At 43.0% G+C, this 144179-nt stretch overlaps 2 protein-coding genes across 5 annotated transcripts in view; one reads left to right on the plus strand and one right to left on the minus strand.

Annotated features, from left to right (window-relative positions):
• Positions 1-1505: 1505 nt before the first annotated feature.
• KLHL2 (kelch like family member 2) lies at positions 1506-117365 on the minus strand. Of its 4 annotated transcripts, none has more exons than XM_059721905.1 (16): positions 117284-117365; positions 96065-96190; positions 94524-94640; positions 91819-91925; positions 85868-85989; positions 55699-55861; positions 20145-20254; positions 18556-18672; positions 16675-16824; positions 15599-15716; positions 14566-14763; positions 13716-13817; positions 8775-8903; positions 3718-3858; positions 3372-3515; positions 1506-2638 (listed from the first exon to the last, which is right to left on the minus strand). In XM_059721905.1, the coding sequence occupies exons 2-16, from the start codon at positions 96154-96156 to the stop codon at positions 2610-2612; spliced, it is 1839 nt and encodes a 612-aa protein (XP_059577888.1). In that variant the 5' UTR covers positions 96157-96190; positions 117284-117365; the 3' UTR covers positions 1506-2609. The 4 variants fall into 4 exon arrangements, with proteins under 4 accessions (XP_059577888.1, XP_019336971.1, XP_019336972.1 ...); XM_019481426.2 differs by lacking the exon at positions 117284-117365 and adding an exon at positions 104390-104521; XM_019481427.2 differs by lacking the exon at positions 117284-117365 and adding an exon at positions 96346-98899.
• A 19797-nt stretch (positions 117366-137162) lies between these two features.
• TMEM192 (transmembrane protein 192) overlaps positions 137163-144179 on the plus strand; it is a 25364-nt gene continuing 18347 nt past the window's right edge. Inside the window, exon 1 of the mRNA XM_059721906.1 lies at positions 137163-137261. Coding sequence (XP_059577889.1) covers positions 137217-137261 — 45 coding nt within the window. The 5' untranslated portion in view covers positions 137163-137216. The remainder of the gene's footprint in view (positions 137262-144179) is intronic.

Here is a 144179-nt window from a genome sequence, read left to right on the forward strand (position 1 = left end):
TACCAGGCACTGGATGGCAGTAAGAATGATTGTGTACAAATATATGGGTTTTACACCAACTTGTCAAGTTTACCTTGTGCCCCCACCCACAAACTTGGGAAAGTAAATTTGAACTGGGTGTTCTAATGTGAAAAGCCTGCCCACTGACAAGTAGATGTTAAATTTAAACAGATTTATTACAAGAAAAAAAGGGAACAAGAGTACACCCTAAACAAAACCTCTATTAACTTTTAACTGTACCTCCAAATTGATCACATTCATAATCAGTGGCAAACCAACCAGGAAGCTGCCATCTAGCTCAGTCACTTGGGAAAAGTCTCACCCAGGGCTGCCATCCAGGATTTCCACCACTTTCACCAGTTTAGTAGGAAGCAATGGATAGGAAGGTCCACTCTAGAGGCCCTGTTGTTGCCTGCTGCCAAGGGTGGCCACCCTTCTCAGAGGTTTCTACCATCTATGACAGTCAAAGTAGCAAGGTCTGAATTTGGAGGTACAGTTATAGGATTTACTGTTACTCTGATGCTATAGAACGGTGCTAGAGTATGATGCTAGGGAGAACTGCTGTGGATGCCACCTCCAGGGGTCCCAATCACTCTGTCACAGGATGAGTGCCACCCCACTCTTTCTTCCCATTCTGGAGCTCATCTTGCACAACATTCCCCCATTTTACATTTTTATTAGTAAATATAAATTTTGATGAAAGTCTAACTCTTTAGCCTGTTTAATTCATTACTAATAACCTTTAATTATGTAAACATTAGCTTTGAAAAAAGAACAAGCTACCAGGAATAAGGAACCAGGAATAAAGAAACTGAGAATAAGGAACCAACTGAAAAAAAGAACGGGGATTCTGGATTTGGAGCCCCTGCTTAAATGCTCCTATTCTGAAGCTTTAGTTTGAAAGACACCATCCCAAATCAATAAATAGAGCATAAAATCAGGAGGAGTGGAATGCAAGCTTTCTTGCCCAATCCCACCAATTTCAGCCTTGTTACTGATACCGGGGTAGTAAATTAACAACCTAAGTCAGGGATCCCCATTATTCTGTATCTGTACAGCATCTACTACAAGGAGGAGGCATCTGTCCTAAAAAAGGAAAGTATTGTCTCTAGCAGTGAGAGCAGGACTATTTCCTACAGATCATTCAACTGCTGATGTCTCAACTAGTAGTGAAAAAAGCATGCTCATTTCCAACTTCAGTAAATTGAGATCTGGGAAGTTGAAGTCTAAGTACTCAACAGCAAATAAAATTGTGGGCCCCAAAACTGGACATCGTGATAACTTTAAATAACTGGTCTGGAGGTACTGAAGGAGTGACTTACAAAGGATCAGTGATCCCAGCAGTCCCCTCTTTAAACTTGAACTCATTCACAGTTGACTCTTACTTGGGTTAACAACACCTTATTACTAGTATTTTTCCAAATCAAATATCCTTTACCACTTGATTATCTCAAAGATTGTTTTTGTGATGCATGTATTCAGAAATACAAGTTTTAAGCAACCCGTTGGCATTATGAAACAAATATACAAACTTTTATTTAAATAAAATAGCTCAAAGATGACAATAGTTTAGGCCATATTTAAAAGGAGGCCATCCACAAATGAACAGAAGTGGTAGTTGCTTTACAAATATGGCCACATACAGCATATTTTCATATTCATTAATAGCAGCTGAAGTTATACACATAGATAGTTCTTAATACCATGCAAGTTCAGTTGAGGTCCATACATTCATTATAAATCTTCACTTATGTTCATGCCAAAACACCTTTGATAAAAAAGGTAAGAAAGGAGAAGATTTAAACATGGCCAAGAATAAAGAGAGAAAAAATATTTTAAATAAGTACCAGCAACTCATTGTTTATTAAAAAGATTCTGGCACTCCACCTGTTTAAGCATATATGCCTTCTTCGTTCTCTGTAAGTGGCATTTAGTAGTGTTAAGCATTGTTAAATATCAAAAAATACAACTCTGTTTTACAACATAGTACTGGCATAATTCAAAGTACTTGTGCCAATTATAAATAGTATAATCAAGTTCTGAAGAGTTTTGTAATGAAAAGCAACACACACACATATACATATGCACACATATTCATGTAACAAAATTTATAAAGGCAAACAGGCTTGCCCCACCCCAAACTGTATGACTCAAGTGGGATTCAATACCCATTCTGAAGACTTGGGAGTTCATGGATATATATATGTATATATTAAGTCTCTGGAAAAAATAAGACAAAAATTTACTTTCACCAGAATACACATCACTTTATCATTCTTCACTGACAAACAATCCATTTCTCAGTCGTGACTGACATGAGTTGGTCCTTATGAAAGTGACTTTGTTTGACGACCTTGCAAATAAAAACTGGTCCACAAGCCTTTATAAAAATTCAGTCAGCTGCTGCTCAATGCAGAATAATCCTACACGTTGCTTCTATCTAGAGTAATCTTCATTATCTGTTTTCCGTAATTGTAGACAGTCACATCTTCCACTGTGACTCAATGTGCAGCTACAAGTAGAGAAGTGCTTAGATACTCAATCACTTCAAACATACTTGTTGAAGCTTGCTTCTAGTGCATAATTTAAGTTCAAAATATTTTCCCCTCTCATAATGGTTTGTCAATAACTGTAACACCTAGAGTGAGAGAATCATAAAGGCAGCATATTAGAGGGACTTAATTTAAAGCTTCTGGAACTCAAATGCTATACCGTGTATCAATCAGTATCACAGGACATTAATATTATTATGTTATTACATTAACATTACATAATACATAATTTTGAAAGTTATTAGGCTTTGAGAAATACCACTCAGTTGTATCATCACTAACATGATACCTATGTAAAGAACCTGTTTGGGAACTTGTCTGTGCCTGACTAGATCCTTTTAAAAAGGGCTCAGTTGCATGTTTAAGACATCTAAAAACCAGGCTCCTTTAACACAAGAGTCTAAGGATCCAAACATTGAGACATCCAAAATTAGTGGTCTTTTCTGAGCACGCTGACCAGATTGTAACATTCTTGGCCTTTCTACCTCTCTCAGATCCTAAAACAAATGTTCAGTGAATAGTGAGAAAAAATTCTGCTATAAAAAACAGAACGGTATGAAAAATCTGATTAATGCAATACTGGGTTTCTAAATGAAATTGGAATATATATACACATCCAACATTTCTGAACTAAAACTCATTAACTTGATTTGATATGTGTCAATGTAGTGCACAGGTGGGGGCATGGTGTGGGTAGACTGATTGATATATATATCAGTCAAGGTAATGAGTTGTACTCTGGAAATTTTGCTCTTTGGGTGCTTTTTCAGACAACTTCACCCCGATGTTTTACTTTTAAAATTGATGTAAAAAGTTTACCTGCATAGCTCCTTCCTGTACTCATACAGGATGACACAACTGTCCATTTATCTGTTGTTGGGTTATAATATTCCACTGTTGATAAGTTACAGGAACCATCATCTCCTCCAACTACATACAACAGACCGTTTACCGCACAAACCCCTAAGAAAGATGAAAGACTTTACAGCAAAACATATTTACAATGCACAGCAATTTGCTTACATAGTGAAAGCAAGCCTTCCATTTTGAGATTTCACCAAAGGAGCAGAAATGTTAAGTGGTAAACACAAGGGTGCAAACACATTATTAGCATTGTAAAGCAGAATAAACTCTAGTACCTACTTCTATAAAATCTAGTACTTACCTGCATTCCTTCTGCACATGTTCATGTCTGCAACCTGCTTCCATGTACCAGCAACAGGATCATACACTTCAACACTTTTTCTAACCAAAGGACCATCATGACCACCTACTGCATACAATAAATTGTTTAACACACCAACACCTGCAAACATATAAAAAATACTCATTTTTTAGATTTATATGCCACCTTATATATCTTAATAGAAAATCAAGTCTTTAGCTTATTTTTCAATAACATTTATTTTCCTCAAATCAAAAAAATAACAAAAGGTAGTCAATGATATTCACATTATCCTTTTCATAGGATCATAGAAATGTTGGGCTGGAAGGGACCTCCATAGGTCATCTAGTCCAACGCCCTGCCTGAGGCCGGATCATCTGTATCCAAACAACTCCATAACACTTTGGCTAGTTTATAATCTGGTGCTTATTTCCAAGATATCTATACTTAGTTAGAAATGGTTCATGAAACACTAAGTGATGCTGTATTAAGAATCCAGACATTTTCACTCTTGCAATTTTGGCTTAAAAAATCAGAATTAGCTAGAATCGCAAGAGGCATATGCTGGACACACTGTAGAGGGAATGTTTGGATTTTAATTTTAAAATTAAGAAGTTTGTAAATTCCTACTAAAAACAAATTATTTCAAATTGAATTTAAATTAAAAGCCAGTTCAAGGATGGTAAATGAGGACAATACATACAACTGAAATAACTTTGGAAAAATCTAGCAGTGTGTACTAGAAGTGCTTGCTATATCTGGTCAGTCAAAAAAGATATTGCTGCAAATATCAAGTGCAGTAACACTGTTCCCCATGGAAACTGAAAGGGCATTGCTAGAAACATGATTAAGTTTAAACAGTAACACATCCAAAGAAACTAGAAATACGGACAAGAAAACAACAAAATGCTGGGGTGGGGAGGGGAAGGAGTGGGCCCTTGTAAATACCCTAGAAAAACAAAATAAGTGTAATGAATTGAAAAACATCTGGAATACTAGAAGAACAGGTGACAGTTGTTGCCAGCCTTGGTCATTTTCAGGGGGCCTAAGACAAGCTGCATAAGTGTGACTAAGCAGAAAGTCCCAAAAGCCTGTTTCTTAGTGACCATAGCACGAACCTTTGCAGATGTGACTTAGCTTACTTAGCTTGGTCAGCGAAGTAAAGGAAGCCATCAGCATGTCTAACTAAACCAGTTATGAGATGCAATTAAAGCACAAGGTCTGAAGGGACACATTATAAGGGAAGACCTTAAATTAAATCATTTATACTACATTATATTTTTATCTTAAAATACAAGTAGTATTGATTAAATATAATTAATTTATTTATGAAGATGGATTCTCAGATATTTATATTTTTATTTTTGTTATAATAGATATATTTTTGTGTTAAGATGCTTAGATTATTTGTAAAAGCAAAAAACAGCTTTGCCAGAGTGAACTAAGGTAAAGAAGAAACAACACTGTTGAACAGCACACAATGGGGGAGGAAAGGAGATAAGAAACCCTTCCTTTTACTTTCCCAAGGATATAAATCCCAACTAACTAACACCTTCCAAGTCTACAAGAGATATGGTTCAGTTCCAAAAGTTTCAGTGAAACAAATACATTTAAATTAAATCAATGTGAGGTCATGTATTAGAATATTAGAACCAGCCATTTATAAATACAGGGTATAGGCTGGAGAGAAATTTGGAGAACTTGGCAAATTCAGAAAAAACAATCTGCATGCGACCCTCCTGCCACCTCTCAATTCTCCCCAGCCAGTATAGATGAGAATCTATGTTGTGTTGTCAGGGGTAGCCAGACAGACTTTGGGATAAATGTTTGTTTTTGTGTTTTGAAGTGCAAGCAAATAAAAGCTGGGGATGTAGACCTGTATCAGTAGCCAAGCCACAAGGTTACCTATAATCTAAGTAATTCCAATGAACAGCAAACAAGATTTGAGTACACAGTGTAAGCAGGAGACAGAAAATGCTGAAGTCATTTTGGAGCTGAAGTATTATTTCATGAACATGAAGCAGGTGTCACCAACATTTTTAATTTTATTAAAAAAACATGCATACTTATAATACTGCATTCAATTCTGGACCCTACAAAAAAGTGTCCAGTAAGAAAAAATGGAGAGTGTTCAAAGCATAGCAGCAGTAAATGATTTATGAGGGGAAATGGACAGAAATACATACAGCTCAGTTAACTGATAATGGCATGGCAGCACGTGATAGCTTAGCTTTAAAGCTATAAACACAAGGCAAGGAAAGGAATTATTCAAGGTGGAATGAAAGGTATTTAAGTAGAAGAATGTAAGAATGAATATGGAGAAGCTTCTTAAGTTTTGTATTTTAAGGAGACCATATTAAGAGTGCAGGAATAAATATCCCCATTCTGATGAAACAGAAGACCAGGAAGTGTAACAGGAAACCAGCCAAACTAGAAAGCAATTTTTTCAATGAGTTGCAACTTGAGAAGGAATCTTACAAAGATTGGAAATTAGGTCTCAGTACTATAGAAGTGTATAAGTATTATTGTATGGGCATGCAGGGAGAAAAATCAGGATGGCCAAGGCATGCTTTGAGGTGCAACTTACAAAGGACTTAAAAAGCAATAAAAAAAGATTCTACATGTTAAAAGAAGATCAAAGAAACCACAAGTCCTTTACAGAATGCAGAAGGCAATCTAGTTTGAGATTCTGCCAAGAAGGCAGAGATATTTAATGTCTTTTCCTCCCCACAAATAAAGCCTATCCATAAATAGTCAGCTACCACATGACAAGTGCACTTGGCAGCAAATATAGGGAAGAACACAAATGCCCTTTAAGAACAGGTTAGGGATTACTTAGGCAAGCTAGATGCTTAAGTTGACAGGGCCAGACAGGACACACCATAGGGAAACCAGGGTGCCAGGGGTGACATGCATCATTAGCACCGTTAAATCTGCAAAACATGATTCACAAGATAAACCCGGAGATTTGAAATGGCAATTCATACTATTAAAAACATTCTGACCTATTGTGGGCTTTCCAAGTTCTCTGCAACAGAACTGTTCTATTATTATTTCCCTTAGGCAAAAAAGGTAAAAGCTAAGAGCTGAGATTTTTCCAAGGGAAGTCTAACAAGGTTGATATAACCACTGCCCTGGAGCACTAAAGGAACTGGCTGAGGTAATGCCAGAGAGGAGAGGAATCCTTGTTGGCTATCTTCTTTGAGGACCCATGGAGATCAGGTGAGGTTCTGGATGACTGGAAATGGGCAAATATAGTGCCCATTTTCACGAAAGGGAAGAAGGGAAGACAGTATCCACAGAATTACAGACCAGGCAGCCTGACTGTGATACCTGGAAATGTCATAGAGCAGGTCTTCAAAGAATCTATTATGAAGCACCTACAGAAGAACAAGATGATCAGGAACAGCCACCATGGATCCACCAGGAGCAAGTTGTGCCTTACCAACTTGATTTCCTTTTATTATAAAAGTGAAAGGTTTGCTGCATGGAGGGAAAAAAAGCAGTGGAATGATATACACTGACTTTAGCAAAGCCTCTGATACCATCTCCCACAACATTCTCCTTAGCAAGCAAAGAAATACAGATTAGATGAAAGTACTGTAAGGTTGACATGTAACTGGTTGGATCATGCTCAACAAGCAGTCATCAACGGCTCAATGCCTAGTTGGAAGGAGGTATCAAGTGGGGTTTCCCCAGGGGTCTGTCCTGGGTATTGTTTATTTTTTTGTTAACGATTTGGATGATGGATCGAGTGCATGCTTAGCAAATCTGCAGTCTAGGTCCAGTATTGTTCAACCTCTTGACTAATGTTAAAAATGAAGGGACTGAATGCCCACTTAGCAACTTTGAGGGTGACACCAAGTTGGGTGGAGCTGCAAATATTCCAGAGGGCAGAGTGGATAAAAAAAAAATCAAGTTTTTTTTAAATTAAAAAAAAGATTTTTTTTTAATTTAATCTTTTGTTTTTTGGTTAAGATGCTTTTTTAAAAAAAAACAAACAAACTATATAAAGATAGTTTTAATTTAAGATATGTTAACGCTCAAAGATACCCTGGAACAGGGAATATAACTTCAAATTTTATACTATTTGAGACTCTATTGTATTAATAGACTAGTACCTTGTAAATCTGGAGAAGTGATTCAGAGAACAACAAAAATATTAGAGACCTGAGAACATGACTTACAAGCACAAGTTGAAAGAACTAGGGCTATTTAGTCTGGCAAAGAAACAATTGAGGGGGGATTTGATAACAGTCTTAAAATACCTGAAAGGTGATTATAGAGAGGATGAAAATACTTCTCTGTAGCTATAGGGGATAGGCCTCAAGCTGCAGCAGAGGAAATTTAGGTCGGAGATTAGAAACAGCTTTCTGACTATGAGAGTAGTGAAGCATTGGAACAGGCTGCCTAGAGAAATTGTGGAATCTCCATCTCTGGAAATTTGCACATGCATGTAAAACAGATACTTGACCAGGAGGTTTAGTCAGGGATGATCTTGCCTTAAGCAGGGGGTTGAACTAGATGACCTATGAGGTCTCTTCCAGCCCGACTTTCCTATGATCCTATGACCAGTAAGATCAGAACAAGTCTGCCAAAGAAATTCATAGAAATGCATTCACTTTTCATGTATAAGGTTAGATCAAAAACTATTAGGAGAATGCTAATCCTTATCTTGTAAAGGAGTAGCATAGCCCCCTTTTTATCTATAATTTGTATGGTTCTATAAAGTTGTTTAAATTTGTAAATTGCTTTAGTTGATACTATATTTGTATTGGTTGTTTTATTCCACTATATTAATATTCAGAAGCCTTAAAGAGTTCGTGGGTAAATACAGATGGTTCAGAATGAGAAAAAAGAGCCCTTTATACATTTGCTATTTCCAGACTGAATCTCATTGTATTACAGTTTTGCATTTATAATCTACAGTATACTCATCATGTGTATAGTACAATAAGACCAAATATTCTGAAGCAGTCATTAAGAAATACATTTTGAATTTTTAATGCAATTACATGTGTTCGTTTTATTATGACCATCAATTTTTGTTCACTTACCTGCTCCACTCCGTCTAGTGCTCATTTCTGCAACATAGGTCCATTCATTTGTACTAGCATTATAGCATTCTACTGAACTAAGGCACTGACGTGATGCCCCATCGTAGCCACCAACAGCATACAGCTTACCTAGAAAGACAATAACCAAAAAAACCCTATAGGATATACACAGATTTATCTGAATATATTCTAACACAGTCTGGTGGGTAAGCTGTGATGCGCTATATGCGTAGCTATGCGTGGGAACAGGTAAAACACCCAATCCCTCAATTATCTACTAACCATTACTGCTTTTCAAAGTTTGAAATTGAGTATGCATGGTTTCCATTTTTAAACAAAGATAGACAACATACTACCCCCTCCAGTCTCTCCTATTTTAATCTGGTAAAACATTGGATCACTCTACCAACAAACAAATAAAAACATTTCAAGTTGCTTTACTGAAACACAAAGATACCATCCCACTCTGACTTCATCAAAAACTCAACAAAGATGAACCAATCCAAGCATGTATATCCTAGAAAGATAGCTAATGTATTTCTTGAAAGATACTAATCTTTATTGTGATTCTGCCACTTATACGGTTTGATGTATTTTCTGACATAAAACACAACCCCCTATTTTTAGAAGGCTCAGCCATGGATTCACCCCAAAACCAAGTTGCCTTTTGAGTTTGTGCTGTGGCAAACATGGATATTATCCCTAATTAGATTTACATGGATATTATCCCTAATTAGAGGTGTCTAGCCTCTTTTTGTAGCTTCAGTAAAGATGGTTTTATCATTTTCATATCTGTATGTATAACAGGATTTGATAAGAACATATTTTTGTAATTTTGTGATCCGACTGGAAGATAATGAAGTGCAGTATTTAGCACACATCCAAGGCACCGTCTTCCTGTAACGGGGTGAAATCAACTCCTCCATAGCAAAGGCACCTGAAAGAAATGTCCCTTTAGCCAGGGGACATTCTGGTTACGCCTGGGCATCTGAAAGTTCTGGAGGATTTTGGTTACTCATGAGCCACTAGAATAATGCTGATAACAGACAGCTGGCCTTGGCAGCTTTTTAGTGACAAGCTAGGTCCTTCAGATCTTTTCCAAAATGGAGAAGGGTCCAAGACTCAAGCTGCCAGGGCTGGTAAGATCAGCAGGAAGGCTGTTCTCTAAAAACACTGGCAGATCTCTCAGGAGGGGTAGGAGGTAGCCAGATGGGCTGGGGCTGGCAGAGATTCCCTTATAGCAGCTGCAGATTAGTGGACCTGTGGCTTGCTGCAAGTAAGAAGTTCTCAGGGCAACAGGTCTGTTCACTAGGGCAAGCGGCAGCACAGTGGAAAGAAACTTAGGGCTCTGAGGGTTCTCCACAGATGGGTTTGTCACAAGCTGCAAGTAGTTTAAAAAAAAAAAAATTTCCACTGGAGTATGGGTAAGTATCCTAAGGTCTCTGGGCCTGGAGGCTGTGCACTGGGGCTGGGGACCACATGGCAGGGCCCAATCAAGCACACACTAGCACTGGGCCTACATGCCAGGCCCAGCTCTGTGCACTCGTTGTGGAGCCGTGCACCAAGTCTGAAACTGTGCTATGTAGATCTGGTGTAGTGGAGAGGGGGAGTCCACACAGGTCTGGAAGTCTGAAGGACTGGCGAGGGAGTAGAAAGGGGCACAATCAAGTTGTGGCAGTATTAACTGGTGGCTCCCAGGGCTGTGGCAATTAATGCTGCTTCTCCTCTACCCCCCCCCCCTCAAATTCCTGAACCTGTAGGGAACCCTTCTTCTTGCATATAATTAGCAACCCAAATTTCTCCAGCTGGTTTGTGGGGGGGAAAGGGGGCTTAAGGTTATATGTGAAAAAATATGGTATATTATCAGATCAGAAACAGCAAGGAGTTCTCATAATTTTAAAACCAAAGTTGCTTAATTGCCATGCTCTATCAATCAAGGCATATTATAGATGTGCTGATGTTTTTAACCACAAGTTGCTAAATTCAGAAGCATCCATTTTATAAATATTGCTCAGCTTTGCTATACCAAACAAAATATTCAATACTTGGCTTCCACATAAAAGTTTCAGTGCTATCACTGCCACACAATGTGTTGTGGTATGTAAATTTACCACCAACATTCCCAATTTGGAGCACTATAAGAAGTCAAATCTGTTGCATGTTTGAACAAATACAAGCTGGGCTGGGTCCCTTTAAGAACTTTATTTACAGTTTATTTTATTATATAATCCACAGCTTGTACAACTTCCAAATGACCCTTTAAGTTTTAGACTGCATTCTTTTTTATTCCCAAAATAGATGAACCTAAGTTTACCCTACCAGCATTTTTTAAAAAGAAATGATGTGCTATAATACATCATAAATCTACTTGCATACCACACATATCCTCCAACACCCTCCTTCTAACACTTGAGAATGGTGTCTCTCAAGCAAGGAAGCCAATTTTTTACCTAAGACTGAAGCACAGGGACACGGTTTTGTAAAATGGCAACCAGCTTTTCTCTCAGCAAAGAAGAATGGCTATGTCCAAAGTTTAAACCTTTTACATATGCTCTCAGCTTACCACTTTAAAGAAGCTGGCACTTTAAAGAGGCTGCAATACAGCCTCTCCATGAGAGAGCCAACCCTAAGCCATGACTCCGCAAAAAAATCTTTTTTTTTTTTTTAGCCTGCCTTCCAAAAACAAGGCGCACGTCTTATTTGGGGGTGTTTAGTATGAAAAAAAATGCAGTAATAAAACACAGTTTATATTTTGTTTTAAACCTTGAAGAAAAACAATTTCTAACTGTTGTTCCAATAAGAGTAAACAAGAAATATTAAATGGTTTATTGCTTAAATGACATTTAAGATTTGGCAACAAGTGATGCATTTCAATGATGAAAAACATTACTTACTCTTTACCAGCATTAGAATTGTTATATCCTGCTCACACGAGGCAGAAAACATTGACAGTAGGTGTCTAGTTTTCATAACTAAGTTTAAAAATATCTATTTATTTCAAATATGGCAGAAATAGTGTAGATGGCTCAAGCATTAGCATTTTCCTCTAAGGGCAGGGATCGTGTTTTTCTGTTTTTTGTTACTGGCTAAATGTGCCACAAACCCATAATTTTATTCCATTCTTGTGTACAATTTTTGAAGATTAACAGGCAAAAAGCAGACACTTGTCTTCTCAGTTACTCTGGAACTTTAGATTGGGGGCAGGCAATTATTTTGGGTGGAGGGCCGCTTACTGAGTTTTGGCAAGCCATTGAGGGCTACATGGGTAGCCCCACCCCTTGATAGATGCCCTGCTCCCTGGTTGCCATCTTGGGGTCAAAAGTCCCACCCCCTAATTCCTGACCTTTGCCACTAGATGTCCCTCCCCATGCTGCCCAGAAGTACTCCTTTGAGCAAAGGGGTTTGCCATCTTAAAACCAGAGAAATACGAAATTATATTCTAAAAATCAATTGTACTACAAGATTCATTAATTTGATTTCAAAAAAATGTTTTGTCCTGATTTACATACGTTTGTGTAGTGTACATACAGGTGATGGTATAATAGCTTAAAATGAAGTCTTACTCTTATATATTGTGGGTGTGTGGGGGGGAGTTTGTGGGGGTGGATGGTGTGTGTGTGTGTGTGTGTGTGTGTGTGTGTGTGTGTGTGTGTGTGTGTGTGTGTGTGAGGTGGGGGAGCATGTGGGGGGGGCGTGGATGGATGTGTGGGGAGCTGTGTGTGGGGGGAGGGTGGCTGGGGAAGACTGTGGCACATACAGAGGGGGAGGGTTTCTCACAGCCCCACCCCGTGCTGCTCCAAGCCTGGGCTCTGTGCTTCTGCCACTCCTGGCCCTGGGGCACGGGCTTGGGTGTAGGCCCTGTGCTGACGCTTGCAGCCACTTCCCTCCTCGTTTGCCACCACTGCCCTTCTTCTGCCACTTCCCCGTCCCCTGCCCCCACTTGCCGCTCCGCCACCATGTCCCAGCTGCTCCTGCAGTCCTGGCACTGCAGCTAGGGACCATGTGGTACTGCAGCAGCTTGCCAGCAGAGAGAGGGAGTGGGAAAATGGCTGTGGAAGGCAAGGGAATGGGCAGCGAGTGGGCATGCAGAGTGCAGCAACACCTGGGTAGGAGCCCGGAGCCTACACTGGTGCATCAGGGCCAGCGTTGGTGGAGTGGCAGAAGCACAGGGCACGGGCTGGCAGGGGCTCTATGGAGCTGGGCTGGGCTGCACCAGCAGGGATGGGGGACCCAGCCCAGCTCCATAAAGCCCTGGCCAGCAGGGAGACAGGAACAGCCCCAGGGGCCCAGGCCAGAAGCCCCTGGTAGGCAGAGGCTTCCGGCTGGGGCTGGGCCAGGCCCGCCTTGCTGCTCAGGCTGCTTAATCCTGGTGTCAACTCCACCTGGGTCCTACTGCCCCTGGCTCCTGTCAAAAGTAATAAATATTACGTTTCTAAATTTTTTAGGGGCCCCACAGGCCGGATAGAATGGGCTGGTGGGCCAGATGTGGCCCATGGGCTATATTTTGCCCGCCCCTGCTTTACATGCTTGCGAAGCTGTGCAGACAACAAAAGTTTCTGTTTGGTGATCAAATTGTACACTTTTAATTTGGATTCACTCAAAACAGAAACAAAATGTTTTACTCTATTTCTTGGCAATGTGATCCTTTCTTTGCCTTATTTTGAAGTGAAAAGTCAAAATGTTTTATTCTGAAAACTGTCAAAATGAAGTTCTACAAATATATATATTCTTTTTCACTGGAACTGTTTGCCAAATTCAACCTAAGTTTATAAATACTTTCAGTCCCTTAATGTGATTTTGGCCAACTTACCATTCACTGAAAATCTGACCAGTCCCTAGGTCTGTAGTCAGTACAGATTTTCACATCTACTATCCTTTTTAATGCAAATTTAGAAATCAGGAAGGCAAGAGGACCAACTATTAGATGATGGAAGAACTTACCTCCAACAACACCTACACCGACACTACTCCTTCTTGTGTTCATCGGAGCTACGTGAAACCACTCATTAGTCTTTATGTTATAAGCTTCTACAGATGATAAACCTATTATTAAAAAACAGGACTTGTTTATCTTATGCAAGTGTAAGCAACATGCTAATTATATGTATCTTCAGTAATTTACCTCTTTAAGGGTCACAGTCATTTTTTTTCTTAAGACCAATTGGTGGCTAGGCAAATGACACAGGCATCATTTGGACAGTCCACAACAAACTGCAATGCTTCAAAATAGGTACACAATCTTTGTAGAGAGTCTGAAAAAAATCCTTTGGAATTTTTTTTTTTTTTTTTTTTAACTACAAGCTATGCTGCTCCCCAGTGCATACACACATACTCTTTGAGTCACTAAACGTTAGGGACAAAGTTCAGTTTTGATATGGATAACTTAAGAGAACTCCAACAGCCCAAATCCCTCATACAGTTCAAACAATACAACATATATATATATTTATTTCCATTAAAGAAAACATGCAAAAATGTATTCTATATACAAACAGGAAGGAAGCTTCTAGACTATTCTTCTACTCATGTTTCATGGAATGGGGAGTGGGAGGATTTAAGAAATATAAGATGAGGAAGGAATCTGGCATCAAGTGGTTGAAGCATCATTAGAGTAGCAAATGAGAACAGAGATTATGCTCCCACTCAGAACAAGAGAAGTGTTTAGACCACTTGATGCCAATATGGATTCCACTCTCTAAAAAACTAAAAGCGTCTTCTTGATGGTTTTCAACTCCATCTTAGTAGTCAAAACTGTAATAATCAGTACAGTACCATTTAAAGATAAAAATACCTGTACTCCCATCAAATCCTCCTACAGCATACAAGAGCCCATTTAATACAGCAGCTCCCAACGTGCTTCTCCTGTCTTGCATGTTAGCAACACTTGTCCACTGGTCCTTCACTGGATCATAGGAATCGACTGTGCGAACTCTTAAAGAGCCATTGAAACCACCAACAGCGTAAACCAGGCCACCCATGTACACCATTCCTGGGGAAAAAAGTTAACTTCTCTTTATAACTGACTTTGTTCTGTACTGTGCTGAGTACATCAGTTTGTAACATAATATACAGCATGCATCACATTAACAGGTTTTTAGGAGTACTGAATGACAAATGTTATTTAGAGCAAATGTTAACATTTCTGATATTGCTCATTGTTAGGTGGCACCAAAATGTGAGCATTGACTTTTCAGATACATTACTTTAAATGGCATTTTAAAAGCAAATTGCTTTCTTACACAGTGGTTTCTTCATATTTCCTTAAAACATGTTTTTTTAAAGCGTGAAGTAATGATGAACACTTTGCATGGTTTAGTTCCAGATGGACTGTTTTCTGATGGGGTGTCAGAACAACCCAGTTCAATTCTGAGGTGCGCGAATACAGGGATCCAGTTGCTGCTGCCTCTTCTCCTGCTGCCTGGCTCCAGCTCAGCATGGGCAACAACCTCCCCACCCCACAACATGTCAAAGTTCGAGCTGGTCTGTGAGCTGTAGGCTACTGACCCCTGCTTTAGTGCACTTGCCCTTTGTATCAATATGTGGTAGTAAAAACACTATTCACAGATTGTGAACTGAAGACAAAAATCTTCAAACTTGGGTGGTTGAAAACCTAAGCATCTAAAGCCTTATTTAAAATAGCAAGCAAATACTTTGCATTTTAGAAGCAATAAGCAGCCACGCTTGCCACTCCCACAGAAGTCGAAGCTCAGCCCTTCTTAGGGCCTGCCTTTAATTATGAAACCATATTGCTTTCTAATTCCAGAACAAACATCCTGCTTTATCTTATAGCATTGCCATTTAAGACAGTGTTGTGCAGCACATACCTGCTCTACATCTTCTGGAAGGCAATTCAGCCACCTGGTGCCAGCGCTCTTCTTTAAAGTCATAGCATTCCACACTGCGGATAGCCTTTGGTGCCTGTCCTCCAACTACCATCATCAGCTAGGAGGGAAGCAATAACATTTTCTGCTTGTTAGCATATATCAGGATATTTAAAAGGTACAGTCTCTGGTACTAAAGAAAAACTTCTAACTTCTAGACAATACATTATCTTATTTCACCCCAATAAGCAACTAATATCCTAGTTTAACAGAAATAAACATTTCAGAAAGATTTGTCATTTGGGATCCTTCCAGCAAAGAAAATATTTGAGGCAGAATTTTTTGAGTCTTATTGTAACCTGTCACATAGAAAAGATCTAGATTTTTCATAAGCTTAAAGATAGAGAGGACATATGGGGACAGAATCTGGTCTCATAGGCAAGAATACCCCCCTCCATGTAAAGTCAATGGGAGTTGTGAATGTGTATCTGAAAGCAGAATCTAGCCCCTGATTTGGCCTTATTGAGATTTGTTGGTTGTAAAACATCAGTAAAGGTCACCAGAATGACTGACATCTTGCTCCTAATATTGTAATAGTAGAATTAGAACAATGGTGCAGAAATAGGACTTTTGTGCTTGGGCAGTTAGAGGAGACAGTCTAGTTACTTAACACAGCTGGTATTAGCTGAAAACAAATGATCTTATTATTTAAAATACTTCAGGTCATAAATTTAACCCAGGCTTATTTTCCCTCCAAAACTAATTGCAGTTGCTTAAATGCTAAAGGAAGTACTATAATTTATCTTGTGCAGGACTGAAAACCATATAGTTCCATCATGTATTCTCCTTGAAGAGCCAAAAATATTGAGTTATGCATTTTATATTTCACATTAAATTCCCACCCACGAGCTTAGGACCTGAGCTGTTACCTTGCTGTATACTTTTCAAGGATGAATAATTCTACAGAAAAAAATGTGCAAAGAAATACATTAGTTAAAAATCAATCTGGTGTTACACATACATTAGATTAAAAAAAAAAAAATCAAAGAAATGAGCATACTGGAAATTATGGCTCTAACCTTTGGAAGGCTAGCAGGTGTTCTCAGTTTAGTTCGAATGCTTTTCATCAAGGCTCGTTGTTCAGTCGGCAGTAAGTGATACTTCATAGCTTCAATGAGGTAATCTTTACACGCACTGCTGTTCTTAACCAATGTTTCCTCTTCAACCCTCTGTGCATTAATATAAGTTTGACAAGGTCTGAGCATGTTAAAAAAGTAAAACACAAATCACAATTTAAAGTGCAATAAACCCACATGAGAACAAACTTAAATCACTCTGATTATTTAGATCATACCCCAGGCAGGGACACTGGTATCATCAAGCTCACGATATGCAAAGTCCCTGAAAATAAAACTGGAAGACTACAGACCCTTCCAATTGGTAATTGGAAGGCATGATACTAGGCTATGACAAATATTTTCAGCCCCTTTCCTGACAGTTGTTCAGATTTTAAGGATTTTCTAAATCACAATATGAGGACAAGAATTTGATGCATATAAGGTGCATAAAACAAAGAGGCTTCCATCGATGCTCAAGGTATGCCTACATAGCACAATGCTGTGTATGTCTCCAGTTCGTATTGTGTCCAGTTTTGGGCACCACACTTCAGGAAAGATATAGAAAAAGACCTATGGAGAGCAATAAAAACGATTAGAGGTCTAGGAAATATGAGGCAGATAGTATAGCCAAGTTCAAAAAAGAACTACACAAATTCATGGATGATATATCTTTTAATAACTATTAAACAAAACAGTCAGAGATGCATCTTCTAGTGGTTGCCAGGGAACATAATGAATTGCTAATTATTCTAGATATACCTGGTTCAATGCTCTCCCTCTAATGTGTTCACTTCTGCTAATGTCAGAGACAGACTACTGGGCTAGATGGACCACTGGTTTAATATAATATGGCACTTCTTCTGTTCTTATGATTTACAACAAAAGGCTGAAAGAGCTGGGATTATTTAGTCTGGACAAGAGGAGACCAAGGTACATTTGATAACAGTCTTTCCACAGTGACAGACTATTCTCTGTGGTTGCAGGGTATAGGGCAAAGAGTAGAAGTCTTGAAATGCAGCATGGGAAATTTAGATCAGATATCAGGAGAACTTTCTCACTAGAAGGGTGGTTAATCACTGGAACAAATTATGTAGAGACTGTGAAATCTCCATTCTTGGAGATTTTTGAGAAGGCAACATGGATGAGATGGTGTAGACAGGGATGATCCTGCCTCAAGCAGGGGATTGGACATTGGACTAGATGACCGTCTGAGGCCCTTTCTAGTCCTAGTTTTTGAAGGTTCTATGTAGCTTAGAGTAATGGATGCATAGGGATCCACCTGGACTAATAAGATAAGAACAAAGGTATATTAACTCAGCGCTCTTCTGAGGCTAACATAGCCACTGGCGATGCAGCCATACTGCTTCCAATATCCAAGATAGATTGTCTAGATAGTTCAGGTGTCTCAACATAGCACTGCATTGTGCTATGTAGACATATCCTAAATTCTAACGCTTAAACTTTGTAAGCTATGTTTAAGCTAAAATCCAGAAGAGATGACTTAGCAAAATAACTGTTATAAGGAGTAATAAGAGTTTACATTACAATCAACCCTGAAGTCAGATTATTTATTATATTTACAATGTAAATTAAATAGTCATTTGAAACTATCAAGACAGCATGATAAGCTACCTGACAGTCAAATTATTCCTATGAACAACATCTTTATCATAAACTGTGACCAAATTTAATGGAGGCTATTTTCAATGATTTGTTCCTTTGCATGATTATACTAGGTAATAATTGTGCCTTTATAATTTAGAATTGACCCTATGTGCCAAATAGCCCGGAGTCAAACATGTATACAAATTCTCGTAAGAATTAGTATTTTCTTTTTCTTACCTGAACTAAATACTCCCGGGAAAGTAAAGGCAGCCGAACATGTTCCATCAGTTGAGCCATTAACTCCTGCCTCACATCTTTGTCGTGGTTTACCCATGCAATGACTGCTTCAAATACCTTCCAGAAAACAAAAAACATGCCATAAGTCCCCTTTGCTCCACAAAATCCAAGTGTGCCATACCAAATTTCACTTTGAGTTCCTGAAACAAATATAGGGCCACATTAAGTTGGCTACTCAAAATCTTTCAACAGTTGTATCCAATATAAAATGACCTTAGCATGTAAGCCACTCTTTTTATATACATACTTTTCTAGTGCCTTAATGAAAGCTCCAAATAAGTTGCTACATTTCCAATTATTGTCATAATTGGGAAACATTAACAATTCGGAAGTTCCACATACTGACCAATGTGTAAAGATCCAATTCAGCATTAAGAGAGAGGGGATGTTTCCCCATGCTGTTTGAGATCATATAGTTTAAACCTACAATATATAATTAAGAGGAACTTTCTGACTATGAAGGTGGTCAAGAATTGGAACAGGCTACCTAGAGAAGCTGCAGAATCTCCATCCTTGGAAACTTTCAAAATCAAGTTGGATAGACACTTGGCTGGGATGAATGGTTTAGTATGGGACAATTCTACCTTGAGCAGAGGGCTGATCTAGATGACCTGGTGAGTTCCCTTCCAGCCCTACTTTCCTACAATCCCCTGCATGATATGCATTACAGAGGGGGGGCTTGATTCTCCCATTTCATTGTGGTATATAAAAATCAGGACATTAACACTTTAAATGCCCCTCTCAAGAGAGGATACTTTATAGGAGTCATGCATTTTTGTGTAGGGGAACACTAGACTTCCAAGGCATTGTGAAATTGCAACCTCCCGTTGCAGCATCAGTTTTAAGAGGATGGCTGTGCCTCATACATAGGGATCTCTGTAAATTGTGCCACAAGTACCCTACCCCCTGCAGCAGCTCCTTTAACACTTTTCATTTTGCCACTTGCTGTCATTTTGTACAATGATCAGCAGAGGGGCCCCAATGGCCATCTCTCTTGCAACTTCTTTAAACAAAGTAAAGAACGGGACACATGACTTCAACATTAAATCAATCTACTACTTTATCTGGACAGTTGTTCCCTTTGCATTATCCAAAAGGTATCAAATACATACCGATTTTTCAAATCCATTATTCTGCAGCCCTGAGTTAAACACACTGCTAACTTACATGAAGTCTCTTTGTAAAGCAACTTTCACATACATGCTCCATCATTCACAGCACATACATACTGATTTGTTTTTCTTAGAGATGGGGATATTTACTTATTTTCCAGACAAGAGGTCAAATTGTTTCTAGAATCCTGAAGGGCAAGAGACACATTTTAAAGTCTAACAATCAAACAACACTTTTTTCTGCAACAGTGCCTTAAGTACAATAGACACCATCTATGCTTAACTGATTGAAACACTTCACTGAGAGATTAACAATGGCATTCCTATCCAAATAAGTACATTGGGTTTCTGAAGAATTAACTGTTTTCTGTCTGGTCCAACTGTGAAATAAACATTATTGCATAGAATAAATCTTACCTTCTCTTCAGAGGCAATTGTAAGTTTGTCACTGGATATTAAACTGCACACCTGTTCTACACCAAGGTTGAGGAATTCTTCACTAAGTACGACCTCAGAAAAATGCTGTTCTGTTTGGAAAAAGAAGATCTCTTTAGCCTATATCACTGAATGGAGTTTATAAACAGCATTAACACAATGATACACTAATAAGCATATTTGGTTAAATCCATGAAACAATAGATATTCTAAAATACTCTTTACTGTCTCAAGTTTTGTTCATATTCTGGCTGTCAGCCACAGGACTATAAAGGCAATTCCCTGCTTTTGCTGGACTTGGTATTTCTTTGGCTTTCTGTAGAAAGTTCACTGTAAATCCCCAAGGATCCTAAATTTGGTCCTACAACAGGAAAGATATTTTCTTCATTTATAGCTATTTAAAAATAATTTTTAAATTATAAGAACCATGTTGCCTTGTAAGATTACTATAATATATACAAATTCTGTCAATTAAATAAAATATTGCATCAGTAAGTGCTGTTGCTGAGACATTAAAAAAAACTGAACATTTAAAGCTGACATCCTGATAGAATTAAAGAACCATTGAATCTTGTTTTCCTCAGTTCTCTGGACAAATACTCGCATGACTATGAGATCCACCTTAATTCTTCAAGGAGAGATTATCAGAAATAGTAAGTTAATTTCACTAAATACAGGTGGCACATCAATTTTAAGTCAATTTTAAAGGCCAAACATGTTCTGGATCAACTAATTTTCATGCTTGTACAATACAGATGTTCACTGAAAACAACTTTAAAGTATTTTGTGCATTTAAAAGGATTCTAGTTCCTAATCATGCACGGCTTGACATACAAGTAAAAAAGATAATTTAGTAAATAAAAGTGTTATCCACCACAGTCTAACCTAGTAATATAAAAGTTAAGAATAGGTATATTAAGCCATGGTATTGCTTAAATAAATGTACACAGATACAGCATATCCTCCCAGTTAGCAAAAAGTACCTGATTTAGGATAAATTAGTTACAAGTTAAACAAATTCATGTTTTAGTGGCTGCCAACTGATAAGAAATCAACCTGTTAAGGAAAGTAACTAAAAAGTGCTACTTCAAAACAAAATAAAAGGTTAAAATTAAGGATTCAAATCATGATTCAAGTCAGAGATTTAAACATCTATTTAAGTCAGGGAGGGCAACATTTCCCTTAAAAATCAGGCCTTCTATCATTGCAGCATACCTCATGTCCTTCAGCACTTGGCTCATGTCAGTGACAGCCATGGCCATTAGCTTTGAGCCTATTTTTAAGGCACACATGGCTAGGTACAGGGGTGGAATCGATCTAAGTTATGCAGTTTTCTGTAAGTAGCATAGTTTAGGTCAGTAGCAAAGAGAACAGACACTCACCTTTTGGGGGGGGGGGGGTGTTGGGGGGGGGGAGAAGAAGAGGAGTGTAAATCTCAGGCCGGATTTCACCATTTTTAAACTAGTCTATGCATGCCAAACATCTGTTCTGTTACGGGTACAGACCAGTTTCTGATCACTTAAAAGTATAACGTCTATACCTGACCATTCTGGGCTATAGTACTGTATTTAAAACTATCAAAACTTCTTGGTTTTTCATTTAATCCCTTTAAGGAGAACTGATTCCGTTTCACATGAGGAAACTACAGTTAGTAAATGGTGCTCACAAGTTTACCACTTTGTTTTTGAGCCATTACTGGAACTTTTTTTCCCCCCTTCACTGAAAATGCAAAGCACTCTGGTTTTAGGAGACTGTAAAAGGACTCAAAAAACCTTTCCGTGGTTCCTAATAATTCTTCTCCATATGCTTGGGTGGTATACCATAATTTTTGTTATTTATAGACTACTACCTACTGACCCACATTTAGAGCGGTTCTGACTGGGTGTTGACATCTGGAGCTTAAAAAGTTTGCAATATTTTTCTTATGTACATGTAATCTTAATCCACAATCAGAACTGAAGTTCTTAGAAGGGTTTCAAGTGATCAGAGGTGGCTCCCAGTGTTACTGACATATCTTATGAAGCACATTCTTCTAGAAATCATCAGAGTCCTTCTATTCCTGTTCCTATGGGCTCAAATCCTATACCACTATACTTGACAGTGCTGGCAAAGGACAGGCATTTTTTTTTTTTTTTGTCATATTGAATGAAGTAGTTTGAATGTTTGTAAAGGTTGCCCATTAGCCAGTTTCAGGAAGAAGATAAGATTTATCTCCTTATCTAGTTCATTGTTTTGGGACTACGTGCAAAAGGTCCTGACTTTGCTTAAAGTCTTAATTTAAATTTTATCTTTAGGAGTCTTTTACAAAGAGAGCAAATATCCTGAATTCCGAGAGATCAAACCCTAAGGCCTTTTGACCAGATTGGTAAGAAAAGGGCATTTGCAGTGATATGGAAGTTTCCCAAAGGTAATTTAAAATGCTCAACAAAGGCAAAAGAATCTGTTGAGTAAGATCCGAGCCCAAATTTGGGGGTAATGACAGCTTGAGTAGGAGGAGCCCACTGACGGCAGCTCACTCAATAAAAACTGTAACTTACTGTCCCAATTTGGAGGTGACTATACTTGTAGAACAACGAAGGAAGAATCGCAAGTGTAGCCCGGGTCAGGCTGATCACCTGAACTACCCTCTCCATGAACACAAATCTCTTAGTTCACGCTGAAGCCGCGGAGCACCTGAAAGGGACTGAAGGAAGGGGACTTAGTCCTATCACTGCTGAGGCCAGCCTATTGAATTGTATTGCTGAGGCGAACACATTCCATTGAACCGTACTACTGAGGCCAACCCATTAAATCGTACTACTGAGAATGAAACCATATTTTGGTATTTGGCTTCTCGGAATTCTAGGATTGTAAGTATAATATGAAAAATAATAGTACTGATTCAAATTTAACTTTTAGTTGTAATTGTAGTTGTTTTTGTAACACTAATTCTTATAATATTGTTTGGGAAGGAAGTGCATTCGGAGCATTGTTTCTGATATATGTAATTATTGTGTTTTAATGTTTGTGGTGTTTCTTAAAGCTAAGCAGTGTTATATACGTAGCAAAGAGTTTTAAAATAAAATTGGGTTGTATAAATTAAGTGTGTAATCATTGTGAAATCGTGCGATCAGTTAACTACTCCCCCAGCCAGTGCATCAAAACGAATCAGTAAATTGTGTGGGATTTTCTCTATTCCATAACCCACTAGAGACATTTTTGAGACGGAAAGGTGATACCCTCGGACACATGCAAGAATGATTTCCAGTATGGCTGATATGGCCAACGTGATTTATTACAGGCAAACTAGACGGGTTAGGACTTAAGGCATTGGTGTTCTGACCATGAAGTTCCTAGAACTCTCCCGTCTTCTCTTCCTTTTGGGTTGTTTTCCAATGGGTTTTATGCTGGCGAGATGGAACAGTCAGCAATGCTGAAATGGAAATATCTCCCTTCAAAGTCAATGGTCCCAAGTGAGACCAATGAACTGCATGGCGACAGTACCAGTCACTTTTTCAGGATCAATGTGATGTTTTTCCTCGACTCCATCAAAGGCTTGACTACTAGGTCTCTCATTCTGTCCTACTAACTAAAGTCTCGGTCATGTGAGTTCTTCTGTGTCTTCTCCCTGGAACTTTCTATCTTAGAACTTGACTTGTGCCAGCAACACAAGTCAGTGTGCAATTTACAAACAGGTGCAGGTTTTACAGAGTTGCGGCAGGCAGTATGGAAGTACTACAGGGTAGTCCGTACTAATGCCAAGGTGCTCTATAATAAGGCTGATGATGCCAAGTTAGCTAGTACTGGGACTGTCAACACCAAAGACTTTTACACTGAGAAAGTCATGACAGCATCAGTGACAGCAACTAAACCAGTGGGCTCTTTGCCTTTGTTCCATGACTCCCTCAAGCTCTCTTTATGCTCTGGGCAATGCAGTTTTATCTGACTTTACTTGTATCGACTTGTCCCCTCTGGTAACACCACAGTTGGCATTCCACAATGAGGCATAGCAGTTAGCATCAAGCAACTTGTGCTGTATGAGATCCATCAATTTTTTCCCCTTTTAAGAAACATTTTTTAGGGAAAAGAGTGAAGATAGAAATCTTCAAATGGGTGGAGAGAACTGGTTTAGAAGTTCTGCTAAAAGTAGACTGGATTAGATGCTTGCAGTTAGGAGTGACAAGAAACAATTAAAGCAGGCTCATAGATAGCTAATGCATCTGTTAGGCCCATGCAAAACGGCATGTGGCAGCAGAGGGTCCATGTGCAGCCTAAATAACCACAGCAATTGGGGGAAAAAACCCCGATGTCCTGGATATTACATGCACCTACAGCAGGACCCCCACCCTTATACACTCAGCAAAAGACAAATGTTTTAACTCAAACCTTCCAAACCATTTTCTGGAGTTGTCCTATTGTGCTCTAGCTGTTGAAACAAGAAACCTCAGTCACAGTTACCTCCTAAAGAAACAGAGCCATATAAACACTTATAATTTATCATAGAACATAGCCTCATATACCATATTTTCACAGATGCAAGATGACTGAATTCAGGACAAGCCCCCAATAATCAGATTCTATACATGGAAAATTCTATAAATTCGTTATAATTTTCCATATATAGAATCTAATTATTGAAAGGCCATCTTAAATTCATCTGTCTCCTGCTGCTACAGTGGGGAAAGCAGTTACAGGGGGGCAGGTGGTGGGGAGCTGGAGCCCAGGTCAGAGCTGCTGCTACCGCTGCGACTGCTAGTGAGCTGGGCTGGGGCTGGAGGAACCATGCGCTCCATCCCCCAGGCTGGAGTGGGGCCAGAGCCCTGCCAGAGCCACAGAGGGTAAGCAGCAGCAGCAGCGGGTGTGGGATGTAGCAGAAGGGGATGGGTGGGGGCAGGGAGCAGAGACAGAGAAGGAACAGGTAGTGGCTGTGCCTCTAATTTTGACCCTGACTTGAAACTGCAGCAGCCGCTTGTCCTCCCCCTCTCCCCCAACTTGCACCAACTCCAAAATGAGGGGTTCCCCTTCAACATGGGGCGAAGGTCATCTTGGATTTGAATAAACGCAGTAGTTATTGGAAATAATTTCCTATCAATAATTCCTAAAAGACAAATACAATAAAAATTAAAATATATTTTTTTAATTCCTTATATTAAGCAGAAGAAAGTAAAAGACCTTTCAGAGAAGCAGATAAATTAAAACTAAATTAGTAATATGTACACAGTATAATACTACATGTTTTATATATATTGCCATAGATAAAAATGTTTAAAACAAAGAATGCTAAAGGGTTCTAAGTTGAGAAGTCTGATTTTTCCAAGCACATATCATCATTCATCACTAATGTATTAAGTTACAGCCTGAGGATGAATCTGCATTTTACACACATTTATTTTATACTCACATACACACACTGCAACTTTTTCTAGCTATAACCATTTCTATTCTTTATATAAAGATGTATTATTTATATAATAGTAGGCAGCAGCAGCACTGTAAACAATTCCACTGAATGTGTTCTTGTTTTTTGTCTGTAATACTAGAATGATAAAAGCTCCCAGTCTACCTTCTATATACCACTTGTTATATTATATTCCTCTCATATCCCCTTTTATTCAGCACCCAACTAATGTAAAAAACTCTCTATTTTAATCTCTCATCATATGACACTTCGACGCTTTTTATATAAGCGTTTACTTCCCTTCTCTGAACTCCCTAGAATTCTGTAAAATGAGATGGAAGAGATCATTTCTTTATATAAAAACTTTCCTTTTTTCCATATTATTTTCTATCCTGTTCCCTATGCATCATAAACATATTCTAACCACAGATGCACACTGAACAGGCCTTCATTGCTCTGTCCAGAGTGATGCTTAGTTCCTGTTGTAAGGAGTGACCTAGAAACTACTATGCAAAGCCTAAGCAAAAGTGAATGTTATGTGACGAATGCCCATCTGCAATGATAAGGAGGAGACAGTCTTAGATAAAGGAGGCTTGAAAACAAAAGCAGAATCAGAGTACTGGGTCAAAGAGCTCATTAAAATACTAAAAATCACGCCCCTAGGTGGGCAAAAGGCATGCTAATGAAACATACATGTACGTTAATGAGATACATAGCTAAAACACAGGTATAGAGACATGCTCAGTAAAGAACTCCTTGCGTCACTCCTTTATAGCCAATTAGCAAACAAGGATGCTTATGAAGGTCTAAAACTCCTGTATAAAAGTGGCTTAGAATTGAAATCTAGTGTGCTTGCTCTGTGAAATTATTCCGCTTGCACCTTTTATTGCTAGCAATAAATCTTCTTTATACTTTCACCCCTGGTATCTTTATTGGCCTTTGCATACCGGGCATGAACCCAGACTTGAGCTGGGGCTCAACACTGTTGCCAAGTTAGTACTGTACCAATATTAATATACTGTATTTTTTTTTGCATACAATATGCGCTCCCCCCCAAAAAAAACGCACCTTGGTTTTGGAAGAAAGAATGTAGAAAAGATTTTTCCAGAGACATGGCCGATTACATAACAGAGTAAGCCCTCTTGGGAACACAGAGTATCCAGAATTATGACATCCTAGAAAGACAGTTTGGGCAAAACAGCAGGGACTGCCACAAAGACCGTTTCCTAGGATGCCATACTTCCTGGAAACCCTATGTCTCCTAAAAATCTTACTCAGTCACACAAAGCAGGGCCCCAGACCCTTGGAAGCTCAGACTATTTCTTTACTGTAAATACTTCTTTATATAAAAGTCCTGTAAATAAAGTGTTACTTCCACACCAGAAGCCTCATCAAGATACTACCAGCAGCTCACCAGCTAGTCCGGACACAAGTTACAGTGCTCAGCCAATAGCTGCAGCGGAGAGAAGATTAACACAGGCTCCACCCCTTCTGCTTGACTTGTGAGGGCCGGAGAGAAGCAGCAGCCACCATAGCAGATGCTGGCATGTACAAGTTCGTTTCTTTTCCACTGAAAAGAAGATGAGGGGCCTCTTTCTCCCCACCCCAGGACCAGGGGCTATTTTTAGCCCCCCCAGCCCCCAGACAAACAACCTATCTCCCCTGGCCATCCAACCCCCCACATTCCAACTTACTTCCTTGGATACTGAAACCAGCAAATGCAGATAAAACCAGTGCCTGGAGCAGCAGGTGGGATGGAAGGGTTTGGCAGGCTTGTCGAGGGGGATAAAGTTAGCCTATTGCCCAGGGCGGGGATTGGAAAGGCACAGCCCCAGGGCTAGGGCCAGTAGCTGGGCTTTCCTAGCTCCAGGGCTGCACTAGAAGCTGTACAGAAATGTAGTTAGATCGATCTAGCCAGACCCTATGTAATTTAAGCTACTTCCAAGGTACAGTTAACTTCATTGTTTCAAGTTTCATAGCTGGTAGGGTCAGAAGGGACCTGAGCAGATCATCAAGTCCGACCCCCTGCCATGGCAGGAAAAAGCACTGGGGTCAAACGACCCCAGCAAGGGTCGTTAGATCAGGCTTGTCCAACATATGGCTTGTGGGCCGCTATGTGGCCCGCCAAGCCATTTTCTGAGACCCACAAGGCTGCAACGGGAAACGAAAGTAAACACTGTTCACTTTCGTTCCCACCCCTTCTCCCTCCCCCCAACCCCTCAGCAGCTTCGTAATGGCAGCTGAACAGCTGGGGAAGGGACAAGGTTCCCACACGCACCGCATAAGCTTGACGTTGCCAACGCAGCACGTGTGGGAAGAAGAATAGCCGTGTGCTGCTCGGGACAGGATGAGCCCAGCCAAAGTAGCAGAGGCTCAGCTGCATTTTCCCCCTACCTCCACCAGTCAGTCCCTAGTGGCACATGGCTCCACCGCCGCTTCTCCTGGTCGGTGCTGACCAGGCTGGGCTCCTCCCATCCCCAGCAGCACATCGGAAGCCAGTTTCAGCTGTGTGCTGCTCCGGATGGGACAGACCCGCCCGGGTCAGCACCAGCCAGCAGAAGTGGCGGCGGAGCCGTGTGCTGCTCGAGACTGACCAGCAGGTGGGGGGAAAGTGCAGCTGAGCTTCTGCTGCCCCAGCTGGGCTCATCCTGAGGTTCATTTAACGTTTGTAAAATGCTTGGAGAGCCCCACATAGATGCACTGCATAGAAATGCAAAATAGATTTTGATTTATTTGGTTGGCACCTTGGGCTGAGATTTTCAAAGCTGAGTCAAAGGCCAACTTCCAGTAAAATGAATGGGATTTGGAGGGCTGCAAATTTTTTATGGCAACTTTGTAACATGTCTATCTACCCCTATTTGCAAATCTCAGCCATAGTTTGGAAGCTAAGCCAAAGAACATAAGGGCTTCTGAACATAAGACCGTAAAAAGTGCCATGGCTTGGTCAGCCCCATGGTCCATCTAGCTCAGTATCCTGTCCCAAACAGTGGCAGAGGTGGATGCTACAGAGAGGGAGAGTTTTGAACTGGCTAGACCCATTTCATTGTCACTACCTGCAACTTCATTGGTGTCAAAGGTCACGTGACATCACTTCCTGATGTGAAACCACTTCCAATGAGGTCTCTGAATATGGCTTGTCCGCCCACTGGGTGATAAAAAGTTCATGATCTGGCACAACATTCAAAAAGGTTGGACACCCCCCGAGTTAGACTTTGATTTGAGAAAACCAAGTTGTCCGAGACTTTGATTTTAAGACACCGAGTTGTCTGACACCGCCTTGACTGCATTTTGAATTTAGGACACCGAGTTGTCCAAGCTGTTGCATTTGAAGATTCTGAGTTGTCTGCATTGAAGTGGAACTTTGGTTTTGGGACACAGAGTTGTCTTCATTCATAATTCATGCTCCATTTAAGGGTTAACTGTGCTTTAACGATTCCCTAAGCATTATCTGGTGGACAGTGGTGCTAACACACTGGCTGTATGAGAGTCTCAAACTCCGGGAAGAGTGCTTACGAGTACTGGTACAGGGTTCTTGTTTGTAGCTGTCTCGGTCTAAGGACATAGGATTGTGGGTTAGGTTACATGGGGGGCAAGGAGAAAGGGATTTGGTAGTAGGGGTCTGCTACAGATCCCCACACCAAGGGGAAGAACTAGATTCGGGGCTCCTGAGGCAGCTCTTGGAGACCATAAAAACTAAGGAGGCGGTAGTCACGGGGGACCTAAACTACCCAGATATCTGCTGGGAGACACAGACAGCAAAGTCCCACAGTTCACGCAGGTTCCTATCCTGTGTACAGGACCTCCACCTGATGCAGGAGGTAAACAGTTCCACTAGGGTGAATGCCTTACTGGACCTGGTATTGGCAATGGGGGATGATATGGTAGGGGACCTACAGATCGGTGGTTATCTGGGGGACAGTGATCACCAAATAATAGAATTCATCATAAGACGTCGAGTGGGTAAGGTAACTAGTAAGGTAAAAGTGCTAGACTTTAGGAAAGTTGATTTCAATGAACTCAGGCGATTAGTCAAGGACGCACTGCAGAGTAGGAGTTTTGAAGAGATGGGAGCCCAGGAAGGGTGGCTGTGCCTTAAGGAAATGATCCTTCGGGCACAGAGGGAGACGATCCCGATGCGAGGAAAAAGAGGGAAAGGGGACAGGAGGCTTCCTTGGCTGACCAGAGAAATCCAGAGCAGCCTCAGGGCCAAAAAGGGGGCATATAAAAAGTGGAAACGGAAAGATTACCAAATAGGAGTATGCCTCCTCTGCTCGCGCTTGTAGGGAGGCAGTTAGACGGGCCAAAGCTATCATGGAGCTGAGGATGGCATCCCAAGTAAAGGATAAAAAAAAATTGTTTTTTTAGATATATAGGGAGTAAAAGGAAGGCCCAGGGTGGAATAGGACCCCTACTAAATGGGCAGAAGCAATTGGTGACGGACAAGGGGGACAAGGCTGAACTCCTCAATGAGTTCTTTCCCTCAGTGTTCCTACGTGAGGGGCAAGACAAGGCTCTCACTGGGATTGTAGAGAGGCAGCAGCAAGGTGCCAGACTACCTTGCGTAGACCCTGAGATGGTGCAGAGTCACTTGGAGGAACTGGATGCCTTTAAGTTGGCAGGCCCGGATGAGCTCCATCTGAGGGTGCTGAAGGCACTGGCCAGCGTCATTGCACAGCCACTGGCGGGAATATTTGAATGCTCGTGGCGCACGGGCCCAGTCCTAGAGGACTGGAAAAGGGCCAATGTGGTCCCCATTTTCAAGAAGGGGAGGAAGGAGGACCCAGGCAACTATAGGCCAGTCAGTCTCACCTCCATCCTTGGCAAAGTCTTTGAAAAAATTATCAAGGCTCACATTTGCGAGAGCCCGGCAGGACAAATTATGCTGAGGGGAATCCAGCACGGGTTCGTAGCAGGCAGATCATGCCTGACTAACCTAGTCTCTTTTTATGACCAGGTTACAAAATGCCTGGACGCAGGAGTAGGGGTAGATGTCGTATACTTAGACTTCAGGAAGGCCTTCGATACGGTATCCCAACCCCATACTGGTGAACAAGTTAAGAGGCTGTGACTTGGGTGACTACACAGTCTGGTGGGTGGCGAATTGGCTAGAGGGTCGCACCCAGAGAGTCATAGTGGATGGGTCGGTTTCGACCTGGAAGGGTGTGGGCAGTGGGGTCCCGCAGGGCTCGGTCCTTGGACCGATACTCTTTAATGTCTTCATCAGCGACTTGGACGAGGGAGTGAAGTGTACTCTGTTCAAGTTTGCAGATGACACTAAACTGTGGGGAGAAGGGGACACGCCAGAGGGCAGGGAACAGCTGCAAGCAGACCTGGACAGGTTGGATAAGTGGGCAGAAAACAACAGAATGCAGTTCAACAAGGAGAAATGCAAAGTGCTGCACCTAGGGAGGAAAAATGTCCAGCATACCTACTGCCTAGGAAATGACCTGCTTGGTGGCAAGGAAGCGGAAAGGGATCTTGGAGTCCTAGTGGACTCCAAGATGAACACGAGTCAGCAGTGTGACAAAGCCATCAGAAAAGCTAATGGCACTTTATCGTGCATCAGCAGATGCATGACGAACAGAACCAAGGAGGTGATATTTCCCCTCTATTGGGCACTGGTCAGACCGCAGTTGGAATACTGTGTGCAATTTTGGGCGCCGCACTTCAAGAGGGATGTGGATAACCTGGAGAGGGTCCAGAGAAGGGCCACTCGTATGCTTAAGGGCTTACAGGCCAAGCCCTACAAGGAGAGACTAGAGAACTTGGACCTTTTCAGCCTCCGCAAGAGAAGGTTGAGAGGCGACCTTGTGGCTGCCTATAAGTTCATCACGGGGGCACAGAAGGGAATTGGTGAGGTTTTATTTGCCAACGCGCCCCCGGGGGTTACAAGAAATAATGACCACAAGCTAGCAGAGAGCAGATTTAGATTGGACATTAGGAAGAACTTCTTCACAGTTCGAGTGGTCAAGGTCTGGAATGGGCTCCCAGGGAGGTGGTGCTCTCCCCTACCCTGGGGGTCTTCAAGAGGAGGTTGGATATGCATCTAGCTGGGGTCACCTAAACCCAGCAATCTCTCCTGCCTATGCAGGGGGTTGGACTCGATGATCTATTGAGGTCCCTTCCGACCCTAAAATCTATGAATAGGCAGGCAAATGGTAGAGGGTTTGACCCAGGGTGCAAGAACTTGAACCTGCTTCCAAGAACTCATAGACACTGATGCCGTGACTCGGGTCTTTTTCTGCCAACAGAATACACAAGGCAAGCCAAGACAACCAATGAGTATGCAAGAAATTGAGGAAGATATTGTGGAGCTTAAGACTACTTTCAGGGATGCTGATAAGGACCACAGCCTGTATGAGAGCCTCAAGCTCCGGGAAATGTGCTTGAGAGAACTGGCAAAGGGTTTTATCCAGGGTCCAAAACCTTGAACCTGCTTCCAAGAACTCACAGAGCCTGATGCCATGACTCGTGGCGTTTTCCAACGTAAAGAAAAAGTGCAGAGAATAAGAAATCATCGGTCACTATGCAACCCGGGGGGGCCAGGTGCTCACAGATCCTATCAAGATCTGAGAGCGTGCTGTTAGCTTCGACAAGGAGCTGTTTAGAGTTGAGGCTACCTGCCCAGACGCCATACAACAGTTGCATGAGGGCCTCCCCAAACGCTCCATGTCTGAGGCTGAGCAGCTCAGAGCTGTCCCTGGGCAAAACTGACTGCTGCTAGTTGAAGAGCTTGCCATGGGGAAGGTGCCAGGCCTTGACTGATTCCCCGTCAAATTCTCCAAAATGTTCTGGCCCCTCCTCAGCCCAGACCCCCCCGCCCATCTTCCAGGACAGCTTCAAACATAGGATCCTTCTGGCCAGCTGCTGGTGAGCAGCCATCGCACTGCTGCCCAACAAAGGCAATTTTGGAAATATTAAGAACTGGCAACTGCTTTTGCTCCTGTGTACAGGGCCAAAGCCCTGACCAACCATCTCAAAATCGTCATGGCATCTGTCATAGACCCCAAACTGACCTACTCCATACTTGCCAGGACAACCTGTTTCTGCTACGTGACCGTCTGCTGGCTGTGAAGCTCTTTGGCTTGAACAACAACTTTGCCTTCCCAAATAAAGAACAGGCCTTTGATAAGGTCAGCCACAGCTTTTATTTCATACTCTGGGCCCGCTTTCACATCAACCATCTGGCTCCTGTACTGGAACCTCTCTCTGCTCCTGAAAGTGAACAGAGAGCTTACGTGCCCCATTCCCAGCATGCAGGGATGTCTGACAGAGCTGCTCCCTCTGCAATGCTCTATGCCTGAACTACTGAGCTACAGGTGCTACAGCAGTGGGCCTGATGGGCCTGCATTGGCCACAGCCCCAGCTGCTGGCCCCCAGTTAGGTTGAGAGCATATGCTGGTGATGTGATTTTTTTTTTTTTTTGTGAGCAGTGAGGGTAACATCCAGTCCGTGATCAGGTGAAGCAAGCCTATGATCATGCCTCCTCAGCCTGTATCAAGTGATATCCTTTATACATAGTCAAGTATGGGAACCAGACACAACACAGACAGAAAGGAGCCTTCAACCCTGTAGGCTAGTGTCCAAGGCAGCCAATGGAGAAGCACTTCCAATTCTGGGGAAGTGCAGTACTCCTTGTTAAGGGCAGAGGACTTCAGGCCCTGATCTCTACCAAGGCCTCAGATACCAGGCCATACAGTTGCTAAGGCTGCAGCCCCAGGCTGTTGCTAAGGAACAAGTGGCCGGGCCTAAACTTGTACTAAGGCCTCAGGCGTCAGACCCCTGCAGTTGCTAAGCACCAAGGCACCATGCTCCGACCGCGGCAAAGGCCTGAGGTGTCAGGCCCTAACTCTTGCTGGGCCTTCAAGTACCAGATCCAGACTCTCTCTTGAGACCTGAGAGTGCCAAGCCCTGACTGCTGCTAAGCCATTAGGCACCGGGCCCCAACTGCAGCCCTGGTCACTCCCTACTTTTACTGTACTTGAGTGGAGAACCAATTCCATGGCGTGCTCCTCTAAGGAAGATTTGCCCCTGTTTTTCCTCTGGCTCTGCATGATCAAGGCAGGATGAGCTGGCGGCATTTAGAATATTCCCTGTGTCTTGGGAACGAACGTGTTGGACTGAGTGAGCGAGAAGGGAGGACCCGGGCCATGATCTGAAAGGAATCGTCTTTGACAGAGCAGCACTAGGAAATCACAGGGCTTGGACAACACACCTATCCTATCAAGTTTACGGCCTGAAGGGTCTGTGAGATCATCCCGTCTGACCTCCCATGGGAACTACACTTCCAACAATTGTTCTAGTCATGGGTTCAGTTACTTGTGCTTGCCTAAGACACATCTTCCAGAAAAACACTGGTCTTTGTAAGAAGATAGTAAGCAATGAAGAATTCATCACTGCTGCTTCCAATGGTTGCTGCTTCCAGTGGTCAATCACCTTCAGTCTTTAAAACCTGCACCTAGTTCCTGAATGCATTGGGTTGAACTTTGGCTTTCATCCTCAGGCCCCTTCTGACCTCCTAATATACAAAGCTGGACAAGTCAGGGTCACCTAGGCAAAAGCCTGTACTATATTAATGCATCACCTGATTGGTGCCCAGAATCATGAGTGCGTGATTGGGGTGATCCAGTGCATTCAGGGGAAAATGACTGCAAGCTCTGGCGAGGGTCAGGACATCAGTCCTACAAGCCGTCCCCCACTGTGACATCATCAGGCCTTGGAGAGGGCCTCAAGCTACTGGGCAGTGGGACGGTGATATCACAAAGGCTTTGACATCATAAATGTTGGCTCCTCTTTACCTTCCCCTACCTGTTTTACTTCTGCTTTCCCCTGCCCTCAGAAGAGCACTGATAGTGCCAGAAGTTTTCAGTTCGTGTGAAAATGAGTATGGATGAACATATGGAGTGTGAGGAGCAAGGTTTTCGGTATATGGAGTGGGAAGAGCAAGGAGATGAGCGTATGGAGTGCGAGGAGCAAGGAGATGAGTGTATGCAGTGCTAGAGCAAGGAGGTGAGCGTATGAAGTGTGAGGGACAAGATGACTGTATGGAGTGCAAGGAGCAATGAGATGACTGTACAGTGTGCAAGGAGCAAGGACATGAGTGTATGGAGTGTGAGGAGCAACGAGATGACTGTATGGAGTGCGAGACACAAGGAGACGAGCCTGTGGAGTACGAGCAGCAAGGAGATGAAGCTATGGAGTACGAGGAGCATGGGTATGAGGCAGCAGTAGGGAGGAACGGGGACAAGGCAATAGAGAAATTTCAGCAGGGTTTTGAAGAGGTGGAGAGGTAGCAGCAACGGGGATGTGGGGATGGAGACAGATTAGAAAAGGGACGCCCAACCTCAGGTGTGGGTGCCACAAGTGGCAGACTTTGTGTGGCATACAGCAAACTGAGGAGATTACAACAACACCCCTCTCTGGTTGAAAACGCACATTTTCTTTACAGGAGTTTTGAAAAGGGAAGCTTCACTTTGTTTTCTCCTCCCCTTAATGGTGGACTATGGGAGCTTTGCTACTAACGGCTAGGTCTAGTCTATGGAGCACTATGCATAGGCTTCCCAGTCTAACGGGCCCTGCACCCATCCCTTTTCAAAGGGCCTTCACACAGACCCCCAGCCTCTCCTTGTACAAGTTGCCTTTCAAGGACTAGATCATATTTTCTTTTGCCTCTTGACCCTCTCTAACTTGTCCACATCCTTTTCAAACTGTGGAGCCCAAAACTACATGCTACAGTCTAGATGAGGCATAACCAGTGCCGGAGCAGACAGGCACTTTCACCTCCCGTCTCTTTCATCTAGTGCTTTTGTTGATACAGCCCAAAACTCTATTTGCCTTTTGTGCAGCTGCATCACGCTGCAGACTCCTATTGAGTCCGTCGTCTACAAAGATTCCCAGATCTTTCTTAGTGCATCCGCCATCCAGCTATGTCTCATCTGTTTTTTTATGTTTCTGATTCTTCTGCCCAAGGGGCAGCACCTTGCATTTATCAGAATTGATCTTCATCGTGTTGGCTCTAACCTAGCTTTCCAGGCTACCAGGCTCCTTTCTGCATCGTGCCCCTGTCCTTCAATGCGTTTTCAATCCCTCCTAACTTCATATCTTATTTAGATGTTCTCGGGAAGCAATGTATTGCAGCATCCAAGTCAGACAAACATGTTGAGCCACTCCAGGCCCAAGACAGGCCCCTGCAGGACTCCTGCCATTCTCACATTGTTCCTTGCTTTCAGATATTCAGCCAGTGACTCTCCACCTTGTGGTATTTGTTTAGCCTACTTTTCTCTAACTTGTTCATTTTTCTCTTCATTACAGCCAACAGCGCAAAGTGTAAATTATGTTCAGACTGAAGGAAGTGCACAACTGTTGCAGCGGGTGTACTTTGGCGAGTGCAGCCAGAATAGTGAGGTCCCCCGGGGCAGTCCTGCCAGCAGTCCTAGGGCAGTCATATGTGTGGCAGGGACCTACACACCTGAATACTTACCTGCAGGTTTGGCAGTGGTGCAGGCAGCAGAACCACAAGCACTGCGGCCACCCTGATTCATCACTTTGTGCTGGGTATGGATTGGAGCGCGCCCCATGCCAAAAGAAAGGGTGAGCCTCAGGAGCCTGGAGGATGGAGCGCAGAGCCCAGCTGCAGCCAAGCCCCGGCAGCAGTGAAATGAGTAGGGCAGAAGCCTGCTCACCAGACTGGAGGCTAGAAGGAGTCTCCAGCCAGAGGGGCCCTAACTTCGCACAAGAGCAAGTGCGGCTCAATGAGGAGAAGCCCCAGAGAGCATTGCTTCATTCAGAGGAGCACTGAAGCAGCAAATCAGATTTTTCCCAGGGCTCCCAGGAGAAGGACTGTAACCTGGTTACTCTGTAAGAACCGGTTGGCATGTGGAAGGCGTGCAAAGGGGAGGAGCAGCCCCGAGGATCGGCAACTTGACCTATTTCTGGGGGCAACCACAAATAACTAAGGACGCTCCCTCTTTCTTAAAAGATAACATGTGGCGGGTGTGTTGGAGGGTGTGCCCTGCGAGTGGGAGTTATTGAGCGCCAAACTGTCTGGCCCTAACAGTTGGCACCCAAAAGGCTGGAGTGCATGGTCAAGGCAACAAAATGGATTTGGGCACTATTGCTCACAACCACATTTTGCTGAAATGAAAGAGACTCCTGCTGCCCCAGGCATTGGGACAAGAAAACAGAGAAGGGAGCGTGCATGTATTTGTCTCAACACTTTCCAAAGAAGTTTCACAACTGAATGACCTGATACAAAATGGGACAACAGTATCAACAATCAACAGTGATCTGACTGTGAAGTACGTTCCACCCCTGCCCCTCAGCATCCTGGAAGGGGTGGCAACAATAGCACAGGAGTTCTAGTCTCGTCTAGATGGTGATTAGCAAATGACCATCAACTGCATCTGACTGGAGAAGCTGGTGGAAATGTGGTGGGGCTACCTGTGGCGGAGTAGTTCGGATAAAAGACCACTATGTTGCAACCTCCAAAAGAAGGCGAGTCAGAAAGAGGGAGTAGTTGGTTCAATAGAAGTTGAGCAAAACTCTATGATAGTCATAAAACAGCTGATGCAGGTGATAACCACAGAATATATGAAAGCATCAAATGAGTAGCTGGTCCAGTCAGGAAGAAAAAAGCTCCACTGAAGTAATTAAGAGGAAATGTCATCACCGATAAAAACAACTTAGTGCACATTCCATAATGTTTAATCCAATGCTCTTGTTCAGTTCCACTCTGCACTCCTCTACGTAGGCACACCAGGTTCCATGTGCACACTGCGCTCTCTTCCCCTTATTCTAGCTTCAAGCTTCCTCTTCCACCGTGCTCCTCTGCCTCCCTGCCACACTGGGTTCCTGCCCTTGCAGTTCCGGGCCTTCTGTTTAAATTTTTATCCAACGAGCCGGAACCGGCCTACAAAACGGGACTGTCCCAGCCAAAGCAGGACATATTGCACCCTATTCATGCTTAGCCCATGAGAGGGCCACATACCTTTGCACATTCACCACTTGTTTTTACTATTGATAGAATAAAGTTTTACAAAAATCAAAAGTTCATAATATGCTTTATTCGGCGATTTTGAAAGGCATCTTGGATATCATTTTACTTTGCTTTCTTTTAAGTCCTTCACAGGAGAACATTAAGATAATAGCCATGGCGTAACACGCAAACTTTATATGCAACAGGCAATCCAAGCCCACTGCTACAGCATGCAAGAACTTGAGGAAGGTATGCTTTTTGCTATGAGTGCATGTCTAAGACCTTGACTTCTCTTCTTCGGTCAATGGGCAGACTCTGACCAAAACTCAGAAGCTTCTGGAGGCTTTTTCACCAATCACTAGTCACCTTTTTACATATGTTCATCTTGGATTCTGTTACCAATTACGTGCTGTTTTTCACATTCCAGTCTGTTTTTGTCTTAGGTTGTACCATCTTCCACCTTTTGGGGGGCCCCTTTATCTTACCTCTTTCCTCACTGTAGCTGGTTCACAGCACACAGACTCACACAGAATCACTTGCTGCTTTTTTCTCAGACAATGGTTGACACAGTTAAGATGGTTACTTAGCATAAGCAAATGCCTGGCTTAGCATAAGCATTCATAAGCAAAAATCTGGTTGCCTAGGCATCTTGCAACATATTTTTAATACATCATTCTGCCTTGTGGTTAGCAGCTCTGCTAGGTCACAGGTCATGCCTTGTATTCAGCTGCAAATCCAGTGCTCTCTAAGATCCACATTACTGTCACCCGAACAGGATTGTTTATACTTTAGCCTTATTTAATCATTGCTTAAGTTTTGTCCTTATGAACTTTTTTTTATTATTATTACCTAGCTTTGAGTTGTTTTTGTAGAGCTCGTAGGTGATTATTACATTATATCTTTTCTTTTTTATCACTGTGAAAGGTATTTTAACATAATATAGTAATGGCCTTGTTACTAGGTCCAATTAACTGAACTTGGCACTAACCAGCTGAATCAGAGGGATGAAAGAATTGGATATATTAATGAAAGGTGATAAGAGAGACCAATGGAAAATGTCTAAAGTAAGACATCGGAAAAAGACCAAATTAAGAGGTGTGCTTGTAATTAAACTGTTAGACAGAGGAATATGCCGATGGGATAAAAGCTGGGCACTATGCTGACTGCAGAGAGATCTATCCGAAAGCAAAGATCCATAAAAGAAGTGAAGTTGAAGAAAAGCATAAGCAGAGGGCAGCAAGAAAGTCTGTCATTGTCAGAAATCCAGCTTTCAACACCTGTCTGGACTGTTCCAGCCCACAATGTACCCTTTGCTTCCAGGAACTGAGCGGCCATCTTTTTCTGTTGAGCAAAGGAACATCTGGGGTTGGGTGAGATTATTGTACTCAATGTTTTACTCTCTCTGAATACAGAAGCTGTTAAGATGATATTTGTTGTACTAATAAAGTTAGACCAGACTTGTCCAACATGCGGCCCGCTAAGCCATTTTCTGAGGTGCGCGGTGCTGCAACGGGAAACAAAAGTAAACACTGTTTACTTTCGTTCCCACCGCTTCTCCCTCCCCCAACCCCTCAGCAGCTTCCTAACGGTTGCTGAAGGGCTGGGGAAGGGACAAGGTTCCCACACGCACAGCATCAACTTGACGTTGCCTACGCGGTGTATGTGGGAAGAGGAATAGCCGTGTGCCGCTCAGGACAGGATGAGCCCAGCCAGAGCAACAGGGGCTCAGCTGCACTTTCCCCCTACCTGCGCTGGTCAGTCTTGAGCGGCACACAGCTCCGCTGCCGATTCTGCTGCCTGGTGCTGACCCGGGCGGGTCTGTCCCATCCGGAGCAGCACGCAGCTGAAGCCAGCTTCCCATATGCTAGTGGGGATGGGAGGAGGCTGGCTGGGTCGGCAACAGCCAGCAGAAGCAGCAGCAGAGCCATGTGCCACTCGGGACTGACTGGCACAGGTAGGGGGAAAGTGAAGCTGAGCCCCTGCATCCCATCCCGAGCAGCACACGGCTCCACTGCTGCTTCTGCTGGCCGGTGCAGACTCGGCCAGGCTCCTCCAATCCCCAGCAGCACATGAGAAGCTGGTTTCAACTGCACACTGCTGGGGACAGGAGGAGCCTGGCCAGGTCTGCACCTGCCAGCAGAAGCTGCGGCAGAGCCACGTGCTGCTCGGGACGGACCGGTGCAGGCAGGGGAAAAATGCAGCTCAGCCCCTGCTGCTCCAGCCAGGCTCTTCCCGTCCCGAGCGGCACACAGGTCCGCCGCCACTTCTGCTGACCAGTGCAGACCTGGGCAGGCTCCTCCCATCCCAGCAGCACGTGGGAATCCAGCTTCAGCCGCATGCTGCTCCGGATGGGACAGACCCAGTCAGGTTAGCACCGGCCAGGAAAAGCGGCATGCAGCTGAAGTTGGCTTCCCACATGCTACTGGAGATGGTAGGAGCCCAGCCGGGTCTGCACCAACCAGCAGAAGTGACGGCGGAGCTGTGTGCCATTCAGGACAGGACAAGCCCAGCTGGAGCGGCAGGGGCTGAGCTGCATTTTCCCCCTGCCTGCACCGGTCAGTCCTGAGCAGCACATAGCTCCGCTGCCGCTTCTGCTGGCCGGTGCCAACCCAGCTGGGCTCCTACCATCCCCAGTAGCACGTGGGAAGCCAGCTTCAGCTGTGTGCTGCTCCGGATGGGACAGACCCGCCCGGGTCAGCACCAGCCAGCAGAAGTGGCGGCGGAGCCGTGTGCCGCTTGGGACTGACCAGCACAGGTAGGGGGAAAGCGCAGATGAGCCCCTGCTGCTCTGGCTGGGCTCATCCTGAGGTTCACTTAAGGTTTGTAAAATGCTTGGAAATCCCCACATAGATGCACTGCATAGAAATGCAAAATAGATTTTTACTTATTTGGTTGGCACCTTGGGCTGAGAATTTCAAAACTGAGTCAAAATGCTGACTTCCGTTAAAATGAATGGGATTTAGAGGGCTGCAAATCTTTTGTGACAACTTTGTAACATGCCTATCTACCTCTTTTTGCAAATCTCAGCCATAGTTTGGAAGCTCAGCCAAAGACATAAGAGCTTCTGAACGTAAGACTGTAAAAAGTGCCATGCTTGGTCAGCCCCATGGTCCATCTAGCTCAGTATCCTGTCCTGAACAGTGGCAGAGGTGGATCTGTCCCATCCGGAGCAGCACGTAGGGAGGGAGAGTTTTGAACTGGCTAGACCCGTTTCATTGTCACTACCTGCAACTTCATTGGTGTCAAAGGTCATGTGACATCACTTCCTGATGTGATACCACTTCCTCTGAGGTCTTTGAATATGGCTCACCAGCCCAGTGGGTGATAAAAAGTTCATGATCCGGCCCCACATTCAAAAAGGTTGGACACCCCTGACTTAGATCAGGACATCCATATTTAGAATGATCTAACCTTCCTAAACTTCTGTACAGTTTGCACTTAGATTAACCTAACTAGAGATCTAAGCGTAAGGTCCTTACCTGGGCTAATTAAATTAGATCAGGTGAACATTTTCAAGACGATCTAACCTTTCCATAATCTCCCTCATGCCTGTACATACCCTCAGAGAGTCATGAGCTTTTGTAGGCAACCTGCTTTCATAGTGCCTGACAAAGGAAAAGTCTGCTGCCTGGGATATACATTGCCTGTAACATCAGACCAGCAAAGGACACCATTAAGTTCGGAGCACTTTTTACATACTAATAGCTTCTGAAGTTTGCTGGCTTCATAGGACAGGAAGAGTTGACACTATGAAAAGGACTGATTAAGTAGGTTGTTGCTTATGAACGTTCATGCCTCTCTGAGCCCTTTTTCGTTAAGGTGTCACCCTGCCCTGGCCTTCCACCTCTATCAATGTGTAGGTCCAGAGGGAAACTGAAAATAAAATTGCTCTCAAAGCAAAGTAAGGGCCTGGAAAAATTCCCTACCTCTTGTCTTCTTTAAACTACACGAGGATTTGTACATAAAGCTTTATATCTTAAAACATCTTAGAAAGTGAGGATGGTTGGCAACAAAAGTATATAGCTTGAACAAGGATACAGATGAGTCAAGGAGAGACATGAGAAAGATAGACTAAGAGGCTGTGTAGGAGGGGAAGGAAGCAGAGCAATGGAAGGGGCTATCCTTCAGTAAACCCAATTCAAACTTTTAAGAAGGCTGTAATTCAGATGCCCAGGTTTATTCTTTCTTAATAAAACCGGGTAACCATATATAAACTTTCAAGCAAACTGGTCTTCTCTCTAATCAACAGCATGACAAGCAGCTTCTAAAAATTCATTTAGATTTATGACAGAAACACCCAATTACCGGTGGGGGCACATTTCTCACAGGAGGGCCACTCTCTCTCCAATCTCTCAGTCCTGATCCTCAAGGGAAATTTACACAACACTTCCCAGAGACGAGCCTATGAGCTCCATTTCATCAACCTCCTGGATACTAGAGATCAGGGACTAAACACAGACATTGGATTTTTGATACATTATAATCTGCCTGGCAACTGACTCCCCAGCCCAGCCCAGCCCCTGGCTTCTTTACTTTTCATTCCATCCAGGAAGAGCACACACCAACTGCTGCAGCTTCCGTAGCCTGACGAAGGGTTTTTGAACCCGAAAGCTTGCTTAATAACTATTCTCCAACCATTTGGGTTGGTCTAATAAAAGATATCAAATTCACCCAAGGAACCTTGTCTGCCTTTAGATTTATGTAGCACCCATGGACAGATCTAAAATTATAAAGAAGGGAGTGCAGATGGTGTGGCACATCATTACACATACGGCAACAAACACATTTCTCCGGTTAAAGAGAAACTAAAAGCTTTACTAATAGGCTGGGGCCTAGTGCTATGTTATTTAGTTCAAGATTAAAGCAAAAACAAATAGAACATTACTGGAATGTGCACTGAATTCCTGGATAATATATTAACTTTAAAGCACACAAACTAGGCAAAAAATAGTCAAAGGATATTGTTCCATTAGTCCTGTATTCATTAAAGTTAAAATTACATCTTTTATTCAGATTCATCAGAAAAAATCTGGTCTCCTCCAGTACTTCTAATAATTCAGTGTCAGTCTTTTCTACACCTGAATTAATAATGCCATACTGGACTTAAGTTTTTGGCTAGAGCTAAAAACAGTCTGCAGGGCTATGAAATAGAAGACAGACAGTACCTGGCTAACAGACAGCAAAACTGCATATGAAAAGATAGTTTGAACAGTGGAACATCAAAACAATTAGAAAGAAGAGAGGGTCGTTACCACCTGTTGAGTGAAGAGATTAGCAGGAATCAGGTTATAATGGGTCATGAAGTCAACTGACTCTCTCAGCACTGCCTATATAAAAATGCTGCTGCCCCGCCCAGGTAATTGGTTTTAAAGTTTGGGTGAAGCAGGACTCAATAGCCGCACCCCCACCCCGGATCTGCCCTGGCAGTACCACAGATTTAGAGAGCTTTACCACAGAAGAGATACGGCCCCTACCCAAAAGACCTTGCAATCTATACAGAAGGTAAAAATAATCAAAGACAAGAACTTAAGAAAGTCAACAATATAGGAAAAAGCCTACAGAAAAAAGGTATTGAAAAGGAGCTGAACAAAGGGAAGTAGGAGGTTGTTTTACCGCATGCCAGCTTTAACTTCATAGGCTCCTGTTACACGTCACACACACTACACAATTAACTGGTTAATCATAAAATAAATTGAGCTTGGACACACATGAAAGCAATTGTCATGCAATAAAAGACTATCCCACCTATAAAGAGTCAACAAGCTACAAAGTTAGTGCTTGAAAACATGCAACAACTCTATAGCTGGTTTCTAACCAGCTTTTATTCAAATGTGTGGCAGATCCTTAAAGCATAAAATAAGGTATGAAGCCATGAGTAAGCAGATGAAAGGCCCTATAAAAGAAAGAAATTAGAACTAACAACCGAAGACAGTCAACAGATCCTCCAGGGGTTCCAATTCTTGAGCACTGCTCAGTAACAAGCAAACCTTAGTTACCTCAAGCCACATATATTAGAGACAAAAAAAAAAAAAAGAATTCCATTAAAGTAGATGACTGCATAAATTCTAGTTACTAAAAAAGCTAGGGTAGAATCAACTGCCTCTTTAGTTAGCTGGTTGCAAGGAAATTTCATTAACTGTTTGATACATATCTTGTTGGCAGAAAGCAAATGAAATTGCAGTTGAACCAAAAAGCAAAGAACACTGAAAAGGATCGTTTAAATAGCCTGTCAACAGTGATGCATCTAAAACCATTCTTACGTTGAAGGCAGTAGGTATTACTATATTTATATACAATATAATACTTACAAAACCACATGGCTAAAATTTCCATATACTTTCTTCTAACAGTAGCCACAAAACAGCTAGGGACATTTTACTTTGAAATAACAATCCAACATTGTTAAACCTATATGTTCCAAAATCATGAGACTTCTCCCTCAAAATTATGAGTTTTAAATATTAAAAAGAAAATATCAGAATAGTTTGTCTTCTACACTTTGAGCCTTTGCAGGGTAAGGTTCTCTGCAACTATGTTAGAAAACCAGTGCTCTCATAGGCCACTGACAGATGTTAACAAGAATGTGTGATGAGATCTGATGCACGATCCCAACGATCGCGCTTTCTGCCATGCCATTCCTGAGTGGCAGAGCTGTGACTGTGGGATCAGGCATTAGATGCCATCCTGCCATATTGCTGCTGTAGGGGATTTTCCCCTGCACTGAGAAATCTTTGCTTCTGTGGCTGGGAGCCCCACTGGCTAACATTGCTCCCAGCCACAGGAGCATATGGTGCATTCCTGCAGCTGTGAGCTCTGATCACTGGTGGGGCTCTCAGTCACAGACGTGCAAGATGTCCCCCTCTCCCTCCATCCCCACAGTTGGGAGTTCCAATCATGGATGGGGCTCCTAGCTGTGGGGGCACAACATCCGAAAGCTCCAATCACTGAGTCCTGTGTGCTCCAGAGGCAACTAAAAGGCATAATAAGAAAGAGCAACAAAGTTATTAACTATATTTCATCACTTATTCCTGATGTTATCACACCATTACCTGAACGAACACATGGCTAGGTCACTACTTAAGACGCGATTAATGTGTCACTACTTAACATGTCAGGGGCCATAGAATACCACGTAACTGCAGCATGAGTCATAAACACCAAATTCAATTAAACTTGCAATACAATGGCAAGCATTAGAAAATTTAAGAGTCCTAGTATCACTTAGCAGTAATGCCCTATAGTTTTTGTACTCCTTCTGTACAAAACCTCGTGCTGACTTTTTTTCTCTTTCTTTTTTAAACCTATTATATTGAAATATTAAACTGTCTCTCTCGCAGATTCAAGACCTTACATTGGTCAAAGAAAGATGGCAAGTAGAGTGTTGTTTGGAAATTGTCATGATAGAAACAATTGCCGCTTTACTGAAAATGAAATGTTCCGCAGAACTTTAAGGAAAAAAAGTTAACCATTTTACCTAGTTACCAGGCTCTAACCTTCCACAGGTCTAGCATTCCAGCCTTCAAAATTGACAAAAATTGATTTCAATATTATTTCTCTCTCTTTCCTCTCTCTCTCTCTGAAGAACTGACTATTAACAGTGGTGGATGCTGCAAAGTGTCTTAGCCATAACCATCTTTGTCCACCACCTTTCTTCAAGAAGGAGGTGAAAAAGACCTCTCTTCTATGCCTTCCTGGACTGCCTCCAACCGTGACCACTCTTTGCTGCCCCCAGCACCCACTATGGCATGTTATACTTGGACTCGTCCAAGACTGCAACCGTCTTCTCTATCCCATACTGAGCAGCTGAAAGAAGCAAGATATCCCTGGCCAATTTCCTGCTGGACTAGACGAAGATGGTGACCCTGAGAAGCTACAGAAACCAGGCTGCAGAGGCCAGCTCCAATGATGCCCTCCAACACTTCTGCTTCATGGTCTGGGCATATGTCACACTTGAGTCTGAACACTTTATCTTGCCACAAAAAGAGGAACAATTTGCATTGTACTGGGCCACTGAGGGGGCATTTTGCAGGCTGTCAATGATAACTAATCCTCAATGTGTAAAACCATAAAGGTTGCTGGGAAAGAAGTTCCATTCTCTGGTGATACAAGGGTTTTCATGACTAACAAATGGTTCATGTTTGGCCCTGGGGGTGGGCCACACCTTTTTGCACTTCTAACTTTTATTTTTAATATTTGTATAACAAAAGAATTTCAAAGTCAAAAAAATTTCTCTTTGTCCCTCTCTCTCGTAGATTTCTATTAGAGAACAATGAAGGTTTTTGTTTTGTTCCAACTGTAAAATGAGAATTACTGTAAAGTAAGATAGATACTAAGAGCCTCTGTCAAACTGTGTTACCAGCCTCTGTCTACCTGCAGCAGCAGACATGACAGTCTCCAATGCATTGTTCCACTGAGCTGGGATGATCCAAAGTGAAAAGATTTCAGGGAGGAACCCAAGCAGAAGAACAAGAAGTTTCTAAGGGAATGGACTAGTGTTAATTTGCAGTGCCACCAAAACATGGAGAGAAGGGGAACATAGAGGCATTCCCCATCCCTCTGGGTGGAGAGTTACAAAGCCTTCAATTAGGGACAACTGTGCTGTGGCCTTCTCCTCCATAATTCCCACCCCCAACATGGCCCAATTATTGACAGCATGTCTTCTCTACCAGGGAAGGGGGCAGCTTGTCAATGAGCTACTAGTTGCTGAAAAGCAGCAGCTGCCAAGGACAGCCCCTCCCCCTCACCAAACCCTGCAGGATTGGCAAGGTCAGAAAAATTGGTCTCCTTGCCCCTACTACCACTGCCAGAGCCCCAGTTCTTGCCAGGGGTTTTGCAGTGAACAGGGTGAATTCCCTACTCCTAACATTTACCCACGACCGCAGGCCTGCCTGCTCCACTGCTCCAATGATTTGCAAGATGGGCACATGAAGTGGGGTGGACTACTTTGAACAGTACTGGGGACCTTGACATTGGCACTGCCATGTGAACAGCACCAGTACAGTTCAAGCCCCTCTACAGCTGCCTAACTGCAAGGTTCCCTGTCAGCTTGCCACTGGGCAAGCCATCAAGGAGCTAATGCTTTCCCTCCCTCCCTCTCCCCACCTTGGTAAGGGGGGGTGGGGGCAGGAAGCAGAAGAATGTGGGATACTGGGGGCCCCTAGGGACTCTGAGATATGTACAGTCATTACCGGTGATGTTAGAAGATATTTCTCCATCTCCGCCTCCCTGTCCTCAGAAACTTCTGGTTAGAGGAGCTTTTTTGTCTTTTTTTTGTTTGTTTTTTGCAGAAAGGCTATTCTTCCTCCGAAAAAAATACTGATTTAATACCTGCACACTAACATTTTGTACCAAGAAAAGGGTGTATTTCTTGGTGCAAAATGGGACCAAAAAAAATACACCATACCTTGGACCACACTGCTGTAGGTCCATGGCTTACAGCAGTACGGAGGAACTCAGTAGCTGACTGACTGATGGTACAAGAACTCTTGAAGCAGTGGAGAAAAAGAAAAAGTAGCAACTGAAATGGAGCTAAAGCTATTACTAGATGTTCCTTATATTTGCTGGAGATTCTGCCATTTGCTCTGCATGTTCAATATCTAGTGTCAACAAATGGTTAGCTATACCAAACAGAAGAGAGCTGGCAGTTCCTGCCCTGCTGACTTTAGAATATGAATATTAGGCTTACCTTTCGTGAGTCATTTATGGTAATGAGTAATGTGTGTTTTTATGTACAAGGTGCATAAAATTAGCAATTGTGAATTAATCACACATCAGTAAACTAAGATAAGTCCAGGGCTTCGTGACTCTAATAAGAACTTCTGCTTACAGTTGAACTGGTTTTTCTAAATGAAACAGGAGTACATAGAACCAGTGATTTAGTGAAGTGCTCTTGAATGGAAAATGACTGGCAGAACCTCTGTGGGAAGAAAAGCCTGAAAGGTAGTACAGCTGATCTGCTGCGTTTTTATGAAAGTTAACTTTGTGCTCCCCAACATTTCTATTTATTCAGGAGATGACAATAGGCAGAGTCTAAATATATGCTCTAAAATATCTGCTGCTATTTCATATAAATCTGTAGATGGATCTCAGAAATTAAAGTTGTTGTCACTCATTTTTGAGCAAACTTTTTTTTTTTTTAATCCCTTTGGTACCTCTTCAAAACACTTCTCCAAAAAGACCTATCCAAATCACAGGCAATAATGCCAGAAAATTCCACCTATCAGTGCTCATTAGCTACACAAGACACAGCTATATGGACTGACTGAGGAATCATTTAAAGCAGTAGTGGCCAACATTTTTGGCAAGTCTGCCACAAGTTCACCTCTCTTCCCGCACCCCAAGTGCAACTCTGATCTGCTCTGCAGCAGACTACAGTAGTCCTGCAGCATGAGCTCCCCAGGGGCTGCCCCTTGGTGCACCCTGTTCTATAGGACCTTGCTGCGCCTCTGCCACTTCTACTTTAATGCAGCAACTGTGCTGGGTCCTGCCTCAGGCCACATTGAAAATGGCAGTCTAGCAGCACTGAACAGGGTGGAACACGTGAGAAATGCCCAGCTGCCCCAGTTCTACAGGCCTCCCAGGTAGGGCACCATGAAATTGCAAGCCACAGCATTCCCTTTTGACCCAGCACCCTTTCACTTACAACCTAGAGTCTAAAAAAGGTTGAGAACTACTGATGCAGATATATCATAAGTTTATAGATAGCCTGAAATAAGTACGTGGATGTCTGAGTTGCCCCCTTCATTTTAGTAGGTGCAAAGAGTTGTTACTGCCTCTGAATTCATGATTTAACATTGAAAATGCATTGTACTTTCCAGAGCACACTGGAGTATGTGCATTATGACTACCTACAAGCATTTCCAATAACACTCACATGTACAGGTAGGAAAACTGAATGAAGATGAGCAAAACTTTCACACACAGTCAGGTTGAAAAGGTGAAGATACAGGGTTGGCTTAATTTTCCTGAGTGTCCTGCAACTTTTGGGAGACCACAAACAAGGTGATAATGGGAGGGAGAAACCATGCAATTGCTCCAGGACAAAACTAGCCCTTGCAAAGGGCATGACCTAGATCAGCATTTCTCAACTCATGGGTTGCAAGAGTATACGCAAAGGTCACAAACACATTTAAAAATGGATCAACAAACTTTAAAAATGGATTCTCCTTTAAAGGAGAAAAACGTGGGAAACCGTAGCTTTTCCCTTGCAGGCTGGCAGAGTTCCAGCCTGAAAGGGGCTGCTTGGAGCTCCCGTGCCCCACACCATCCTCAGCCCTCCGCCCCACACACTGGAGGCCTGGGCAGTGGGTCGGAAATGAGGCGCACTGGGTCAGCACTGGCCATTGCTGTTTACAGATGGGTCCTGGTACAAAAAAGCTTGAGAACCACTGACCTAGATCACATTTACCACATAGGGAGTCAGATCAAAATCACTGGTACTGAGCTTTGGTGAAAGCTGTGCCCAGTCTGCCTCAGCTAAATGAAAAAGTGAGCCTGAACATACCTTAGCACAAAGGTAACTCTTTGTTTAACTTCCCAAGTCTCCTGGAAAGAAACGGATCATTCTGCCAACATGCCACTGTGAAATCTTCCCTGAATAAGTCCTGGACAGACTGGTAAGAACCCAGATAGAAACCCATCCCAACACAATTTCACTTTCAATTTTTTCTTCATTTTGGAAACCGGTTCTTTTGAAAGCCACAGGATTTGAATTTTCTATTCTTAGTCAAAGCAGATGAAGAGTACATTAGTCTTTAAATTGCTAAAATTGTGTTTGTCAAAAAGCTATGTGGAAGGCCTCCACAATATAGTGATTAAGCAGTAAGCACCCTTGATCAAAAGGACCAAACTCTTATGTTCTGTCAAAGTACAGCTACTTCTTGCTTAACATCCTAGTTACGTTCTTGAAAAATGCAACTTTAAGTGAAACGATGTTGAGCAAATCCAGTTATGTCACAGTAGTTACCTACTAGCCTGCGGCAGCCAAACAACGTTACAACTAACGTTGCATAATTTCAAAGGAGTATGTTCTGTAATAGATCAGCAATGTAACAATGAAACAATGTTAACCAGGACGAAGTTAACTGAGGAGTACCTGTGTTGCAGGTAAATCAAGTTTGATTTATTTGAGTTTTTTGTTAAAATAACTGCATTCTGGAACGTATACTTTGAAAGTCGCAGCAACAAGAACTGCATCATAGCAACAGAAGTTACTACTCAAAACAGAATTACAAAAAATACTCTGCTAAATGTGTCCTTTAAGTGAGACGTTTTCAAGTAATACACACTAACAATCCAAGAGAGATATTTTGAAGTCCATTCCATGCTTACAAACAAGTGATAGGTTTCAGATTCCAGCACTATCCAGGTATCAATCCACAAATTAAGTACAATCCAGTCCACTATACACTTTTCAAATTAGTTTAGCAATCCACTTAACCCTTATGCTGGAATGGCCACTCAGTCTAATCTCCTCAATCTCTGCTGAAAGTTACTTTAAAGTTTCAAAGTATTTCCACGTTCAAGATACTCTCCCAATTTTATGTAATTGGCTTCGAAAAACACCATTTATTAAAATTCATAGCATGTGAATTCAAAAGAAACGTGATACTTAAAATACACCTAACCATAGTTCTACATTGCTGGTATTGCTTCCTTTCATGCGAGAGGTCAAAAACAGGTACGAATGACATTTTGGGAAAAAAAGGGTAAATTAGAATTATGTAAGCCCAAAAGCAAAAGGCTAAATTAACCTCATAGAAACCTTATAGTAGGATACTTGAAGTCTTTATTCAGCGCAGATTAAGTAAAGCTTCTTCAACAAAGTGTGCATTATGGAATCCCAAATTTTTCTGGGATACATGTCAAAAAGTCTGAGTGGAGCCAGACTCCGTTCTTTTGAAAGGTCATGTTGAACAGAGCCCTATTATGGATTTCCCTCCTAGGTCTGCGCACATTGATTAGAGATGGGAAGGCTCTGGAACAGCTGAACTTTCCACCTTGATGATGTCAATGACCCACTTACGATCTGGGAGCATACGCAGTAGCCTCTTTGGTTCATTGCAGTGCCGTGTGCTACACCCAAGTGCTGGGTGCACCATATTATGGGTGTCGTGTGCACATGTATATGATTGATTGAAGGATGACTAACAAGTGGAGTGACTTTGTTGGTAGAAAATGAATCCTGTGAGGATTCTGGGTGCGTGATTGGGAATGATTGGTGCATGCAAGTTGAAGACTAAGATAACTGTGGTGATGGTATACTGTGCATGATTGAGTTGGTTGGTTTACTGATTGATGATTGATTTTGAGAGGGCTTGGTTGAGTTTGGATTGCTTGTGACAGAGTGTGTGAAGGGTGACTTATTGGATTATACGGACTACTTGACTGGAGACTTACCTGTACTCATCCGGGACCTCAATCATCAGTTGGAGCTGGCAAATATCAACCTTCCCCTCACTCTCGGTCTGAGTACACTGTGTGGAAAAGACTGAGGGCTTGGTTGTCACAGTGGTTCAGTGAGACTTGAGAAGGCCCTGACTCTGCCTTCTACTGCCCTCTTTGGCAGTCTTGCTTATAGTGTTATATTCAAACCAGTGTATATAACAGGTGTACTAATTCCCACTTGTTAATGTTCTTATTTTTGTTGTATTTGTGATTTTACAATATACTTATAAACCTTACCTGAGTCTCCACAATAGTTCCATTAGAGGGTGCATGAGGGCGAGTTATAGTCCTATGTACATTCCCAGCCCCAAAACCCACCTCCATCAGAGATAATTAAGAAAGGCCCTGGTCACCTGTGGAGGCCTAACAACCATTCACCCCATTAGGTTCACTATAAGTGATCAGTGTCCCAGGCACACACTCCAGCGTCCGTCTTTCAGTCACACGTAACAGTTTCTATCAAAAAAACACTTTACAAGGTAAAAAGGAAAATAAACCTGTTAGGGTGACACTATTTAGATTTTGGGGAGCACTGGATGTGCAGCTGAATAAAGGCTTTTTCCTGTGTCTCAGCAAAAGTGGCTGATCACAAGGCAGGATGATATATTTAAAAAAAAAGGGTAACTTTGCAAATGCTTAAGTAAGCAGTTTTCTAACAATGGGATAGTGTGCAAGATGCATGATTCCCTGTGTAAGGAGAACAAGATGCAACCCACCAGCTATTGTCAGGAGATAAAGTAGAAGCAAGACCTTGCAGATGAAGGAGTCAGCAAGAAACCAGAAAAAAACCAGCAAGTGACTGAGAGAAGCGGATGTCAAAGTCTTACATGTGCGCTCTTAGCAGAGGCACGTAAATGAAGGAAATACATAGGCAATTCCATGCTAATGAAGTAAACAGTAAACAGAGGCGGAGCTTGAGATGGGAGGAGAAATGGGTGGAACAGAAGTAGAACAAATATTAATATGTATGAGCCAAGGTGTGTAAAATGTAAAAAGAACTAATGTTCAGGGCAGGTCCCCAGTTCGTTAGTTTTTTTGGGACCTTTGCCCAAAGCTGTCTCCATTCTAAATAAAGCTTTTGCGAGCAATGGGTGCAAGTAGCATTTGCTCCCTGTTTGCTCTGGCTAACGAGTAACAGGATTCATGAGCAATTGGATCGTCATCTTCCTAGTTGTTGGGCACCGCATGGAGTCAGGGTCTAGCCACACCTTTAAGTATTTTTTTTAATATCTAAATTCATACTTAAGATGATAACTAGGACATCTAGGTAGAAACGGTTAATAAGGATGAACTTTTCTGGCAAGAAGGAAAAATAAGACCTATTTAACTGAGACAGGGCAGCCCGTACATGTAAGAATGAATGACTGGTAATCAGATGTCAGTTCCAGAAAGACCCGCAAGCCTGTGGAAGAACATTGTAACCCCCCTGGACATGGCTTGCTGACCTCAGAATTCCCGTTCTCAGTAAAAACAAACTTGAATGCAAAATTGCGGAAGAAGAAATCATCCAGACTGAAGTGTGTTAAATATGGTCTAAAAAACGACTACAGACTCATATTCCATTACCTGGATTAGCTTTTTGGAGCCCTTTTTCCCTTTGGGTTTGATACTTGTTTGCCTTTCCTTGCAGTGCTCCCCCTCCCTCCTCTGCCTTCCTTGTCTTTTGTGTTCAAACCACTCTATTTGATATACTGCTCTGTCCATACCCTTTCCCAGCATCTAATGAAGTTAGCTTGGGTTCACAAAAGCTTTTGCATCTCTGATTTAGTCTACCCTGATGCAAATCTACCCTGACTTCTGCTGATTTAACAGAGATACACTGTAAAAGTGCCTACACTCCAACCTAACAATGAATCAAAACAAAACAATACCTATTAACATTCTCCCTTGAGGAAATCTTATGGCAGAAGTGAGTACTTTGTCTCCAAGCAATTAAATTTTGCCATTTGATTCTGAACAGCTGAGGGTTGAAACAGATATTTGCCCTGTCTCACCATAAAAATATTTATGGAGAGACAAAGGCCAAGCAAACAGACAAACAAGCAGACATCCATACTCCTCGATGCACCACAAAGGCCCAAAATTTGTGGCCGCAACACAGGTGGTATCAATTTGTGTCGCTCCATTGTGGCAGATGTCTATTAGGTCTATGACAGGAGAGCATGGTCAGACTGGGGCTGCCTCCGGCTACCCTGGCCAAGTACTCCAGTATCAGGCCTCTGAAGCCCCGGGAACACCTGCCTGGGTTGCCTGGGCACCATCAATACTCTGATGTGGTTCCCAGGGCTGAGGGATGGCCAGGATATGGAGAGAAGGAAGACGGTTTAAAAATAAAGCCAAGATGAAAAGAAAATGGGAGTCAGAAAATATGAAGGGAAAAATATAAGTGGGGGCAGAGCTATGCTGAACTTTAAAAGGTGAGGACAAGGAGCCTGAAGTACAAGAAGGAACAATGAAATAGTACTTGCATCTGAGGAGGAGGAAGGTAACATTATAAGTAGCAAGTTTAGTGTTGCAAAAGAGGTGGGGTAGGTGACATAAGAGGTGTGGAGATGGTCATTACAGGGAGAAAAAGGTGATAACACACAGAAAAACAAACTGAACAAACAAAACGTTGTAGGACCTTGTATCCAAGAGGAGTTAAAAGATGTTGAGTTTTTTGACAAGGAGAACACTGAAACCTGAATGACAAGGAGAACACAGAAATTGTCAGATATAGAGGAAAGTAGTGTAGAAGGTGAAAGATACAGTATTTAGGTGGAAACTAACTCCAATACGTTGATCCAATGTGCAAAGAGATCCTGAAAAGACAGTAAGCAATGCACGACTGCACAGCCAGCTAAAATTCCGGATAAAGAGGTATACTAGCAAGTCACTTGCAACACATGACAACTGCACCATATAGTTTTGGAAACATTTCAAATCTATTTTAGTATTCACTAGTATTTGGATACAATTAAAGCATAGATAGCACTATACTCAAATCACATTACCATTCTGACTAATGAGCTGGAATCCAGACAAGGACATATCAACACTTCTTTTATTTAGCTATTGGTTATTTCTGTCTTCAGGCCCAAATCTGGTATCAAGGCCTCATTACGTTGAAGTAGTAAGCAAGGAGAGATGCCTTACCCCAACTAGGTAAGTGTTTGTTTTACTAGAATTATTTGGTTCTATAAAATTTATTGCAAGGTTAAATTATATCTTTAGGACATCTTTTTACATGTTCTATAATGCAATTCTGACAATTACTATATTCCACAGCATCAGGAAAACATGCCAGGTAAAAAAGTGCCTCTCTCAGAACAACGCCCTGTGGTAGGGAGAAACAGTGACAATGGGCGAGTCCTAGCCCCCACCCATCTCTGCCCCAAGCTGGGTCATTCTTACCCTCAACCTGAAAAGGGTTCTGGCCACTGATCTAGTCCAACTCCCAGTACTGAAACAGAATCAAGTATACTTAGACTTTCCCTAATAGAAATGTTTCTAAGCTGTTCTTAAAACATTCATGAAGGGGATCCCACAACATCCCTAGCTACTGCTTCATTCAAGAAATAACAGGGAAGAGGGTGATCAGTTTAAGCAATCTTCTACATGTTAAGTCTCCCAATATATCTCCTTGGTCTTCTCTTCCCTAAGCAAACTCATTCCTTCAACCTTCTCTCACTGGCTGTTTTCTAAATCTGTTAAGATTCCTTCCATTTTGTTTACATCTTCCTTAAAATGTAGTTCCCTAAACAAGATATAGTACTCTGGCTGATGTCTTCACCAGAGGCAATTAGAACAGAATAGTTACTTTATATATCTTGCATACAACCATTCCTGTTATCTATACTGTAATCCAAAATGGGATTTGCGTTTAGTGAAACGGCATGAGATCCTCATTTTAGAATGAAAGTTCTATCAAACTTTGACAACTTTCCACAGTTTAAAAAAGTCCATCTTCAATTAACTCATAAAATTAGAATCAGTAAAACGCAGAAAGCTGAATGATAACTTCTAAACAGCTCAGAGAAACACCATGATCAGGCCAATGTTCTTCACAGATAGAGGGGAATGGGTAGACAGCATGTCTCTTGCAGTAGTGAATATTATAATCAGCTAAAAAATGGGCTCTCCAGGTACTCTACAGCAGAAGTTCAAACTTTAAGCAGGCCAGACAGGATTTTGGAAAAAGAAGCACAGCACAACATCCATTCAGTGCATTCTATGCCTCACTTCCTCTTGTTACTTTTATGTCACTTGAGAGTTACCAGCAGGACACGGACTATGTGGAACATCCCGCATGTTCTTCCGCAATACATTTAAGAGTTTCACTTGTGGCAGCAAGTTCAAAAAGAGAAATAACAAGCACACCTGCAACATAGCCATGTACTCACTAATTGTTTCAAAGATGATTGAAGATTTAAATACATTTCTGTTGGCACTATATTTTCACGCTACGCCACCCCGAAACAGACTCCCATCCATTACTCATTATAACTATGAACAACAGCTAGTTATTAGTTTCTTGGCTCCTAGCTATCAAGATTACAGAACATGAAGATGCACTTCCCCATTGAGCAGTTAAGGGCCAAAATGGAAACGAACATTTTGAACAGATAATGAACATTTTGGCCAGAAGACTCTCTGATATTAAATTCCATTACATTTTATCATGGCTAAAATTAGCCTTCAGTAGCAAGAAGAGAAAGTATCTTGGTACAAACATATACCTGAGAAGATGCACTACTTGCCTGCATACATGTTGGCCTTGTTCAACAGATCTGTGCATGCGTGCATGTCTGCAAATGCACGAATCCCCAAGCAGTTGATCGGATGAAGCTGAGATTCCAAAAATTCACAGCAAGTCCTCTTCACATCCTGCAACTGTAACAGACCAGCTGCTGGGAGAAGAACCTATGAGAAACAAAAACTGGTTAATACTCTATCTGAATTTGTACTTGAATTTAGATCAGTCCAAAATATCCTAATAAATTTAACACTAAGTAAGAGACTGGAAAAGTATCAAAACTATAGGAGTTGGGGCTAGGGGGAAAAAAAAAAAAGTATTAATTCATTTTCATCCACAATGAGCTTGTAGTCATACTACCCCCTGAACAGTCCTGGGACTGCTGAAGTGGCAGGGTCTCAAGAATTCCCTCATCTTAACCCTAATGCCTCCACCCCCATCTTCTCTCTCTACTGATCACAACAGGTGGAGTTGGCAGGCAAGAAGACAGGGGGAAAGGGTGAAGGTTTAGGATGAGGAAATTCTCACCAGCACTGCAAAGCCCTGGCAAGAGCTGGGGCTCTAACAGCAGCACTTCCAGGGCTGGCAGAAGTGAGAAGATGGAGGTCTCCCTTTGGCAGCTGCTGCTTTTCAGCCACTGCCAACTAATCATTGACAGCCAGCTCCTCTTCCCCAGGTGATTTTGTAGCTTATCAGCCAGGGAGCTAGAGTGCCTATAGCCTCCCACCCCTTGCCATATTTTCCTAGAGCTGCAAGTTTCCCAGAAATTTGCAGAGCTGCAATTGAACACGTGTCCATTGTCTAAACCTCATTTTACCAGAAATTTATTAATTTCTTCACCATCAGTAATAACCCTAAGAACTATGCATCAATGTAATTGCTTCAGCTATCACATTTGAAATCCTAAGGCTACCACTTCAGGTGGGAAATAAACAGTAGGACTGCAGTATAGCCCAATTTAAAGATTATCAGCTCTTAAAGATTATTAAAGATCCTCATCTTAGGGTACTTAGAGAATTAGCTGGAGTCATAGCAGATCCGCTGGCACAACTGTTTGAGCACTCGTGGGGCTCAGGACAGGTCCCAAAGGATTGGAAAAGGGCTAATGTGGCCCCTATTTTCAAGAAGGGGAGGAAGGAGGAACCAGGTAACTATAGGACGGGTTATCCTCACCTCTATCCTTTGCAAGACCTTTGAGAAAATTGTTAAGAATCACATTTGTGGAGGACCAGCGGGTAAAATAATGCTAAGGGGCAAGCAGCATGGGTTCATAGCAGGCAGATCCTGCCTGACTAGCCTGGTTTCATTTTATGACCGGGTTACAAAATGCTTGGATGAAGAAATAGAGGAAAATGTTATTTACTTAGATTTTAAAAAGGCCTTTGACAGTGTCACACCCAATTCTTATAAATAAACTAAACAGTTCCAATGTAGATTATTACACAGTCTGGTGGGTAGAAAATTGGCTTATGGGATGCACCCAGAGAGTGGTGGAAGATGGGTCCATTTCTACCTGGAGAAATGTAGGCAGCGGTGTCCCACAAGCTCTGTCCTGGGACCGGTACTATTCAATATCTTCATTAGTGACTTGGACAAGGGAGTAGAAAGCACCCTGTCCAAGTTTGCTGACAACACCAAATTATGGGGGCAGGTAAACAAACTAGAGGGCAGGGAGCGAATCCAGGATGATTGGACAGGCTGGGGAAGTGGGTGGAACAGAATAGGATGCAGTTTAACAAGCATTAAGTGTCATGTGTTGCACCTGGGGAGGAAGAATCATCAACACTCCTATAGCCTGGGAGGCACCACTCTAAGTAGCATAACTGTGGAAAGGGATCTCGGAGTCATAGTCAACTCCAAAATGAACATGAGTCACCAGTGTGATGAGGTAATAAGTAAAGCTAATCGCACCCTTTCTTGCGTAAGTAGGTGCATCACAAGCAGGTCCAGGGAGGTGATACTTCCCCTCTATGCGGCGTTGGTCAGGCCGCAGCTGGAGTACTGTGTCCAGTTTTGGGCACCGCACTTCAGGAGGGATGTGGATGGCTTGGAGAGGGTTCAGAGGAGGGCCACTCATCTGGTTAAAGGCCTAGAGAAAAAACCCTATGTGGACCGATTGGGAGACCTGAACCTCTTCAGCCTCCGCAAGAGGAAACTGAGAGGTGATCTTGTGGCCACCTACAAACTCATGAGCGGGGGTCAGCAAGAAATAGGGGATATGATGTTTACCATCGGGATAACTAGAAATAATGGCCACAAACTGGAAGAGAGCAAATTCAGACTGGACGTCAGGAAAAAATTCTTTACAGTGAGGGTTGCCAAAACATGGGATACGCTTCCAAGGGAGGTGGTGCTGTCCCCTTCCTTGGAGGTATTTAAAAAGGAGATTGGACAGACACCTGGCTGGGGTCATGTGACCCCAGCACTCTTTCCTGCCCAGGGCAGGGGGTCAGACTTGATGATCTAATAGGTCCCTTCCAACCCTAACATGTATGAAACTATTAACAGTTAAAAAGGAAGGAGAAAAAAAAGTGTTATAAACCCACATATACACAGTTGCTAAGCACAGTCTTTCAAAAATAACAAAGAGATCATCAGCTCTTTAAATGATATTCATGCAAAAAATAAACTACTGAATCTAATTCAAATAGTAAATAAGGAAAAAGATCTTCACATTAATCACCATTTAAAATTGCATACCCTAGCTTCCTTAGGAAGGTTCACTAATCACTAGATTAAAAGACTGCAATGAGCCACTTTTATCTTAATTGACACAATATATACAAGTGTGAAGATTCTGTGATATTTGGAACTTGGACCTTGCAAGCATTTATGTATATGCTTTTTAATTTTTTTTATTTTTTTTTTTTAAATAAGAGAAGTTTCCCTGAGCTACGCACACGTCTAAAATACTTGCAGGATCAGGGTTTAGTCTGCAATTTTATTCATGTTACAAGTAGAGACGAGCAAGTCATTCCCTGAAAACTTGATATTTTTAAATGAGTTTCCATAACAAAGGGAAAATCGCCATACCAAAAAATTTAGAGAATTATAGATTTCAATGTCAGAACAAATTTAAAACTCGCTTGCACAAATATTCATACCAGAATGCATGCCTGTTCACCCAAGCAGAAAACAAATGCCAGGAGCGAGGTGACCAAAGAGATATCAATGGATGTCCAGAATAAAAGATTCTAAAGCATTTCAGCTAAATAGAAAACAAAATGTGTGAAAATGTCAATACGTTCTGTATAAAATGCAAGAAAGAAAAAAAACTTAAATTAATCAAATTTATCCAGTTAGATTTACATGCTTAGCTCTTGTTACTAGGCAACAGAAACTCTGATAATGCAGCTATTTGTAACTTTGCACCTGTAGAACTACTGGCCCTAAGGCTATGAAGTCACTGTACATTTTTAAATGCTTTTTTATATAGGTAGCATTATCAAAAAGGGGTAACTTTTAAGTATTCACACCACTGAATCCGGAGACGGAGGATACAGGTAAGAAAGAGAGTCTTATGATTACAAGTATATCAAAAATAGTCAGAATGAAGCTCACTGCTCAGTACTTGCTCCTCTCATTGCCAGTCTTTCTGGTCTTCCACCCAGAACGCTGTTCTGGGAGCAGACCAGTAGAGGGCATTGTAGCATCCCCTTTTTATTCCTTAACAACAAATTGCTCCAAAAGGCAAGTGATAACAGTGAGTAACTTCCCAATTGATTGTAAAGGAAAAAAATTTCTTCTATTTGTGCTTTGTTTTTAACCAGCTTCCATGATTACAAAGTATCATTGTAAACAATGACAGAGAAACTTTACACGTATTTTTCAGCTTGAAGTAGCACAGGTATGACTTGGAATTGTTGTAAAGTCAGGGTGGATTATTTGAATGTTGGACTTCCTAACCAAAGATCATTGATGAAGATTACCTGGTCCATTCCCTTTAACTCTCACTCCTAAATGCCTCATTTTTCAGTGACAATTTTCCTTCTAGTGTTCTTCAAGTCAGCTGAAAATATTTAAAATGAGACATAGGCACCCCTGTAAAACGAGACACTCTTTTCACTCCCAGTTAGAGGCACTATACCTATCCTGATACTACCCAATCAGATGGATCAACTCAAGAGTCCAATTTCCAGTTCCTGATTATATTAGTACCACATGCACAGTTGCCTTCACTAGTATGTAATATCTTGTTTCTATCTCCTATCATGAAATTCTTTCACTATTGAGTCTCCAATGAAGAAACCTCACTGGGGATGTTTCTCTGCTACAGAGAAAGCTTCCCTCACCCCCCCCCTTTTTTTTTTTAAATTTAAAAGCAGTTTGGCTCTATGGATTATGAATGAGAGATGAGCTTGGGAAATGTCTCTGCAAGACTTGTCCCCTAAATTTGTTATTATCAGCTATTACTTTGTTACTTTGTTTCTGGTCATGAAGCAAGGTTTAACTAAAAAGGTGCTAGACTGAGTAAATCCTCATGCATATTGTGCTCCCCACCCCTGCAAGAAATACTGGCATCATGAACACCCAAGCCGGGATGAAAGAAATAGGATGGGGTTTTTTGTGGGGTTGTTTTTTTTTTTTTTTAATTAAAAGTCCCTAAGGAACTGGAACCAGAGTCTGCTGAAATGCTAAACATGTTTTTGGAACCATAGTCTCTTTTACAGGTGCAGAGAATATTTTCTTTGTTTCAGGTTAGCTCAGCATATTTATGCAAATTAAGCAACCAATGGGAGCTGAAGCAGCAGGAAAGTTTGTCTTCCATCCTATACAGTATTTGTAAGAGGCTGACATGCATTAATTCCAAAATCCTGAGGGATGAGGACCAGAAGCAAATCTGTTAAATTCACTAAATTCTTCTGCTTATAGGTGAAGGTTTTAAAAGAGAAAAACTTATTGTTATAAAGGTTAGGGGTTTTTATACCCAGCATATTTAATGTAATTTTATTTAGTTTAAGAATGATTTAAAAAGTGCTGAGGGAGGGGGGTTATAATCTTAACAGAATTCAGATTTTCATCCAAATAGTAATGTACCACAAATAATTAGTGAAATAATTAATCTAACTAGTAAATGAAGTTTACCATTTTTTAACATAAAAAGTTAAGACTGAATAACTGGATGTTAATTATATCCTGGTAAAATGCACTATATTTAGTGCCAACTTACTGTAAATCCTCTATTGAGCTATAATTTGACATGTCTTATATAAACCAATGACAAATCAACACTACTGTAGGGAAGTAATGCAAAAAAAAAAATCAATATTTAAATCTAGGTTGCTGCTTGCTAATTTAAATCCATCCACCTGGACTCCATCACTTGGCAGTACTTGTTTGTATTACTAAGACTCCTACATGCTACAGCAGTGGTGGCCAACCTTTTTGGCAGGCATGCCACAACTTGGGCCCTATCCCCTACCTGTGTGCTGCTCTGATCTCTGCTCCCCACAGGGGAGCCTCCATGCCAGGGAAGCAGAACAGAACACTGCTACAACAGTGCTGTCTCTGCCAAGGGCTGAGTTAACCCTTTTCTGGCCCCATAATTGCTGCAGTTTTGTATGTCAAGCAAGAATTCAGGAGTAACTGCAGGGCCACAGAAGGGCGCCTCTTGGCAGTGACATCTGACACAACCTCTTGCTCCTGCAGCCTGCCTCGCTCTTCCACATGGCCAGAGGCTGGAGTGTCCTTGCTTCTATTTTAACATTTGTTACAAATGTTATCTGAACAACAGATGCAGAAACAAGAGACTTAATACTGTGGTTCCCTCCCCCATTTAGATTGCCTCTCATAGAAAAGGACAAAAGAAAACATGACAATGGTGGGAAACACTATTTGTTTTTGCAGCTTAAAATTCCTCTCATTTCCTGGCAGCATTTTATCCCAGAAATTAGGTTTTTATACACTTAAATACCTTGCACAAAAAAGAACTCTTAAAAAAAAAAGAAAGAAACCTAATAGCCTCACTTTGTTTGCCATTTACCTGAAAAATGCCAACACAAATAATTAATATGATGGATGCCTAAAAATAGACACATGACATCTTTCCTTGAACTGCTATATGCAGGAGACAAATCTGCATCTGCAACAGTAGGGAAAAACTAAATTAGAAGAGTAATCTTAGACAGCCCAAAACACAAGAGACCAAATACAGGGTCACAGGCCTCAGCCACAGAGATGCCTATGAATGAGATTACTGCATTCACCCTGAAGACAGACAAGGCTTTGAAGTCAGCATCCAGATGAATGAATAGTGAGTGCCTTCCGGAATAGAAGACTGCACCACATGTGAACAATAAAAATCAACACAGAATTTTTCACAGATTCCAGTTTCCAGACTCCTCCTGAATAACTCTTTAGGAGTAATTTTGATCTTCTGAACTCATTAGTCCAGCTAAATATTCTCAAGAGTAGGTAGGTGCTTTAACCTTAATCCCCAAGATCTGTATGTTTCACAGGCATAGCAAAGAATTGGAAGTGACAATGTTAATAGCATTATGAGCAACAAAAGACACACAGGTTTATTGCCAGGAAATTCTTCCAACGTAACAAAAAAGCTTGGTTTGGGTTTTCAAAAGGAAAATGTGCTCAGATTACTCCCGTACCACTGAAATGAGACCCACTGCAGAGATAAGCACACTAGTTACATTAATATACAAGATAACACCATAAAATGATTCCTAGAAATAGAAGAAACTATTTTTCCTTTGAACGTTTGATGTTTTGTCACCAACTAAAAAAAGTATTTCTTCACTAAGCCTAAAATATAGGTTCATATTTCTCTCACATAAAAGATGGAAAAAGCCACCTGCATTGCAACCAGTTAGAGTTTGGCTAGACAAGAAAGAAATTAACACTGGATTGGGGCTAGTTAATAGGTATTAGCCACTTCTAATTTAAGGTCTTATTTTACAGAGAAACCTGTAGTGAAACTGAAGATCAGCTAAATTAAGTGGGTGGAAAAACCACATTCACACTGATAATCAATCCAATTAAATTACACATTTCCATTAATATTATACTTAGTATAGACTGCTATCAAACACACTTGCACAACACTATAGTACATTTAAAGACATGAAAAGATGACCGGCTTCCATAGCTGTTACATCACATCATGTGCTTGTGCAAAGATTCAAGGAGACGCATATTCACTTCTGAAGAGCCGCATGCGTCTCTCAATCCTAGACAGAAAGCAGATCATTAAGTCTGGCGGTTAGAGCCAACCCTGGGAGGTTTCAATCATTGCTTTATTGAATACTCAAGTATCATAAACAAAATTATCAAAAGAACTAAGGAAGACCTAACCAAGAATACTGTAGTGGGCTACTGAATAAGTTGTAGGCACCACCGGACATTCATCAGGGGAAGTGGTGGAGGCATGGGTACTGGTGTGGTCCCCTTACCACTACAGTCATCATTGTCCCATGCCTGGCTGACTGGGCACATGGGGAAACCTAGAGCCGTTCCTGCCCCACTCCAGCTACAGGCTGCAGCTGCATGGGCTGCCAGGCTCAGCAGGGGACAACAACAGCAGCAGCAGGGGACAAGGTTTCTTCTTCCTGCACCTGCTTTTTGCCAGATCTCCCCCACCACCATCACCCTAGGTGTCCCCCACTAGTTGGGGGCAGGCACTGGAAGAAGGAACCTGCACCACCACCATCCCTAGCTGACACAGGCACAGGTTAAGCCCCAGCACCACTTCCAAGCAGCTCCAGCCCCAGGCTACAGGGAGTAGCTATGCCCAGCTGTGGTTGTGTTAAAAAGAAAAGCCAGAAATTAAATCTGAACATACCACTAAACTTTTCACTGATGGAAACCAAAATATTTTCCATTTTTATTTATCCAAACCCTCCCCTCCCTCCCTCACCCACCCCCCATTCTTCAATTTGGCCAGAAAACAAAAAATGTAATTATATACACAGCCCTAACTGTACATCATTCAGTGCAAGAGTCCCTGTTCATGCTACACTCCAGTACTGGAAAGATAAACTGTAACAAGAAAAACATTCCTTAACAACAGGATAGTCATTTAAATTGCAAAGACTCATCACTGCCTGAATGGACACGCTTGTGGCAGAAAAAAAATCTCTGTAGCTGTTGTAAAAGCTCCATTAAATCAGTTGTATAAAACAAAAATAAACAGTTTTAACATCAATGTCAAACATTTATGGAAAACCTTCCCACCAAAAAAACAGTATTAAAAAAAGGTAAAATATAAGTACGTTTGAAAGGAAGCTAATATAATCCATGCTAAGAGCATGGGTCTTCATCCCCCTCTAGAATGAGGTAAATAGTTATAACATACAAGATTAAGCTTTACATTTAGCTTTAAATCAGCTAGTGCAGCAGTGTCAAACATGGCCTACAGAGCTGTGTCATTAATAACTCACCCCGTCACCAAATGCCCAGGTACAGCGTCCCACTGGGGACCAGTTTTACGAGGATGAAATGTAAGAGATAACAATGGTAACTCCCTGAGCCAACAGAGGCTCTGGGAGCAGCAGGGATTACCATTGCTACAATCACAAGTAAGTCTGGATCCAGCCTGTAAGAAATCTCACAGTTTGGATCCAGTTCAAGAGAGAGAAACTGAAGGGGGTAGGGGACAGGGCAGCACACAAATGCGTTTGACACCCCTGAGCTAACAGATATAGATAAAATTATTAGAACATCATTCTTTCAGAAGTATAGGCCCCACAGGTTCAAACTGTGCTGCTGAACAAAGTCAACTGTTAAATTACCGATAATGAATTTTCAAGCATCTCTCGTTATCAGATATATATCTGTACATGTAAAACAGTTAAAACTTTTTCAAAAGGTCACGGTCCACCCAAACATAGCAACCATCAGATAGGTTTGGTTGAAGCAAGCCAGTTTCTTTAGCCAGTGGCACCCAGGGCATCGGGTATTCATTTATACAGCTGGGTCAAATGGACACGATCCCTGGCATAAGTATGCAGAAAGGCTTCATTAATTCCTCTGAAGTGGTCACAAGAAGCCCTAACTACTTTGCCACCATAGAAGTTGGGTGGCAAATTACTCTTTTGCCATATGTTGTGTGGCAAACTGCTACTTTGCCACATATTTACCTGGGTAATATGTAAATATGTTGTTCTCATCCATTTTATGGCAGTAACTATAATGCCCCAAGCAGCCCAGTGGATGGGAGAAAGAGGGAAAGGGCTCCCACATCTGTCAATCCTGAAAAGACATGAAACCAACACATTGCTTTGAGAGTACAGCTATCTGCTGAAAACGTAACAGTATGGTTGTTATACTGTAGCCAGTTTTCCTCATCCTGAACAATGCTAAAATTCACTATTTGCTGTAAACAGGTAAAGTGAGGAACCAAAATAGCATGACCTTCTGTTTTGCAGGACACAGTAGGTACTTAATTAGGCAGTAGATTGTACTCACCAGCTCTAACTTATACACAGCACTCACCTACCACACCCGCCAGTTAAAGAAAGTCTTCAAGTTTCCTATTTTTACAGTAATTCAGAACCCTAAATCTAAGGTAGTAAGTGCTTAAAGCTCAAATGCTTTGCATATATCTGTGTTGAAAGACACAGCAAAGAATGACTCAAGATAAACATCTGTAATAGTGGGTGGGTGACATTTGAGCAGGCTAAAAATAGCTTTGGATGCTATCAAAATGTACTGTTTCCTCCAGGAAAGCTTTTTCTATCATTCATCTAATCTGCAGTGGATAACATCTAAATTCTCCTACAAATTTCATAATGGAATACCTCCTAAAGAAAGGGTTATTTTGAGTGACAAGCTTTACAATCATTTGGAAAATACAGGGTTGTTTTTTTTTAAATCTAGGCACTGCTTTTACAAAATAAAGAAGCAAAGGTAAGTTAAGGTTAAGATTTTCTGGGAAACTGGGCTGTCTCTCTCCCTGAAAATGTTTACAAAAAGTGAAAAATCAAAATGCCGTAAGGTTAGTACAATACAAAAAGATTTGCCCTCTAATTTCCATGGACTTCACCCTTAGTGCAGATTAGGATGATTTAGCAATATAGGCAGTCCTCGACTTAAGACGTTACAAGTTACAATGAATAGTACTTGTGTCATTTATAAATTGACACCCTGTTTCAACTTTCTGATGTCAGTTTTGACTTTACAATGCTTGATCCGACGCCATGCTACACCAGCGAACAAGTGCGCTGCGTCACCCATTTCCCTGGAGAACATCTGACCAAACTTCCTTGGACATTTTTTTTAAGAAAGCAGACAAGACTCAAGAAAAACTTGTAGCCAAGACTCTTGAGAAAACTACAGCCAAGAGCCCTTCAAAAAGTCCAGCAAAGTCACCTCAAAGAAGTCCTTCCACATCAATATGATTGCTATTTACAATATAAATACATTAATGTAGCTATATTACTCATCTATAATTGTTTGAGTACAAAATTCTGGGTTACTTTTGGTGAAAATAATGTATCAGGACTTGGTTCAGGAGTCACTCCCCCATTTATAACATTGTTCCTATCGGAACATTGGTTCCAAGTTATGATGTTTCAACTTAAAGATGCAATTTTCAAGAACCAATTGTGATGTAAGTCGGAGGACTCCCTGTAATGAGAAGTGCATGGATGACGGCAGCCAAAAAACCCGCAAAATAAAACATGGCTTTCTCCTGTAAGTAGCCCAAATTAACTACTATAACAAGCACCTTAATTTTACCTGGAAGCAGAGTTCTTACATGCTCTCGCTGCTACGGACATAAGAAGAAAGGCAACTGCATTCCGTATTTAAAGCCTCCAGACGTTGCCTTTCCAGGTTTGTCTCTGGAAACTACTGCCAAGCACAAAGATAAAAAGGTATGGATGCCTATGGCAAGGGTCACAGCTGGGGGGGGGGGGAGGAAGGAACACTCCTTTAGGCATATACTGGTTGGTACATGGGCACTTCTGCCTGCAACTGAATTTGAGAGTGTAATATTTTTAGGCTGACTACATGATTGAAGACAGTGTGTAAGCAGATCATCTAAATTGAGGATGCAGTTTGAATGGATATAAGCTCATTTTATTCATTACTTTCTGGTTAGACAGACTGCATAATGGGAAAGCAACATGATCTTACATAGGGGTTGACAACTGTTTTGCCCCTGTGGTAAAAAACGTACGACCCAGCCCTCTACCAGGAGACACAAATCTACATGCACACGCAGACAGCTGAAGTTGCATGTGCTTATCATCACTGCAAACATCTGGCACCCTGAAACACTAACTAGTAAGCACAGGCATAGGAAAGCAGTAGGGCATGTTGCAGAGGAGGGTGCCATGTGAGGGATGGGTGGGTCAAGTGCAGCTGCATGCAACCCAGTCCCTTGTGCCTCCCCAAGGTGGGTTGCACCTTCTTGAGCCAGATTCAACCTCTTCAGTGGCTGGATCTGGCCTACATACCATAAATTGCTGACCCCTGGTCTAGTAGACTGAGTTCCAAAATACTAGTCAGGAGGTAGAGTCATCTTATTCTTCACTCTACTTCTGAACTCCTGCATGGGACAAGTCATTCGACTTATCCGTGTGCCTGTTTCCCCTGACCCCTTGCCCGTGGTCCCTTTAAGACTCTAGAATCTTTGAGGCAGCCTGCTTATCACCATTCACTAGTATAAAACCTAGAACCCTAGTTTTGGTTGGGGCTCATATGCATTGCTACAATACAAAGAACAATATAGTAGTCAAACAGATTCTACAAGCAATCCCATAACTGTAATATCAGTTTAGCATATTTTCAGAAAAACACAAACAATCAAGCAACCAAAAAAATACCCCAAAAGAAAACACACACAGCCCAAATCATGCTTCGTTCTAATAATTCTGGTCAACTGGCTAGCAACTTCCTTCTGGTAAAAAAGCACCACCTCATGCTACTTTTTTTTCTTTTTTTTTTTTAAACTTCTTTCCACCTTGTGGCAGGCCTGTGCCCCACTCACCATGCCGAGAGCATCCGGCTGGGTGGTCTGCAGGCAGCTGGGCCGGTATCACACAGCTTTCCTTCAAAATTGTATCACGTCAAACTGTTGCCTTTTTGCTAGGGTGAAAACTGGCCATTTATTTATCTACCAGCCACTTTTTGATCTCTGACAATACTTTACTCAATGCTCAACTTCTGATTGTGTATGAGGGACCATGTCAAAATACTTTTTTTAAAGCTGAAATAAGCTATATCAACCAGTTTTCTCAACAGCTTTTTTAAATATTCTTTAAAGGGTTCTAGTAGATGTGAGAGATGTTTTCTGGTCAAAAGTTATTCTAGTTTTCCCTACCACAGCATGGTACTTTATAGTTCTGTTTGTAATCTTCTTTTCTACCAGCCGACTAGTGAAGTCCATCTCCTCAGGCTTTAAAATTCATAGGATGACTTGTAACACCTTTTTAAAAATATTAAAGTTCAAAATTGACTGTTCAAAAGTTCAAAAATATCCTGTCATCTTTTTTAAGAGCCAACATTAGTAAAAAGATATTTTGGCAACATTCAGCCATTTCATTCTTAATAATTTCTTCGGACATCCATATACTATATGGGCATCGAGAGGTAGTTAAAAGTGTTAATCTGATGTCAGGCAGAAGGCATGGCAGAGTGGAACCTTACAGATTAATTCAGAGTGGCATAAGCTTTCATAAGCAAGAGCATACTCTATCAGGTTGCTATGGACTTGCAGGGGTTCAAAACAGAGAACAGTAATTTAAATTCAAAGATTAAAGAAAGTAGGAACGGAGAGAGGACACTGTGAGAGAGAGAAAAAAGTGAGTAGAAGAGGTCAAAAGGGATGAACAAAGTAGTAAACCCACGGGGACGTAGGGGATATATAAACTAGACCAGGTAACAGGATAAAAATGTGTAGTCTCCATTTAGACCCTACTTAATACAATCCAGTCTGTGGATGATTTCTTGTTCCGCAACTTCACATTCAAGTCAGTTTTTAAAGTTTTATTGTTTAAGAACAGTTACCTTAATGCTATGATGGAATGTCCAGGAAAGTTAAAAAAGTGGGTTTCTGTGCATTTCCAGAACTGATGTCAGATCAAGGCCCATTCATTCTTTCACACAGGGATCACCCTATCTGTTCAATGCCCCTCCACTGTCTATATAAGCAGGTTATGACATATATGACATTAGTAGAGAAGCAGGTAAATGAACCCAGGATGCAATTAATAATCCATGTTGTTTGGACCAGTAATGACAGTGTGGCCCTGGTAACCTGACAGTCCTTATTTCAATCAGTCTGTTCCAAACCCTACTGCTTCTGCCAATACCTCATCTTGGATGCATGTTCTACAAGAGGATGTCCCTTTCATTATACATAGGAGTTAACTGGAAATTTCCCCCCCCTTAATTAGTATTTGGCATCTAGCTCACATGCTGCTTTGGGAGCCTAAATGCACGCTTTCCAAAACACTCCTTAAAACAGTATGTGAAATTTGAACAGCTGTTAAATATTTAGAGCTCTAACTATGAGTAAAGTGTGTTATTTTTCTGTCACTTACGTATGCCTGTTTAAGTTAAAATTCCCACTACATTCCTGTGTGCCTTCCCCATCTCCTTCCACTGTAATAAGAGTCACCTGGCTTCTCAAATACAGGTTTCCAGCATAACTGTACTCCCACATCCTCCTCATTCTACTGCAAGCTATTGACAAGCTACCCTAAGCCTCAAGATCTACTCTGCCCATCCCAACAGCCTGATAACTGGTCCTTGAGAACTCCAAAAATATACAGCACAGCAACAATCAACACTTAACACATTTCAATCCTCCTCGCATACACACAATACCCTTCAGCATGATCACATCACCAACAGAGCCCTTTGTTCCCCATATACAAAACCTACTCCTGAAGGAGTCCTGTTGACCAAAAAAAAAAAATCAGAAGATGAAGGAAACTCTGTGGTTCCATCTAAAGCCACTTCACCTCCCTTCAGAAAGTTTGGTTACTTCCCACAGTCAAACAATTCCAGAGTCTTTGTGCTGCTCATACATGGCTTTTTATAATTCAGCTTAACCCCCAGGCTCTGTTTCCCATAAACTCAGCAGAACTTGCAAGAAAAAAAAAATCTAGCACTCTGCTTTCCAAGCTAATGCCTTAACTTAACTGTTTTAACTTCTATGGGGCTTTTCCTTAAACTGGTCTCTCCCACTTGATTAATGATCCCTCACCAAGTAAGTCCAAATTGATGAAAGCACTTATAATTTCTCCTCAGCCCTAAACAGCTCCCACCACCTTTGCCCTGACAACACTCCTTAGATCAGCAGGCTCTCCGTTCAGTTGCACCACAGCAGAACCCTTCTGAGCGGGGAAAGCTGTAGAAAAATTCAATTGCTAGAAGATGGAAGAGTGATGCAAGTACAGAACAGTCTGTGAGACAGCAGTGTGAGGCCTTGGGATGAAGGAAGTTATAAGTGTCAAATATTAATCCTGCAGGAAGAGACGGCTACTATCCTTGGACTCCATTCCTGCTAGGAACACCTGTTCTTCACCTCTTTCTAGCTATCAAAGTCTTATTTTACATAAAAGGCCTGTTCTGCAAATGACCCTTTACTACCCGCAAAAGTGTTTTCCTCTCAGTCCCTGACCCAATTTAGAAACTCTCCAACCTATAACCCAAATTTGTAAAAATTGCATAACGAAACTTATGTAGCTAGCTGCATGGAAAACAGGGCTCAATGCACAACCTAGCCCTAACTGCACATTGCAAAAGGAACCTTCATTATAGCAGATTCTAGAGTACCTACACCACGAGTAAAGCAGACAACTATACCCGTTGTGCGAGTCACCCACAACACGGAATTAACTTCCGCAACACACAAGAGCATGTTCATATTCTTTATGTCAGCTGCATATACCATTCCACCTTATCATCTGGCACTTAGACAAGCAAAGGACAAAGTTGTACATAAGCAAGCTGTAAAGAGCTGGAGTTCATTCCCAGAATTTATATTTACTACATCGAAACAAAACAAAATACATCCAAGCTCCTTTTATTAGGAAGTCTATCCAAGTCCTGCACACACAGTGGCAGGATGAGCTGTGTGTGTAGCCTGGCAGCACCCACAATGCATAAAGCCATTCCATCCAGCCCACTGAGTTATCAGAAGTTGGGGGCAAGCTGGTGCTGGAAGGGCATGGCCTGATGCAGAATTCAGATCCCCTGGGCCCCTATGGACACAGCATACAGATGCAAGGTGGCAAGTAAGGGCTATGCAGATACAAGCCCTCACTCGACCTACAGACACCAGATGTGCCCCAGCCATTGCCACCAGACCTGCTGCAGCTGCCACTGGCCCCACAGATCCATCCTGAGTGGAGTCCTATGGCCCAGATAGATTTTGACACCCCTGACGTAGACAGTTTAGGATATCAAAGGGTAGAGAACGGAAATGAAAATATGTAAAACTCTATATGTTTTTTTAATATATATAATTGACTACAGTTGACAGCTCCTTCAGTATGGTAGAAAAAAAATCACTAAGAACAGTGTTCAGGAAGAGAATTACATTTTACTGCAAATATCCAATAATATAGTTATACCCCCAAGATTTACAACTGCACTGTACCATAGGAAGCTGATCCTCCCACTGCTAAAAGGCAGCCATGTATAGAAGATAAAGAACATGCGTGGTATTCTCCCTTACTGCAGGATTTGCTCACTGGAAAATTAGATCATTTACTATTGCTTGATGTTTCTTACAATGCACATAAACTCCAGTAATGTGCCAGTCTCCTCCTCTGGCTGTGCTATGCACAAGTTGTGCTCCCACACAATTAAAACCCAGCCGTTGTCACAAATACCAAGAAAAAGATTACAAGAGGTAACCAGATGGTCCCTGGAGGCACACGTACAATATCAAAACACATTACTCTACTGGTACTCTGTTCTAAGATGCACAGAAACCTTTAAACAAAAAAAAAAAAGAAAAGCTTCACTTAGTTCAGACCTAACATTAATTTTTTGCCAAACAAGGATTTACAAGCCCTATTATTAGAAACATTTTAATGAAACAAAGTCAGGGAAAGACAATTCAGCTTTAAATACATCTCTGCAGTGTCAGTAACCCCAATATCATGGCATTATGCTAGGGGACAGGGAGAAGTTAAAATAAACAGTCTTCACTATTCAGAGTGAGATGCAAAAACAGCATAACCAAGTGAGGGGTTTTTTGTTGTTGTTTTTTTTTTTAATTCAGTTATAAGCTAAACCCATCACAAGGGAGAGAGTAAGGAATTTTAAAATGATATTTTTATCTAAATGATGGCCCTAAAGATAAACTGAGCCAGCACAGAAGAATAACAGCACATAAACACCACTAGAGTTTGATATTTAGTGACTTCAGGTGATATTATGTGAAACATTATTTAGAAGGTTTAAATGGAAAAAGCCAGATTGTCCTAGGACATCTTAGTGACATTTTCCTTCAGAATATATTCAATAGGAGATGGAGGACTGCCACAGAAGGATCATGTTTAACCTTTCAGCTCTGCAGGCTCCAGCCAAATCTTCCAACCCATTTCTGAAGGACATCTATACTAGTTGACAAGTTTTGTCCAGCTTGATATACAAGCTAATTCCAAGCTAATTAATTCTCATTTCAAAATTTAGCTTTGATAAGCCATGTGGCTTTCAGGTTGGTAAAAGACATCTAAATGAAAACGTGGTGGCTGATGCTCTATTTGTATTGGCCATGAAGCAGCAGAGAATGCTTCTCATGGCGCTACTCCATAAGCATGCCTTAGTCTTCATCACTAAGGAGGAACAATTTCATACAAGGACAGAAAGAGACAGTTCAGCCTTCCTGGCTCTCTCAGATCTGTCAGACATGATCTTGTACAACCTCTTAAGTTACTTCACTTGTAAAATGCATTTTTTTAAAATGCATGTCTACCACTGAAGGTAGGCAGCCTTTGTGGCTTGGGTCATGATGGTTGGGAGCTGCACAGAAATACTAAACTAGTCATTAGGGGGTAGGAAAAATACCCCCCAACATGCTCAGCTAACTCTCAGTTATTCAGATTTACCTTGAAATAGGGGTACGTAGGGAAGGGAAAGGCCTTTGGCCTGAGATTTTACCTGCTATGGGGGCAGATGTGACAGGACCAAGATGAGCGTGTCACGCTCAACCCATTTTTAACAAGTCTTCCCTACGTGGGAAACTTCCAAACAACCAGCAGATTCACTTCATTGTGAGATATGCCAGGAAACAAACACAAAGGTCATTCTCATAGGTATTAGGAAATCAGCCGATTCTGGTAACTGCAATATTGGAACATATGCAACTTTAAAATGTAAAGAAATTTAGGGCAGTTCATATCCCCACCACATGATCGTTTCACCAACTGAAATAACCCATGAGCTGAATCTTAAAAGTAAATAATTTGCATGTTAGAATCCTTATCAATCTCGGCAAATGACTATGTAACAGCTTGAAATATTCTGTGCAGTTCAATGAACATTTGGCAAAACAGTTTGTTAAAAATGCTACATGCTGTACCAGATATTGAGCTGGGAGTTTTTGGCAAGTTAGATTTAAGGCACAGGAAACAAAGATTCAAAAATTTCAGTACAAGGAATCCTTACGTTATTATTGATGGTATGAAGAACTTTATCACAGTGACTGCCATTTTTATAAAACCCTACCTAAACTGTTCATCAGAGAAGCCATGTACATTTAACACTGCCCAAAAAAGTAACTGTCATTTGCCTCCCTTTTTAAGCAGTAGATAATTAATACTAAGCTCTTTCAAACCACACAATATTTTGAGAGCATATGAACTGTGAATTTCGGCACCTGCATTAATCACTTTACTCAAAAGCAGGTATCCTTAAAATTCTTCATAGTTTAATAAGAAACTCACCACAAAAAGCAAAACATGAGCAGTAGGAATTAGCGCATTTGCAGTACAGTAAGTCTCAGGACTCCAATCCGTGGCTCCAAACCCCACAAGAATGGCTTGCTGCTATGCACCAATTGTAAAAAAGCATTGTTGAAAGATACGCACATAAATTCTAGAGGATGTAAGTCAACTTCTCACAAGGAAAATAAATGTTTATAACCATTAAAAGGTATTCCAGATGAGCCACATTAATGCTGTTTCAAAGAATGAGAAATAACGTGGTTAATGGTTTGACTTATGCAGAAACTGGACACCATTATTTTAAAGTCTTATGCTGTGCCAGAAGCAAATAAAAATATTAAAATGTAACTTTCCTCCATCTGTCTGATTTATTTTTTTTTTGGAGTACGGGCAGTTCTTGGACTCGCAACACAATTGGTTCCTGAAAACCACGTCTTAAAGTTGAAATGTTGTAACTCGGAACCAATTTTCCCATAGGAAACAATATTATAATGGGGATTGGTTCCTGCACCAAGGCCCAACACCCTATTTTCACCAAAAAAAACAAGACTTTTGTACTCAGTCAATTATAGGTGAGTAATATAGCTACATTAATGTATTTATATTGTAAATAACAATCATATTGATTTGGAAGAACTACTTTGAGGTGACTTTGCTGGACTTTTTGAAGGGTTCTTGGCTGAAGTCTTCTCAGGAGTCTTGGCTGCAGATTTTTCTGGAGTCTCGTGTGCTATCTTAAATAAAGTACCCAAGGAAGTTTGGACAGATGTTCTCCAGGGAGATGATGAGGCAGCAAACTTACTCGCTGATGCGGCGTGGTGTCGGATCAAGCATTGTAAAGGCAAAACTGATGTCAGAAAGTTGAAACAGGGTGTCAATTTATAAACATTGTAAGGACAAAATGTTGTAACTCAAAATGTTGTAAGTCCAGGACTGCCTGTAGTTTACAGTCTGGTAAATCCAAATTGCATCTGCTACCAAGCTGACAAGTTCTTCCCACCCTGAGAAAACTATTATTTTGTGGAAAAGCCAGGAAAAACAAAGTCTAGAGGGGAAAAGGCCCTGCCATCTTTGTTGGTGTATCAATATCTCCCACCTCCCCATGGAATATAAATTGCCTATTGCTCTAGTAGCAATGTGGTCTTTGATCAAGAAGTCATCACAAGATGCTCACAATCTTGTAAACAGAACTTCCCTTCTTTGGGCAAGATTAGAGGCAACTGTAGCTATACTAGGATCACAAGATCAACGTGATCCACATAAATCTGAGTATAGGCCTAGGTATAGCATTGGTCAATGATTCTCCCTTTGGCAACAGATAATAAAAACAGGTGTTCATGCTGGTATTAGATCAGCTGCTTTTGATACTGTTGATCACAAGGTGTTGGTGAATCGCCTATATATAGCCTGGGTGGGAGTTGATAAGGGCCGCTCTTAAGTAACTTTCCTCTTTTCTCTTAGAGATTTCAACAGGCAATAGAGCCTCTTTCTGAGCAGCCTTCACATATGGTATATTCCTCCAGTATCCCCTCTCTCTGTTCATGAATGGGGGGGCACTAGGAAGGCTTGTAAAGGAGCAGCAGGTTCAGAATTTCCCAAATGCAGACTGAAACCCAAACTGGGCATCTCTTGCATCTAATTTGGATAAGAATTCAAGCCTCAGTCAAACTTTCAGTTAAGAATGAGAGCAAGGCAAGATGAATCTCAATCCAGAGAAGACTGTGGTGGTGATGTGGTTGGAGAAAGCAGCACAGGTCATCAGCTCCTGTGACCAGAATACATCTGCTATTACTGTAACTATATTTGCAACTTAGGGGTACTGATAGGAGCTGAGGCTGACATGACAGTAGCACATGACAGTATTATAGTAGCAACCCAGTCACCTTTTTAATCTGCATCTGGCTAGAAGATTGCAGTCTTTTGTTTTGGAAATGGATCTTGCTTTTGTCATGAAGCTATGATGTGCCTGATCCAGAGCCACACTGTCAATGAAAATTATGCTGGCTCACTAAGCAAAGCATCTCAGCCCAATGCAACACAAACACTCTGAGATCCACATGGGCTCCCAACTGCTCCTCTGGGGAAGATGAGATGAAGGCCACAACCTACAAATGTCTAAATCAGTGATTCTCAACCTTTATGGACTCAAGGCACCCCTCCATTAAATTTTTGTGAATTGAGTGCTACCCAATTTCAAAAACAAATTCATAAATTACAGTGCTTACATCCTTGCAGATGGGCACAGCAGTGAAGATGGAGGAACCATTCAAGCAGAGAAGCCCGAGCTTGCTTTTATCTGCTTGCTCCATCTGCTCATTTCCTCAAAACCCACTAATCTCCTCATAGCACCCTTTAAGAGATCTTGTGGCACCTCAGGGTGCTGGGAGCATCTAAATAGTCTGGGACCATTTTACCTGAGGTTGTAACAAACTGCCACAAATATGGTCAGCAGGAAGATCTCCATCTTATAAAATGGAGGTAGCAATTAATAAGGCATTTCTGTTCAAGCTACAAGACTCAAATCTTTTTTTCTGCTGCTTGGTCATAAGCCATGCAAATCTAGTGATATTTCTGGGCACGCTACAAAAGATGCCTCTTTCACAGTATCTCTGAAGAAGGAGAAACACAGGCTTCACAGGTAAAAAAGCAGCATGTGGCTGGCTGGCTAGCCAAGATCCCACAGAACTAGTTCCACTGCTGCTGAATTTTAACCGTCTATAGCTGCAACACCCAACACTCTGGTCCTGCAGGATAGATGAATGGTGCAAGGGCAGTCCATGGGGCAGATCTCGTGCAGTTAGCACAGAGTCAGTCCAAAAGGGGAGTGGCAATTAACACTGCCACCACTCATCTACCACCAGTTTTCCAGACCCCTGGAAACCCTGCAGGCCAGAAAACTCCATGGCTCGGCTCTGACCCATGGGTCCCTGGTATATATTGTATGATTGGTGTTATAAACCAGTTAGACCTTCACAACATTCACTTTGGTTTGACAAACGTTACATCTGTTCTCCCACCCACTATATAATAACATGTGCTTGCTTCTGAGACAGCAATGCACATTTTGTGTCTTCTGCTTAAAAAAAAGAAATTTTCTCAACTTGATATTGAATAATCTAACTCTCCAAAAGAAAGGGTGTGCCTCAGTCAATAAAGAACCACTGAGGCAGTGGGTGTTTCTTACTCCAAACAAAGAGTGGCATATTGATAGATTTGGGAAATTCTTCAAAAAACCTAAATACATATGCTCTGAGATTACCTTAATTTTAGAACACGTGAAGTAGAAAGCAACAGTTTGTGAAGCAGAATACCACTGGTTCATAAGAAGCTAGTGAGTTTAACAACCAGTTTAGATAAAATAGCATGTTAATTGTCACAGGACCCAAATTATGAGCTTCTCCCTGTCGTGCAACTACTTGCCCCAAAGAATAGGCCAAGGCTGCCTTAGGATAACTCCTAATTTTCACAAGCCACAGCTCTACTGCCCTTATACTAGGGATCTCTACAAGCTCCAAGTGGCCTCCCCCTTGGGTTGTGAAAGAAATTTTGAGGTCCCACTCTCCAAAGAACAGGTTAGCCTAGAATACTGCTTGCCTAGAAAATACTGTTGCCATAAGCAATCAGTAAAGAGACAAAACAACAAAAAAATGTATTACATAGAAAAAAAGAATTATACGAGCAAAATTTGGGTTTTGAAGACAAAAAAAAACAAAGCAAGTAAACTTTCTAAACCCTCTCATATGGTTACCCTTGCCCCCTTAAGAGACCAGCCTATATCAGCATAAATCACCAGGGCCGATTCTGTCAGCCCTGACTGCTGGGCTCTTGCACCCTTCTCCAGGCTGGGAAAAACTTAAAAGCCCCCAATTCTATCTTAACTAAGATAGAAGCCTCCAAGCCAGCTCCTCGCATCAGCCTGAATCACATTACTCATGTCACCAAAACCTTCCAGAAATTCCTGGTTTTCCTGAGTTACCTGGAATTCCTCTGGCTAATGGGTCATTTCTCTCGGATGTCTTTTCTCTAGAGGTGCTGATTTCCCCATTACAGGCAGACACCACCTTGGGTGTCCAACCCTATAGTGTCTTCTTTAGCTTGCGTCAAAGTGGCAATTCTTCTTGCCCTAGTGTCACAACAGCAAGAAGAGATTTAGCAGTTCTGCCCACTCCCTTGGACTAAACCATATCCAAAACCATAAAAATATATATAGACAGCATAATCATCAATACAGTGGTAGCAGAAACATAAATGGATACAGCATAACATGGGTCTTTCAACAAGATCACACACGTACATCAGCAAAATAAATGCAAAGAAAACATTCACGGCACCTCACAAATCCCCAAAACATAATGGGATTTGAGACAATTTCAAGGCGTATCCCTTTTAAAGTAAGCTCCAGAAATATATGTTATACTCCTACTAAAGAACCTGGTCAAAGCATGAACCTAGGCCACCAGCCAACAGTACATGGACAGTGCAATTAACACATCAATCACATAGTAAATGGCGACATGCCACATGTGCAAGGTATTTCCCAAATCAGTGACAAAAATAGTACATGCACAATTTAGAACATATTTGTGGCTGGTTTGCATCGCACTTAATTTTGAACACATGACATGTATGCCAAGTAGCCACGCATGTGGTCCAGCTTCACATGAATAAAATGAACATACTGGCCTGTGGGAAACCATCATATTTAAGGAGCAGCAGTTGGGCTGCACCAGGCCTTTTAAAAGTTCTGGAGCACCTTAAGCCCAAGACTGGAGGGCCTCTCCCATATATTATGCTCCCAGTATACCAATGTATGCAGCTGAATCCCAGGTTTAAGGTCCCAGGGTGGAAGAACCTGATATAAGAGGGACAACTGCACAAAGCAGGGCAGAGGCAGCCAGACTCAGTTTCCTGGCAGCCCCTGCAGCAGTGGCTCACTGTGCCCAGCCCCACTGACCTGTCCTGCTCCTGGACGTAACTCCCTGCCCACCTGTGGCCCCATCCCATTCACCCAGCAAGGCATGCCCTGACCGTGGGGTCCCGGGCTCTTCACAGAAACTATCCATCTGCTCTGTCTGGCATTCCTGGCAGTGGGTGCAAGACCAATAGGCCTCATCTCCCTCTCCCATCCCTCCCCACCCCACCTGTGCCAGGCCAAGTCACCACCCCCACCTCTCCCCCTTCCCCCCCACCACACTAAGATAGGTCAGCACCCTCTTCCCAAGCCCATGACAGTTCATCAACACTCCTTAAGTGGCCCTCCAGCCCAAATAATTATCCAACTCTGCACTAGGGCAAGGTCCATAAAAATATTAAATCATATTTCCAGTATAAAGGAACTGATTTGCATCTTGTACTGTGTTGCCCAATAATATAAACTATAGTTATCATGCCTTCATTACCTTCCAGATTACTGGTCTCCTCAGAAGAGGAGGATTCTACACACATTTATCACAGAGGATTTTTTTTTTTTTTTAAACAATTTAAGCCCTGCTTCCCCCCTCCCTCATTTACACTGAATATCCACACTGGAAGTGTACTGGAAATCTGTTGGTATTCCTTCTCAAATCTGCTGAAGCTACAAAACAACTGATCATTTCTCACTCTCACAAGTCTATCAATAACATTATGAGCTTTAGTAACACAGAAAACATTCTGCAATTTATCCATGTTCTCTTCCATCACAAATTTTATCCTGTCCCATTCTGAAAACTGATTATGCAGAAATGGCACCTTTTTTACTCAGCAGATCCATTCTCAATGTGTATTTTAAGTCAGAACTGCTGATGCTAGTGACACATGCTTTACTACTTCTACTTCTGTCAAAGCTTTGGAGCCAATATAGCCAAGCTGTAATCTTTTCATTATACATTAAAAAGTCTTTATTAAAGAAGCATTAACTATTTAAAAGTTAAGGTCTAGAATTAAGGTTGTCCAGGAGATCTGGATTGAGTCCCCTTGTTCAATAGCATTAGATACCTGGAGTTTGTTTTACAGAAGAAGTGCAGGTAGTTACAACTAAGACTTAAGTCTATAATGACTAGAACTGGTGAAAAGTTTTCCCCTTCAAAAAAGTTTTTAAGAGACAGTTCTGTAAGAACTGTTATGTTTTGAAAAACTGAAATGAAGTATTTCTGTAAGTTTTTCTAATAGGCATTTCAAACTGATCAGAATGAATAATTTGATTTTTTTTATTTAGGAGTTACTTTTAGATTTAAGTTTAACAATGAGAAAAAAAACTCTCACCCCATCATGTGTGTCTTGGTAAGAGACCACCAGATTTCATTGCAGAGGCCTTGATAGCAAAGCTCTGGGTGTAAAAGTGTCAGACTGTTTTAGGTTCCTTTTCTCATTCATCTCTGATATCAACATTGCAGTAGAGCCCTTTTAAAAACCAGTCAATACGCTTGTTGGCTTATATTAGAAAAAATAATTTAAAACCAAAGCAGCAGCTCTGCATGTACATAGCTAATCTGCAGCCAGCTGTTAGGGGAGTAAAATGTCACTGGTATGCAAATATACAAGTTTCAGATTCTGCATGTTTGGCATCCGCAGTACAAGATTGGTTAAGGATGCCTTACAACAGCTTCATACAAGTGACAAATTGATTTTTAAAACACTTAATAGATCAATCTAGAGCTGTACTTAGGAACTTCTCCTTGAGCTCTCACCCCAATGCATATGGCTCAGTAAGAGGCCCTAGTTGCAGGCCTGACTAAATACATACCTGAATACATATGCTACAGTGTGGGCGAATTACTCACTCAGAGGCTTCTTATAGTAACCGACTCTCCCACACTGCATATATTTAATACATAAACGGTACTTGCAAACGTGGATACGTGAGAAAGTTAAATTTTACTTGAGAATGTTAACTTTTGTGTTCTTGTCTTAAAATGATTAACTGTTACACTGCATTAAGTCTGACATTTAACTTCATTGCTTTAGAAAAGAGGAACATTCAGAAAATTAAATGTGTGGGAAAAAGCTGATGATAGAAGTGCTAAAATAAGGTTATACATAATGTATAATGACCCCCATTAGAGATGGGTAAGAGATGTAAATCCATTGTTCCAAGCACTGTGCAGGTTTGTATAATGCATCTTTGCTCACATACTATGCTTTCCTAATATTTAAGTCTCATTTCTGATTCATTCTTGAATTTGTCAGCTAATATTTTAAACTTTAAATAAAGATCTACAATTGATATTAAAACATGGACTGAGGGAAACACAAAAAACAGAATACACACCCAGAGCTCTCTTCTACTTTTTGTCTTGTAACCTAAAATTGGCCAGAGGCCAAAACATAGAAAGACTAATGAAGTGTACACTTACATGTAGAAAATAAACTTTGACCAACAGTCAACTATTTTTTTTTTTAAAGGAACCACTGCAAGCCTATACCCAGGGGTGAGCAACATGGTGGACTACATTTCCCAGCAGCCCCTGCCCGTGCCAGTCCTGGCTAGTCTCAGGAGTGGCAGACCCCAGGAGCAGCAGGGCCATGACAGCACACAGCAATGACTGTGCTCCCAGGTTCAGATTCTGTACATGGAAAATGTATATATTTTCCATGTACAGAATCTAATTACTGGGGATGGGGATGATCTTAAACTCAGGGCTGCCTTGTATTTAGGTAAATATGGTACTGGTAGTTATACTTTTCCTTTCTTTAATTTCAGAGCACTGTAAGAAAAAGAGCTGTTCTCTTAGCTCCTTACTCTGCCTAAATGAAAGCAAACAAGGCATACTGACAAGGTAACACTGAATACTGATCAAAATTCAATTCACATTGTTAACAGGCTTTCTGAAGACCTCCACATAACTCCACTGTGTATGCAATCCCATATAAAAAGTCTGCTTTAGGGGGCAATACAGCCAGGTTATGTAACTTAACAGAAAACCATAGTTTTCCATTTTTTTCATTAAGTTATGTTTAAAGGAAACTTAAACACATTTGCCTGTTCACAGATGAGCTAAGAACTCAGCCAGTTCACATAGCCAAAATGATTAAAACTTCAAGCAAGCTCTTATACCATTAAATATTCATGCATAGCTTTCACATGTACACTGCATAACCACATTTACTACAAACTAACTAAATACAATCAGCACTTTTAAAATAGAAAAGGTGAAGAGAGGCAGACAGCCAAAGTGCTCTCATGCATGCTTGGCATCCCTAAAGCTGGAAAGCACAAATCTCTGCACACATCTCTTCCTTCAATCACCCAGTTCCACTTTGAGGCAGGGGGGTTGCATAACCACTTTGGGCGATCTTGCATGCCTCTCTCCACCTCCAAAACAGGAAGCGCAGAGGCTGAGGGTACAGGAGAGCACACATTGGCTGTCTGTCCCACTCACCACCCAGTTGGAGCGGGTGGGGGTGAGAAATGGGAGACAGACAAGAGTCCCAGGACGGAGGGATTGTCTGTTGAAACCCCCTGACTGGGCAACAGGCCACTGCATTCTACTGTGGTACATTTGAAGCACTCCAGCTGAGTGGGCACAGCTAGGGATTTCATGTCTGTCTGTGGCCTGAAGCACTCATTTTGAAGTGCTCCAAATTGGAGTGGAATTTAGAAAGCTTCAAATATACATCTGTCCAAGGTCTCTAAACCATGGTGCACAAAGGAATGAGAGAGCGCAAGCAGCCTGATGCATAAGCTAGCAATGACGGCACTCCTCTGAGGTTGGAAATCCAAGTTCTGATCCTCTGCACAAGAGCGTGCTTAGGCATTTTGCATTAAACTGTCACAAGATAAAGTGTTGACAGTGTTTTCACGACAGGGATACTGAATCAGACTGCCTTTTAATTTCTCTGTCCTCAAAGTCATCATGAACCTTGCACTCCATTCACAACAACCACATTGGCTCTGGAATGGGCTCCCAAGGGAGGTGGTGCCCTCCCCTACCTTGGGGGTCTTCAAGCAGAGGTTGGATAGATATCTGGCTAGGGTATTATGATCCCAGCACTTGTTCCTACCCAGGGCAGGGGTTTAGACTTGATGATATGTTCAGATCCCTTCCGACCCTAGAAACTATGAAACTATAACTTCAATTGGAGGGCTACAGAGTGCCCCATCCAGCCTTGTTTCTATCTTGGTAAGGGTGCCTAACTGAAAAAGAGGAAGGTGTAGTTTTGAATCTGCTCAGGCCAAAAAGAGCACCAAACCCAAATGTTACATTTCTTGGGAAAGCATCCCAACCACTGGGCTATTACATAAGGTAGTGCCCATCCCTTGCACTATCTCCTCCAGCTGCATTTTTTGAAAGTGGCAATGTCCACTGTACCTAGTTCATAGCTCAATACTATCAGTATTTGGTATGTTTTGAGTACACCAACCAGACTGGGCCCTTGAGGTGATCTGGATTTTAAGAACTCCTAATTAGCCAACCCCAGAAAAAGGTTATAGGACGCCCAATACACTCAAATCAACCATGATGGCAGACCTCTAGGTATACATAACAGCATATTAGGTGGCTCATTTGACTGGCAAAAAACGTAGGCACTATAGCCGCTCTCACATTTGAGTGGTTAAACAGGTTTTTGTTGATCGCTCAGTTGAACTTTATCAAAATTCAAGCACCTAAGTTGCACTTCAGGCACGCGGGGCCCGATAAAAAAAAAAAAAAATAGCATGACCATTTGAACTCAGGCATCTCAGTTCACAAGGAAGGTACGACTCCACTAACCAGACCATGCATCAAATCCATTTATAACAGCAATTTTGTTAAGTTTCAAACTCTGGGACAGGAACTCCTGTCTTACATGTTTGGACAGTATATAACAATGCATACCACCTAATTACAAATGCCCATTTCTAGCTACAAGAACATAAAGGTGGCAAAGAGGAGGACATGGCCATTTATTATCAGTTATGTGACATAAGTATAAATACCAACATTAAATTCAAGATGTAGTTTTTATTTCAATAGCTCTAACCCAAGGTAAAGCTAAACTGTCTTTTTGATTTCCAAATTACTACAAACTTAAGATCACTCACCAGGTCACATAACACAAATTACAACCCCAACATCACTAGATACATCTTCAAAACAGCCAGGTAATCTGGAGCTGTGAAAATGAAAGCCACGTCAGACTCAGAAGAATTAAACCTGTGGATTACTGGCCTTTAACATTCCTTAAATTCCTACCAGTATAGATAAGTTTTACTGCTCATAACTAAAGTAACCAATATAGTCAACCTAAGACTAAAATATATCTTCCTGCACAGTAGATACAGACAGTACATACAAGGCTGCTTGCAAAGTCGCATTGAAACATCTCTACACCAACCCCCTTATAACAGAAACATTCTTTTTAAACTTATTTTGGCTGTCTGTCCTGATGTTTTGTATGAAAAGTTAGCAGGATTAGAGAGTCATCAAGGTATGCACAGAAAAGTTTCAAGACTGTAGAATCAAGCTTCTGCTGTGTGGGCATGAAGAGCTGGTACAAACAAGTAAGAGCCTTATTAGAAGAGCCAATAAAATTTTAAGGCTGCACAAGGTCTTCACCACTGCTAGAGACTGACATGGTATAGTACAGCGTTATGAGATTTTAATTGGCCTGACAACATTCACACAGTAACACCACAAGCAAATAATACATTTTAGATAATAGTTGGTAAGGTAAGAAATAGGCATTCCAGGATGCAAAATGCTGATGGGATTGGTAACAGGGTATTTCCTTTGATTTTTAAAACGGCATAATAAAATTTCATTTCCGATCACTGATTCAAACATCAGCAAGGCACCTCATCTGAGGACTACTCTGCAGCCAGTAAAAAAAATCAATTTTATCTCAATAAAAACCTGTTCACTTCAGGCTGTAGCGCAAATGTGTGGCACTGATAACAATGGTCTACTTTTGTCTCCCATGTTAAATGTTAGGACTGCTAGTTATCCAGTGCTGGGAAAGTAAGAAAGTAAAATCAACAGGGTAACAGAAACTGGAGAATTAAATACAATTTACCAACCGACACCTCTTATTAAATAATGAGCATCACACTCCAAAAAAGCTATTCTGGATCTTGGGGGGGGAGGGGAGGTGATGAGGGACGAAGAGAGAAAAAGAAAGAGAAAGAGAGCATGAGTGAGCAAGCACACAAGTTCAAGAGCATCAGGAAAGGGCTGAATCTAGTGACAGTGGATAAGAAAAAATTATTTATATTTTTGTATGTCTTTTCTCCCCCATCATTGGCAAGACTTTCAATGCAACATTTGTAGTCTCCAAAGTCTCAATCTTTGATTCAATTCATAGGTGAGAAAATCTGTTTGACTGCAGTTGTGTGGGAGGTTTGGGAAAAAACTTCATGCTAAATGCTGGCTGACAAATGCATGGCTAGATAGCAAGAGTCCATTCCAAAGCTGAAAATCCCAGACTGTGAAGGTAATTGACAGAGAGAAAAGGGAAGTTTGAACTGAGTGGGAGTAGCTAATTTACTCTGTAAACTGAAGGAAAGGAAGTGTTTAATACATTACATTCTATTCTAAATTAGAAGCTATGGTTTTGCATATCAGGCACAACTCAATACAACCTCTCTCAGTCAAAGATTTTTAGTTTAGCTCTTCTGGATAAGACTAGAAGAAAACTGGGAAAAGGCAGGCTTCCAATTTACTACACGAAGGGCCTGACCAAAACTAATTCAAATCAATGGAGTCTCTTCATTGATTTCTGTGAGCTCTGGGTGAGTCCCACAGTACAAGTGTTTCACATCTGGTGTCACGAACACAGGATGCTAAGCTACCTGAAAATGTAAGTGGAGAAATTCTTACAAATCAAACCGTAAGCAGGTTGGCAATGGAGAGGATATTGCCCCTGTTGTATATATGCTGTTGATAAAGATTTTCTCTTTGTAGTGATGGTACTTTCCACAGCACTTAAAAAGCATGTACACTGCAAGAAGAAAGCTGAATGCATCAAGTTTCACTAGAAAATTTACATGATCTTAACATAAAATATATCTGATTGTTCATTTTGCTGACAGAAAGAGGGAAGCAAAGTACCAGCAATCTAGCATTTGTCAAGCTATGAAAAATGTCACATTCTTCCTTTACAACACACTCAGTATTGATCATGTGAATGCATCTAACAAATGTTTTTCAAAGGTTGATTTTGGACTTGAGGGAAAAAATAAAGGAAAATCATCATAAAATCTCTAATATTTTTTCTCTCTCTCATAAAAGAAAAATTATAATGGTAAATCCTATTATCTGTGCAAGTTTAAGGTAAAGAAGTCACCTCATTTTGCAAGTGAAAAGGGCCAAAAAAAGTCATAAGAAGGTATTAGAAAGTCCTTATTCCTACCTGTACATTTTCTTCCGTAACTTGAATTTCAGCAGTATAAATGTAATCAATAAGCATTCTCAGAGTCCAGCCATCAACTTCCTTTATCCGAACTCTCTTTGCTCGACTCTCAGTCATCTCCCCTACAAAATACAATTTTGTAATCTGGTTATTTTAGATGAAGATCCCTCACAAATTACAACTGTTCTTTCCTGCAACAGAGGTGTTCAAACCTAAAAACAAACTTATTCAGGTCAGTTGAAAAAATCAGCTCATTTCATTTAATTATACAGTTTCTATCTCCCTTTAAAAGAGGAGCCATACTTATCATAAACTGAATGTTAAGTGATAGGAAATCTTGTTCCCTCAGCATGGGCCATTAGTGAAATATGGCTGTTGGTTTTAACAACTGGCAGTCTCTTGACACACACAAAAATATTTCACTAAGGTAAACTCTTAAGACACTCTTACCTTATGCGCTCCTTGTGCCAAGGAGTTTTTCCAAGTACTGACAGTAGAAGCAGTTCTAAAGAAATCCAGCCCCACACAAGAGAATCATGCAATCAAAGAATGTTTATATGAAGGAGTCATGAGTAGACAATTTTGCTTTTTATATCCTCCACCAGTGGAAGTTTAAATAGAGATTAAAATGGAAAAGGACGGGAAACTCACTAGGTCTCATTTTGTGGAGGCTTAGATATGAATCATTAAAACATTTACCATGAAGCATGATCTTCTTAGAAGGTTTCAGGACAAAAAGTAACCATGACAAGAAAACTGTTCTCTCTCAGGATGCAGTAATTTGTTCATATGACAAATCACTGCACTGCAGACGTGATGGCTTCCTGGGCATCAGCAGAATGCCAAGTGGAACACCAGAATCCCATTTCGAGATAGTGTCTTAGAGAAGATTGTGGCTGAACTACCAAATACCCCAGATCTCTTTGCAGCTGGCCAATCTGCTTATAACACCTAGTGAAAGAGGCAAAACTGCACTGGTTAAAATGGGAGAATTTCTCGTACAAGCAATGGATAAAGATTAGGTGTCCATACTTAAGTTGTCAGCAGGCCTAGATGCTGTTAATTACAAGGTAATGCAAGCTTGCCTAAATGCTAGAGGTGCGATACATAGGTCCGATATCTGTTGGGCACCGATATAAAGAAAATTTACTATATCGGAAATCAGCCACATCAGGCCAATAATTTGGCCAATAAATGGCCCAAGCATGTGCACAGCCGCAGCACAACACAGGCAGCAAGGAGCACAGCCCAGCAACATGGAGAGCTGCCTCCAGCTAGTAAGTCTGGTGTTGTAGAAGAGGAGTGGGGAGGGAAGGGGCATGGGAGGCATGAGGCTGGGGCAAGTATTGCCTAGCCAGGGCGGGGCAGGCACAGGACAGAACCGCGGCTCAGAGGGCATGGGGAAGGATGGGCTTCCCTATGCCACCACTGCGTGCCGCTGGTCTAGCGGCTCATCTGGTGCTTGCCAGCTCCTGCTGCTGCTCCCACCACTTGTCTAGGAGGGCACAGGGGGCATGTGCCCCCAGATCTGTGTGGAGCAGGCCAAACTGGGGCCACGCCAAGCTCTTCCCGGCAGGGCGAGGCTGCAGCCACAAATTCACTGTAGCCCTTTCCCAGCACAGCCCTGCCCCACCTAGAAAACCTTGGCACAGCCCCGGCCCCAGCCTGCCCTGTGCGGATCCAGGGGTATATACTCTCCTGCCCTCCCGGATGAGCAGCAGGAGCTGCTGGACCAGACGCGTGCAATGGCGTGAGCTGCTTCTCCACTCCGTGTGCCACTCGCACAAGCCGTTGCTCCCACTCCGTGTGCCACTCGCACAAGCCGTTGCTCCGTGCCACACTTGCCCCAGCCCCTTCCCCACACATTCCCTCACCACAGGGGCCTTAATCTGCCCCCCACATCCCTTCCATGCCCCCCCACCCTTCCACCACAACAGACTTACCAGCTGGAGGCAGCTCTCCATGCTGGGTATCAGAAATCGGATCGGTATCAGCTAATATACCTCCTTAAAAATCAACTATTGGTATCAACCCTCTACTAAATGCTGCAGCAATAGTGGACATTATTTCTCTTTTGCCCCACCTTTTTCTATCTAAAAACTTCTAGAAGGTGATGTGTCCTCACAGCACTCTCATGTCACATCTGATTTTCTTGTTTGCTGATGGCATTCAGCTCTGCCCCATGACCCAACTGCCAGTAGTCTAATCAAGTATCCCAGGCAAATAGGGACACAGCTGAGAACTAAATGGGATTGACATTAGACTGAGATAGAGGGAAGCAACCAGAAGATACGTCCATGCTCATATGCCCCTATTTGATTGTTCCTGCATTTCTATCGTTTGTTTCCCTGTTTGTGGGGATCCTTGGAGTGGCTGAATATTTGTATATATTAGAAATGTCCAAAAGTGTCTTTTAGCATTTGCAAGTCTTCAGCAGATTGCAAGTTCAGTTTTTTCTACTGCAATTCCTGCCTTTGCTACTACTAGCATATTCTGGAAGTGCTCTCAACCTTTCGGTCAATCCAAAAGGCAGGTGCAGAAACTCATCACTACCACTGTGCATCTCGGGGGAACATACATCAGTCATACTCAGTGAGCATGTCTACACGCTCAAAAATGCACTGTAATTATGGCGCATGGAGTTTAAAACTTGTAATAGCAAGTACTACTTAATGTCCCATAATTGGTGCTACTGTGCAGCAGCACCAGCACACCCCCTTTTTGTGATGCTAATGCACAGTAAACTAATTCTACTGCACATTGGCATGTTATCACAGTTTTTGCCTGCAACACTAACATGCAGTAGAATTAGTCTACTATGCATTTAGCGTCTCATGTAGATGCGCCCACTGATCTGCACTTCCTATTTGTTTGCTTCTATATTGAATTCAAAATGCTTTTTTTGATGTATAATGCACCAGAGGGGCTGGATCTTCACTCCTGAGAGCCTACATCTGTTTCATAGATTCACAGATGTTAGGGTCGGAAGGGACCTCAACAGATCATCGAGTCCGACCCCCTGCATAGGCAGGAAAGAGTGCACCCCAAAGAATGCTCTTCCTTTTATTTTGTTTGTATTGAAGAAGGTTGGACTAATTATATAGGATGTCTTGGTGCTTTGCTTTTTTTCTTCTACTGCTAACTTCTTGAATTGGGGCGTGCCTTTGTTGCCACCCTGGCAAGCAGCCACCTAGAAGCACTACTCGCATCTCACTGTGGCGTAATTTTTGCTGTCACCCAGAAGTTTGGTGTAACTAGTTTAATGCAGCTTTGAACAGGCACTTGAATCCATTTTCAAGCTGTCTAGAGTTTCCTGTACTTTCACAATTGCATGGGTAGAAGTATATGACCTAGCCTCCATCAGCTGAGAGGAGCTGACCACCAAATGTTGTCTGTGAAAGTGCTCTATTCTGGTGTGGGCGTCTTTCCTTCCCCACCTCACCCTGGGTCTAAACCAGACCAAGCAGATCTTCAAAACATGCTACAAAACATCTTGTTATGTGGGCTGCTGTGGAAAACATACTTTTGAGATAAATAAGTGTGTGGGAGAACAGGGAGAGTAGAGTTCTGTAGGCGATTTAGCTTTGTTTTCCAAGGTTGTGTCAGGGTTTCTAGAGTCCTAGGTAGGGACACAACAGTTTAACAATTATAAAATCTAAAACGCAGGGCTCTCTGAGCCTTTCTTTTGGCCATTAGTAGTAATGGAAATCTTTTCTATGGTGACACTGTTCTACAGATGGCTCACAATTGCACATTACCTCGAAACACAAATTCTGACCTTAAGGATGATGTGTAGGTTACCAGGAATTCATGTTCTAAGTGTCTTTTGTCAGATTCCCTTTTTTTTTTTGGTATGAGAATTCATCCCTGAGGACACATCTATTCTGCCTCCAAGGCAAGCCCCAGGGTACTGTGATAAAACATATAGGGGTACACCGATAGAGATTTTTTTGGCCAATTCCAATGACCAATTATTAACCAGCCATATTGGTCAATTGGTTGATACCCATCTAATATCCAATATGCAGCCCCACAGCTTGGAGAGCAGTGCCTGGCCAGTAAGTCTATGGGGGGGAAAGAGCATGGGGGTGGGGTGCAAATCCAGGCACCCACGGTGAGGGAGGGAATGGGGCTGGAGCAGGGGCAGGCACAGACCAGTCATGGCAGAGCTGCGGGTGGTGCTACGGAGGGGAAAGGGGGCTACAGGGAATTTTGGGGTGGCTGTAGCCCATCCCATAGCCCCCCCCTTCCCAGCACCACTGCTGCCTGCCCTGAGTGCAGTCCTGGCCCAGCACCCCTCACTGGGAAGAGGCTGACACAGCCCCTAGCCCCGAGCTCACAGCAAGCAGCCCACCCTAGCCCTATACACAAATCCAGGGGGCACTGGCCCTTCATGCCTTCCTTGGGGATGTATGCAGCAGCAGGGAACTGCTCCCCCTCCTCACTCAACCCCTGGACGAGCCACCTGCGGCTCTGTCCCAACCCAGCTGGGCCATGCTTGGCCCCCACTCCCTCCCTCACCATGGAGGCCTTTATCTGCCCCCCCCCCCCCACACCCATTCCTCCCCACAGACTTACCAGCCAGACACTGCTCTCCACACTGCCGGGCTGCATTCATGGCCACATGCATGGCTACAGCAGCCAAAAAAGCCAAATTTTCCTTTTATCAGTGCCGATCGGATATGGACCTCAGTGCACCTCTGAAAACATGCACCACTCATTTGGTGCATACACCACTCATTTGGCCCCCCTCAGTGAATGTCCAAGCCAAGAAATCAGGCTGTGTAGTCAGTTAAGCATCATCCTGAGCATGTGCCAAAAAGCATACCCTAGACAGCTTGAAAATGGATTTAAGTGCCTGTTCAAAGCTGCATTAAACTAGTTACACCAAACTTCTGGGTGACAGCAAAAATTAAGCCACAATGAGATGTGAGTAGTGCTTCCAGGTGGCTGCTTGCCAGGGTGGCAACAAAGACACACCCCAATTCAAGAAGTTAGCAGTAGAAGAAAAAAAGCAAAGCACCAAGACATCCTATATAATTAGTCCAACCTTCTTCAATACAAACAAAATAAAAGGAAGAGCACCCCAAAGAATATTTTCAAAGTACTTATGTAACCCTTCTCTTTGTGGCTGGATATCTTCACAATACCTCTGGGAGGGAGGAAGTACCATTATGTCCATTTTAAAGAAATTTAAAAAATTAAAAAAGAGATGGAAAATACACAACTCTCTAAAGCCACATGGGGAGTTTGTGGCACAGCGGAACAACAGACCTTCCAGAAGTCATTTATAACCATTAAGGAATGAAAAACCTTAACATAGTCAATTCTATTGAGAGGCATAAGGCAATGAACCTACTTTAGCTTACAAACTCTCTGGTGTCTCTGCTATAGCAATATGGCAGCGAGCTGATCAGTGTGGAGTAAGCAGAGGCAAAAGCCAGTCTGTACAGATAAAATTATAGGAACAGTGAACAGCGCAAATACCACTCAGAATTAGCCAAAGAACACCGAAATACACCCTTATGCTATAGGCTGCCAAAGCCAATGAAAGCCTGTGTGTCTATCAATAGCCTACAATATCCAAGACTGAAGAATACAATATTTAGAACAAATGGTCAAGAGAAACTACCTACTTCAAATTCACACAGAAATGTTTTTTAATCTACTTTATGCCAAACAATTAGAGTTGGAAAGGTTTATATAACCTCCTTTTATAATCTCCTTTTATAAATGAGATGTTATATGTACAGTTTTATACCATGTTCACCATAGTAGTTAAGATTAAGGAGACATTAGAAGCTTAAAATCAGGACAAGCGCATTGAAAAAAAATATAAATAAAGCATTAAAATGTTGGAGACTTTGTTTAGCAAAAAAAGATGTTTATAATTTCACATTTCAGTGCAGCCTTGTTATCTTCAAATACAAGAATTAAAAAATATCTGGTACCTGTAAACATAGCATGGAAGTAAGGACTGCAGGCAGCTAGCACAACTCTATGAGCTGCAATTTCCATGTCTTCCGCTACTATTGTCACATCACACAGCAGGCTTTGACTATTTAAGAGATATTAAAGGAAAAACAATTATATATAAGCAAGCCACAGAGAATCACGTAACATCACATCACTCTAATACTCCCTCTACCCTAACCCCAATCCTAACAAAATGCTTTGAAGACAATGTTGATTAAGCAATGTTTTCAAATGTGTTATGAAACCACATGGCTATTACTCAGTGTGCTTACAGATGGTGTTTGGGTACATGCAGCTTCCTAAAACAACAGTCATGAACAGTCCTTTCTTGCTTAGCTAAAAAAAGACTTTTAGAAGTAGAAAATAACTAAAGATTTTTATCAGCTTAGTAGATAACTAAAAGAGTGAGGCTATATAATGGTGTCACTGGATACATCTGTGTGAAGGTGGACAAAGTTTCCCTGCCATATAGATAAGACTATCGATATTCCTAGACAATGAAGAAGCCTGATCTGAGAGGGGTTTCCTGGTTTTCACTGCTTTCCAACCATTTCACATACAGATTTATAGATATTTTTATCCAGATGCACTAACTTAGATATTTTGAAGATAAACTTTATATTGTGGCCAATTTCTAACTTATCTAGATGGTCTGTATTTCTCTTAACTTAGTGTTGGCACAACATGATGTTTCCTCCCCACTATTTTCACAAAGAGCTTTAACAAAGTTTATTTAAACCACTTAATCCAGTTCTCCATAGTGCAAAAATTAACTATTAGATACAAATTCACTGCAATTTACAATTACTCTTTATAGCTGAGTAACTCAAGCTGCAACCAGGTTATTGCCAGTATTTCTCTGGTAGGAATCATTAGTTTCGTATTACACCTACTGTCATCACCCTCCAGGCAGGTCTCTTCCAAGAGCAATATTTTGTCTCCAACGTAAGAATGCAAGTAGCAACATACTGGGTCAAACCACTGGTCTACCTAGCCTAGCATCCTATCTCTGACATTGGCACAGGTAGATACTTTAGAGAGAAAGCATTAAATCAAGTATATCTAGAGCAGTGGTGCTCAATCTCCAGCCCACAGGGCTCCTGCCAGGTCCAGAAATTTGACAGTGGGAAAGCAGTGGCAGCATTAGCTGCCCATGGCTTACAGAGGTCCCATGCACCAAACAGATGGCACACGGGAATCACTTCATGATCAGATCCACAAAAGATGCTAGGCTGGAACACAGACTGGCTCTATAGCTAGGTCAGCACACTGACCCTGTGCCGGACCCCACCCACGGGAACTAGCTTCACAAAGGCTGAGCACTACTGATCTAGACTGATCTACACCCTTTTCATAACCCTCTTGCATCCACTATCATTGGTTTAGAGATGCCAAAGGACAGAAGATGGGACATCCTTGGATTTTTTGGGAAATAAAGGGAAATGGGGGGGGGGGAAGGAGGGAGGGCTAAATACATCAGAGCTGAGAAATTTACAACGTGTGAAGAAAGACCGTATTTTGATAAAATAAGAACCGGTGGGAGATTCTCTCTCTAGTAATTCTGTCCCATACCACTAATTCTTTGAGCCTCGGTTTTCAAACAGCATACGGCTGTTATCTCAAATAGGATGTCATTTAAGTGTTTAAGTTATCCATCTCCAGATCTTGAGATGAACAGGTGGGATGGAAATGTGAAATAAATCCAGCAGCTGCACACATCTCACTCTTAATTAAAACTTGCTAGTTTCAGGGCTACAGTTCTGAAACATAAGATAGCTAGATGTACTGAGATGAATGATGCAGCTTACTTTTCGTTAAAAGTTATTGTTATAGAATATGAATCAGGGCCTTGATTTACTGTCAGCTCTCTTATAGAAGACTCTCTTCATTATTGGAAAGGCTTTTTAAAATGTTAATTAAAGCTAATAATTGTCATAATTTTGTGTCATGTTCATAAGCTGGCAAACCTGGTAATGCATCTTGGTATATAAAAGAAACCAAAATAGATTTTGCCCTAGCAATCGCTTTCCAATTTGTTAGAATGATCTGATACTGTCAAAAATAGAAAAAAGTAATTATTTAGGTTTTGAACAGGCTTGAACATCCTGGTTTATAAGCTACTGAAGTCTTCTACTAAGCGCAGGTTCTGAAGAATTCCTGCTTTTATCCTGATGAAGGCTAAAGACAAAGCAGATTGCTAAATCTTCATGTGAAAGAGTTACTAGCCAGATATCCCAGTGATTTGTATTTAGGGACCTACCTAAGTTATGGTAGAAGTTTGTGGCACAGCACCACCTTTAATCTTGCTCTTTTTACCACACCTCATCACCGAGTGGCCAAGAGGCGATTAATGCCTCAGCCCCACACCATTCATCTGGCCAACGAGGCTAAAACCTTGAGCACAGCACTGGTATCGGGCTAATAAGACTTTCACATCAAAGCTGATTAGCTTTGGCACAGTACTGCATTAATGTAGTTATACTTCCAATTTAAAAGTTACTGCATGCACCAAGTTATCTCCAGTACCTCCACATGACATTGTGTTGCACCATAGTGTGTAAGCAGGCCCTTAGCTTTACTCAAACACAGCCCCTACTTCAAAACTCTCCCTAACCAAGAAAAGGTCAGTTGTGGAACCCTAAAACATTATCATACTTATTGAGATACTAAATCAGGTTACCTAGCTACCAAGAAAAACGGTATGTGGTAGACTGAAACAATGCAACTATCCAATCCTTCTAGCAGCAGACTCCTCAGAAACACTTTGGTGAATATCCTCCATCCTTCTCTCATTGTTCTGAAATCAAGCATAACGTTTTGAACTATTCTGTCTGCACAATTTCAACTGCATAGACTACACACTTTTCTCCATGTTCACCTGAGACAGGACACAATCAAAAGTTGATGAGCATTGTCATTTGGGCAATGTTAGCAACAGCAAATACACACATGCAAGAAAAAGTGCAGATAAAGAAAGGGGAAAAAGTATTTACAAATGCGTATGGCAAAAAACAGAGTATAGGCTGAGCTTTAAACTCTCAGGCCTTGCCTACACTAGCATTCTCCCACTGTTGCCATTACCTATTTGGCTGAACCATTATTAGTATTGGCTAAGAGTCATAATTGCCAAGTGTCACTGTTTTTCAACAGCGCTTCACCCAGTCCTGTCAGTACAAAGTTATATCAGTATGGTGTTCATAGATTCATACATGTAGGCTTGGAGGGGACCTGAGCAGATCATCTAGTCTGTCCCCCTGCCCTGGGCAGGAATGAATACAGGGCTCATATGACCGCTACTAAGTTTAAGCTCACATGACCCCATATGTTAAGAACAGCCTCAGTACAGGGCTGCCAGCACTGCTCAGCCTGAGGGTAGCAATGTTTGGAAACAATTTAAAAAAAAAAGTTTTTCCACTGTGTAAGAAGCCTCTGTGAAAGTGATGTAATTGAGCTCACCTGACAGTGAATTCAATTCACTGGAATATGTGGTATAAGAGGTAGTGACCTTCTTTATGATAAACAAACAAAATCCTGCACATTTATGTCCCATAAAACAATAACTCGGCTAGTTTTTCAAGCGCAGTAATGTAAGGCAGGTCTATTGTACTTTTCCTGTGCCACCAACCTTGGGCACCCACTCTTGCTCTACACTGTCAAATCCAAAATAAGGCAGTTAACCTACCATGAGATCTGTCTCTGCTATGCCTGGGACCCATGGCAAAGATACCTTCAAGGTGGTTTTACTGTCTCATTTCTAGGTTTGGCACACATGAAGCAAGAGAGCAAGGCAAGCTTCCGGGTGGCACTTTTAGTGCCTGCATTGACATACCTACAGTGTACATAGTTCAAATTACCATATGGTGAATGACTGGTTCTCACTTTAAAGTTTTACAACATTTTTCTACTGGGAAAGAGATGTGCCTGGGAGTATACATTCTACTTATAGAATAAACACAAGAAAAAACTCAAGTAACATCATGAAGGGGTGAGGAGGATGGGAAGGGAGGGAACAATTGGGTCACTAGCCCCAGGCACTGGCAAAAAAAAATATTTCTGGACTGGCCATGACCATGCCACCAGCAGTACAACTACTGACCCTGCCATGGCCACGTATCACTGCCACCCAGGGCACTCAGGTGTCACCCTACACCTCTGGAAACCGCTACTGACAACTGAAAATGTACTTTAAACTCCATGCACAAGCACAAAATGAAGCAATACCTTCTTAATTCATTCATAACTTTGAAAGCTTTCTTCATATGCCAGGGATTCACTGTAACAGGGCAGTGTTTTTCAGTATTATCATCTTTCATATCCAAAGGCTTCTGATGGCAAAGTTTTGTACATCTGGGGAAAAAAAAAGACACGCACAAAGAGTTGAGTTTCTCTTCTTCCCACTGGTGTACGGGGTTTCTTGTTTTGGGGCTTTTTTTTGTGCCTATCTGCAAAAAAATGCTTTAGACCTTATTCTGTAATCAGAACAATTTTAAATTCCTTATTACCAATGTCCAGAATTCAGAGAGACGCACGTAGCTCCATAAACAAGGATATCAGTGCAAAGCCCAGCCTGCTCCTCATCAATCAGGCGGCTGCTGAGAAAGGAGTAAGTCCTTGAAATCCTAGCTTCAAGTCATGTTAGACACATTCTCCATCCTGTCCCAATTCCAGGTTTAGTTGGTCTCTGATAAATCTGTACTTTCCCATGCCCTAAACTGCCAACTGGGAAAAAAACGTTCTCTCTTTTCCTGCCATCCCCCACCTCCCCAGCAGATCTTCAGCTGTTAAAACTATTTTTCCCTCAGCAGGTTCAAGGACATCCTCCACTGTGTAAACTTTGCCCATTTTCAGCCTCATGCACCTGCTTAGGAAACTTAAACAGTAGTTAAGCACAGCAATCTCACTGATCTTCACAATGCTTTTCTGAATTAAAACAGTAACTACTGATTCACAGTTTGTGCTGAAAAAGCTTTGAGTAGTCGCACTGAAACTAGAGCAACCTGAAAAACTAGCATTACTTCCTTTACATTCTGAAGTTGTTCGTTGCAGCAATGAAGGCAGAACACTTGAATTTTCTAAGAACAAAAATCATCTTCTATTAAAAAAGTTGTGCACGCCCCTTTACTTGCTAACAGTAGCCAAGAGCAAATAAAGAAGTGGGGTTTTTTTAGTTCCAATATCTATAGACTGTGTTGCTATTTCAAAAAAACCATAAACCATAAACATACCAATATTTTTTAGTTCTCATGTTGTCATATCTGCTACACAACTTTATTCCCAAACCTCAAAAATTAACAACAGCCAAACAGGAAGTCTCTTTGGAATTCAAAGTACTCGGTTGTTCTGCCCAAAACAAATTCTTTAACATTTTACACTCTTTTGTAGATTATTAGATCGCTGCTTAAAATTTGCCACGTGTAAATATTTTGCCTCTTTATGAGTGGGGTCAAATTAAATCTTTTTAAAATCCAGAACTCTGACCTGTTTTCCCAACTGCATCTCCTAGGGTTTTTCTTCCCAAATAAAAATTCATAGATGTTAGGGTCAGAAGGGACGTCAACAGATCATTGAGGAACATGCTCAGTTGGGATGGGCATCACCTGTGCCCCAAAGGTAAGCGCGTGTTCTCTTCTAGGCTGGCGGATCTCCTCCGGCGGGCTTTAAACTAGGCTCGTCAGGGGGAGGGGAAGATGAGGGCAGGGGAAGCCGTGGACCACCAAACCATGTGGCACCCACAAGGACAGCCCAGCCTGAAGGAGAACATCGGGAACCTGCAATCCATGAGGCGGCCAGCAATACAGCACAGGTAAGCAGTAAGCAATAAGGGGCCCTTTGGGAATCGGAGCTGGGGGGCAAAAAAGGCACTAGTCACAGGGCTCAAGTGCCTATATACCAATGCTAGGAGCATGGGGAACAAGCAGGATGAACTAGCACTCCTGCCTGCAGAAAACACCTACGACTTAGGAGGGCTATCTGAAACCTGGTGGGATTCTTCCCACAACTGGGCGGTACATATTGAGGGTTATAGGCTGTACAGAAAGGACAGGGTGGGGAAGAAAGGGGGAGGGGTTGCGCTCTATGTCAATGAGCGATATACTTCGACCCTCATCAAGACGGAATCAAAGGAGGATAAAGTAGAAGGACTGTGGGTTGTCACATGGGGGGCAAGGAGAAAGGGATTTGGTGGTAGGGGTCTGCTACAGACCCCCACAACAAGGGGAAGAACTAGATTTGGGGCTCCAGAGGCAGCTCTCAGAGACCATAAAAACTAAGGAGGCGGTAGTCATGGGGGACCTAAACTACCCAGACATCTGCTGGGAGACACAGACAGCAAAGTCCCACCATTCACGCACATTCCTATCCTGCGTACAGGACCTCCACCTGACGCAGAAGGTACACGGTCCCACTAGGGGGAATGCCTTACTGGACCTGGTATTGGCAACGGGGGATGATATGGTAGGAGACCTACAGATTGGTGGTCACCTGGGGGACAGTGATCACCAAATAATAGAATTCACCATAAGATGTCGAATGGGTAAAGTAACTAGTGGGGTGAAAGTGCTAGACTTTAGGAAAGCTGATTTCAATGAACTCAGGCGATTAGTCAAGGACGCACTGCAGAGTAGCAGTTTTGAAGTGATGGGAGCCCAGGAAGGGTGGCTGTGCCTTAAGGAAATGATCCTTCGGGCACAGAGGGAGACGATCCCGATGCGAGGAAAAAGAGGGAAAGGGGCCAGGAGGCTTCCTTGGCTGACCAGAGAAATCCAGGGCAGCCTGCGGACTAAAAGGGGAGCATATAAAAAGTGGAAACGGGGAGAGATTACCAAAGAGGAGTATACCTCCTCTGCTCGCGCTTGTAGGGAGGCAGTTAGACAGGCCAAAGCTACCATGGAGCTGAGGATGGCATCCCAAGTTAAGGATAACAATAAATTGTTTTTTAGATATATAGGGAGTAAAAGGAAGGCCCGGGGAGGAATAGGACCCCTGCTAAATGGGCAGAAGCAATTGGTGATGGACAGGGGGGACAAGGCTGAACTCCTCAATGAGTTCTTTGCCTCAGTGTTCCTAAGTGAGGGGCACGACAAGTCTCTCACTGGGGTTGTAGAGAGGCAGCAGCAAGGCGCCAGACTTCCACGCGTAGACCCTGAAATGGTGCAGAGTCACTTGGAGGAACTGAATGTCTTTAAGTCGGCAGGCCCGGATGAGCTCCATCCGAGGGTGCTGAAGGCACTGGCTGACGTCACTGCACAGCCACTGGCGGGAATATCTGAACACTCGTGGCGCACGGGCCAGGTCCCGGAGGACTGGAAAAGGGCCAATGTGGTCCCCATTTTCAAGAAGGGGAAGAAGGAGGACCCAGGCAACTATAGGCCAGTCAGTCTCACCTCCATCCTTGGCAAAGTCTTTGAAAAAATTATCAAGGCTCACATTTGCGAGAGCCCGGCAGGACAAATTATGCTGAGGGGAAACCAGCACGGGTTCGTAGCAGGTAGACCATGCCTGACTAATCTAGTCTCTTTTTATGACCAGGTTACAAAACGCCTGGACACAGGAGTAGGAGTTGATGTCGTATACTTAGACTTCAGGAAAGCCTTCGATACGGTATCCCACACCATACTGGTGAACAAGTTAAGAGGCTGTGACTTGGATGACTACACAGTCCGGTGGGTGGCAAATTGGCTAGAGGGTCGCACCCAGAGAGTCGTGGTGGATGGGTTGGTTTCGACCTGGAAGGGTGTGGGAAATGGGGTCCTGCAGGGCTCGGTCCTTGGACCGATACTCTTCAATATCTTCATCAGCGACTTGGACGAGGGAGTGAAGTGTACTCTGTCCAAGTTTGCGGATGACACAAAACTGTGGGGAGAAGTGGACATGCCGGAGGGCAAGGAACAACTACAAGCAGACCTGGACAGGTTGGACACGTGGGCAGAAAACAACAGAACGCAGTTCAACAAGGAGAAATGCGAAGTGCTGCACCTAGGGAGGAAAAATGTCCAGCATACCTACTGCCTAGGGAATGACCTGCTTGGAGGCACGGAAGCGGAAAGGGTTCTTGGAGTCCTAGTGGACTCCAAGATGAACACGAGTCGGCAGTGTGACGAAGCCATCAGAAAAGCTAATGGCATTTATCGTGCATCAGCAGATGCATGACGAACAGAACCAAGGAGGTGATACTTCCCCTCTATCGGGCGCTGGTCAGACTGCAGTTGGAATACTGCGTTCAGTTTTGGGCGCCGCACTTCAAGAGGGATGTGGATAACCTGGAGAGGGTCCAGAGAAGGGCCACTCGCATGCTTAAGGGCTTACAGGCCAAGCCCTATGAGGAGAGACTGGGGCACCTGGACCTCTTCAGCCTCCGCAAGAGAAGGTTGACAGGCAACCTTGTGGCTGCTTATAAGTTCATCACGGGAGCACAGAAGGGAATTGGTGAGGTTTTATTCACCAAGGCGCCCCCGGGGGTTACAAGAAATAATGGCCACAAGCTAGCAGAGAGCAGATTTAGACTGGACATTAGGAAGAACTTCTTCACAGTTCGAGTGGCCAAGGTCTGGAATGGGCTCCCAGGGAGGTGGTGCTCTCCCCTACCCTAGGGGTCTTCAAGAGGAGGTTAGATAAGCATCTAGCTGGGGTCATCTGAACCCAGCACTCTTTCCTGCCTATGCAGGGGGTCGGACTCGATGATGTATTCAGGTCCCTTCCGACCCTAGCATCTATGAATCTATGAATCGACCCCCTGCCCAGGCAGGAAAGAGTGATGGGGTCAGATGACCCCAGCCAGAGGCCTATCCAACCTCCTCTTAAAGACCCCCAAGGTAGGGGAGAGCACGACCTCCCTTGGAAGTCCATTCCAAATTTCAGCCGCCCTTACCATAAAGGTTTTCCTGATATCTAGCCTAAATCTGCTCCCTGTCAGTATGTGACCGTTGTTCCTTGTTACCCCAAGAGAAGCCCTGGTGAACAGAGCATCTCCAATCCCTTGCTGCGTCCTAATGAATTTGTAGGCAGCCACCAGATCACCTCTCAGCTTTCTCTTGCAGAGGCTGAAGAGCTCCCTCAGTCTCTCCTCACAGGGCTTATTCTGTAAGCCCCTAAACATACGAATGGCTCTCCTCTGGACCCTCTCGAGTCTATCAACATCCTTCTTGAAGTGCAGCAGCCAAAACTGCACGCAGTACTCCAACTGTGGTCTGACCAATGCCGCATACAGGGGAAGTATCACCTTCTTGGTTCTATCTGTCATGCATCTGCTGATGCATGATAAAGTGTGGTTAGCTTTGCTGATGATATCGTCACACTGACAACTCATATTCATTTTGGAGTCCACTATGACTCCAAAATCCCTTTCCACTTCTGTGCTGCTGAGAGGGTCACTTCCCAGCCAGTAGGTGTGGTGGATATTTTAGTGCCCTAGCTCCAGCACTCTGCACTTGCCCTTTTTGTACTGTATCCTACTGTGTACTGCCCAGTTTTCTAACCTGTCCAGGTCTGCCTGCAATCGTTCCCTACCCTCTGGAGTGTGCACTTTACCCCACAATTTAGTATCGTCCACAAACTTGGACACAATGCACTTCACACCCACATCCAAGTCACTGATGAAGATACTGAAGAGTACAGGTCCTTCATGTGTCTAAAGTGGCTTTAAAAAAAAAAAAAAAAGACAGCTAGCAAATGCACGATGGTGATGAACTTGAGTTAAGCCTGGAATACCACAAACTAGAAAGAAACACATTTTTGTTGCACCTCTCAGGATCCCAGAACCAATTCTCAAGGTCCATGAAAGAGTAAAGGTGCTAATTCACACAGGAATAAATAACTGTTATCAAAAGATAGTGATCAGAAAAAGGAGTAGGGTTTCACAACCTCAAGCCACCAGGCAGTTTCACACTTGCTATATTTGAGCTTTAAAGGACTGGGAATTTTAAAGTTTTGCAGGCACACTTAACTTCTCAGAACTTTCCTAGATGAGCAGCTACAATTCCAGCTATTCTGAGGAAAGCTAGAAGATAAACAAAATTTTATAATCAGTGTGCAGAAAAGCAAAGTTATAAAGAACTTCTGATCTTACATATAATATGCATTATGGAACATCTACACACAGCATCAAATGTGTGTAAAAAGATCTACATCCACCACTTTCTTAGGGAATGAACTTAAACTTTTCCAATCCACATGCTCCATTTCGGGATCTCCCATCACATAATGAATTAAAAATGATAAACACAGCCCAGAGATTTTAAGAAATACATATTATTACTGGAAAGCAATTAACCAAGGTACAAATCTATACAATTTACTCCACTGCATTCTTATAAATCCAGTAACAGCTGTTAAATAGTCAGAGCTATATGGCTAAATCAATGATGGTGAGTGCAGGAAGGGTATGACAGGTGACAGACAACTCTGTATGTACCTTGTTCATATGCTCTCCCCCTAAAACCTCCACTCCTGACATGGCACTTCTTACACTTACCTATGCAACAGGTCCAGGTTAGGAATACCTCTTCTACAACAAGTTTTTTCATTCCAAGGCAGCACTCACACTTGGTGGTATAGCCACTGAGAAATTTAGTGGTTACTGAAAACTACAAGCCTGCTCCGAATGCTGTCTTTAAAGGGTTGCCAAACGCACTGAACAGATGGCACAGTTGCTAATGTATTAATACATGAAGAACTCTCCATCCATTTGACAAAACTTTTTGTCAAATGCTAAACTATAAAACACACGTCATGCGTTATCAAGCCCATAAGATTCCCTTAATATGCACTGTATTTTGACAACAATTTTACCCACTTCTAATTACTTTGGCTTTGTTTATTTGTACCTCCAGTTGAGTAACAGTTGTATGTGGCACTAATTCTATTTCATCTGTGTCTAGAGGCTCAATTCAGTAGTATCTGAAACTACTGGATTAAGTAAAGTATAAATCCATGCATATTAAATGAGACTACCAGGAGTTAAAGGCGAACAATGCTCTGAGTCCAATGCACTCTTAACTACCCTGACTATTTAGTTAAAGGTGATGATGTGGCTGTTGAATCAGCCTGGGGATAGTTTGAGACCTTATGCAAGCAAAAAATGCTCCCTATAGATATCATGAAAAAAGCATTCCTGAACTTGCACATAAGAATGAACAGTCAAACTCAAACTGCCTAAACTATTCATGCATTGTCCCTGGCTGCATGAGATAATCCCTGTTCCTAAGAAAATGTCAGTGCTACCATAATAATTTACTCTTCCAAAAAAACAGCTACAGTTTAATCATTCAGAGGAAACATATGCCATCCCTTGCATGTCAGATTGCAACAATCATTAAAAAAGGTAGAAGACAGTCGTGGAAGATGCACAAGGAATAGACAGAATTCAAGCTATATGGTATCAAAGCATGCCTGTGTTGGTATTTTTTTTTTTAAAAAGTAAGTCTGTGGTCTGTAAACAGACAGGCAACACATTTAACACATACCAAAAACAACAGCTGGGAGACAGTTGTCATTTCTAGCTCCATATGTCAAAGTCTTGACCTGTTAGATCTTGGAAGATCATAAAGTGCTTCCAATTACAGAGATGGATTTTTATGCCCATCTCTCCCCTCCCCTCTATCACACCCTTCCCCACGGCTAACTTCCCCCAACCTCCTTCAAGCCTGGCCTGCTACATACACACTGGTGCCAGCTTTCTCTGAAAGGCTAGTTGTGAAAGTACCAACACACTGTAAAACATAAGGAAAGGCAAGAGCAGGTCAAGGATCCCCACTTAAGTGATGGATATCAACATGCAGCCTCTGGTCAAGTGCCAGGGTGACTCCTAAATCCCAGACACAAAGTCCTGAGCTGGCAAGGGAGATAACACAGAGACGACCTCAAGCACAAGGGAACCACATGGTCCTTGAAGCAGACGAGAGTCAGATTCCTACACCAGCTGGCAAAGGAGGGTGGCGAGCAGCGTGGGCACCAGAGGAGCTCTCCACCCCCGGCGCAACAGCTTAGTCACCAGGACACTCATCCCACCTCAACCTCAAGGCTGGTCAGGACTAGGGACGTAAAAACCTGTCAAGTTGAAACAGCTGGCAGGCAAGAACCCTTGTGGGCAGCAGCAGCATCCCTCGCTAGCCCACCTGCACGGCCAGCGCCAGTTGTTTCTCTTGGGGGACCCTTCTAGGAAGGGCACCACAATACCCAGGAGCTCCAGCCACGTGACACACACAGCCTGCCAGGACCTTCGCCTCTCCCGCGTGCAGGACTCAAACCGTCGGGGCTACAGCACTGTCCCCACACTTCACGTGCCTCTGGGAACTCCTTCCCTTCCTCCCCGCAGGGGCTGCCCAGGAGTAGCTGCAGCCTCGCAGAAGCCTCCGGGCCCCACGGTACAACTCAGGCCTCCCATCTCCCCTCGCCTCCGTGCCCAAGCTCGGGCTGGCCCCGCACCAGCTTCAGCAAGGGCGATTTCTCCAGAACACGGGGGAGGGGGAGAGGATGCATGCATCACCCGGCAGCTCCAGCACGCGGGGCCGGGCCGCGGTGGGGAGCGAGCCCCCGCCCGCCCGCACTCACACCGGCGGCAGCAGCATCTCCATGGCGGCTCCCCGCGGGCTCCCTGCTCAGAACGCGGGTGCCGAACGCCGCCGCCAGCACCATTCCAGCCGCGAACGCCGGCGCCGCCGCGCGCTTCCTGCCCCCCGCCCCCCGCGCCCGCCAGCCCGCCCGCCCAGGCGGAGCAGTGCTGCTCCAGTCCGCGCGCCGAGCAGCACCAGCCCAGCCGGCAGCCGCTGGCTCCGCCCACTTCCGGGTTCCAGCCGCGGGGGCGGGGCTAAATGGGCGTGACGTCATGCCGCAGCCTAGCTGTGGCCGTGGCGCCTACTCTGTGCCTCTCCCCCGCCTGCCTACAGGTGCAGGAGGGGGGTCATTTTTCCCCATTTCGCTTTTCTCACACTAGGGGTTTTTCTATCCAGGCACCAGTGAGGGAGTCCTAGGGAAGCAGGGCTGGAAGGGAGCTGCAGAAGTTTAGTGCAGCCCCCTGCCTGAGGCAGCAGCCTCCCTCTCCAGACCAGCCCCTACAAGCCCAGTGTCTGAGCCATAGGTTCCCAGGCCGTAGCCTGGTAAGGGTTGGCTGCCAGTCTGGAAGTGACCGGCCTATTGTGGAGCAGTAGCCAACCCTTTTTTATACCAAGTAGTCTGCTGGTCACTTCCAGACTGCGCTTTGTCAGTCCTTGGTTTGCCGGTCTGCGGTGGCTTCTGGTCCGCGATCTAAAAAGGTTGGGAACCCCTGCTCTAAGCTACAGTCAGCCCTGACACACACACGCACAACACCTTACAGTGCCATAGGTAAAGCAAGTGTGGGCTACGGCGGCTACTGTCCTGCTGCTGCAGTGGTGGTTAATACATGCTCGAGAGATCCCAAAAACAGGGCCAAGGTCCTGCTAGAGAGAACGGTAACCCCTCCGTCCCTCCTTTGCCCAGTCCATACCAATCTGGCCATGGGGTAAAATTCCCTCCTGACCCCAAATAACGGCTATCAGTCTGACTCTGAGCAGAGGTGCCAGACCCTCCAGCCAGAAACCTCTGGCTTTGCTCCCAGTGGGGCCATTGGCACACCCCAGTTGAAGTCTTTAGCCTTGGCTGCAGCCAATACCTGTAAGGGAGGCTTAAAGAGCATGTATACACGTGCCCAACGCCGCTCTGACGTGTTCTAATTAGAATGCATCAGAGCAGAATTGATTAATCAAGCCTGCTGAAGTGTGATCATTAGCACGCTCCATTAGCCTCAACATAACGTGTAACAGCATCCCCGCACTTCAAAATGGCAGCAGGGGTACTTGAACTAAAGCTCATTGAACATGCTTTAGTTAAAGTGCCTCTGCCACCATTGTGAAGCACAGGCCACTGAATACACGAGACTCTGGACACTTTATTAAAGCAGTTCCCGAGAGCCACTCTCATTAAAGCGCTCCCCAACCCACTTTGGAGCACCTGTGAAGACACCCCAAAGCACCCTGGCACGTGGCAGAAAGGGGGGAAGAGGACAGGGGCAACCAACAGAGCCCAGAAGTACGGGAAATGCCCATAGCGAGTCCCTTGACTTCCTGGCTCATTATTATCTCCTGTATGCTATATGCCTCCATGGGAAGATGCCCTCTGCCATGGCTCTTGGGTGGGTCCTGGGGTGACTTCAAAGCCCAGGCATTATCTAAAGCTTGTCAAACAAGCAGTTGGGGTGCTTTATCTAAAGCTTGTCAAATGAGCTTTAGATAAACCACCCCTGCTGCCATTTTTAAGTTTGGGGACACTGATACATGAGATGCTGGAGGCTGCTGGAGTGCAGTAATTACAGCTACTCCTCGCTTAACGTCGTAGTTTACATTCTTGAAAAATGTGACTTTAAGCAAAACAGTGTTAAGCAAATCCAATTACGTCACAGTAGTTACCTACTAGCAGGCAGCAGCTAAACAACATTGTAATTGAACATTGTGCAACTTTAAATGTGCATGTTCTCTAATAGCTCAGTGACGTAATAGCAAAACAACATTAACCGGGACGACGTTAAGTGAGGAGTACCTGTACCATGCTCCAACGGATTCAGTCTAGTCTGCTGAAATGCACTTTAATTATAGCACGTCAGAGCAGCCTCGCATAAGCACCTTTAGATTCCCCCACAAAGCTGGAGTTACCAGCCTCGGTGTGACCTGTCTGCAGAGTGTAATCCAGACTCCTGCATTGACCCCCTGGGCTCCCTGTACAAGGCACTGAGATGAGGCACTGTGGGAACTGTATAACTTTAAAGGTTTGGCCAATGGTTCTCAAGCATTTTAGCCTTGCAGCACCACTGGATAAACTTGTGATGCCCCTTGGAAATGCCAGCTCTTTGTTTTCTCTCTCTCTTTTTTTTTGCTTACAGAAAAATAATAGAGCGGGGTGGGGGGTTTCTGTTGCAAATAACTCAGAAAACCCCGAACTATGAATTTCCCTTTGAAATCTCTGGGTTTATCTTTTGACCCTTATTTGTAAACCTAACAGCGCCAACACTATATGGTACCCTGTGCCACCCTTGAAAGGATCTCCAGACAGCCTGGGGTGCTGCAACACCCTGTTCAAGAACCACTCGATTAGGATATCCCTCCAGGCTGTAACTGTTACGTATAAGCAGGGATGGGTGCAGTTTGAGAGTGAGCTGAGGAAGGAGTCTTGTGGCTGTCTGGGTTCTGTTGCCATGAATAAAGAAACCTGAACTAAACCCACAACAGGACAGGCACCACAGAAGAGTGGCCCAACATACCCACATGCGCCAGACAGGGAGAGGGGGCTGCCTAGACCAAGCAGGAAACTGCCAGCACAAGGGGACATATGAAATCCTACCACTCTGTGGTGTTCAAGCACCTCCGTACACTAAGCCAGTTATTCTCAACTAGGGGTACCTTGACATCCTTTCAAGAGTGACACAGGATGCCACACAATATTAGCACTGTTAAGAGTGGAAACATGATTCACAGGATAAACCCAGAAATTTCAGCTGAGAAGCCATAATATTAGAAACATGCTGACCTGTTCTGGTCTGTCAAGTTATTTGCAACAGAAAAATTACTCTATTGTTTTTCTGTAGTCAAAAAATAAGTGAAAACTAGGAGCTGGGATTTTCTGAGGTGTGCCTCCAGTCTAACAAGGGGTGCTTCAAGTCTAAAAAAGTTTGAGAACCACTGCATTAAGCCTAAGGTGTCATAATTCCAGAATTCTTTCCCAATGGTAGTGCCTACACAGACATGAGTAGGGTTTGTTCTTTTCTTTTAGGAGCATTAGGACAACTTGCTGCTGCTGGTGCTGCTGCTGCATAGTGTTTTTTTCCCCTCGCCCAGAAAGCAGGGGGCCTGGCTTCAGTGCCCTCTTTAGTCTGTGACCCTATATCTCTTGAATAGCAGTTCAGATTGGCAAATCTCTATGGTAGAAATGTTTGCCTAGTGCTGTAGAATGTACTGCCAGCCTGAACTGCCTGATTTCTCAGGAAAAAAATAGTTACTCATTTGGCCATATTTCCCAAATGGTAGTTCAGATTGGCAAATCTCTCTGCTAGAAATGTATTTTTGTTTCTCCACAATCTCTACCTCTACCTGGTGAAGCTCTTGGAAATGTAAGGTCAAGTAGGAAGGCCCTGAGTGAGTTTAGGTACTTCCAAGGTAAGCAGAGCCAGCCTCTTTCAGGTCACAAATTTTACTTAAGACGCCTTACTCTAGGGATGTCAAAGATACAGCCCACAGGCCAGATACAACCTGTGAAGCCACATCATCCAGCTACCAGTGTTGGCCTTGTGCAGGGCCAGTCCAAGACCCCTGCATGCTAGGTCCATGCTAGGTCCTGGCTAGGTCTATGCTAGGTCCTGGCTGGCCTGGGACCATACAGGATATGAACCACATGAAGTGCCCACCTCAGCCAGTCCAGAGCAGGGGCCGGGTGTAACGCAGTTCCAGATTGGCCAGAGCAGGCATTAAATCCAGTGTGCGGTGGAGAGGGCTCCACAGGTCCCCTGCATACCAGATCTGGAGCCAGTCAGGGATTATGTTGCACATGGTGCCTGCTCCACCTATCCCAGGACCCACACTGTACACAGCATCGTACCCAGACTAGCTGAAGCAGGCATCCAGTGTAGCTCACTCCTGTCCCAGCCAGAGCAGGCACCATAGATCTGGACTGGCCAGAGTAAGCGCCACTGGTGTTGGATCCAATACGCATGGGGAAGGGACAGTGGGAAGTTTGTGGGCCCCATCCAAGCCCATGGACCAGTCCTTTGCCACTCTTCTGGCAAAGGGCCAGATAAATTTTTTTACACCCCTGCCTTAACCTATTATTAAACCTAGCGTTAATGGCCTTTTACACCAGTCTGACAGAATGATTTAAAAGATTTTTAGAGCAACGGAGAATCAGGCTTTTAGTGTTTAAGTGAACAGTGAGAGGAAAATACTGACCTTTGTGGCCCTTTTTTAAGCAGGTTTGAAACGTAGTCAAAAGGTTTTCTTTTCTGCTTGTTTTCTGTAAGAATTTGTCTTCTTTATCCTGAGAGTGTCTATAGAATTTGGATAATTTAATGAAGTGATGACATAAAAAAATGAGACTAAAAGTTGAGCAATTGAGAAGGCAAAGGACTTGTAGTCAAATTACATAAAACTTGAATTTAACATTTGCTGCATTTCAGTGACTGTGGCGGTGACACCCCCCCACAGGCTCCCGAAGGGGAAAGGGCAGTCCCCGCGGGCCCCAAACCCCACAAACAGCCCCCCACAGGGGAAACTTACCTCCAGGGGCGCAGCCGGAGCCAGAGCAGGAACCACGGCCACGGTCGTGTGATCTAGCGTTACACTGGTGGTTTAATCAGCTGTTCCCTGGGCAGGGAAAAGCCAAGCCAATTGCGCTGGCCGTTCCAGCCGCTGTGGGAAGATTTAAAAGCCCCACTGGAGCCTGGGGGGCCGGGAGAGCGAGGGAGCACTCTGGCATGGAGTGCACCAGATGTGCTGAGGCTCCTGCAGCAGACAGGAGCAGCGCAGCTGGCTCGACACCGGCAGGCAGAGCAAGGGAGGCGTTTGAGCCCCCTGTAGGAGGCTGGGAGAAAGGAGACAACTCCACACCCCTCTCCTCCCCCAAGGTCTATTTCTTTTAACAAAAGAAAGAAGAAGAGGAGCAAAACCAGAAGTGCCCTACTCAGACGCGCTGAAGCAAGCAGGGGTTGATCGAGCATGACCAAACCACACCGTTGGCGCCCATCTGGTTGGCGAGTGGATGGGATGTAGGGAAGGTGGAGCCCCATGGAACATCGCACCCAAACTGTGAGTACTACTGTTCCCGGGGGCTCCCCAGGAAGAAGATCTCTACGGAACCCTCCCTTTATCTAATAACACCAAGTCGTGGCAGAAAAGTTGAGGGGAGGGGCCCCATGCCAGATGGATAGTACGTCACTCGGGGAACCCCCACTTAAGGCACCTTTTATCACAGTGACTAAATTAACCTTTTGGGAATTGAAAGTTTTTAAGAAAAAATTAGCACAACAGTATTTCAAATAAGATTTTTTAATTTACATTACTCTTATATGTAGAGGCTTCAAGTGAGATTGTTGTGTTAGCTACTGTCAGAGCTGTGCCTAGGGGGTGCGAATCGGGGCAACCGCCCTTGGCCCCATGCTTTGGGGGGCCCTGTGGAGCCAGATGGAGAGGCTGCAGCTGCCGTGTTTGAAGTTTAGCCCACCTTCCCACCCACCGGGTTGAATGTCTCTTTGCCTGCTCCAGATGGAATTTCCAGTCACCACCCCTCCCACCACGGCCGGTGTACTGGGGCTTTCACTCTCTGACATAAGCGTTCTGTGGGATGGGAAGCGGGGCCCAACACAGGCTGCCTTGCCGTGGGCCCTCCACCCTGATGGGATCGTTTCTGGCTACTATACAAGCAAAAAAAGTGAAACAAAGTTCTTGTTCTAAGAATTTACAGTAAGAATAGAAAAGACTGAGTTGGAGTGGAAACTGCAGGGCAAAGAGGCTAACTGACATTTTAAGGTCATGCAACAGGTAAATGTCAGAACCTGGGAGAGAATTCAGGTCTTCCTTTCTCAAGCACCTTCTCATTTCCTACACTGGACCATGCTGTAGCAACTTGATATTCCTGTTGATTTTAATGCCTCATCTCTTGAGCAACTACCCTAATTCCAGCCATCAGTACTGAGTTGCTGTTGTTACTGGAGTGGCACTAATCTCATTGTGTAGACCAGGAGAGCTACTATTTTAGCAAGCGGAGATGTGATTTAATTCACCTATGCAAGCAGCTTTTAACACCTCTTATTCTTAAGGTTGCTCCACAGTTCCCATTATAAGATTCTGTTTTCAGTTGCTTGTAACTTTACTAGACTTTAACCCTTTTACCCTTGTTGGGTACCAAACTGACTCGTTTAGAAAGTTTCAGCAGAAATGGTTCAGCTTTATAAGATAATGAAATTGGGGAAGATATATATAATTTTGCTAGTGCATACAAAAAGAAATTCTTATGTTCTAAAGCAACCAACCATCTCATGTTTTCCAGGACAGTCCTGAATTTTTAGACTCTGTCCCAGTACCCCCAAGGTTCCCTAGAAATGGGATTCTTGTTCTGAATTTGAAAAACTGGCCTTGGATAGGCACCAAGGAAGCATCTTGCTCAGAGCTAGCATTTTATAAATTGCAATTGCACAGGCTCCTAAACTGTCAATTGCAGTGCTGCTATTATTTGGGGCAAAACAGACTAGATGACATCAATTTCATGGCTAATGATAACCATATATGTAGGACACTGCATCTGAGATTTTGTTCCCTGAAAGCTGGCCACTTTATTACCTCCTTTTTATTAAAATGTTAGAGCACTTGCATGCCTTGGAGCAAAGGACTGAAACTTGAACTGCAGGGGAAGGGCAGTAGTGTCCAGAGACATGTCTTTTGCCATGCCTGTAAAAATTCATCTTTATTTGTCCAAATTAGGATCTTCTATAACTGGCATATTACAGATGATCAGCTGAGATTTCTTAGTTTGGCACATAGCATCTCTGAAGATTCTGAGTTGAGTGTTAGCCTCCAGTTTCTCCTTTTGGCAGCCAGGGGCTATGCTGGCATCAGGCACAGGAATGGAGAGAAGGGAGACTGCTTTTCCTGTGTTCAAAAAACACCCCCTTCTGGAACCGAGACATTGAAGGAAATAAAAAAATAGCTTGACTAATGTAGAGAAATGAAACAGGGTGGGGGGGAGTATGAGTCAGAAAGGGGGTGGACAGGAGCAGATGGGAGGAGAGGGAACTATATGAATTCAGAGGTGGAGGGGGATGGATAGGAACAGGGGTTTGAAGGAAGGAGGTGTGGGGGGTAGATAAAAGCTGGGGGGAAAAGGGCAGTGTTTAGGAGTCTGAAAAGATAAAGACTGGCTGGAAGCAGATGGAAAGAACGGTCTGCAACTTTTAAAGCACACACCTAGAAATGAACCCAGCAGTCTTGAATCTCTGTATTTCTTTGCTGTCAGCAAATAGCTGCAAATCCACTGATAAAATGGCTATGTCATTCCTACACAGTTGCCTGCCCACAGAGAGGATAACAATCTACTACCTCTGCTAATTACCCAGTTATATCAAATGATAGAAATCCGAGTGATGCATCTAAAAGTTTGATTTCACATGATAAAATGGGGGGGGTTCTTCTGAAAATAGGAGATTTCATCTATTTTTCATTAGAAGATTACCTCCAGAAACTATGTGAAAAGGAAGTTACAGCTGCAAAATTAAGTGTTCAAACTGTAAAGTGTCACAACCCAAGGGTGTGATTTTGTGTGCGCGCGCTTCGGCACTGCTGAATTATTTCCCGCCACGAGGAGCTTTTTTTGCAAGGTGCATTTCTCAGTTGCAAAGAGAAAACCCCGGTTTAAAGGAGTTCCCGCCATTCGCATGCAAATTTGTGTCCCACTATTGGCTGTTTCTAAATTATTCCCACGTGGCGGCTAGTGATTGGCTTGCTAGCCGTATAAGAGGCTTGAGCGGTTTCCACCCAAGTTGGAGGACTCCACAACCATCTGGAGGAGGAGGAGGAGGAGGAGGAGGAGGAGGAGGAGGAGGAGGAGGAGGAGGAGGAGGAGGAGGAGGAGGAGGAGGAGGAGGAGGAGGACTTCATGTTTCGTGAAGAACTCCAAGTGCTGCGGAGCCTAACGGACCCAGTGTGTACCTTAAGAAGGCTATAAGGGTCTGATCAACCTCTGGCCTCTCCCCGTCGCCGAGCGCGATCCCTCGACGAAACCCTTCCCTATGTGCAAGTTCCATGGAGCCTAGCAAACTTCGTGTGAGTGTATCCAGAGCTCTTCTCTGAGTTGTTTTCTCTGGTTGACACGACGGGCTCGCGTTTTTAGAGCCTTCAGCTGGATTGGGCTAGAGTTCGTGAGTTTAGAACTCTTGTCTGCTTTTCTTCTTTCCTGTCTGTAACTGCAACTCAAGCAAGCTTTCCTGCCTGCACCGTGACCATCTACGGTGTAAGTAAAATAATCTTTAATCAACCGCTATGCGTCCGTGCCTAATTCTAGTCCGCCGGCCTGCATTCCCCGACTGGCGTGCCAGGGCTGCTGGCCACAGCCCGCCGCGTACCCCCGAGGGCCTCGGACCGCTCAAGGCCCGCACATAAGGAAATGCCAACATTAAAGTTGCTTGTGCAATCTTAATTCATCCCCCTTGTGCTGATTCATTTATAATATAATCTTTAATTAGATAATCACATTTTCCTTAGTTCTGGCATTTCCTAAATTTTGACTTGGCCATCATAATATTTTAAGGTAATACTTTTTTGGATGTAATACAGCTTAAAGAAGTAAAAAAAGAGCAGCAGTCTATTTTTAAATTTTTCTGTAGGTTACCTTTAATACAAACAGCTTTCAGTAACATAGGATACTATGCATAGCAGCTTTTACCATGGAGTATTACAGGAGATTTTACTGTACTTAAATCACTCCAATTTCTCTCTAGATCACAGAAAGATAAAAGATTGTGATAAAAAGAGAGCTGTTTGTCAGGCTGGAAAGATTTGAGGGAGGTTTTTAGAAGATGGAGAGGGTTTAAATGCATCATGTGAAAACAAAATCCTTCATCACCAGGATGAGAGAGACTTGATATCAGCTTTAAAATTAATCCAACATGAATCATTCTCTCACTAATTGACCAAAGCTTTCTAATGCTGAAAAATCCTTTCTAAAGGAGAAGAGAATTTGGGAGAATACATTTTAAGCACAAGGTAAAGCATAGAACAATAGAAGTCAGTTTAGTGACGAATAATTAGAGACATAGAAGTCTTTACATGTGTTTCTAATGTCACCTCAGATCATTATTATGTTTATCGCTCACTGTTCCTATTTGTGACCTTTCAATATTTTTCTGAGTTTAAAAAGTGAAAATTAATTCAATCAACTTAGTTTTTAAGCACTTCCTAACACTACAATGGGATATTTATTTTAAATAAGTTTCTGTTGTAATATTTTTAAAAGGAAATATTTCAGTTGATAGTCTTGTTTTTACTAAGTATAAAATTTTAAACATAACATGGTACTGAAGTTGTCCCCATTCATGAGGCACCCAAGAATATTTGCCTGTAGGTTGTCTTAGCAGAGGACAGGCTGCTTGTTAAAGCTCTGAAAGAACTGCTAGAAAATCTGCTTGTTAGGCAATTTGTGGTTAGTGAACTAACTAACAGTAACGCTTTCTGAAGTGCAGATTTAACAGTATTCCTTCCATTCTGTCAGTATAGCATATATAGGTGCATGTTATATAAGCAGCTCTGGCTCCAGTGTATTAGATTTGTCCTAGTCCTCATCACATCCTCCTTTCAGGTTTCCATAAGAACTAGCAGGACTAGGGCCCCTGGCAGGACCTGTTAATCACATCTTAAATAGTAACATGGCCACCTGTTCAGACAATTAATGGTGCCACAAAACACAAAACCAGTCACAAAATTATTCCACAAAATATGTGTAACAATTTTCTGGCTGGTTTCCAAAACATCTTAAACTAAAGCTGATTATGGCTGCATGGCAGAGCTTTGTTGACATTTCTACCAGCCCTGGGACCACATCAAAGTCTTCAGCTGGCTCTGGTATGGTCCAGGGTGAGGAACCACAGTCAGCTGATTGTGGAAACATGGATCAGATCCCAATTGCACACTGCAATTGTCAGTTCCAGCCCTGGGACCACATGGGTTCACCAGACACCCAGATTTCAACTGGTGCAGGGGGAGCCCAGGATCATGATTGAGATCATGATCCTGGCCCTCCCTGCATTGGCAAGTAGTAGCAACACAACTGGGATCTAATCCTCAATCCCACCATTGCACGTCCTGTCATGCATGTGTGGCATGACAGGAGATGCAATTGTTGGGATCTGGGAAGAGATCCCACCATGCCATTAAATGAACGGGTGCTAGAGGCCTAGGCGAACACTCTGCAAGGACAGAGCAGTGTAACTGTAATTTGTTTGTGGAACCTAACTAACCACAGAGTCAACAGTAAGAGAGGGGAATGGCATTAAAGTGGCCATATCATGCTATAGAACCATGAAAAATGTATGTGGAAGCTGATGCAGCTACTATCTGTAGTGTACTAAGGCATTGCTGACCTTTCACTTTTGTAACTCCTAAATGCAAACAGTAAAACAATTCCTTTTGTTGCAGGTTGTAGCAGGGTTGTTTAATTCTGTCTCTTAAGAAGATTGACAAGTGTAACAACTATATGAAAATGGAATGTTTCTAACCTCAGGTCCTCTTGCAGTATTTGTTGCCTTTTGACCCACATTCAGCAACTTCTCTAACTTCTTTGGTTAGCTTAACTTTTAAAAATATTTTTTAAATTACTTTTTAAACAATATATTTTCTTTGTATAAGAACAAGTCTTAAAGGCATTATCCAAACTATGAAAAAATATATGATAAACTGTTGTGTGATAAAGGATGCAGAAAGAAGTGACAGCCTTCACCTGATCTGGCCCCAGAAAGCAGTCTACAGTTGTGACCAAACAGAATTGCGTGGCTGCAGACCGCTTTAAAAGGGTCTGATCCCACAAAAATCTGAACCCTCATTGCATGAGCGTTCGGATGAACATGTTCCAAAATGAAGCACTTTCTGTAACTTGTGTCTGCAGAGCTCCCAGACTGTCACTGTTTTCAGAATGGGAGGGAAGAAAGGGAACAGAGGGAGTTTGGTCTGAGGGGGTTTTCAGATGGTGCTGGAGGGTCAGGTGGGTGGATTGGAGCCCTTCCCCCCCGCCCCCCTGCCAGAGGAGGGTCTGGGACAAGGAGTTGGGGATTCCAGCTGCTTGCAGTCTGGTTGCTATAGCAATGCCACTCCCACTTCCCAGTCTGGATGCTGTTTCAGAATGGGAGGGGGGAAAGGGAACAGAGGGAGGTCATTCTTGGGGTTCCCCAGCCAATGCTGGAGGGTGGGATGGGTGGGCTGGAGCCCCTCCACAATAGTGAACTTCTGTTGGGTCTGGGGGATCACTGCAACTCATAGCGCTTCCTGCAAAGCACTGTGAATTGCAATGGAGAACTGCTCTTCTGTCTGTGCCCAAATACACCAATGTTAAGTAGCTTGTGACAGCAGTTTCCTTGAAGGTTTCACTAATGTTTTGTCCTTCAAACCCCAAATTTGGGCAGGAGACAAGGGAGAGGCATAGGCAGTGGGAGAAAATATTATGGGGTGGGCGGGGGCCTGAATACAACTTAAAAGATATTTCTACTGTGCTGTTACAGAGACACTGCCCAGCAGGTAAGTGTGGGGGGAGAGGGGCACTGGGGAGCAAAGGGAAAGGGGGGGAGCAGATAGAGGCCTCTACAGTGAGGGAGGTAGTGGGGCAGAGTCAGGGGCAGGGACTGGGGTAAATGAGACCCTGGGGTGGGTCATGGGATAGTTGGAGCCCCAGGCGACTCATCCAGGGGTGCAGGCAGGCTCCCATCACTGTGCACACCCCAGGGGAGGCACTGGGGGCATGTGCCCCCTGGATTTGTGTACGGGGTAGAAGCAGGTTGCTACTGTGCACTGAGGCTCTGTGCCCCACTGCAGTTGCCCTGGGAGCCACACGCTGGCTGCACCACATCCCCTACCTGCCCAGTGGTAGGAGGCACATGGTGTTCCATGGCTCCCATGGAAATGGAATAAAATATCTGGGGAATACACTGTGTGTATGCAAGCAACAGAGAATATTGCATAAGACTAGCCAGGTAACTGTAAACTCTACATTGAGCAGTGGTATTTAAATATATACATCATTGATTTCAAGTTCTTATCATGCCAGAGAAAAAAAACTTCACAGGTCAAGTAAACAGTCAGTGTTAAGGGGCAATTAAAGAGTATACTTGTGGCTCCTGCCAGGACCAGCAAGACAGTGAGCACATCTACATATTCATTAATGGGCTGTAATTATGATGCATTAAGTTTAGTACCTGTAATGACAGGTCTTAACTTAATGTGCTGTAATCAGCACTACTGCACATTAGTGCAGTTGAACCCTTTTTTGTGATGTTAATGTGCGTTAGACTATATCTACTGTGCATTAGCACAGGTTTTGCCCACTGCACTAATGTGCAGAATTAGTCTTCTGCGCATTAAGCATCTGGTGTAGACACACCAGTGAGAACTAAAACAGAGGCCAGGTTGAACAGATTTAAGAGCTGGTACTGTAAAGTCTGACTCTCTCACATTCATGCTTACTTACACAAGTAAGGTTGTACAGCATCCAGCCCTTAGTGAGGTATATTTTGTGTTGATGAGCAACGCTGCACTTCCTATTAATTCCTTCATTCCCATAAATACTCTTCCTGCACTTTATCTTCATTGTGTATTCAGTGTTAAAGGTTGACTCTGTTCTGAGCAGGCTGATCCTTGTGAAGGGAAAAGCATGGGGCAAGAGAAAAGCCCCAAGACTCACTTAAAGAACACTTACCTCAGGAAGGGCAGGATGCTCAGCTAGTGTTTGCTCCCTGCAAACAGGTGAATGGAAGGCACAGGAGGGTATTTCCAGTGCAGAAAAGAGGCAGCTGAAGGAAGACCACACCTGGCAGATGGAGACAATACCGGGAGTCTCCCTTGCCAGCAGCTGCCTGCGGCCAGCGGCAGGAGGAGACAGATTCTCTAACTAGAGTGGTCAGAGGGCCACTAATCAACTTCAGGCCCTGATACACGTGCAAGTGATTTATCTAAATGTGGATTCAACTACATCCAATTTAGATGCACCCATTGCCTACAGGGGTGGTATACATTCATTCGGTTATATGTGTTATGTACCTTGTAGCGCCACTGGATGGTGTTTACATGCCATGATGTTTTTTATAGAGTAGATTCATGTGAGTCGAATTTTCATGCTTCCAGTGGCGCTGTTCTAGGCAGAAAATATATCTGTTTAATTTTAATTTAGCTTTAATTACTTATCTTTAGTTTAAATACTCTGAAAGCTTAAATATTTAACCTTAAAAAAATAAATGAATATTAAAAGATTAAATACTTAATATTTAAATAGTTAGCTTTAATAATTTAGCTTTAATTTAGCTGTAATTAATAGTATGTATGTATGTACGTATGTAAAATAAATTAAAGCTTTCCTCTCTGCAAAGAATAAAATGTCTTTGCTTGCTATTCTGAGCCTGGTTTCTTCTTGGGGGATGGGGTGGGGAGGAGATGGCCATCCCACCATTGTTTATGGTAAAGGGGCTACTTGACTTCACAGTGGTAGCAATTACCAAGTTAATTGCTCACTAATTGCTCCTACGTGCTAGCCTCATTTCTATCCATTTGCTTGTGAAACGTTATTGTTGTGGACTGAAGAGAGGATCTCAGAAAGGTCAGCCCTCTGGGGTGCAGGTTGTAGCCATGTTGGGCTGACATAGGCAGACAAGGTTCTTTGGGTAAATCTGATATCTTTTGTTGGACCAACTCAAATCATTGAATACATTCTTCTTTGCAAGGTTTTGGGTACAAATGTATTTAGGGTATTTGTACCTGAAAGCTTGCAAAGAAGAATTTTTCCAACTATTTGAGATGGTCTAATGAAAGAAGTTAGCCTTCAGGGATTGGTTTGGCAAACCCTGTGCTAAAGGACTGGCACAGCTCTGTTAACATGTCAGTCACAGTGTGGCCCACACTTCACAGTGTGGCGTATCTTCACCTGCCTTCCAGCGCAAGTTCCCCTAGCATGGATGAGTGGATAAAACTTAATGTAAAAACTAGCCCCAGTTATATGTCCGTGGGAGACAGCAATGTAGCAATGTTGTAGAAAAGCTCTGCAGACTTACTATCCAACTAACCCTAACATCTCTCTCAACAGCCTATCTGACCACTGTTTTCTCACAGGGTCCAAAGTCAAGGAAAATATGCAGGCAGTGGAAAAGAGCTGGGGAAAGGGATGTGCCTGAAAAGAACAGCATTTCTATTTCACAGCCTCATTCCCAGCAGCTAGCAGTGCAAGTGAAGTAGTGTACACAAACATGAGAAGCACAGCAAGTGGTACACACCATGGGGAAGCCAAAGAGCAATGTGAAAGCAGAAACATATACAGCAATAAGTGATATGTTTCCACTGGAATCTGGAGGACAGCTTCCAACTTCTGAGCTGCAGCAGTGGTACACCAAGCCCCTTTTAGTGTCATGCACAAAGCTAGTGCATGTCAGGGAATCCCCAAGGAATGGGAGACATGGAGCATTTAAAATACAAGGAATCTCGGTGCTGAAGAGTCATTATCTTTATAGCTTTGGGTGCAGGGGAAGAAGCAGTTGGATCATTCACTCCTGATTTAAACCATATTCTTCCTTTACTTTCCCTAACAAAAAGAAGACCACTGATTTTTATTTATCTCCATTTCTCTAAGAATCCTTTTTTCTTGAATGGTTACTATAGAAACTACAAGCAAACACATACACACATGAAAAATATATATTTTAAATAGATAGATCATCTAGGTAGCTAGTGTCTTTCATTCCCTTAGCCTAGCTGTAATCCTGCATATGTTTACAGAAAAGGGTAAATTGCCTGACCCCTTCAGGAAAAACAACCCAAGCCTGTATTCCTTCACAACTTGAACAAAGAAGAAGCCAAATTCAACACCCTGCCTGACATCTGACACCTTCAGGTAATGCTTCAGCTATTATCTGCTCCTAATTTACATTCTCACAGAGCAGCTTTTTACAAACTGACCTTTCCACTCAGGAGAGACCCCATTATCTCTGGTTTCTCCTCTGCAAGATGAAGTTTCCTTTCTACCTGGAAGAACTCTTAACACCTTTGATTTCTCCTTTGCCTGATGAAGGGTGTCTGAGCCCAAAAGCTTGCAAAGATTTTTTTTTTTTTTGCAACTATTTAATTGGCCTAATAAAAGATATCACCTCTGCCCCAAGAGTTTTACCCCCACAGCAGTAACAACACAGTGTTGGTAGCAACAGAACCATCTTTATTTGGAGGATATGAGTTTCCAGAACTTGGCATGATTCCTGGTAGAGTACTAGCAGTTTCAATACACATCACACTCCAGCTTAAGCTTGGCCTTTAAGCATACTGGAGCTCCCTCTGTCTGCTGGTGTGGTGCGCACTCCTACGACAGCTGTCCTACTGCGCCGGCCAATCCGCAGCCAGCATGAACTGATGAATCAGGGTGGATGCGGTACCTGTGGTCCTGCTGTCTGCACCTCTGCTGGCCCTGCAGGTAAGTACCAGCCCTCGTGTCCCGGTCGTGCCTATGCCCAGCCTCCAATCACTGATAGGGTTGTCTCTCGGGGCCTCGCCACCTCCTTGCTGTGACATCATCCCGTTATTGTGTACGTCAAGCAGCTACTTTCAGTGTTGGCAAATACCAGCTCCATCTCACACCCGTGTCTGATTCCTGCACTGAGCGTGCCCAGTCTCAGGTTCATCTCACACCCATGTCTGCACCCTGCACTGGGTGTGCCTGGTCTCAGCACCCTCTCACACCCATATCTGAGTCATTATTACACCACAGGGAATTATCCACAGAAAAATTCAAAGTTATGCAAAATTAATTACTTTTTAAAAAATTAAACTAAATATAACACAATTTGAACCTTCTTTAGAAATATATGCAGGTACTTGTGTGTCGGAGGGTGTCGGGCGTGGGGATTTGTGGGCTGTGTGTGAGGGGGTTTGTGAAGGTGTGGGGATGTGTGTGTGGGTGGGATTTTAGGGGGATCGTTGGTATGGCAGTGTGTGGGGTTTGTAGGGGAGTGTGGACTCCCCCTCCATATTCTTTCTCCCCTGTGCACAGCCCCCCACGCACACACCCCCAGTATACCCACTCAGAACAAGGAAGAGTGGAAATAAGAAATTAGAGGCTCTGGAGCTATACCTAGTGGACAAACTACATAACTCTCAACAACGACAGACTCTAAATCACATTTGCATGACAGATGTTACAAAACCAGTCACAGAACCTGGTTCAACTACATGTGGTTCAGCTAAACTGCATCCATCGAGCTTTAGTTATCACATGATGATTGGGTCCCTAAATGAGATTTAACCCCATGCACATATATCATGTTACGGTTTTTAACATATTATTGGGTTTTAAAGTGTAACATCTATCTTCGCCTTTCCTTGTGACCTGTTGGAATAGGAATACCTTGGAGATGGCCAGCTAAACATTAAAGCTATGGAACCACTAGTAAGCATTCCTAGAGTTAAGGGGTCCAGCCCTGGTGTTTTCTGTGTTTCTTTTTTTGTTTTTGTTGTCTCTTCCCTGGTGTGGGTAGAGTAAGTGGAGGGAGAATTCTCCTCCTGGAAGTATGCTCTGAAGCTTCTCACCCCGAGAACCCAACCCAGGAAGAAGAACCCAGTGAGAAGATTTTTTGTGTGGAAAGTGGAGTTGTCCTTACAGGGGCAGACCCAAATTAATGGACCCAGGAGCCCAGAAACGGACATTGGCCTCATTAGTCCTGTTTGTTCACTTAGCTATTAGATTAGGTCCTCTAAGAAACTGAGCTTGGATGCTTATCTTGTACGCTTGGATGCTTATCTTGCTGGGGTGATCTGACCCCAGCTGACTTCCTGCCCCTTGGGCAGAGGGCTGGACCCGATGATCTTGCAAGGTCCTTTCCAGCCCTAATGTCTATGAAATCTATGAGCCAGACTACTTAACCCAGGAATGGGGGATGCTTTAATGGCCTGGTGGACTTGAAATGGACTGATCTGAGTGTTGGCAAATACCTGGCCTAAAAAAGGGGTGAGGACTTTGAGAGAACTGGCCTTAGCTGGCCCAAGAGAAGGAGTTAAACTTTGGGGTATCTATTGGCCCCACTAGTGCTGAACTGTCAGTGACCATGGAGTAACATATGATTCAGGCCCTGATGTCAAGAATTTCAAAATTGGTAAGGATAGGTGTGAGAGGGGAGGCAGGAGCCCCCACACCAGCGTGGCCCAGACCCTGATCAGCATGCCCCGACACTTACTGCAGAAACAGAGACAGGTGGCAGCTGGGAAGAGACCCGAACGTGGATGCCAGCAGTTTCACAGCTGCCTGAGCCTGCGTATTGGGGAGAGCTGGGGGCATGGTTCCCAAGTAGTGTGGACTGCTCAAAAGGCAGCTGGGGAACCAGCTGGTGGTGAGCCAGGGAGGGAGAAGAGAAACACCAGCTGGGAGATGCTGGCTCCAGAGCTGGGAGGCTTCAGCTGTAGCCCCAGCTACCCGGGGAAGGAGCCAGTCATCCACCAGGGGACCCCAACTGGTGTGGCCGGAGGCAGGCTCAGGGATCAGCAAGGGCAAAGGAGCCCCACTGAGGGGCAGCAACCAGGAGGGACGCTGCTGGGGAGTGGCATGGCTCTGACTGGGAGCCCAGGTACCGTGGTTGAGGGCAGACCCTCAAGCCCGCAGCTATCCTCAGACAGCCTCGGAGGGGGCAAAGCATGGAGACTGCAAACCCCCTGAAGGAGGAGAGGGGTGACACTGGCAGGGAGGACCAGGAAGATGGGACCTCAGGTTAGCCGGGCTCCAGGGCAGGGACTCCAGAAGAACCGGTAGGAAAGGGGCATAGGGTTGCCCCCGCCTGTGAGAAGGGAGGGGATGAATAAGTGCCCTGAAGGGAGAGAAAAGGGACCCCGAGAGAGAGAGAGAAAGAGGGAGACGATCTCGGGAGCTCCACTGGCAGACACTGGCATTTTCAGTTAAGTTACAGTGGACCCTGGCTGGGGCAAGTTTATTTTTCTAGAAGAGGGGAAACCAGCCCAAAGACAAGGGGTGGACCCCTGAAGGGTAATGGTCAGGAAGACCCAGCCCTTTCAAGGACGGCAGCGTGGGGAAGACCTTCGAGGAGCAGCATCTACCCAGGCCGAGGATATGGTAAGGGTGGGTAAAGGGGAGGTTTGGAGCCCCACGAAGACACCCACAGGGTCGAGACCCCTCTGGGCCCCCAACAGGGAACTGCCTCCCCAACAATAACATCGAAGACATGGCAGGAGAAAAAAGGGGCAGCGCCCAGACCATCTAGGTGGCACTGGAATAGGGTTTCACCCTGACATCGCTGGGGGGCAAGGTGCTGACAAAGAGGTCCCCAAAACCTTACAACACCTACCAGTGACAGTAGGGTATATGGGGAGGCAGAGCCCCACAAAGAAAACCCTCCAAAGGAATCATCAGGATCTTTGCCAACCCAGCATCCAGATCCCAATAGTTAATAGTGCATCCAGACATGGCAGACAAGAACAGGATATCAGAAGTTGGTGGTGGTGATACAGTCTGTTGCCTCAATGACTTAAGTAAGATGCCAGGCAGATGGGGGCGATAGCCATACAGCACCTATCCCTGACAATCCTGTATTTAATTGTGTTTGTTTTGTTTTTATTGAAATATAATTTTTTATTGAAGCCAAGATAAATTTTTTTCCTCAGAATTAATAAGTGTAAAATAACAGGGCCAAATAAAACCTTGTTGAAAGAGCTTGCAGCTCTACCAAGATTAGGTGGCCTCGCTCTGCTTGCCACAAAGCTGTTTATTTAATCATTCATAACTAAACTCCACAATCTAGACAAGGTACTTCATTGCAGTAGTGTTAACAAAATGGTATGAACTGTCTGAACCATTTTTGTTAGCTCTACAAAAAATGAATACAGCTTTTGTGTTACAACTCTGAATGTGCCAAGTGCAGTTTCACAAATCATTGTGGTGCCATCTAGTGGTTATTGAATATATGTCTATAAAGCGATTTTTTGTTTGTTTGTTTCATTATAGCAAGAATTCCTGGTAGCATGTGACAATAAAGGGAGTAAGGAAACCAGTAGTCATTTTAGCCAAGAAGTATAGTGAACTCACCTGAAAGTGTTTCTTATAAATGAAAACATCTTTACATTTTGAAAAGTGATACGTGGAGTACTGCAAGGATCAGTTCTGAGTTTAATTCTGTTGTATTTAAATGTAAGCCAAATTCAGGTAAAATCATCGGTGGGTATGATGATATTTGGGTATTAGCTAGTAGAGAACTGTGAAGTAATCCTATTTATAAACAGAAAGGTCATTAGCTACGTTAGTCTGAAGTCAGGCCAAAGGTAGGGTAGAGATGCATTTTATGGACTAATAGAATCAGAGATGCATAAGCTTTTGTGAGCAAGACCTGACTTCATCAGGTTCTACTGAGCTCTTGCTCACAAAAGCTTATGCATCTCTCAATCCAGTTAGTCCATTAGATACGTCTCTACTCTGTGTTTATGCTTTTCATAAACTGGGTTAGAAACAGTGGTAGGCCTGTTGGGTATATGCAACGTGCAGAATAATATAGAGAAAAAAATATGAGGAGAAATATTAAGAGAAAATATAATTTTTTTTTTCTGAGGGACAATAATAGCACATTTAATAAATGCATTTTGGGGATTTATGGACAGAAGTACTAAACTGATAATTCAAATAGTGTCCTTACACTTTAGAAGGAACTAGAAAATAAGATCTTTGATTTTTGGTCATGTAACAAGGATTTACAGGGATTGAGATGTCATAGGGAAGGTTAACAAGATGACTCACAGGATTAGGGAACTTAATTATACAGAATGTCCAGGAAAAATGGATTTCTTATTATGAGGAAACAGAAAACAGAGGAAGAGATTATGAAAAGAATTAACTGAGATATATAAAATTTTCAACAGAATAGCAGCAGTACTGGAGTAGTACAGCAGATGCTCATAACATAAATACTTTCTGTAGCTTTCTGGAGGTAATATTTTCATCAATGTCAGAGAAAGTTTCTTGCCAATTCTCTTTACAAAAGAAGAACACTGTGATCCAGACTGATGCAGTAGGGAGGAAATTAAGGATCCTCAGAGCCGAAAATATTTTTCTAAAAAATATCCTTTTGGAATAGTAATATATAACTCTATCAGCCAGATTCTCTGGTTTAACGCCACCGAATCAATAATATGGTATGTATTGTTGAGAAATGTCTACAACTTCATTATGTATATTGGTTCCCGCCATATTCATTTAATGGCTTTTTTAGATAAATAGAAAAAGAGGATCAGAAGGAATGTGGCCAAATTCATTCTGAAAATCTTGTTATTTAACTTGTGGTAATAATTTCTGAGGCAGTGTCCTGAGTATGTATTATCTTCTAGAGAAAACAATCTCTGTGTTTGTACAATCTGTGTTTGTATTTTCAAATGTTCCTGGGGTTTTCTTCTGTGATTCCCTTTTAAATGCAGCACAGATAGAAAACTGTTTGAAAAATGGTATTTTGTCACCCTATATATTTACTCTTCCTCTTTAAGGAAGCCCAAATTCTTGCTCTACTGATCAAAACAAATACACTGGAGGGTAGGGCTAGGATTCAGAAGGACCTAGATTAATTGGAGTGTTACAGGTTCGTAAGGCCAAAAAGGTTCCCACTTGTGAACCTGGGGACCTAACAGTTATCTTCATCCATTCACTCTCTGGCCACACCTTTGATGGGAGAATATATAAAAGAATTAATAAACAGAAGATAATTGCAAATCACACAGCTGATTTTATATAATGCTCATTAATTCCTTACCGAAGTTACCTGTTGTGGGCTTGTCTGAAGCAATAATCAACAAAGTCCCAATGCACAGTCTTTTATGCCTGGTGAGATACCAACAACTACTCTCACCCTATATTCTCTCTTCTCTATTTTGGTTTTCCAGGGTGTCCCTGAGAGCCACATCCTCCCGTCTACCGGAGTGGTCTCACCCCTCACTCTTACAGGTAAATCGTCTCCTTCTCCGAAGCAGGTTGTCAGTTCTAACAAGTCACTGTCGCGTTCCCGTGCCTCTGCACGGGCTGCCTCTAGCTTCATGGTTGCTCTCTCTCACACTCTATTCCCCTTCTGAGGGTTGAGGCTTGTAGGTGGTGCACTTTTCAATGCTTTCCTGTTTCTTTCTGGTAAATGATCAGTATTTCTCTTTACAAGTATTTGAATCTTCCACTGCAGGACACCATTTGATGATGTTATTTCCTGAGGCCAGCATCTCTGACTCCTGGTAAGTTTACTCATATCGCTTCGTAACAGGGCATTTATCTCCCTGTTATATGGAGAACTGGCCCAAAAGGAATCTCATGAGGTTCAAAAAGGACAGGTGCAAAGTCCTGCACTAAGGCAGAACAATCCCATGCACTGGTACAGGCTGGGGCGGACTGGCTGGGCAGCAGCTCTGCAGAAAAGGACTTGGGGGTTACAGTGGACAATAAACTGAATATAAGCCAGCAGTGTGCCCTTGTTGCCGAGAAGGCTAATGGCATACTGGGCTGCATTGGTAAGTGTGTTGTCAATAGGTCAAGGGAAGTGATTATTCCCCTTTATTCAGCACTGGTGAGGTCACATCTGGAGTACTGTGTTCAGTTTTGGGACCCCACTACAGAAAGAATGTGGACAAATTGAAGAGAGTTCAGCAGAGGTTGACAAGAATGGTCAGGGGGCAATGTCAGATTATGACATGCTGAGGCCCTAAACTATTTCCAGTTTAAGAGGCCCCATATGATAAAAATAATCCAATGTACAGTATGTATATTTTTGTCATATTAGAATGAAAATGTACATATTTAATTTTCCCATATGTCCTTTATCTCTGTTATTTACCAACTTATTATTATAAAACTTGTTATTGAGTCAGGTTTTTTTTCTTATTTAGAGGCCCCTCATATTGTGGGGCCCTAAGCTGTAGCTTAAGTAGTTTAAGCCTAAATCTGGCCCTCTGAGGGGGGCTGGGGGAAATGACTTATGAGGAAAGACTAGGGGGACTGGGCTTATTTACTCTAGAGAAGAGGAGACTGAGAAGAGACTTAATAGCAGTCTTCAACTACTTGAAAGGGGGGGGGTTGAAAAAGGGTGGAGCTAGGCTATTCTCAGTGGTGGCAGATGATAGAACAAGGAGCAACAATCTCAAGTTAAAGCAAGGGAAATTTATTGTTAGAGATTAAGAAGAATTTTCTCATTAGAAGGGTAGTAAACACTGGAACCCGGCTAAAACAAAGATTAGGCTGGGATGATCTAGTTGGGGATGGTCCTGTTTTGAGCAGGGGGTTGGACTAAATGACCTCCTGAGGTCCCTTCCAACCCTAACTTTGTGGGATTCTATGATTTACAAATGCAGGTTCTCCATAGCTATGGGGCTATGACAATGTACAGCAGCTGAGAATTCTCCCACTGTGTGGAAGAATGTGTTGGAATCTAATCTGAATCATGCAATATCAGTAGAATTATTAAGTAAATTCCTGCTGCTATTTGTTCTTTATCATGGCAATACCAAAAAGAATATAGCTTGATTATCATTATGTTATAAACTCCAAAGCTGAATTTATAAGATTTGCAATGGGGAAAAAAAAATCTTTCAGTTTTTTAAGCTGAGCAAAGCTGATCTAGTAATCACAGGTAGCACAGAAACAAGTTACAGAAGACACCTTTTAGAAATGTCTTCATTGGATGAGGGTTCAGCTTTTCACCAGAATCACCATTTTTTAAGCAGTCTGCAGCCATGTACTTGTGTTTGATCACAGCTATAAACTGCTTTCTGTTGCCAGATCAGGCAAAAATGTCACTTCTGTCTGCACTCTAAAAGACTATATACATGGATCCTCACAACCCCAAGGTTTCTTTTCATCACATTACATAGACAGAAATTCTTTTTCATAGCTAGCATCCTCCACACTGTGGCATTATTACAGTAAGGCATTTTTTTAAAAAGCTGAACTCCTTTTCAACCTACATTTTGCAAAATAAAACCAGTGTAAACTTTCTGTGCATCATCTCTACAAAATTAATGAAGAGGTTATTTGACAAACTGAACAAAGTGTAATTTTAAACGTGAAACTTGGGTTTGTTGGGTCAGCGTCTACACGTGCATTACTGCGCATGAGAAAACTCCTCAGCAGTGTAGTACTTGTATTTACAAATACTACCCTGATGCAGAGTTTATTCCTGCTCCCTAATAGGTGTGCACATGTAGACACCACGATGTTTACTGTGGAACTAATTAGTCAGCTCTGCAGTATATGTCTCATGTAGATGCACCCCCTGTCGCTTAACAAAATTACATTTTACTTTGTATGTATTATTCAGTTACGGTGATTGCTTTGTATAATCAAGCCAATTTGTAAAATAAATAGTGACCATAACATAATCACATTCAACATTCAAGTGGGAGGGTAAGCCAAAAAAGGTTGACTACACCTTTTATATACAGTTTTAAGATAGGAAATTACAGAAAAATGAGGAAGTTAGAAGTTTAAAGGAGCAGTCAGCAATGTTACAAGCCTGCAGGAAGCTGGAAGCTCTTTAAAAATACCATATTAGAGGCTCAGGAAAAGAGCATGCCACAAATCAAAAAGGGTACCAAACGGTCTAATAAAACCTTTGCATGGTTCAATAGCCGGGTTAAGGAGGCATTCAAACCAAAAAGGCATCCTTTAAAAAAATGGAAGGTGTGCCCAAATGAGGAAAACAAGAAAGGTCACAACTCTGGTAAGTCAAGTTTAAAATTAAAATGAAACAAGCCAAAAAAGAATTTGAGCAACATCTAACAAAATATGCTAAAGTTAATAATAGGCAGACAAGGTTCCTTGGGTGAATTTGATATCTTTTATTAGACCAACCCAAATAGTTGGAGAAAAGTTATTAAGCATGCTTTCGGGTTCAAAAACCCTTCGTCAGGCTAAGGAAGTTTCAGCAGTTGGTGTGTGCTCTTTCTAGATGGAAAGTTAATAATATAATTTTAAAAAATACATCAGAAACAGGAAGCCAGATAGAGAATCAGTGGTGACCAGAGTGCAAAAGGTGCACTATGGGATGATGAGGCCATAGCAGAGAAACTAAACAAACTCTTTGTCTTGGTGTTTATCGCAGAAGATACTGGGGAAATTCCCATGCCAGATCAATCTTTCTAGTAGATGGATCTGAAGAGTTGGACCACTCAAGTTCAAACAAGAGTTCTGAAGAATTCAAAAGTGAACTTGCAGAATTGCTGGTAATAATATGTAACCTATCATTACAAACAGCCTCCATGCCAGAATACTGGCAGATTGCCAACATAACATCTATGTTCAAAAAAGGCTCCAAAGGCAATCCTGCGAACTACGGCCCAGTGACTCTTACTTCCATACCTGGCAAGTTGGTAAAAACTACAGTAAAGGATAAAATCATCAGCAGTCACATGGACAAATATGATCTGCTGGGGAGGAGTTAACATGGTTTTTGTAAAAGCAAATCCAGCCTCACTGACATGCTGAAGTTCTTTGAGGGTGTCAACAAGTACGTGAACAAGGAGGATTTGCTTGACATAATATTTTTGGATTTTCAAAAAGCATTCAACAAGGTCCCTCACCAAGGACCTTTTGAAAAACCTGCATTGCCATAGGATCAGAGGAAAGGTTCTTACATGGACTGAGAGCTGGTTAAAAGATAGAAAGCAAATATAGGGCTAAATGGTCACCTTTCAGGATGGAGGGAGGTCAAAAGTGGGGTCCCACAGAGATTTGTGCTAGGTCCCATTTTGTTTAACATTTTCATCAATGACCTGGAAATGCAGTAAAATATCCAGATTTGTAGATGATACCAAATTATTCTGTGTAGTCAAGTCCCCAACTGATGGAGACAAGCTGTAGAAAGATCTCACCAAGCTAAGAGGGCAAAAAAATAGCACATTAACTTCAGTGTTGACAAGGGCTGATAATGCATAGGTGATGTGTGCCTCCTGAGGTTGCGGGGGCATGGCGACTGCCCGCAGGTGGCCATGTGAGCATCAGTAGTGAGGGAAGGCCGAGTGGGGACCGTCTGCAGGCGGCTGTGGCAGCGTTGGCAGGGGGGTCCCCCCGCAGCCAATTGCTGACAGGGGGAGTCCCCCCGCAGCCGGATGCTGAGCCCAGAAGTGCCAGCAGCACTTCTCAGGGGGGCACCTTCTCAGGGGGGCACATGAAGCAGTTGTCATACCAGGAGAGACTAAAAAAGGCTAGGACTCTTCAGTTTGGAATGGAGAAGGCTGGGGGGATATAATGGAGGTCCATGATATCATGAAGGGTATGGACCAAGTGAACAAAGAACTGTTGTTCACTAAGTCCCAGAATACTAGCCATAGGGAGAACCCTTTGAAATTAGTAGGTGACAGGTCACTAACAAGAGAAAGAAGATAAAACGTGTAGTAACTTGTGGGATTCATTGCCACAGGAAGTGGTGGAGGCAGGTAGCATAGCCAGGCTCAAAAAGTGACTGGATAAATTCATGGATGATAGCTCTGTTCATGGGTACTGAAAAGAACAGTTATGCTGTGTCCACACAAGCGTGGACGTTGTGCGGGCTGGGAGCGATCCGGGCCCTTTTTTCGTGCCGCGGGCTGTGGCCAGCAGCCCGGGCACACTGGGTCGGAGAAAGCAGGCGACATGCTAGAATTAGGCACGGACGCGTAATGGTTGATTCAAGATTGTTTACTTACACCGTAGATGGTCGCGGTGTAGGCTGGACAGTTTCCCAGGCAAAGCTCCGCTTAAATCCCCAGTTTAGGGACTCGGACAAAATCTGACTCACTCACACGGAGTTGTCGAGGCTCCGTGGGTCCTTTTTGCGTGCAGGGAAGAGGGATACGTCGAGGATTGCGCTCAGCGACGGGGAGAAGAATCGATAGGTGATCAGTCTATTGATCAGCAGCCGCAGGTTAACTCTGCAGCGTGCTCAAAGTTCTCCTGATGTTCGTGGAGTCCTCCCTTGCGGGGTTCTCCTCAGAGTTCTCCAACTTGGGCGGAAACCACTCAAGCCTCTTATACGGCTAGCAAGCCAATCGCTAGCCGCCACGTGGGAATATTTTAACACTAGCCAATAATGGGGCTCGAATTTTAATACAAATGGCAGGAACTCCTTGCAACGTGCATTTCTATGCTGCAAAGAAGAAATGCTCCCTGCAAAGAAAGCTTCAAAACGGTGGGAAAATAATTCAGTGGTGCCAAAGCACACACAAAAACAAAAATCACACCTTTGGGTTGTGACAGACGTTTGTTTCCCTGGGGACAGGAAGCAGCGGCACACCTTGTGCTGCTACTAGTTGTCCCCGGGAAATGCCTGTGCCATGCACCCTCTGATGTGCAGCTGGTTATCCCAGGTCGGGTAGGGGAAGCTGTGGCCAGCACTGGGCTGTCCACAGCAGCCTTACCAGGGCTCCTGGGGATCTGCTGGGGCTGTAGCAGCAGCAATCCTGCCACTTGGAGCCTGGCCGGGAGCCAGAGTGTGGATCCAGCCAGGCAGACTCTGGTTTTAGGAGGCACGAGCTGTCCCCATCTGCACCACCCTGGTTTTTTTCATGGTTTTTCTTCACCCCAGGATTTCCCATGGTCAACCCTGCCCACCCCCCCCAACCCCCTGCCCCCCCCACTCCCGTGCTGCTATTTTGCAGCATGGAGTACACCTGAATGTGCAGTACGTGGCACTGCAGACATACCTGCGGTGCCAAATACTGCACTGCTACTCTTGTCTGGATGTGGCCTTAGAGGTGTTTCCTCTGGCATCTCTAACCCACCAATAAAAGGTGGATGCCAGGGAGGGTATTGAACAGGGTACTGATCACTCTAGAGGTATCTGGTTCGATGCTTTCCCTGTATAGCATCAACTCCAACCAGTGTTGGAGACTGGGCAAGATGCTCCATTGGTCCGGCTTATTATAGCACTTATATTCATATGTTTGTAACTAGACAAAAGAAAGAAGAACAAGCCTTGATATCTGCCTCTGCAAATGACCAGCTGTTGTGACTATGAGAAAAAACACTTTATGCTTCTGAGCCACCTGCTGCTTGGCTGTTGAAGAGACAGAGTTTAAAGAGACACAGGTTGTAAACTGTTTGGGACATATATTGTCTCTTATGATAGGCCAGTATCACCTCTCTAAGTACGGCCAGTACTAGACGGTTCAGAATGAACTGACATAATGTAAAGCTCTGAAATAATCTTTAGAAAAGAAGTTTCTTTCTTATTTCCTCACAATTAGTACTTGGTCTAAACGCTGAAGCTTGACAGTTTAACATGCTAACTCATTTTTTAACCTAGCTAAACTAATTGAGAAAAAAATATTGAAACCTCTTTTCAGACGTTTGTCTGAAAAGTCTTTTCAGACTTTTACTAAGTTTTGGGCTCAATGATATATTGTGGCATTCAGTTTCCCAGTTAGATTATACATTGTGTAGGAAAGTGTGTCTTTTTTCACCTTCAGCATTTTTGCCTTTGAATTTTATTAAACATCTTTTTTATATTCTAAGAAAGTAAATAGAAGTACCTATTTACCATTCATATAATTTCTCATTGATTTTATATACCTCCACAACCTGAACTCTTTTGCGCTCTCTACATTAAATAGTCCAATTATTTTTCCAAATTCTCTTCAGGGGGAAGTCTTTCCATGTCTAATTATTTTCCTCACTTATCTCAGATCCCTTTACATCTGGACAATGCATTGTGCTATATAATTTCCCCTAGTAAAGTAGCAGAGATATCAGAAAATGTTTAAAAAACAGACTGAACTTTTGAGATTAGAATCTTATCCTGGGAATCGTGATAGAATTTTATAATATTCTTTTGGTTTCCCCCTTTTTCTCCAAGTAGGTAAAACTGAATACAATGATAATCAAATTATGCATGTCAATTTATGCATCAAATTATAAATAAATCAGGGCCAACCCAAGACAGTGCCTGGACATAGAGATATTTTTAAGTATAGAAGATTGAATTTTAGGGATTGTTACATGTTTTATCTACTAATCTCATATCATGCTTGATCTAATCTCCTATAGAACATTTCATAATAGCCTACATAACATGAATTTTCTATTTCATAAATGAAGAAATATACAAGATGTAATTTGAAAAAATTCCAACAATGTGCACTAGCAGATTAAAGATTAAACTCAAATTCAAAATGTAGGGAAAAAATCATTTTGTCACAAAATTCCATTAAGTGGCATAGAAAAAATGGCAAGTACCTAGCTATTACTGTCTTAGTATTTTTTTTTTAATTTGCTACTGACAGAATTTACCATAAAAGGTTTATGGGTATATTGTCATCTGAAAGCATTGAAAAAACAGGCATGTAAATACTAACGTTTTGAAATCAGAATATACTCAGTAGAAAGTACCTTTTACTGAAACAGGCAACAAGAACTAGTGTTTCTGTTAATACAAGTGTAATTGCAATAAATATTGGAGTTATATAAAACCTGTGTAACCAGGTTTTCAGTCTCTTTTGTTTATAATTTTTAGGATAACTGTGATAAATCACTTCATCTTTCTGATTGGATCTCATCTTTCTTTGCTGGTATCAGCTTAGTTGTCATCTATGCAAAATTCAGAATCTAGACCCAGGGCTGTTGACCTGTGAGTTCGGGGCTATTTCCTAAGAAAGGTCCATAATAAAAAACAAGAAAATTACCCAGAGTAGGATCCATTTCCTGTCCACTCCAGCACTCTGATTCAGTAAACCTGTAGAAGTGAAATCAATAATGGAAAGCTATTGGCAAAAAAATGGAAAAGGTACCTCAATTACTGTTTTTGTTAGTAACAGATGATGATACATAGTGACAAAATACTATGGTGATATAAAACTTTTATATTTTTTATTTATATATTACCTGCCTATACATATAATTAATGTCCATAAAGCTATGCTTTATTTCTCATCTTTCTTTTACTAAGATCGTTTAAATAAATCTCACAACAGCGCTTATCAAGTACACATTATTCCCATTGTATGGATGGATAAACGAAGGCAGAGAAATAACATGATTTAAGAGTAAAATGATACAAGTAAATTAGTGACATATCAAGTACAAGTGAAGTAAATACAAGTAAATTAGTGACATAGTGACAAACAGTATCCAACTGTCTTAATTTCCAATGTGCTGCTCTAACCACTGGGCAACAACATTTGTTTATACATTTCTTTTGTAAAAACACAGGGCTTACTTTGATGTTATCAGAGCAGGATTGAAAAGGTAAGAAGCCAAACCTAATGAATAAAGATAATAACTCTGGATATCATCTTACAGTTCCTTAATACACTTGGACTTGACTGACAATATCACTAAGACCTCTTTACAGTTCTTTGGCAGCAAGATAATACAGTCTCTTGACTACTTGGGGTACCTGACCCCTAGAAATAGTGGCCAGGAAAAGCTGTCTTCTAGAGAGAAGGAACGTGCGTGGCTGAACATTTTTGACAAAACTGAGTAACACTGAACTGTTTCAGTTCAGCACTGTTGTGGGATTTCACAGCAGCTTAGTACTGTTGTAGGTTTGAGTTGAACGTCAATGAGACTGATAAGTTTAACCTATGTCCTTTATTTAAGATAGCTCTAATAGTTAAGTGTATGCATCCACTCAAAACAAAACCTCTTCAGGAATTTACAACCTCTGGGTGAAGGGCTTTGGTTAAGTATTGTTCTCAGAAGTGTGTGCATGTGTGCATGCACATATGTAGGTGAGAAAACAAACATGACAGAGAAACTGAGGCCAGAAAGCCTGAAATGAGACTTTCCAAGTTTATGCTTGTAATGAGGATGGCAGAAACAAAAGCTACCCCAACAGGAAGAGCTTTATTCAGCTGCTTCTCTCTGGCCCCAGTCCCCAGAGCCCTGTTGCTAATGTGGCCAACATGAGCAAGGTACTCAAAAGCATGGATCAGTGCAACCCCAAGAATCTGGTCATTTAGGTGGAGACCCCAGCAAGGAAGAAAGCATACAGCCTGAAGGCCAAGCTGGTTGTGCTCAAACTGTATCAGATCAGTCTTGCTTTTTTTCCTAAACCAGTCATAGCTTACATCACGGGTGAACAAAATACAGCCCAGGGGCCAGATCTGGCCCACCAGGCCATTCTATCTGGCCTGCAGAAGCCCTAAAAAAATTAGAAAATTAATATTTATTTGATCCTGGCTGCCTGTCAAAGATGACAGGAGCTAGGGGCAGTAGTACTCAGGGGAAGCCAGTGGCAGGACCCACCAGCAAGGCCCGCCCAGCCCCAGCCCCCCAACCAGAAGACCCTACCTAGCAGAGGCTTCTGGCCTGGGACCATGGGGCTGTTCCTGCTTCCCTGCACCGCAGAGGGAAATGTGGCCCTTGACAGCTTGCCAAAACTCAGTAAGTGGCCCTCCACCCGAAATAATTGCCCGCCTCTGGCTTACATCCTGCTCAAAGTCTTGTTCAGCCTTCCATGCATGAACTTCATCCTCTGCAAATGTCTGATCAATCTGGTTATCAAGAAGGGGGGTCAATCCTCTATCTGGAGAAGTTATTGGAGACCAGCCACTTCAGGCCTTCTGGCAAGCCTTTGGGACTCCGTATGGCATCAGATTTGAATGCTTCACAGTAGGATATTAATCTACCATGCTGGGAATGATCACATATTAACCAAATGGACAACAACACCTTTCAGACAACAATGTGGACCAGAAAACAAGACTGAGCAGAAACCCCCTGGGGCAAAATCTTAATTTGCAATCAGGACAATATCCAACTCCAAAACGTAATAAAGGTGAATTTCCATAGTATCTTTGGTAGTTTAAGAGTAATGTTGTAGTGGTAATGGTCCAGAAATTATGCAAGAAGCAAGGATTTCTTAGGATGATATCTTTTATCTAACTATAGAGCTGAGACAATGTGAGGCAAGCTTTTGAATGTAAGAATTTCTTCCTTGGGTCTCACAGAGTCCCCAGCATCAGGTTGTGACCTGCTTGTTGCTCTCATGAAAAACCTGCTGTATTCTTTTAAATATCACTATACCTTGGGAGCAGGAGTGATTTTGGAGAGAAAACCTTGCGTGACCCCGGGGTAAGCCCAGCAAGTGGGGGTTTGGGACAGGGCGCTGGCTGAAAGAGCTGTGGGGTCATAAGGAAGCGAACAGTCTCTGCTCACCAGCTTGCTCTGGTGTTCAAGAAAACAGAACTTTGTACGTCCCTGGAAAGAGACAGGATTGCAGCAAAGATATGCCTTGGGTGCAGCCCCACTTGTTCCTCCACACAGGAATTTTTTTTTAATTCAAATTTTCTATATTCCAAGTCGAATTAGCCAAAACAAATTCCAAATCTGAGTCAGTCCAGAACCACAAGTGGCCCTACTACAGGCAAACATCCTCCACCCCCATCTGAGGCTTCAGATGTTTCCAAAACCTTTGGTGGGCATCCTACTTGCAGGCCCAAGCCTGGAGGTTTGGATGCCCCCCAGTTTTGCTTGCTCCCAGCTGTATGGCCCCAAGGAGCAAGCTAGGGAGGAGTCTCCCATTTCCATAAAGTGGGCATAAGCCCAGGTTAACTATGCATTACCTATGCGCATTAGTGATGCATAGGGGGTGCATGCGGGTGCACATGCACCCTGAGATTGGTGCATGGCCACCTACAGGAGCTCCCCGCTTGGCCTGCCTCCACTGCTGACACTGCTGCGGCTGCCCACTTGCCGCCGCCATGCCCCTGCTGCAGACACTGCCCCGAGGGCAGTTGCCATATCCCACCAGCCTCCAGATGCACGCAGCATTTATGCCTATGCGGGGACTACCCCATGCCAGCAGAGTGGTCTTCCCTGGGTGCAACTAGGAAACCACCGCAGTGATCATGGTATTTCCTCTTGCCAGGCAAGCATAGGACTACACTTGATCTGGGCCCACAAAAATAGGAATAATCCTCAAGTCCTTGAGTCTGGGCAATTTCACAGCACCTGCTGGCTCCTTGGACTCGTTGGAGGGCCAGCTGGCCAGCGTGCTCTGCTCCACGCCCCCCATGGGTGCACTCTGAACTTCACTCTCGTGCTTTGGCGACACACAGTGCACGCGCACCCCCTAAGCGTGGCGGTGCACCCCCTGCAAAAAAGGTGCCGCTAACATTGCCGGGCTGCCTGCTGCAGATCGTCACTTGCCACCCCAGCACCACTGGCGGCGTCTGCGGGCGGCCACTGCCTGGTCACCGCTGGCCACTGCCGATGCTGCCGGTGGCGTCTGGGGGCGCTCGCCACCCCCCGCCCCATCGCCAACAGCGCCGTGGCGCCTGCGGGGGCTTGCTGTCCCCCAGCCCCCGGCGTCCCTGCTTTGGATTCCATTTGCCCCACTCACTCACTCACGTGCCCCGAGCGCCCCCACTCTGATTACGGGGGAATTGCATAGCTGGAGGCTCACGTTGCGCCCTGGCACATGGCAGGCCTGGCCCGGGCACGCTCCCACCAGTGCCCAGCTCTGGGAGCGCCCCTCAGGGGTTGTCCCAAGCAGCAACGATCCCCGGCGAGCCTCCCGGGGCCGTGACCCGCCACCCCTGCAGGAGCGGGGGCCGGGCGCGGGGCGGCGCTGTGCGGGAGCGGGGGGCGGGGCCGGGCCCGCCCCGCGCGGGGAGGCGGCGCAGCCCAAGAGCGCGCGCCGAGCGGGGGGGCGCCTCGGGCGGCGCTGATGGCGGCGGCGGGAGCGGGGCGGCAGCGGCAGGAGCTGGACAACGTAAGCGCGAGGGGAGCTGCTGCGATGTCGCGGTCGCGCCCTGCTTGCTGCCCCCGTGCCTTGCAGGGCCGGGGGCAGCCGCCGGGCCAGGGCAGGGCCGGGCCGGGCCGGGCCGGCGCCTCCCACAGCTGCGCATCACGTGGGGGCTGCGGGACCCGCTGCTTTGGGCCCCCCAGAAGGGGAGGGAGGCGCGGGGGAGAGCGCAGGGCAGGTGCATTTCTCCCACCGCGGGCTCTTCCTGTCTGGGGTTAGGCCAGTCCGGGCGTGGAAAGGCAGAGGCTTCTTCCTCCCGGTTGTTTTTGCCTGTCCGGGAAGGGAGAGGGGCTGTGGTGCTTCCCTGTCCCACCCCTGCCCAGCTAGGCCACCGGCTGTGGGGGTCTATGAGGAGGTGGCAGCTTGAGGGGGGCAGTCACCTGAAAACGCAGGGCACTGGGCTGAGGAAAGCCCTTCCAGCGCCCTGTCCCCAAGGCTGCTTGGGTCCTGTCGGGCTCGCAGGAAACTGGCTTTGCTGTTGCAGGTGCTGGCAGGTTCTCGGTGCAGAAATGCCAGCGTCCGGCTGCAGGACGGCAACACGGCTAGGTGCTGGGCATGTGTGCGCTGGGCTATCTGTGAGAGGTCAAGAAAGGGAGGTTTGCACGCTCTCCCAAGTATGGCTGCCAAGGTTGTTTGCAAGCATGGTTGGAAGCTGCCAGCCTGATGCTCCCTTCTCTCCCACACCTTGATCTGGAAAGGAGATCTGAGCAGAAGAGTACAAACTTTCTGCTCCACATAACAGCTAGTCCTATTAGTGACAAAGCAAGCTGTGACTCGCTGTGATTTGAGCAAGCTGGTTTTTGGCCTGGACTACACTATACATGCGTTGACCTAATTAGAACATCTTGATGTTGGCTTCTGATTTAAATTGGAGCCAATGCCTCATGTCAGGCACTTTAATATTAGCTGTGTTTTTCTTCCAGCTGTCATGGGCATCATCGTATGAAGAAAATCTTTGGGAGACATTAAGTCTTGTAAATTGTTGGCTTCTTCCATGTGAAGATGAGTTGCAATTAAGTGTTGCAAAATGCTTCCCTCAAGGAAACTCTAGTATGGTAAAACCTGTTTTGATAAAGTACAAGAATAAATTGGATAACCATTGTATTGTACAAGCCATGCCCATAACATGAAGGGCACCTATTGACTACTGCTGAAAGGATCAAAAAACTCACCAGATAGCCTGTGGGGTTACATAGGGGATACAGACCTTTTTTTAAGGTTGCTTTTGAATGCTTGCTCTGCAAAATTTGTATTGCATCTCATAGCTGGAAGTGGCAAGTGAAAAGACAAATATTTAGTGTTTTGACTTTTGAGTGGTTTTTGGAGCGCACTTAATACTACCCTCCTTTCTCCTAAAGGAAAGGCAGTCTTTGCAGAGTTCTTGTAGCTGTTGAGAACTACAACAAGAAGGTTACCTATAAAAGAGGCATTCTGATGCTGTAGTTGTAATAGTTGAATCAGCTGAGAATGAAATGGGCACCTATCACTAGTGTGGCAGCTCAGCTGATGTCTTGTCTGTCTCAGTTTAGATTTTGAAGAGCATGAAAAGGAGTAGGGATCCATGCAAGACTCAAAAGGTGAGGGTGTTTGGAGAGGAGGAGCTGATATTCTCTACCACCTTGGAATTGGTATGAAGCTAGGCCTAGTCCTGCAGCTTTATGTAGACATGAAATGCCCTACTACAGCAGTCGCGAACTTTTTTGTGTTGCTGGGTGGGAATAACTCGGCTTGGGTCAGAGGCTGGCTAGCCAGCGCTAAGATCCATGTGCCTCTGCTTCCCCCTGGCACCTGGCCATGGCGCAAGCAAAGAACGCACCACTGAAAACTAAAGCCCCCAGATTCATGAGTTGGATCCAGTGGCTCCATGGGCTGGATCTGGTCTGCAGGCTGTAGGTCACAGACCCCCTAGATCAGTGGTTCCCAACCTTTTTAGACTGCAGACCAGCATACTGCAGACCAAAAGGAACTGACATAGTGTGGACCAGCAGCTGCCAGTCTGCAGTATGCCGGTAACTTCTGGACTAGCAGCCAACCCTCCTGTGGACCAGCAGGCAACCCTTTGTGGCCCAGTATTGGGCTGTAGCCCGGGGGTTGGGAACCTCTGCCCTAGGTACTATATCAAAGTCTCCAGAGATGTCCAGCAGTCTGAGAACAAAGATCTCTCCTACTTCACAAGCATCTTTGTGTTGTATTGTATTCTGAATTCTCATTGTGTAGCATCTGCAATGGTTGCTGATGTTGCATGTTATTGGAGTTCTGTGATTTGTTAAAATTATTCTGCCCTGGAATAGGAATTTGAAGAGATCATCAGGATAAGTAGCTAGCTTCTCAAGAACTGGGGTGGCCTGTCTTTATCAAGAATGATAGTCCACACTTGGACTGTTTCTATTAATGATGGGCATGTTGTTCTTCACTGGGTTCAACCAGCCAGAAGAGCAAGGATCTTGCTGTTATTTTCCTGACTTAAGGAGGGAGTGGCTTGGAGCAGTGTTTCTCAACCTGTGGTATGTGTACCCCTGGGGTACACAAGATGTGGGAGGGGAGTAAGCAGGTGCTGAATTTTGAGTTTGACCCATCCCCCTACTTGGCAGGTTGGAGGCATCTTTGCCTGTTCGGGCCGGAAGTTCCAGTGCACCGCACTCCCCAGCATCAGTGTGCCAGGGGACAGGGAGGACAGCCCTGCACAGGCTGCTTTCCCCGGGCCGTGGTCCATGAGGAAGAAGTGGGACTCAGCTTGTGGCGGCAAACCAGAAGTGCCACGGTGGGACTTCCAGTTTCACTTTTGCCATGTTGATTGGCAGGTGGTATGGAAGGTACCAAAGGTTGAGAACCACTGCCTTGGAGGAAGGTGTTGATAGTAATGGTCAGTGGGTGGCTTCACTACCTGGCACTATCACCTTGAGTTTAAATAACTTTGCTGGAGGGCAAGTTGAAAACCTATAGATAGGCTTTCAGTCTGTCTCCAGAGGACTACTTGGTATAGTTTTAAACTGATATCTAAGGCTTTGTGTGCATTATATTTCAGCTCTAGCCAGTTAGGAACAGATTTTAAGTGCCTATAAAAATCATATTTTGAAACTGCTGTGACTCTATAAACTCCCACTTATTTAAAACCTGATCAGTAAGCTCTATGTGCCTTATAAGAAATCTTGTAATTTTTGTAAATTTCCTGCACAGCATCAGAAGAAAGATATTGTGAAGTACAATTAATTAATAGCTCAGCAAAAAACAAGCCTTTTTAAATACTCCCAAGAAGGATGTGACAGTTGCATAAGGTAAGGGACTCTTGCTGGGGGAACATAATTATAAGAATATGAATAAAAACATAAACTGTATTCTGACAGAACTAAGTAATTATCATTACACTTTTTTTTTTAAAAGCACATGAGCAGGTCAGGTATAAGAGGTAGGTATCTCATCTACTTATGTGCTTTTGAAAAATCCCACAAGATGCCTATTGACATGTTCAGGGTCTAAATTGCTTTGGTAATTGGGCCAGATGTGCTTCAAGTTTTCTAGAATAGGAAATACTGTTCTCTCCTACCAGTTTGCTGTTCAGAGAGGGAACCTACCTTTTCTTCAGAGTTGAACAGTTGAGAATTGATATGAACCAACTTTCATCCAATTGAATCTACATGAAGAATCTTCATGCACCTGATACCTCAGTGGAACCCACTTGAGATGATACTCTTCTGTACAATGAAACTTGAAAGTCCTTTCCTTTGGAGTAAATGCCAATATTTACATTCTATTGTAAAGATAAAAGATATTCTTAGTGCAACAGATTACGCTGATATATATCTATCTAGCTTAAGGTGACTTCAAAATTAGAGAAGCTGTCCAATTTTGAATATATTAATTAAAGGGTTCCATTAAAAAAAAAAAAAAAATTGTACTAAGATATGCTCCAGCAGGGGGTGGTGTGTGAACTGGTGACAGAACTGGTTAAAAGAGAAACACACTGCTCTAAAACTCTTGGTTCAGAGATGTTTTTAGTTGGTCTAATAAAAGGTATTACCTCTGAACCAGGAGTTTTTAGAGCTTTGTGTTTCTCTTTTTTTTTCCTCCAGACCAACACAGCTACAGAATAGATCCTGGGAATTGGTTAAAAGTTTAGACTTTAGAATGGGGTCTCCGTGCGTCTCTCTCTCTGTCTCTCTCCAAATTAAATTTTTTGGCAAGTTATCTGAAAAACGCTTTACAAAGTGTATAGGCAACAAACAAAACCTAAATGAAGGTCCTGATTCTGCAACTCCTTAAGCACGCTTTGCTTTTTTAATTGGAGAAGTGGTATGAGCAGGATGACACTTGTGTGGAAGAGTCTGATCATTTAAAAGGTGCAGTAAACTCTACAGTTTGTGATTTGGAAAGGGGAGAGGGAATTGCTTTTAAATTTAAAGAAAAGAATGGTTTAAACTTCATACTAACTTTGCTATCCTGTTTACACTGTTGTTCACACTCTGGCCAAAACCTTCAAAAATAGGATCTTGCATTTAGCCTTATAATAGTGAGACTTGGAAGAACAGGTGTTGCTGACTTTAACCAAGGTTTGTAGTACTGTATGAGTATAGCTTTGTCAAAGCATTTAGCTTTCTTGAGTTAGAAGTTCCACGTATCAGATGGTTGTGCTGATTGTGAACAGAACATTCTATTTTTCCATCACTTTTGACTCTGATGCAGTAATCCTCATTCTTCCAGCATAGATAAACACTAGATGGTTGTCAAACTTAGCAGGAAAACATATCCATATAAATCTAAACAGAAAACTAAGTTTCCAGGAAACTAAAGGTTTTTATACAAAATGTTCTTGAATCTTGTTTTGTAGGTTTCAATGGCTGAAGATCTAACAATAAGTTGTATACAATTTCCCTCAACCAGGTAGTAATAGAAGCAGAAATTGAAAGGGTTTTTTTGTTTGTTTGTGGTTGGGGGTGGGGAGGGTGTTCACTGCAGTATGTCTACAACCCCTATTATATACCAGGGCCTTTAGTTACTGTTTGGTGTTTTTGTTAGAATGGCATATGATCTGTCCTGAAAAGAACCCCCCTGAAATGTGGATGTGAAAGAAGGGCACATCTGATTAGAGCTTGCTGCAGTCAGGAAACTCAAGGGTTGAAAAGTTCTTTCCTTTCAGATTTCTTTCCTTCCTCTTACTGGAACATCTCCTAATGGTAAACTAATAAATAAATTTGAGTCTGAGCAGATAAGTTTGTAAGACTTCTGTGTCTAGGAATCCTTAGACATCCATAGAACATCCCTCTTACTCTTAGAAGCCAGGGAGTAGTTTTCATCTCTTCTGAGCCTCTGAAGAGTATTTCTGCTTGTCTGATTAGGTGATCACTCAGCTCCTAACCAAAAAAAACCCATTGTGGGGCAGGAGTATTGGAGGATTTTTTAATTTTTTTTTTTTTTTTAAGGCTGGTGAGCTAAGTGAGCAACAATCAGTCTCTCTTCATAAATCTGTTTCTTGCAGAAAACACAAAGTCCAAAGGCAAAGAGCAGTTTGTATAAGAGGAATGGCTGGCCTTGAGCAATTCTCTTCTTGGAAAGTAATCGTAAGAACTATAGTATATTTTAAGTAAGACTATAAATATCAGTTGTCCCAACTTGCTTCTTTCCCAAAGATCCCTAAGGCTTGTAGGATGCAAACAATTCCCATGGACTTTAAATTAGTTGCATATGTTCTGCAAATACAAGCTTTAGGTCTGAATTTTTTTCCAAATGGTCATAGCTGATTACTGGGTGGTCAGCTTCTGCTGCCCCGTATTGTGAGGTTTTTCAGGGTGTATTAAGGATAGAGTTGATTTCACCATCATTATGACCTCTCATGCTTGCTTCAATGTCAAAGGTGGGCTATTGCTGATGGTGAAATGGTTTTGGTGTCTGCCTACAAACTAGCTAATGCTGTCACTGGGACATGCGAGAGCTGCATGAAACAAACACATCTTATCAGTGTCTTCCTGCTTTCTATGACGATGACCTAAAAACTAATGGTTTGACAGGTCTACATTGTCACTGCTCAATAATACTTCCCTAACTGTCTAAGAGCAAATCCTAGACTGTCTAGTTCGATGGAACTACACTGAGAAGAACCTAGTGCCCTGTGCCTAGCAGGACATTCTAGGAAATGCTGAAGGGCTGCTGGTGTGCTGCAGGCTAGTTGTAGAATGAAGAGGTGAATGGTTTTGGATAATTGGAGACTAAAATACACATTTCTGGAATGGTACTCTGGGTATTGAAGCAGTTGAAATGTATTCTGTTGAAGGTAGCATTTGGCACGCTGGAAAACCATCTAGACCACTCTTGTTTTGGAGTGCAAGATGTTTACAGTCTGATAGGGCATGCTAATAGAACGTGATGCCCTATGTCAAGGCTATAGCAGGCTGAATACCACGTCTTCAGCTGTCAATCTGTATTCTCTATTACTTCATCCACATGGTAGCAGGTAGCTTTGCTTTCAGATCAGAGAATAATTTTACTGCTTTCTTTGTTTCCAGTCTTTGATGTGTATTTTCTTGGTAAGAGATTCAGTGTAACAAAAGGGCTTTTAAGACTAATAAGTTTGTTTTAGTTCTTATACTTGACAGCCTTCCAGACAGCCCTAGATTTCAGTAAATACATCTTGCTTCCCTGTTTGCATTTGCATCTCATGATTTGGCCTCCTGAGCCAACCTGTGGGTCTTAGGTAGCCTGCACGTGACACAAGTCTGGAGCTGCTGCCCACTTAACAAGTTCTGCTCGTAAGGTGTGCTGCAAAAAAATTAACACCAGTGGGCACGTATGTGCTTTTTTTTTTTGTTCATAGTGTATGGGGAAGGGCCTCAAAGTTGAAAGGGATTTTTCCTTTATAATTTTTGGAAATGTTAAAACTAGCCTTGAGGAGTT

The sequence above is a fragment of the Alligator mississippiensis genome, chromosome 2, assembly GCF_030867095.1.
Source record: "Alligator mississippiensis isolate rAllMis1 chromosome 2, rAllMis1, whole genome shotgun sequence".
NCBI classification, from domain to species: Eukaryota; Metazoa; Chordata; order Crocodylia; family Alligatoridae; genus Alligator; species Alligator mississippiensis.

Excerpts from the sequence above, each read along its gene's own strand:
- KLHL2 (XM_019481426.2), bottom strand. The coding sequence starts at position 104,412 with ATGGAGATGCTGCTGCCGCCGGT. Across the intron at positions 85,990-91,818 it reads CTTCCATGCTATGTTTACAG|GGGAGATGACTGAGAGTCGA; the intron begins GTACCAGATATT and ends TGTATTTTGTAG. Across the intron at positions 2,639-3,371 it reads TACAGGAAGGAGCTATGCAG|GTGTTACAGTTATTGACAAA; the intron begins GTAAACTTTTTA and ends CTCTCACTCTAG.